Here is a 144,179-nt window from a genome sequence, read left to right as displayed (position 1 = left end):
GGAGGTGATGTTTATACTCTCAAATCCTTAGAGCAACACACTAGGAATCTCCTACCAATCCTTTATGTTTTGGTCATGTCAAAGCAGATATTGATCAATGTGATAATAAAGAAATTGTCTAAATAAATAGATTGGGCTACTGTTTTTTATTTAATTGACTGTGGACTATTGATTCAGTAGAAATCTGGCAATTCTATTTTTGCTCATTTTTCCCAGCCCAGATGAGCCCATGGCATTATTCATTGCTTTAGCCTCATATCTTCACTGTTGTTTGTTTTTTCAGTAACTCATTAACTTTTAAACATTACTGGAAAAAAACAACTCATTCTCCTCTTCAGAATTTGTACCATAAGATATTTTAAAAATAACAATAATTGCAAGGCTAAGCGGATTTTATTAATCTGTACTAAAGATAGTGTACAAACTATCAAACTTGTGTTAAAGCTCCAAAACTGACAGCTCAGGATTTGGAATTGAAAATATCTTGCTGTTGATTGTTCTAAATTTACAAATAAACTGAAAATATGGCTTTAATTGGTGTTTGTTAAATTTTTCTTTATGTAAGAATTAAGGAACACTGTTTCTGTCAGTTAATTTCTACATTATCTCCTGCAAAAAACAAACAAAAAAAACAATCACCAAGAGTTTTCAGGTATCTAAGTAGCCTCTGGAATGGAATTATAGTTAAAGCTGCCCCCTCACCACCAAAATCTGAAATGGTGCCCCTGCCGAAAGTGTGGTCTTTTAATTTTGTACCGTGTAGAAATTATCCTAGGCGGGGAACTAATTCCTTCATGTATAGCTTCAGCTCATTGACAAGTATCCATTTTAGATCAATTCAAACAAGGGAAAGCATGCATTTCACATCAAGAAGCCCCTTACAGAGCTTTTCCAGACATAGTATATTACACAAGTACCTTGTTTTGTTTAATGTGCCATCCAATATGTTTGTTGGAAATGTTTACTTTGAAAGTTGATATTGAAAATCATTCATAAATTGCTGTTCATAGTTGCTTTCAATGGATGTGCTCACCAAGAATAAGAGATTGGAAGATATATTCGTGGGTTTTTGTATAACCAAGGATAGAGGAAATAGTGTTTGGAAAAAACACATTGTGTCTTTTGCTGTAAATGTTATTACTTTGTCCCTGAAAAATAAGCTGAGTGTACTAACTGAATAGCAGTGTTTACTTATGTAATTTGAGCTGCATCCTCCCAACCCAATCCCCTTTCCCTCTTCTCCCCTCCCTTCCCCAGAGCCAAACACCTCCCCTCCCTGCTGTAACCCAGTCCCCTTTCTCCCCCAACCTTATGTCCCAGTCCCAACAGACACCACCGCTTGAAACGCAATCCCCACCTTTTCCATTATTTTCAATGGGAAAATTGACCCCGCATAACACGTTTTCACTTAACACGATTATTTTCTGAAACATATCTATAGTGTTAAATGAGGAATTACTCTATATAATCCTCTGTACCTGCAGAGGTGGGGATGAATATTGTTATTTAGCTGCATATATTCCTTTAATACTATTTTCTGAGGTTTTAAAGAACTTTCTCAGCAAAAATTATCCACAGTTGATTATCACTCTTTTTAGTAGATAAAATATAACCATAAGACCTCCAGGTCTGAGGCAAAACTCCCTTTGAAGTAAGGACTGCAGAACTGGTCTCATTACTACATCTAAATGAGGAAACTTCTCTCTTATGTACATCAGAATATTCTGTCTTCTCTAACAGTAAAGTTGGTAAGAAGGCCATATTTTTGATAATTCTGTTACTTATTCATTTGAGATGTTGCAAACTCAAATTGAATATTTATCTAATTTTTGCAAATCTCCAGCTGTGAGAACAGTCCAAAGAATTCATCCCTATACATATAACGATAAAGATGGCCACACAGTTTAAAGATGATTCCTAACATGCTTTCACTAATAGCTTTACCTCAGTTGGCGTATCTGCCTGCCTTTTGCCATTAGGTGAGCAGTACTCTTGTAATGGTGGTATTAGTCATCCTCTCAGCATTTTCCAGTCAGCATATATCTCATTCTTCACTCCCCTTTCCCCCATGCATATTCAATTCAAAGCAAAATTTAGTATTCTTTTTTTACTGCTGCATGAGTGTTTCCTCATGAGTAACGGTGTTTGATAGTATTAAGAGGCTTTGTGTTGACCCTGAAAAAACGAGGCAAGTTAGATGCAGGATGTAATACCAGGTGGAAAAATAAGTCAATGCTTATATAAGAAACACTTTGTTCAAGAAATCCACCAGTGGATTAATGGCCTTATAGTCATTATGCTCAAGAAGCTTACATAATTTTCAAACTAGCCTGACATTTGAAAGGGGATTCAAAGATCTAGAGGATATATTAAGTCATTCAGGGACAGTAAATGTGAAGGGGGTATTTAGGAAAAGCAAACATGAGAGCAGATTGTGAACTATGACACTTGGATTCTATTGCTGATTCTGTGACCGTGAACAGAACGTATATTAGCTGATTTTTCAGAAGCATGTGATCCACAGTTCTGAAATCAGGCCATTAACCTCTCTCGGCCTCACTCTGTACTGAGAATAATATTGCTTACTTCACATTTGTGCTGTGTGGCTTTACTAATTAAAGTTTGTAAAGCCATTTGAAATCATCAGTTGGAAAGTGCAGTACAACTGCAAAGCACTGTCACTGGCAAAGAGAAGTAAAGTCTTGTACTCCCATGGGTAACATTTCTTTGTTAGTAGATGATATCTTTCAAAAACTACATCTGATCAGTTCCAGGATTTCATGGAATGTTCTATCTAGGCACTAATGTGCAAAACCCTATTGATTTTGGTGAAAACTGGAAAAGTCTAATTTCCACTAACACCACCATTTTGTCACTCTGGGACAAAGCAGTGATCTTAGGGCAGCGGTTTCCGACCTTTTTATACCCAAGATTACTTTAAGAATTTAAGGGCAATCCAAAATCCCTTCCCTGTCCCCTCCAAATCCTCCCCACATCTGTTGCTTGGTCTACCCCACCCTCAATCACTTTTACTGGGTTAGGGTAGGGGGTTGGGTTTTGAGAGGGGGATTAGGGTGCAGAAGAGGATATGGGTGCAGGCTCTGGAGGGAGATGAGGGCTTGGGGTTCAGTAGGGGGAGTAGGGTGCTAGCTCTTTGGAGGGGGCTCAGGGCTGGGACACGAGATGTTGGTTCAGAGGTGGGCAGGGCAGGGACAGGTACTTTGGGTTCAGGAGTGGATTTGGGGCAGGGTTGGGCAAAATATGACCTGCAGACCGGATCGGCCTTGCTAAGTCACCAGATTTGGCCTACGAGAGCCTCAGCCAGCTCTCTACCTGCCCTTCCCCTGCTCAGCATTCAGGAAAGCTGGCTGCAGGGCCATGTGCTTCTGTTAATACTGAAAGCCTGGGACAGGGAGTGAAAGGCTTCTCACACTGCTCCCGCCCCCATTAGCTCCCACCCAGGTAAGGTCTACCAGACAGAGCCTGCCTCTGGAGCCCCAGCGTCTCCCTCCCCCAACCCTCTGCCCCCCACTGTAGCCCTACCCCATGTAACCCAAACCTTCAGCACTCTTGTTCCATCCCAGACACAGCATCCCTTCCTACACCCCTCCTCAGGTGACAACCCCATCCCAGACCATGCACCCCTATCCACTATCCCTGGTCACAGCCCAAATCCCTGAACCCCCTCCTGCACACCTTCCCCGGGTTACAATCCCCTCCCAGATCCTGCATCTCCTTCTGCACTCCTGCCCCAGGTTATGATTCCCTCCCAGACCCTGCGCTCTCTCCTCCTATACCCCTCTCCTGCACCCATGTCCCTCCCAGACCCTGCACCCCAATCCCTCTGTCCCAGGTCACAACCCAAGCCCCTGTACCCCTATCCCAGGTCACACTCCCCTTCCAGACCCTGCAGCCCACCCAGTTCACTGCCCCAAGACACAACCCCCTCCTTTACCCAAACTCCCTCCCAGATCCCAATCCCTTACTCCAAGCTCCCTTCTGCTCCCAATCTCCATCCCAGACTCCTGTACCTCTTTCATTAATATAATGGAAGAGTGCAGCCCTTGACCACTTACCAGATTCTTGTAATGGCCCCCATCAAAAAATATTGCCCACCCCTGATTTAGGGTGCAGGAGGGGGTATGTGCGCTTGCTCTGGGAGGAGGGTCAGTGTTGGGACAGGGAGTTGAGGTGCAGGAAGGGGCATGGGGTGCTGGCTCTGAGAGGGCTCTCAGTTGAGGTGGGGTTTGGGGGTCCTGGCTCTGGTAGGAGGGGCAGGGGTGTGGAATGCTGGCTCTGCAAGCAGGTTCAGGGCTAGGACTTGGGGTACAGGAGGGAGTGCAGGGTGCTGACTCTAGAAGGTGGCAGGAGTGGGGAGGAATTCAGGAGGGGATGCAGTGGGTTAGGGCTGGGGCAGGGGAACAGAAGGGGGCGGGTCTCTGGGAGGGGGCTCAGGGCTGCAGTGCAGCCTCCCACAGGGCGGCACTGGCTCCCAAATGGTGGCACTTACCACTGGTATCTCCAGGTTGGCATCACATCAAGGCCGAGGCAGACTCTCTGCCTGCCTTGGCCCAATGCTACAGCCCTGTGCGGATACCAGTGTCTACCCACAGATAGACATAGGTATCCACTGGTCCACAGGGCTCTGCTCTCAATACAATTAACCTATATAAGCAACAAAGCAATATAATCCTGTATTCTATTATATATCCACCCTAGAAGATTTACCTAGCATTGCTTGGGTCCTTAACTCAATTCATCATTGTTTTTCTGCAGGCTGCCTCAGTGAAAGAGGACTACTCCAGCCCTCTCTCACTGCAGCAGCTTGGGGACCAGTGAGACGCGCCTGTCCATGGCTGCTGCAGCTCCAGTGAGCACAGCCAGGGTAGGGGTACATGTGCCCCAGCTGGGGCAAGTCCAGGTTCACTTGTTCCTTGTGCTCCCCCAGCCAGTGTGAGGAATGCGGAAAACTGCACTTTCTCCTTGCTCCCTGACGAAGAGGAACAGCCAGCAATGTTCCTGTATGAATCGGGGAGGGCGGGGAAGGGGAGAAGGGAGCTTCAGTCCCCCTCACCATCCATGAAGGGTGCCTGGGGGGTGGGGAAACTTGGGGCTGAGTGTCAGCCGACGGTCAGGGCTCCCTATATCTGTCCCTTAAGACCGGCTGAAGTTCTTTTAAATTGTGCCTGGTTCTGTTACAGCAACTGAAGGAGTCAGGTTAAAACTTAAACAGTTACAGGTTTATTAAAGAAGCTTATAAATCATATGGTTACAATAGCTATTGCTCTATTTCTTAACTACTAGCAAAGTATAGATCTTAAAAATGGTTACAAAGAAGATAAAGATAGAAAAATAGAAATAATGGTACCAAGTAACAGCTTACTCTTTCTATGTGTACACTTAAGACAGAGGACCACATCCAGGTACAATTTTTACCCCCTTCTGTGCCTCTCGACTCCAGCATGTCAGGCCAGGGCCGGTCCCTCAATTCCTAGGAAAGACGAAAATACGAGGTGGGCGTCCCCATAGAACCTCAGGAGGTCAAACACCTAACCCGACCAGCAGGTAGAGGGTAGAATGACACTCAAAGTGAGTGTGTGCTGGACCTATCTTATATACCCATTGGGTCACGTATTTTCTCTTTCTTATCTGTCATGCCAAATGGGGCTGGTCTGTCTTTTGTGAGACCAGTTCTTACAAGGGAGTTGTGAACTTAATTTACACTTGTAAGAGAGAATTGAGATGATTAAATTGGAAGTACTGGGGATTCTTTTCTCAGTGGGAAATTCCTCTCCCAGGGACTGTGTGTGTGTTCGAATCATCATGGGTGCCAGCCGGGGGCAGTTCTCGCAGCCTCGAGGCCAGCTTATTGACTTAATCGCTCTCTCTCCACATATCTGTTTTTTCAGCTTCTCAGGATCAGATGAGCCAGCATAGACTATGCTGATTTTACTGCTCCTTCTCTGCCCTGTATGCTTCAGAGAGGCAAATAAGATGGATGAGATGGGGAGGGGGGAGTCTGTCTGGCTGCACTGAGGCAGTCCTGGACGGGGGTGGGAGTGCCACCTGTCAGCCCCTTACACCTGCCTGATGATTCTGTCTCTTTTCTGGATGGTTTTATGAGAAGCAATCCCATTCCGGGCACAACCCATTTTCTTGGCACAACCAAACCCTGATCTTGTTTTAAGGCATGATAAGAGGAAGGTGTATACTGAATTTAGTGTTTCTAGCTCTTACTGTTTAGGAGTTCTTGAACAGACAGACAGACGCTCTCAAATAGTCAGTAAATATGTACCTTTATCTGATGTAGCATGTTTTCCGAGGTGGTTTTGTGCTATAGTTGGGGTAAGAGAAAAGTCCTATATTTTCCTGACTTACAGCAACTAAGCAGAGCACTAAATCTTGGTGAGCAAAATTACAAAGAACTGGAGGTGCTTTTTCTTCTGGGATATTTTGTTTTCTAATATAAAACGAGTCAGAGAAATTTAAAATGTTGACTAAGCATGGACATTTCAGTGGCTTGCTATCTGAATCCTGCTCCTAGGGGTATCAGAGGTCTGAAGGCCATAGCACCATCCTTATAAGTGTTGTCTTCGTTGTTGTCAAGCAGAGAATATTTGGTGTCTGTGCTGAATTGAAACCTAGTGATTCTGTTGATTATAAACCTAATGGAATGTTAAGCATGTCCCCTCACTTCCCCCATTCATTATGGTACTAGGATTTAACTGCTAGGAAAAGAACACTGTATCCATAGCAACATGGAGACCAACATTTTAACTTTTCAGCACATTAAAAAGTCAATGATTTCCCTGTTAGCCAAAGACAAATCCAGAGTCCTGTGCCCAGTCCAAGTAGCTGAAGTAGGATCTGGACAGAAATGTGGGATAGAGAAGAAAGATACTCACTGCCAGTTACAGAGCAGCTCCATGACCACTCTGCTGAGACAATCGCCTAACTTGGCCCAACATTGTCTCAAGCTGGGCATTCAAAATTAGGAGACATGTCTGAAAATGTTGGTCGTCACTGTTGTCTCTTATTCCCCATCTGTACAATAGGGATAATAATACTTACATTTTTAAACTCTTTGACATCCTTGCATAAAAGGGGTGTTATAAGTTGAAAGGAGCCACAGTGGGGTCCAAAGCAGCGACACACTGCTTCCCAGGAGGGCTCAGACCAGCGGTGTGTAGCTGCCCGGGGGGGCCCAGAGTTGTGGTTGCAAAGCTGCTGAAGAGGGTCAAGAGCTCCGGTGTGTGGCTGCCCAGGAAAACCGAGAGCTTTGGTGCACAGCTGCCCAGCAGGGCGAGGGAAATAACTCGTGTTATTTTGAAGTAACAAGGTGAGCGTTTACACAGCAAGCGCATTATTTTGAAATAATTTCGAAGTAACGGGCTTCATATTCTGAAATCTGTAACCGTCATTTCACGAGGAATAACGTCTTTTTCAAAATAGTTATTTCAAAATAGGGTGTGTGTAGACAGTGCAGCTGTGGTTATTTCAGAGTAAGTGGTCTCCAGGGGTTCTCACGGCTGCTCTGGTGGCCACCCTGTCCATGCTCATCAGCACTTTATAGTTCCCCTTCCCCTGCAGCCCTTAAAGGTGCCACTCCAGGGGAAAGAGTTTGTGGCATGACACGAGCCCTGCTAACACTGTGCCACACAGCAACACTCTGCTCTGTCGTCCCTGCTGCCATGGCAGACAACAGCGTTACATCTGAGTCCCCCATAGCTGCCATAACAGCTGCAGCCCTTGCCCGTGGGTGAAAGAAGGGCCCCATCCTAGTCAGGTGTGGAGATCCTGGATCTCATTGAGGTCTGGGGAGAGGAGGCAAACTTCCAGGATCTCCACACCAGGAATCTCCAGGAATGTGGACATTTATGGCTGGATGGCCAAGAGCCTGGGCCAGAAGGGCCACATGAGCACACAGGAGTAGGCGCGCATGAAAGTAAAGGTGCTGAGGCAGGCCTACACAAAGGCCAGGGAGCTGAGCTCCTGTTCTGGGGAGCACCCCCCTCCTGCTCATATTTCAAGCAGCTCCACTGCATCCTGGGAATGGGGTCAATCCCTTCCCTCCCCCTCCCCCAACTTGTTGTGGACTCTGAGCTGGAGACGCCTGCCATCAGCCTCCCAGAGGGCAGGGCTGTGGATGAAGAGGAGGCGAAGGAGCTAGCAAGTCAGCCTGTTCCTGGAGCCGGTACCCCCCTCCGAGGATGTCACTCAGGACTCGGACAAAGCTGGGGAAGGCCCTTCAGGTGAGTTCCATTACTTCCCCTAGACATACACAGGGAGGAGGTGATGGGCGGTGAGGGGCTGTTAACTCCTCGCTCAACCTTCTCAGTCTGGTGATTACACAGTAGCCTGCGCATGTGGGGGCACATAGAGCACCAGACTGGAGCATACAGCCGCAGTGAGGCTGCCACAAAGGAACCAACCTTGTGCTCCTGCTCACAGGGTTTCTGGAGAGGCCTGCCTTACTCCCAACCCTGGGATGAGACACCTTCCCACCCTGAGCCACCACTAAGGAGGATGGGGTCATGGACACAGACAGCAGTGCCATACACAGCACAGGCTCATGCCTGCACTACTGAGGCAGCATCCATGCCTGGGCAAGTGCAGTGAGGTGGAGGACACAGAGCCCCTGCCAGGGGAGCCTGCTGGAAGAGAGAAAGAAGAGGAAACCCCAGTACCACCCTCTCCGGGAAGGGGCGTCTGCCAGTCACACACACCTCCCCCAACATCCACCTCTCCCTCCTCCACAGGGCAGGGATAGAAGTCCTCTCCTGTGGGACACTGCCACTGCCAGACCCAGCGTGTGTATGGCACAGAGGGAAGGTAGGCTGCCCCATTGCTTTAATCCCACATCTGGGCTCCTGGCCTGGCCAGCACCTTCTCATGCCTGCTTGTCCCTGGGACATGAGGGTAGCAATGCTCCCCTGGGACATCTGTGCCCGTGCAGGAAAGTGCCCGATGTCTAGGCCACAGATGGCCTTTCTCAAAGCGCATCGCCTTTTTCTGAACCAAGACCTTTCAGTGTTGGCTCACGCACTAGGGCTAGGCTCCAGGCACCCTGTCTGCTGGGCTGACTGCCCTTCTCACTTTTTTTCACAGCTGGACCAGCTGAAAGTGGGCTCAAGACAGAGCTCCCGCATCAGCCTCCAGACCCCTTGAGAACTGCAGATGCCAGCGACCCTGGGCAGACCTTGAGTGGGAGCACATTGCCTGACTATGTGCCCAGAAGTGGTCTGTGGAGTGGCAGGGCTGGAGCCGTGCTGCACCACCTGGCAGGAGTTGTCGCAGCAGGCCCGGAGCATGTGCATGGCATACATTGCTACCATTGACCGCCTGGTGGCCACCATTGAGCAGTCCAGTAGCTGCCCCTCCCCGCTCCTGCTCCCACCCTCTGGCTTCTCCCCTTAGCTCCCCCAGGACCATGGTGGGTCATGCACACGAGGCAGTGGGACCACTCGAGGCACGCACCAGTTCCAGCTCCATCCCTGAGCCCTTCCTCCCCCTTCCAACTCCCTCCTTCCACCTCCCAGGTTCTTTCCCCAGTTATATTTACCCTAATTTAAAAAAAAATCAGTTTTTTGGTCCAAAACATAAAGTCTGGTTTATTGTTTCTGCAGGAGAAGGGAGTGGGAGGGGAGAGGGGATGGGAGAGGTGGTGGAGGAAAGGCACAGAGAGGTACTGCAGAGACCCCTTGTGGGGAGGCCCAAGGGAGAGTGTCATAACTGGTCCTGGCTGAAACTCTCCCTCAAGGGTTCCCAGATGCCCACAGCCCCTTGATGGGCCTGCTGGATGGCAGCCATGTGCAGCTGCTGGAAGGCCCTTTTGAGCTGCTCAGCCTCTGCCCCCTCCCTGCCAGGAATGTCTTCCCTTTTGTCTCACATATATTGTGCAGGACACAGCAGGCTGCCACAACTTGGGGAACATTCTGCTTGCAGAGGTCCAGCCAGGTGAGGAGACAACGGAACCTCACTTTGAGGTGGCCAAAGGAGCCATCCACAATAATGCAGGTCCTGCTGAGCCTGCCGTTGAAACGTTCTTTGCTGTGGTCCAGGTGACTAGTATAGGGCTTCAATCTGGTTGTCAGTGATGCTGCCAAGTCATCTAAAGATGCCGTTTCATATTTTACGACAGTGCAAGCAATTTACAACTTTTTTAGTGCTTCCACACACCGTTGGGCAGTCTTGAAGAAGCATCTTGAACAAAAACTCACACTAAAAACTCTAAGTCAAACTAGATGGGAAAGCAGGATAGATGGTATTAGACCATTCCGATATTCATCAGGAGAGATTTACGATGCACTATTTGAAATAAGCCGGGACTTGTCGTATGATCCTTCATTTCGACATGAAGCTCAAACATTGGCTCAGAAAATGATGCAGTTTCAATTTTCATGTTGCATGGCAATTTGGCATAATATTCTAAATCAAATTAATTTGGCCAGCAAAGTTATGCAGAACATAACCATAGACATATCCAAGGCAAAGACGATTTTGAATAAAATGCTGAAATATTTTAAAAAATACCTTTCCGATGAAGGATTTGAAGAAACTGTCAAAGAAGCAACAATAGCAGAGGATTTTGATTTTGAACCGACGTTCGCACCTCAACAATTTATTTGTCCTTGAAAAAAAACAAGACAGTTGTGTTATGAGGCTCATGATGATCCTATTCTTGATCCAAAAGAAAGGTTTAAAGTTGAATGTTTCTATTGTATTTTGGATGTAGCTATAACTTCCATTGAAGAAAGATTTTATCAGTTGCATGGTCTTTGTGAAACTTTTGAATTTTTATACGATATTGGAAATATTAAAAATCAGTTTTCTAAAGAAGACCTCATGAAGCACTGCCAGGACCTACATTTAGCGTTCAGTACTGATAATGCTGCTGACATTGATGGAGTAGAATTGTATGATGAATTAATAGCTTTATCTGAGCTAATAAGTCCTAAAACTTCTCCTCTGAAAGTATTAGAATTCATAGCAAGAAATGATTTTTCACTCCAAATACTGCTATAGCATTACGCATTCTTTTAACATTATCAGTATCAGTGGCTTCTGGTGAGCACAGTTTCTCAAAACTGAAATTACTAAAAAATTACTTGAGGTCCACCATGTCTCAAAATCATTTGTCAGGACTCGCATTAATTTCAGTTGAAAGTACTATTGCAAAAAAATTAGATTTTACTGAATTATTAAAAGGCTATGCAAGCATAAAAACCAGAAAAATTCAGTTCGTATAAATTCTTTTAATTTATGAGAAACTGGGCGCACCGGAAGACACTAATGTTTTTCATTACAATGTATAGTTGAACCCAAATTGTTTGTAATTGTGATTTTGTTAAAATTAAATGAGTACACTAGTAGGAAATTGTTTTATTTCACTAACTACAAATTTTCTGTTTTCATTTTTTAAAATTTTAAATGGTTAAAAAAAAAAATTGCAAAGTGCAAACATGTAATCCAACAAAAAAAGTGTGTGTGGGGGGGGTGGGGGAGAGTGGCCAAAATTTTTTTTCCTTAGGGCAGCAAAAAACCTAGGGCCGGCCCTGAGTGTAGATGTACTGACAGTGAAATGTCTCTTTAACTTCAACCATTCCACTTACCGGTACAGGCAGTCCCCGACTTACGCGGATCCGACTTACGTCGGATCCGCACTTACGAACGGGGCTTTCTCGCCCCGGAAGTCGGGGCGAGAAAGCCCCGTTCATAAGCTGCTCCGGTTCCCCTGGTCTGCTGGAGACCGTCTCCAGCAGACCAGGGGCACCGGGCGGGTTCCCGTGCTTCTGAGGCTTTGCCAGAGCAAAGCCTCAGAGGCGCGGGACCCCTCCGCGGCTGCGGCTTCAGTCCGGGAGCCTGTGGTCTGCTGGGGACGGTCCCCAGCAGACCACAGGCACCCAGATTGAAGCGGCAGCAGCGGCAGGGTCCCTCCCTCTGAGGCTTTGCCAGAGCAAAGCCTCAGAGGCTCTGCTCCCCGTGTCCCTGGTCTGCTGGGGAGGGGGGGGCGCAGCTAGTGTGCTCCCCCCCCCCAGCAGACCAGGCTTTTGTTTTGAACTCTGGGGCAGAGCAGCTGGGGCGCTGCCGATTGGTCCTGCAGCGCCCGCTCTGGGCACTACTGGACCAACCCGGCAGCACCCCAGCTGCTCTGCCCCAGGTCCTGATTCAGCCCTGCTGGTCAGTTTCAGCAGCGGCTGAATCAGGACCCTGGGGCAGAGCAGATGGGGTGCTGCTAGGTTGGTCCAGTAGCACCCAGGAGCGGCGCTACTGGAGCAACCCAGCAGCACCCCAGCTGCTCTGCCCCAGGCGTCCCCAAGTCAGCTTCTGCTGAAACTGACCAGCGCTGACTACAGGAAGCCCCAGGCAGAGTTGCTCTGCCCCGGGCTTCCTGGAATCAGCTGCTGATCAGTTTCAGCAGCAGCTGACTTGGGGACGCCTGGGGTTCTTAAGTTGATTCTGTATGTAAGTCAGAACTGGCGGTCAGTTTCAGCAGTGTCTGAATCTGGACGCCAGTTCCGACTTACATACAGATTCAACTTAAGAACAAACCTACAGTCCCTATCTTGTACGTAACCCGGGGACTGCCTGTAGTTACAATCATTTTAACTATGCTAAATAGTTATTCTCCCTCCTTCATTCTCTTGCTGTCACTACTTTGTCCCTTATCTTAAAATCCATCATTGTTAATTCCTTTTGCAAATTAAAAAAAAATAGACATTTATTTTACTTCATTGTTTTAAAAACACACCTCCACCCTGAACCTCTGCTCACTTTTACGATAGTGATTGAGATCATGTCTTCCCTTGGAGACACTGGTGACTGGAGAACTAGTGAAAATAAGACAGCAGAAGAGCCAAGAAATCAGAAACTGTGTAACTGAGATGGGAAGGGATTTTTAATTAGATTGCTCAAAACTCTGTTCTTGTTAACACCTGTTTCATTTTAGTGACTATAATTTTATAACAAATACAATGCACATACTCTAAGACTTCCAGGAAATTCTCCAGAAAAAAAACCATGGAAGATGTTGTTCCTCATACCTGCAACGTTGAATTGTGGTGTTCGGAATTTCATCCAGTGTAGAAATTATATTCTTAAAGAGCCTTTAAGTAAGGACTACCTTTGTAAATCTCTGTGGTTGTTATCTGCTAAAGTTGATTACTCCTCTGGTTAGCATTTTTATTAACTATTTGTTGCATGAAAGTTATCTGAAAAAGCAAATAAAGTAAAAATCCTTATGGTATGGATTATTATAATTCAAACTATACCAATTAACAGGTTGTTGTAAAACAAATGAATATAATATATTCCATTATTTCTGTTTATCACTAAGTGCCAGTTTATTAAGCCTCTGAGTTAACTGTTGTGTTAAATATGTATAATCGATATTGAATATCTGCTGTTCGTCCTATCTTTCCATACTGTGCTTTATTGTTGAATAAAGAATGTGCATGTACTTAGCAAATAAAAGATTTACCCACAGGAATACTTTAAAAAAGGATTCTTTTAAATCTACCTTCATTTTTATTCACTGTCACTCTTCATTGCATAAGCAGAATGCTGTTTTTCTGCTCAATAGTATATATTTTATATTGGCCAACCCAAGTCCTCATTTTTATAGTTTTGATGGAATAAGTACCATTGGAGACAGATTGTACTGACAGTGAAAAAGATACACCGTTTGTTGCATAGCAATGAGACTGTAACAAGATGTAATCTCAGCCTAATCTCCTCTTCCAGGTCAACCAGCAATATGGCATTAAAACTGCAAACCACCCTCTAAAACCCCACAATAATATAGTAACAGCAGCACTCTCTTGAATAAATACTTGTAGGTGTAAGTGGCCAGCATTTAAACCTGACAAGCACACATGTTTCAGAATGCAAAAATTACTCAAGAAAAGGCATTCAGAGACAATAAACCAAGAAAACATCCTGAAAGTCATACAGACATATTTTTGATAAAGTAATACAATTTTCTGGAGTCCAAAATGAACTTGTCTCCCCCTGGTGGAATTAGATTAAAATGTTTTAAGAGTTCTTAAAAAAAATCATAAGTGAAGCTTTTATAATAGATCTTATTAAATGTGCAGACAGGTTTTAAATCAGGAATGAGCAAACTTTTTGATGTGAGGGTCACATATCAGTATGGAAATGGTATGGCAGGCCACAAATGCTCAGGAAATTGGGGGTTAGGGGTGACAGTTCTAGCTGGGGGTGTAGGCTCTGGAGTGGGGCCAGAAATGAGGAGTTGAGAGTGAGGGAGGGGCTCCAGGCTAGAGCAGGGTCTGAGATATGGGAAAGGGTGAGGGCTCTACCTGGAGGTGTTTGCTCTGGGGTGGGGCCAGGCACAAGGAGTTTGGGATGAAGAATGGTGCTCTGGGCAGTAAGGCCAGACTAACTCTTCTGTGGGTCTGGAGCTACTAGTTTTTGTGGGGTCCCATAAGTTCTGGGGTGGGGCCAAAAATTAGGAGAACAGTGTGTGTGAGTGGGCTTCTTGTTGAAGCAGCAGGGTGGGTGCAGCATCGGAGGCAGTGAAGGCTTCAACGGGGATGAGGAGGAGGCATTTGGGGAGCAGTGGACACAGGCTATAGTTAAGGGATTTGGAGTGTAAGAGGGGGCTCAGACAGGAGGTTGGGTGCAGAAGGCAGCTGGGAGTGAGGGAGTTCAAATATGGGAGGAAGCTGGGCAGGGTGTGGGGGTACAGGTGCTTACCTGGGGCAGTTCCTGTTTAGTGGTGGTGGGGAACAGGTGGCTCTGCATGGCCCATGCTCACTTGTAGGAACACACCCCACTGCACAGCTCCCATTGGTTGGGAATTGGGCCAATGGGGGCTTCTGGGGGCCAAGGTTGCAGGCAATGCAGAGCTGGGACAGAGCTTCCTGGTGTGGGCTCGTTGTGGCAAAGTAACTCCGAGAAGGTGGGGAAAAGGAAGAATGGCAGCACACAGAGCTGCCTCCCCCCCAGTTAGGCAGAGGTGGCGGGATGTGCAGCATACAGGGCCTTTAGTGGCTGCAATCCTATCCTTAATTTAGCCCTGATGGGCAGAAACCAAGTAGTGGGAGGGGAGTCAAGGCTGGGGCTGGGGCTGGGGTACAAGAAGGAGCCAAGAGTGCAGGTGTGGGTGGCACTTACCTCAAGCAGCTTCCAGAAGCAGCAGCACATATCTCCCCTCCAGCTCCTATGCAGAGGAATGGCCAGGTAGCTCTGCATGCTGCTCCGTCTGCAGATGCTACCCACACAGCTCCCATTGGTCACAGTTCCCAGCCAATGGGAACTGCAGGGCCAATAATTGGAGTGGGGGCAGCATGCAGAGGCCCCTCCCCCACCGCCTCATCAGCTGTCCCTACATGGAAGAGCCAGAGGAGAGCTATATCACTACTTCCGGGAGCTGTGAGTGGGAGCTTAGGGTCACATTAAAAGATTTTATGAGCTGGATGCAACCCATGGGCCTAGTGTGTCCACATCAGTTTTAATCCTGCTCACATTAAACTCTTGAATAGTTCCAGCAAGAGTAATATAAGAAGAGTTAATTGCAACTCTTATGCCATTTTAGCTAATAATTGTCAAGTGCCTTTGAAGTTTTTTCTTAACATGCAATTATTTAATCATCTATAAAGCTAATTATCTCAAAGGTAAAATAACTTTACATATGTTGAAGATGTTTAACTATTAGCCCAAATGTAAATGGCTCTTATAGTTTCCCTGAACAAGGTCCTGATTCTGCATGCAGATGAGTAACTTTCCTCATATGAATAGTCTGTTGATAAAAGTAAAACAGTAAATTTTAGTTAGTTATTGAAAATTAAGATTTTCTCCTTCTTCATATGCTGTGTATATAGTACAAACTAAGAACCAAATTGCACCAAATCCTTATTCTTAAAAAAATCAGTATCGGGTCAGATACTCAGCTCCAAATCAGAATAGCTCTATGGATCTAACCCCTATTTTTAAAGCAGTTATTCCCAACCACTGTTCCATATATTAGTATTAGGATTTTAGGATTTTATGACTGGCATGCTAAGATCCCTATTCCTATATTATAGTAAAATTCCTACAGATTTTGGTAGGAAAAGGTTTAGGCCCTTAATGATTACTGTGTGTGACGCCCCACGCCGCTCAGCGACGTCTGTCCCGAGGGCTTTCCACTGTTCTATGGCTCCAAGTTCCTCAGTTTCCACTATTTGCGAGCTTATCTTCGTTTTCCCTCTCCCTAGCAAGGCGGGAGGGGAAGGGGGGCCCGGGCCCGCCCACTCTCACGGGCCCCAGCCCAGGGCCCTAAGGGTTCTGGCCCAGTAGTCCCGAACCCGGCTGACGGGGTGCGAACCCGTAACTCGTCAGCCCACCAGTCACTCCTGGGCTGCTTCCTTCCCCTCCGGCTCCAGCGCTCCCTGGCCCCGCTGCCCGTTCCGGCCGCTTACCGGGCTGGGTGGGGCTGCCGTTGGGTTGCTCCTCCGCTCGGCGTGGCACTCCTCTCGGCCCCTCCGCTTTCCCCTTTCCTCGGGGCCTAGAGGGGATGGACCCTGGAGGGGATGGACCGAAGACAGTGACCAAGCCATTTGCCAACTTTGGGCAGGGATTCCACTCCTACTCCCTGGCTAATACCACTCCATGGACCAAACCTCCATCACTTGATCTAACTTCTCTTTAAACTCTGTTCTAGTTCTAGCCTTCACAGCCTCCTGCAGCAAGGAGTTCCACAGGTTGACTCTTTGCTTTGTGAAGAACAACTTTCTGTTACTAGTTTGAAGCCTGCTACCCATTCCTTTCCTTTGGTGTCCTCTAGTCCTTCTATTATGGGAACTAATGAAGAACTTTTCTGTATGCACCCTCTCCACACCACTCATGCTTTTATAGACCTCTATCCTATCCCCCCTCAGTCTCCTCTTTTCTAAGCTGAAAAGTCCCAGTCTCTTTAGCCTCTCTTCATATGGGACCTCTTCCAAACCTCTGATCATTTTAGTTGCCCTCCCCTCTCCCTGCCTCTCTCTTCCCCTCTCCCACCTCCTTTTCCCAGTCTCCCTGAGTTTTGTTTAATAAAGAGAGATTCTATTTTTGAACACATGTTTTCTTTATTTTGTACATCAGGAAGGGGGGTTAGGGAAGGGTAAGTGGAAGGAGGTGAGGGAGGAATGGGGCACGAGCCCCCGATGGGGAGGACTGGGCTGGCTCTGTGGGCTTCTGGGTGTGGAACCTCTCCTGCAGCCCCCCAATTGCCCCCTCTCCCCAGATGGCAGCCTGCGGCAAGTGCAGCCGGTCTGATGGCCGAGTGCTGTGATGTGCCCAGTGTGGGCACTCAGGGCACTCCAAGACAGGACTGCTTTGCAAGCGGGGCACCCCTGAGAACTGTCTGTCCGGGGTGGGGGTCGGGTCCCTTTAAGCACAGCCCTTGGCTAGCCTGAGGCAGCAGCTCCACGCTCTAAGTCCTCATCTGATGCCCTGCTGGCACTGCTTCCGGCCATCCTTAACCCCGGTTCAGGGTCCACTTAATGTGGACATGCTAGTTCGAATTAGCGAATTAGCTAATTTTTAATTAGTTAATTAGTTCGATTTAGCGCTGTAGTGTAGACATACCCCCTGAAACTATATTAAACTAACCATGGGTGTAAGCCAAACTATCAGATCCAAACATAGGCGTGAAGAGATCGGAAACCAAACTTGGATCCTGGTATGAATTTCACAGCTACTCCCACATATATAAGGGACAAACAAGAGGGGTCCACATAAAAACACTCCTAGAATTTGGACAGTTTTGTTTTTAAAAGTACAGCTCTGAATTTGGAACTAGAACCATTTGTATTGTTAACCAAGGACTTGTCTACACTATGGAGAAGATCGACACTGCCGCAGTCGATCTTCTGGGGTTCAAATTCACAGGTCTAGGAAGCCCTGCTGGTGTAAGATATTCAACTCCAGCTACATTAATTCGAACTGAGAGAGTGCTCCCATCAGTGCCAGTAGTCCAGCTCCTCACGAGGAATAAGTGAAGTGAACAGGAGCGTTTGCTCCCATCAACCTTCCACTGTGTGGATGGCGCCAAAAGGCGATTTAAGATACTTTGACTGCAGCTATATAATTAATGTAGCTGGAGTTGCATAACTTACGTCAGCTTTCCCCTTTAGTGTAGACCAGATCCAAGAGAACTAATGCCATATACCAAGAAGGTATTCCATCAATTTAGTGGGCATTGGAACATACCCTATAAGCTTAATATACTTTTCTGAGAAATTAGTTTGAGGCTCTGGCCATGGAGCTGCAGCCCTGGCTGCAGCCAGGGAGCTCTGGCCTCAGCAGCAGTGAAAACAGCAGCAGCTAGAGAGCTCCAGGGGGCTGGGCTAGAGCCATAGCCAGGGGAAGAGGTGGGGAGAGCAGTGATTTAGCCATTAGGGCTGTGTCCAGACTCAGGGGTTTTTTCGAAAAAAGTAGCCTTTTTTCGAAAAAACTTCCCCTGAGTCCAGACTCAAGCCGCGTTCTTTCGAAATTAATTCGAAAGAACACGGCTTTTCTTTCGATGGCGGTAAACCTCATTTCACGAGGAAGAACGCCTTCTTTCGAAAGTTCCTCTTTCGAAAGAAGGCGTTCTTCAATGTAAATAGGGCTTCTTCAAAAGAGAGCATCCAGACTCACTGGATGCTTTCTTTCGAAAAAGCAAGCCGCTTTTTCGAAATTTCTCCGTGCAGTCTAGACGCTCTCTTTCGAAAGAGGCTCTTTCGAAAGATGCTTTCGAAAGAGCCTCTTTCGAAAGAAGCCTGCAGTCTAGACATAGCCTAGGGGAGGGACCTCCCATGGTCTGGCAAATCCCATCGTTCAGTACTGGTCAGGTCCCAAGGGTGCTGGACCAGGGAGATCCAACCCATAGTGACAAGGATATGAGTGTAGCAGTGGCAGAGTTATGAAAATTTCTCCATTAATTAGTTAAAATGTTTGTAGTTACAGAAGTTTGTTAGTATATGTTGTGAATTCTAAATTTTTGTTTACTAAAGGATAAACCTTCATTTCCAATCTATCTGCCATACAAACCTACCCTTACAAAACATAGGCTTGAAAAAGGATCTCTGAAAATGTACAGGGCAATTTAGATACTTTATCAGTGTATCACTGATAGCATGTACAGAGACAAAATTGTGACACTGGTTGTACATGTGTACAGTATTTAAATATTCGCCTTAGTGATTTCCTGTATCATAAATACTTTAACGGTGACATCCTTCTTTCACCTAGGGCACAGAGAGGTAATTATAATTATGCCTTCATAAACAAAGCTGAGAGCTGTGTCAACATTCCTCTCATCAGCTCAAATAAGTCTGGGATAACTTTGTCCTACCTAAAAGCTGGGTTTATACCAAGTAGTTACCATTCTAGAGGCAGAGCCACTTGCTTGGGTCCACTCATCATGTGAAAGTTTGGCTATTCAAAAAAGATGTATTGGTGTCATAACATCTTACGTATAAGAGAACCCCAAATTAGACTAATAATGCATAGGAAACTCGTTCCAAAAGCTGGATGAGAGTTCTATTAGGCTACGTCTAGACTGGCATGATTTTCCAGAAATGCTTTTAATGGAAAAGTTTTCTGTTTAAAGCATTTTCGGAAAAGAGCGTCTAGATAGGCACAGACGCTTTTCCACAAAAGCACTTTTTGCGGAAAAGCATCCGTGGCCAATTGCAAAAAAGCCCCCATCGCCATTTTCGCAATCGGGGCTTTTTTGCGCAAAACAAATCTTAGCTGTCTACACTGGCACTTTTGCCCGAACAGGAGCAGCATAGTATTTCCACAAAAAGCACTGATTTCTTACAGTAGGAAGTCAGTGCTTTTGCGGAAATTCAAGCGGCCAGCTGGCAAGTTTTTCTGGAAAAGCGGCTGATTTTCCGGAAAAACTGGCCAATCTAGACACAGCCTTAGAGTATCTCAAATGGTACAAAGGCAGCGGGTGTAAATTGTGCAAATTTAATGTGGATGTAACTGAGAAACTACAACCATCACACATTGCTATTATTATAGAGGTTTTTTTTTCAAGCAAATAAAAGAAAGGAGGGGATATTTTATAGTCTACAAGGTGATCAGTACTTACATACCATAATGATGGGCACTTTAGGAATGCACGGAAATAGAATAGTAGACAAGTAACTAGATATGGGATAAAAAAAAATGTAGGCTGAAAATCAGGAAACTTTCCTGATAGCAAGAACCAATACATTAGACAGAAATAATTTCCCAAGAAAGGTCACAGAATCCCTACTGCTTATGACATTTAAACTAGACTTAGAAATAGACATGATAATAGACTGAAGATAATAATTCTGCATTGGTCCGTGAAATAAACTAAATTACCAAATTAGTCCCTTTCTGTCTCTCATTTCTATGACTCATATTTGGTCCAGTCCCAGGGAGTCATATTTTAGGTAAAGCACCTTCATAGTGTTTTACAGCTATAGGAATTAAAAATCCAATCATGCAAGCCACCAAAAGTAGTTATGAATGAAGAGCATTTTCACTGTCAAACCTAAAGATCTTGATCTTATAGCAAAGGTCCCATTGATTTTAATGGTATGAACAGAGCCTAGCTGATTAATCCTTACAATAAACAGTCAGATATTGCCATGATGAATGCCAATATAAAAACGTAGAGAAGTCTATTACAGGAAGCAATATATGTAATTTCTTCATGAACTGAACAGTTTACTGACAGTTTTTCATATGCTGTCTGACCTGGGTTATATATTTTGTTATTTTGGGGTTCTCCAGAAATGTCGAAAGTTTTTCATTATCTGAAGGAAATATCAATAGTCACAGTGAGTTGTTTTATTGTGAGTGACAAATCATGGAATGTCGATAACCTGGTGTCATTTTTTATTGGTAAATTTTTACAAACTGTAGTCTAAACATGATATTTTGGTACAGTACATATAATTCATTTCATTTATTAGATATTATGAGATGTTGTAATTGCCTAAACAGTGTGTAAAATGCCATATGTAATATTTTTTAACATACAAAACACAATTTGTACTTTTCAGAGATCACTGAAACAACATTTTTGACAGTTCAGCATTCCAAATGTTGGTTATTTGGGGGTTATGATATAGATTGTAAAATTACAGTAATTGAATATGTATTTAATAAAAGATGTCCCTGATTACATTATAGCCTTTTCCATTGACAAATGATGAAATAGTTACTTCTGCTATTAAAAATCGCAAGCTATGTCCTACTCTACTTTACTATCGTCATTCCAAACCTTTGTTTGCTTTGTTTTCTCTTTCTCAGAAAGCACACTCAGTACCCTTCCTCCAGAGCATGTGATAAAGGAAGTTCACTGTATTTGCACTGAATTGCAGCCCCAGAAAAGGATGTTTGTTGTGCAAGATTTCAGTAATTCTGAACATTCTTACTTAGATCAGAGAATAAGAAAAGGAAATTATGATGAGTAGCACCTCCCCCTCAAATCTCTCAATTCATTTTGATGGCAATATATAACTTTTTGAGATATATATATATATATATACACAGCCTGGTCAAACATTTGTAGATTAAATTGCATTGAAAGCAGTCTTTAAAATAGGTCCATATTGATGAAGTGTGTTTTTCCAACAAATATTTAAAATCTCCCTCATGATATCTTCCACATTAGAACTGACACATCCTGACTATCCATTTTTTTTAATTGTATCCTTTGGTATATATGGTTGTGACTACTTTCTTCCACTATTTGATCTGAGGAAGTGGGTCTGGCCCACGAAAGCTCATCATCTAATAAACCATCTTGTTAGTCTTTAAAGTGCTACATTGTCCTGCATTTTGCTTTGACTATCCATGGTGTTTGTGCAATACAATAGTCATTTTCCTGCCTGTGCAGCTCATTGGTGGGTCAGACTAAAATTCTCACAAGTCTTGAGCAGTGCCCACATTCACACATTATTCATGCTGGTGACGAAAAGGACGTTTGTCCCAGGTAGGGCCCCTTTAAGAGGGCTCCCAAACTGAGTGACATTGTGACCTGGTGTCCAGGGCTGCACTGCCACTCAGGGCTGGTCCATTGGCAATGCACTGATGAGATGGCTTCAAAACTTTACTTAATAAACTTTGGCCCAACATCTCCTTGGCGGGCCAAACCTGGTTGATGCTAACATGACCCTTAAAGCAAGAGTAGTTCAGGTGTGCATAGTTGGGAGATAAACATTTTGGCTACATCTACACTGCAGGCTTATTGCGCAAGAAGCCTTTTGCACAAAAACTTCTTGTGCAAGAGCACATCCACACCTCAAAGCATATCGTAAAAGTGATATGCTTTTGTGCAAGAGAGCGTCCACACTGCATGGACGCTCTTGTGCAAGAAAGCTCTGATGGGCATTCACAGAATGGCCATCAGAGCACCTGTGCATTTTCCCATAGCATCCACACTTGCCTTTTTGCACAATAGCTGTAGCACAAAAGGGAGTTATGCCTCATAGAAGGAGGTTTACCTACACCAGCAAAAGGCTTCTGTTGTGCCATTTTACTGCTGATTTACTTGCACAAAAGCACATTTGAGGTGTGGACCACTGTAGGTTTTGCACAAAAACCTTGCAGTGTAGACGTAGCCGCTGGCCAGATCTTTGTCACTACAAAATACACAGGTTGCTGCCTAGTGTGGCTCGAGCCAGACCTGGCCCTGCTGAGCTGAAAGGTGGAATGGGGCGCCTCCCTAAATCACCACTGGGCTGGGTCTAGGCCAAAAGAGGAAGTTGGGGCTGACCGCCCTTTCACTTCCCTGCAATGCTGGGAGCCATGGGCCAAAGATCAAGTGACTCACCCCCCCAGCTCCCAATCACAGCCACGCACAGTGACGTAACAATAACAACGTAGGCGCGGACTATGAGCTCAGCTTTCCGCAACAGGCCACGCTCCGCCCCCGCGCTCATCACCCGTCTCAGAGTAGCCCCGCCCCCTGCCCGGCTCCTCAGCACCCGGCCCCCTCCTCAGCCGGAAGTGAGCGCACGGCGGCGGGCTCAGCTCCACAGTGACATTCTCCGCAGCGGCGGCGGCGCAGTGACGGGAAATGGCTGCTCCCGCGGAGCAGCGGCGCCGTGAGGTGAGAGCGGGGCCGGCAGCCGGGGCGCGCTGGGCGGGTCTCTCCGCGCCGCCGCTGCTTCTCCCAGTATCCAGGGCGCCCGGGGTCGCCCTTCCCATGGGGGGCTCTGTCCTCACCCCCCCTGCGCCCTCCGGCCTGGCCGCGGCATCGCCGCCCTCCCTGGCCACTGCTCGGGCGCCTTGTCCGGCGCTAAGGACGGGGGACGGGCGGGCGCCGAGGAGCAGCCTTGATTCCGCTCCAGCCCGTGTCCCTGCGAGGCGACAGGGACTGGCCATGTCGGCAGCTCTCCCGAGGCTCGGGCCTTCTACGCCCTTGGGGCTCCTCGGTCCCCGGGGGCGCTGGGTCGAGCAGATCCTGGGACACCGTCGAGTGGCTTTCCGCTTCGCCGGCGAGGGCTGGGCCGGGGGCGCTGCGGGGCTTCCTAGCCCAGTTAGTCCCAGGTCTGCAGCCGTCGCTCTAACTTGCTTTTCCTCTACTTTGGGTTCAAATGTGTCCTGGCCGTGCCGTGGGGTGACCGTTCATCAACTGTCGTGTAAAAATGTTTACTAATTTAGTCCTGTTTAATGGTTTTGTTTCAAGCGGCGGAATAACGAGTCTTCTAATTCAAAAACTGTATTTGAAAGGTGGTGTAAAATTTTGCATTTCTATAGTGCCCTTCACGCCAAAGGATCTGGTTGCATTTCAAAGAGTGCATATATATGCCGCCAGTGATTCCACTTTGGGTGAAGAGTCAACTTATAGGTGTCAACAGGTATATAGTGCCTTAGTGGACAACTGTGAAGTCAAGAAAAACTTTGACCCTGTCTGCTGATTCACATATGTATCTTTATGTAAAGTGCCATCCCCCTCTAATGCTAGTGTAGGGTATATGTGATCTCAGTTGTCATTTATAATACCCACAAAAGTTAAACTGCACTTAACTTGGTTTATTATCTTGGATGGTTGAGGCGCTTAACTGATCACTTGTTGATATTTGACCCTGTTCTTCCAGCTAAGTTAAGCATTTCAACTCTGATTCTTAAATCACTAATTTATTTCTTTGTAAAGTGTTTTTTTTTACATGTAATCACTTTCCACTTTGACTTAGATGAAGGTACTATTATGTATTGTAAAGTCTTTTTCTTTATTGAAGCCATAATAAGAAAATATAAAACATGCATCTGGGTTTTGGAGGGGGTTTTGGTAGTATTAACATTTTGAAGACTCTGCAGGTCTTGGGGAGGAGAGATGAGTGCATAAGACAATAGCAAGAAAATACCCATAAGGGGGAAATAAGATATGGAAGGTGGAAGAAATGAAAAATCATCTTAGTAATGTTAATAAACAATGTGTTTAATGTGCTCTCATAATAAAGTGAAATGAAAGTGATGCTGTTTTGCTGACTACAGATTTAAGGTGTAAAAATAACTAATGTACTTGGGTTGAGGAGACAGCTTCTTGAAAATAGAACAAATGAGGCCATGTCTATACTAAACTGAGGATCTATGCGTTGGAGGCTAATCAAATTCTGAGTGTGCCACTGGCCACTCCAGAACTACTTATAGTTGCTAGGAGTAAGGAAAGTCAGGAAAGAATTTCTCCCATTGACTTCTGCTGTGGGACTGCCCTAGAAAATTGATGCAAGGTACATCGACTTCAGCTACGTAGTTCATGTAGCTGGAGTTGCATATCTTGCAATGATTTTCTCCTCCAGTATAGGAAAATAACTGGAAATCCTAACATTTGCCAAGGAGACTTCTGCAACTCCTCTTGAGAATGTACCATGTGTAGCAGTCATGAGCGAAATCCTAAAGAAAATGGAAGGGAAGGGTGAACCAAAGGGAAGAAATTAACTTACAAAAAGGGGAGTACTTTGTGATCCACTAGTAATGCTTAGTACAAGTTCAGTTCCTCATTCTGTCAGAGGCAGTTTGCTTTTCTATGTAATACTTCATCACTCTATCTGATGCAGATTAGATGTGAAAGAGAGGTTTCTGTGATGGCTTTGGGGAGAAAATGACCTGATAAACCAGTTTAAGCTTCTCTCCAATAAAATGGAGAAGGGTAGAGGAGCAGTCCTAGGCAGGAGAAACTGAAACTAACCGCGGGGGGGGGGGGGGGGGGGGAGCAAGAATAAAGAAATGATGGTGCAAGGAAAATGCAGTGGTTTAAAAAAAGCTCTGAAAAGTTAGACCCAGAGAAACAACAAAATCAGTGCTTTGCTTTTAAAGTGGTGAACTGATCAATTTTGTGTTGATTTAAATTTTGTTGGTGGTAGTTTTTAAAGGAGCATCATCAGCACCAAAATTGTATGTCATTCCGAAAATCTGCTGTCAATTGTAAATAACACCAAGGAAAAAAATCACAGTAAAGAGATTAGACAATAAACTCTTTCCCCCCCCAGTTGGCTTACATTGTGAACTTGAAATGCTTTATATAGTGAGTTTTAGATCAGTTGTGGTTTCATTAATTATTGATCTTGCTAATGGATTGCCTATGGCAGTGTTTCTCAATCTGTGGTACCAGAACCCCTGAGAGAAGTCTGAGGGGTACATCAACACAACTGAAATGTGAAGAAATGTGGAGTTTTTGTTTGGTTTTACAGAGCTTTATTATTTTTGTACTTTTTACATCCAAAAATTTTATCACCCGTCTGGCTATGATTAAGTGGTTTAACAAGTGTGTTACAATGGTAGGGGGAAAAAGCTTGCGTCTGAAAACTGTAGGTATTGGAGGTGCTTTATTTTATTTATTTATTTATTTATTTATTTATTTATACACACACACACACACACACACACGGCTCGACAAATAATGCAATCTACTCACCCATGGCAAGTAGATTGCAACCAGGAAGAGCTGGGTTCGGGTGATCTGTGTATGCGTAGATCGCCAGACAGCGCAGCTGACGAGCAGGGCTCGTCACGGTTCGGCGAGCCGTGTGTGTGTATATGTGTGTATTTATCTAATTTTTTTTTTGAAAAAGGGGTACTTTATTTTTTTAAAAAAAAAAGGTTGAGAAACCTTGGTCTGCCATGATTTCTGTGTCCTTAGGGAGCACCATTGTTGATGGGGCTCAGCCAGGCATAAGGGTTCATCTGCTACAAATCAACAAAAATGTAGGTGCAGAGTCTGTCATTTTCTCTTTTTGTGTGGGACTTCTAACAGTAATCAAGAAGCAAACAGCTTATGTAGGAAAATGTGGCTGTAAAACCTCAAATTGGCAGCAGTCATTGGAAGCAGACATAATACCTGAAACCAGGACTTGACAAACGGCGGCGAAATCTACTCGCCAGGCCCGCACTGTGCATGCGCAAGACCTGCATTATTCATGCGTGCACTGCCAGTGAACGGGGCGACCGGCTGAAATCTACTCGCCATTGACGAGTAGAAACAGCAATTTGTTGAGCTCTGTCTGAAACTTCATTTAACATACTCTTTTCTTTAAATTGATTTACCCCATGTGACATAGTGGGGACTGTATTCATTCTTATATCTCTGTATTTTCACTGTTTTGTTGTATGTGATTCTACTATCTTGTGCTGTTCCGTAGTAACTCTGTGTGTGCGTGCCTCAGTTTCCCTAGGCATTGCAACACTATTTGCATGAGACGGGGAAGGCTGGGCATTACTCATTGTGGAAGTATGTTCATGTCTCTCACGTCCTGAGGACTGGGTGACAGCAGATAAGAGCTTGGGTCTGGGAATCAGAACAAAGGAGGGGGTGGGGCTGTCTAGAGGGTTGTGACCAGTTGCTGGGTGGTTTAGGGAGAAGGGAGTCTAGCTGGCGTGGTGGCACAGGGGCTGGGCCGGGCCGGGCTCCCATCCCCAAGATGGATTGTACTGAATACTCCTGGTTCCTATAAGTGTAACAAGTCTGTATTACACTGTGTTCCTGTCAGCAAATAAACCTATTCTACTTGCTGGCTGAGAGTCACATCTGGCTGCGTATGGGGATGCAGGGTCTGGTGACTCCCCCATACTCTGACACCGCGTGTTGGAGATAGTATTTTAATTTTAACTATCTATTGAGCCCATGTGCTTACAAACTTTGTATCTGTGTCTACGATCTACATACGTGATCTGCTCATAGATGCATCTATCAATCAATAGATATGAAGCACAACTATAGATTTTCAGGTCTATAGATATCTACCATCAATAACTAACTTGGTGCAATTGATTTTTTTTTTTTGTTCTACTGTCCCTTTTCTGTTCCCCATTCTGACAGTGTGATCCTTTAAATGCTGTCTGAATGTAGTAAACTGAGATTTGAAATTCTCTAAGTCCTGCAATCTATGATATCACTGAACACCAGTCAGAAAGGTACCTTGAAATGCAATATTAGCTCTGTTTTTTAGGGGTGTGCACCTATAAACCTTTAGAAAATATTTAAGGACCACTTATAAAGAATTAACAAATCTTGATGTAGTAAGGTTTGTCTTTTCTTTAGTATTTCAACCCCCCCCTCCCCCCCCCCCCCGGTAAAATGCATTAGTTTTAAAATTTAACCTACTGGAGTGGAAGAGAAGTTTATTTGAGTTTTGAGTGACTATCTTTTAGTAACTATGATTGGTGCAGAATTTACTAGTATTCAACTTTTATTGGGGAAAGTACAGCAAAGTTAAAACAACTTGTTAAAGAATATAAATCAGATGCTGTATGCATGTGTAGATCTACTTAACAAATTGCTGTACCTATATTAAACAATGGAGGGGTAGCTGAGTTTTCAGGTTGCCGGGCGCCAGGGGGCGGGGCCGTTCGCCCGCCGGGCGCCAGGGGGCCCGGGGCCGGCGCTCCCCCCGTAAGCGCCGCGGGGCAAAGGCCGGGGCCGGCGCCGGGGCCAGGACACGCGCGGCGCCCCAGGGGGCGGGGCCAAGGCTGGCGCCGGCACTGGCACACATGGCGCACCTGGGGCCGGGACCGGCCATGCGCCCAGGGCTGGCACCTGCCAGCCCAGATTGCTCCGCGTGTGAATGTAAAGAGCCCAGCGGGTGCCATGGCGCCCGCGGGCACCGGGTTGGGGACCACGGATATAGATGGTATCATGAGCTTTCTTGGGCATAGCCCACTTCTTCGGATGACAGGAAACACTCTGGTCATTTTGGTGGGCTGTACCCATGAAAGCTCATAATATCATCTACATGTTTGTTAGTCTTTAAAGTGATACCAGACATATTAAAGAATGAGGAAATGGATTTTTAGCTACTTGGCAAGGCATTTATTTATCCTTCACTACTCAATGACATCAGCCAGTTAACACAACACTCTTTGTACCTTTTTATACATCAGAAAGGGTGGTTATGGTATCAGTTATTGCACGAAAGCACAGAAGTCTGGACTCTACGTTTGGCAAGGAAATGGAGGAAATATTAGCTAAATGTAATGATGAAATCTGCACATTCTGAAAATGATTTGGAATCAAATGTTGGCTTTTCAAAGTGCACATAATGAAATTTTTGTGGGGAAAGCTTATCCACAATATCCTAATAATAAGGGGGGGAAGGAGGGAGGGAGTGCTATAAAACTTGGAAGCATCTGGTATGCAGTATTGTGTTGTTCTAAGTAATCAATTGTTAATATTGTAATTCATCTCAAATCCTAAATAGATGGGGATGAAGAAAGTTTGTTTGCATGTTTCATACAACTGTCGGTATTGCCAGTGTTTGGCATAAAAAAAAAAGTCTAGTGCTTATCATACCGTGCAGATTTCATAAACTACAAATGGGAAGGCACTATGAGGCCTAGGGCATTTTGCAATAGGATATACTGACCTCTGTTTAGATACAGATGTTAGTACTGAACTGGTGTAAATTTGAGTTCATACCATACAGGTTTCAAGATTGGTTGAGAAATGGCAGACAAAGTACGAAGCCTGGTAAACATAATAAATTACCTGCTCTTGTCCTTAAAGTGATCTCTATACGGATGTAGAAGTGGTAATCTCGAGGCTCTGAGGCTTCTGCTGACAAATCTGTCAGTGACAAATAGTGCCAGTGCAGAAAAATCTTTGTCTAAAGGGACTGAAAGTCCGCACCATTCATAAGGCTAATCTTTTAATATTTAACACCAATCTGTGTACATCAACAGTGCACTTGTTTTAATTGTCAGAAGTTAGTAACCAACAATACTGTTTGGCACTTAGATAAATACAGAACCAAATCACTGGGTAGAATCTGCTAATTGCAGTTGAAGCACTGTGTAAATTTCTGTCTGAGGGATGCTGTCTTCTGGAGCAAGTAGAAATAATTTGCCTATTACAACAGAATCTGCCTTGGCCACCGTGGTGGCAGTGCACTACCACAAAGCTATACATATATTCAGGACTGGCTCACAATATTGTCTGTAAGTTGTGTAGCCTGCTGACTTTTCAGTGTATTTATATTATGATGGAATATATACATACATGGTGCCTCACAGTACTGTCGAAGAACAGAACTGCTATGTAAAAGGACAGGTAGATACAATCAAGGACCAGTGTACTCTGCAGCAAGACTTGTGCAGATTAAAGGTGTCAAAAAATCTTCAAAAACTGTAAATGGAATTTTTAAAGACCTTTGCTATGTAAGGATTTCTCTTTAGCTAAAATTTCATGCAATTCTGTTACCACTAGTCCAGCACCACTAGTGGTAGAATTAATGGGACCACTGGAGTGGACAGGACAGTGTCATTCATGTTCTACTTGGAGCAGGTCTTCAGTACATGGCCACCAGCACCTTGTCTGTAGCATTATTGCCATTGGTTCTGAATCAACAATAATGGGGGGGGGGGGGGGGAGAAATATTAGCAGATGACCAAAATGTTATGAGTAAGGCCAGGCATGTATTATTGCGTCAGATTACTGTTGAGAACATTTTCTTTGTGGCCATAAAAAAGGCTAGAGAGGAGCTTGGATAGAAGAATCTGAATAGAATAGAGATTTAACTGCAGAAAGCTTGGATGCTTGAGTACAATTCTGTTCCAAAGAATGGATTCTCAAATCAGTTTTCCAACTGTGAAACTGCAGAGTGTGTGGGATTCTAGAATAGTACATCAGAGGGAGGATGTAATGGAGGAAATGGTGACTAGTGAGAACTTTGTTTATAATACTTAGTAGAACATGGGTTTTCAGAAGGCCTTTAAGTGAGAGGGGGTGACATGCTGTGTTACAATCATAAGGGTGGCACAGAAGCACCCACTGCCTGGGAGTGAGTGAAACACAAGAGGAGCAGTAGTGTGTGGAACCAAAGAAAAAGTTAAAATTTGTGTTTGTCAAGCAGAGCTGATGTAACCCCCTCTTTCTTTCCTGGATTACTCGGGAGCAGGCCACACTCACCTGTGTGCCTGATTTTTTTCCTTTAATAATAAAGGATATCCTGAGTACCTAGTGGTGATGTTGTATAGTTGCAGGGTTCCCTATCCACCCCTTTGCTGCAGCCCCTTGCTCTTAAAGGAATACACAGTGGTGGTGCCTCCACCTGGCTGGCGCTTGTCACGAGAATCACAGGTCCAATGATGCATACCCAAGGGGGGAAGGACAGAACCAGGTGGACAGTTTTATCAAATACAAAATATTTATTTATGACAGTGGTGAATTTATAGTATTTATTCTAAGATTTTTAATAGACCGTGTTAATAATGAATTTACAGGCAGTCCCCGGGTTACGTACAAGATAGGGACTGTAGGTTTGTTCTTAAGTTGAATCTGTATGTAAGTCGGAACTGGCGTCCAGATTCAGACACTGCTGAAACTGACCGCCAGTTCTGACTTACATACAGAATCAACTTAAGAACCCCAGGCGTCCCCAAGTCAGCTGCTGCTGAAACTGATCAGCAGCTGATTCCAGGAAGCCCGGGTCAGAGCAACTCTGCCTGGGGCTTCCTGTAGTCAGCGCTGGTCAGTTTCAGCAGAAGCTGACTTGGGGACGCCTGGGGCAGAGCAGCTGGGGTGCTGCTGGGTTGCTCCAGTAGCGCCGCTCCTCCGGTGCTACTGGACCAACCCAGCAGCACCCCATCTGCTCTGCCCCAGGCGTCCTGATTCAGCAGCTGCTGAAACTGACCAGCAGTGGCTGAATCAGGACCTGGGGCAGAGCAGCTGGGGTGCTGCCGGGTTGGTCCAGTAGTGCCCAGAGCGGGCGCTGCAGGACCAATCGGCAGTGCCCCAGCTGCTCTGCCCCAGAGTCCGAAACAAAAGCCTGGTCTGCTGGGGGGGGGGGAGCACACTAGCTGCGCCCCCCCCCCCACAGCAGACCAGGGACACGGGGAGCAGAGCCGCAGCGGCAGCGGGGTGCTGCGCCTCTGAGGCTTTGCTCTGGCAAAGCCTCAGAAGCGCGGGAACCCACCCGATGCCCCTGGTCTGCTGGAGACGGTCTCCAGCAGACCAGGGGCACCGGAGCAGCTTACGAACGGGGCTTTCTCGCCCCGACCTCCGGGGCGAGAGAGCCCCGTTCGTAAGTGCGGATCCGACGTAAGTCGGGGACTGCCTGTACAGTATTTATTATATTTATTCTATGATTTCTAGTTAAACGTGTCAGAGATATAAGGATGGGAATGGCAAGGGGAATAGTCTCTAGTCTAAAAATATTCAGCTATACTAATTAAATAACAGTGATAACTACAAACTCTATGTACTACCCAAAACAACTACAACACTAAGCTTATACAACCAGAAAAAATCAAATCATACATACCAACTTACACAGCACACGGAACATTTCACAGATATCGGTTCAGGAGCGAAGGCCTTGGTTATGCCCGAGAGTCGGGGGAGGTGGCTGGTCGGTTGATCAGGCCGGCAGCTCTTTGAAATATACGAGAAGGCACACGCACGGTGGTACGTGTGTTGCAAAGACCTCCTAGAACGAACTGTGCGATGGGTATTTATCCCCAAATCTGCACATCGCTTTCCCGTGCTTGCGTATTACCATATATGGCCCAATGGTCACCAAGTGGGGGGGTCTGTGTCCCAGGGGTTGGGCTGAAACTCTGCAGGTAAGCCCCGCAGGTCTCATGCCAAGGTGATGGGTGGGAGAGTCTGAGGCTATTTTTCCCCTTTTCACACCTTCCCTTTTTCTAAAGGCAATGGTATGCAGGAAGCGTGTGGCCGGTTTCTCCCAAGGAGTACTGCAGCCCACTATAGCAAGAGCGGCCTGGTCAAACTTTTTTATTGGGGGGGCAGTTTCTTTTCTCTAACAGCGCTGTATACACTCAATGGTGTGCCTTGGGAGTCTCCAAGAATAAACTTATTCCAGTAATAATCTGGACCTAACTTCAAGACAACAATTATAAATAACATACATATGATTGAATAAATTAGAATGAACATACCTTTATTTAACCACTTAAAAAAATAGGGTTTAACAGAATAAAATTAATAAAATCAATTAAAGTACACAAATAAATGAAACGTATCTATCTGTCATTTACACTGCCACCATTTATCCCACCCCAGAGGGTGCAGTTCTGTGAATCTGAGTCCCAGACACTTGTTTTTATGGGTGTGCTAAGAAGGTCTGCAGCTAAGTGGAGACAGCACTGTGCAGGTCGTGTGTGTGTCATTGTAGAGAAACTAAGTGAATGCTTTGCTCTTCATAGCTGAAGATGTTAGGGAGATTCCCAAGCCTGAGCCATTCTTTTAGATGTCAAATCTAAAGAATTATCCTTGATTGAGGTGTCATTAGAGGAGGTTTTGGAACATGATCGTTAACATCCCTATTAGGCATTATGATAATTAAGAACAAAACAACCATAGAGACTTTAATCCCCAAACCTCCAAAAACATATTTGACATTTATCTGCAAGAAATTTGCATTTTGTGTATCAAGGCATTACTTTAAAGTTGGAAAATGGGCCTATGTGTTGTCATCACTGTTTAGTGCTGGAATATTTAGAACCTAATAGGTGTTCAGATTGCTGATAGCTGTAAAGTTTATCTTACAGAATGTCAGATGACAATGTACACTGTGCTTGAATATATTGTTGTGCACCGTCACTGAAGTGGATGTCTATAAATAACAGGTTAAATGAAATTGTGATCTATACCTCATTTTGGGACAGGAAATTGCTGTCCAGCTGTGCTTAAGTAGATCAAGAATGCTAAGTGTAGCATGAGCAGATTGTCTGATTTCCTCTGCTTGAAGTAATAGGATTTCTCTGTAGAAAAACATCCTTGTGGTTCCAGATAAGAAATTAATTGTGATTTGAGGAGTTGTTTCAATTTTAGAAGTGGCATTTTTTCAAAATGTTAAACCTTAATTATAAATTCACTCCTAATATTTGCACTAGTGACATTGCTATTAAATGTTGTATGCTGTGTTACAACATATTATATTCTATAGGCCTATCAAAACCAGAAAATTGTAACTTAGGGAATATGTTGCTCCTGCCTTGTTGCTTTTTGTGTAACAGATGAAATGTTACCTTACCTCACAGTTTCCTCACAACTTTAATACTGATATAGCTTTTAAAATGACTTTCTAATAATTTTAATAAAATGATTTACTAGGAGATCATATTGAATAGACAAGTGTCTTAATGTCTGATGCAAGCGTTTTGTATTGCTTGGCAGGAATACTCAGTTTGGAGCCATGAAAATGAAGGTTGCATAATAGTTGGCAGATGTATAGCCTACTAAATCCAATCAAATAGCATCACTCTTGCTGTCAATAAATGTATTCACTTTGATTGCTAAAGACAGATTAATTCAGCTCTGTCAGCTGGAGTAAAAAGACCAATATAATTTTTGGATGTCGTTCAGTGTGACGTGCTTTCATATGCTGTTTTTGGGCTATATCTGTCTTTTTGTCCTTTGGGCTCCTAATGGAGAATAGGGCCTCCACAGTCATTCTCCATCTCTTTGGGCTATAGCAGAAACAAAACACATTATTTGGGTCTTCTGTGTTCCTTCCTCTTAGATAGTAACATGCAGCTCAATATTCCTTTCTCCTTTTTGAGTGGAAAGGAGCAAAAAATCTGCAGTCTTGAAGTAGAGGATCCATTTGATCCATCCTTCCTCTGACCCCACAGAAATCCTTATCTGAGTGGTTCACCTGACTTAGATTTTGTGGGTGGAGACTGGGGTCAGAGGAGGCATAGTTTCAGCCCATAGTTTGAGCCCATCAGTTATTAGGGAACTGAGAGTGTAGTCATTTAAATGGATAACCTATAAGCTTGGGTTACCCAAATGGTTACACGTGGCTCCCAGTCTAGCTACCAGAGAGCTAGTACTCAGTGAGAGCCAGCTTTAAAGCTGGCATCTGGCTGCAGAAGAGCAGCCTGCCACTCTGTGCTGCTGCCTCTGTATCAGAGGAAACAATGTGGGGCAGCAGGCAACTCCCCAGGAGCAAAGTGGGAGGTGGCTGCCACCCCGTGCTGCTGCCTCTGATACAGAAACAGCAGCATGGGATGGCAGTCAGTGTGCCCCAGGAGTTGGATTAATAGTTGACTCCTGGCATACACTGCTGCTTTGTGTGTAACTGGTGAAATTTTCAGCAGTTACACACTTTCCAAATCATACTTTTTAACTCTGAAGCTGCCCTCAGATGACCCTGCTCCTACTTCTTCACTGTCTTTTTTTGGGGTGGGAATGTGTGTGGGTTCCCCCCCCCCCTTGGAAGATTGGAAGTGGGGTGACCATAAGAAGTTAGAACTGGGTTGTGGGATGGCGGCTGATATAACTCCTGGAAGTGGAGCAAGGAAACAAAGAAACCAGTCAGGTATTGGTCTTGTATTTTTAATCAGACTTGATGGTTATAGCGATTTGTAAATAGAACTATATCATTGTCCATTGGTTGTATTTCTATATTATCCCCATCACCTGTGAAGGATACATCAAATACAACCCAGACGTATGTTGACATAATTGATACTAATATATAGAAAGGATGTAAAGAAGTAGTTGACGATCTGATTAACTGGTAAGCCTAGGCTTATTGGTTAATTTTGTCAACTACTCACATTTCCTCCTCTCTTACTGCCTCTGTTTCAGATGCTGCAAGGAGGAGCTGGTGGGGGAGGAGGGGAAGAGGAGGTAGCAGGCTTAAAAGGCAGCAGCACGGGTGGGGGGGGAGAGCAGCCTCTCTCCACAGGGAATTCGGACCCCCTGCAGACAGGGGTTGCTGTTGGAGCAGCTTCTGTCCACAGGTCACTGCAGACAGGGTGCTTCGTGGCAGCGCAGGGAGGCAAGGGTTTCCCAGGGAGTGGGGCTGGAGCACACTGGCTGTTGGCCTCATGTGTGGGAACTTTAGAATAGTTGAGCAACTGCTAAGAATTCATATGGCTATTGTATTACCCACTAAGTAACATCCCTAATACATAGATAGAGGTAGTTCAACTTCAGATTGCAGGGGAAAATTAGCAAAGTGGAAAAGGGTAATTGTCAGATATTTTTCAAATAAAATATTGCAAACAAGCAAATTAAAAAAAATCAGGAAGTATTTGACCTATGCCATTTAAGTATTTGGATGGAGGATTATGCTCTTGAAGGCAAACAGGTGAACTACCTAGCTTAGAACTACATTTTAATGGTGTTGACTGCAGTATATTGCAATAGCTGAAATCAGAGCAACGATTTTGAGTCTTTCGAGGTTACTTCAGCACTCCGGAGACATGATTGAAACCAGTTACACCTAGATATTCGCTGGGCCCAGACCTTCCAATGAATTTCTGTCCTCATAAAGATCTTTCCTGAATTTGTAACACAAGATCAGTAACAATGTGTGTATTTCTCCTTTCTCTTGTCCCTAGGGTTTGAATTTAAATGTAATGCTGCTGTGCTTTGCAAATGTTGCAGAAGTTTAACTAGTTACTCTGAATTGTCTTCTGAATTTGATAAACTACAGTTTCAGGCATTTTTGCTCTGGTATTTAAGAAATTTTGGCAGATGTTGTACGGTCCACATTCACAACCAGATTACACAGCTTGTTTTGTATTAGCTGAAATTGAGAGTATTAGCTGTGATACATTAATCACATGTCTTTAACATTAAAATGCTGGCGCACATGAAATCAAGTCCTGTTATATCTATATCAGTCCTAGCAAGTGCATTTGTTTTTAATCAATTATAAAATTGCAGTCCATTTATAGCCAGTGATACGGAATCTGAGAACAGATTTAGACATTTGGCTTGGCTTTCTAAATGCTCTAAGGACAAGCCTTAAATGTTATGATCAAACTGAGCATGTGTGCAATGACAGAATGTCTGCTTGGTAAAAATAAAACTAAAAACTGATTTTCACTAATCTACTTCTAACTACTGAATCCGATCCTTCCTTGATTATCCGATGTCTTCTGTCAATGAAAGTACAAGCAGTCCCCGAGTACAGGGCCCCCCCCCCCCCCCAGCAGACCAGGGAAACAGGGAGCAAAGCCTCAGAGGACGCTGGCAGCGGGACAGCCGCGGCGCGTCTGGGCTGTCACGCTGCCCGCGTGCTCCGCAGCTTTGCTCCCCATCTCCCTGGTCTGCTGGGGGGAGCCCACCTCCAGCAGACCAGGGAGACACGGAGCAAAGCCGCGGAGGATGCGGGCGGGACCGCGGCTCGTCTCGGCGGTCCCGCCACCCGCGTCTCCCTGGTCTGCTGGGGAGGGGGGGGCTCAGCTAGTGCGCGCCCCCCCCCCCTCCCAGCAGACCAGGCTTTTCTCGCCGACGATGCCTGGGGTAGAGCAGCTACCGGCTTCCCCGAGGCATTGCAAAGCCGCGGGGGAGCTCGGGCAGCAGGGCAGCCAAGGCACGCCTGGGCTGCCCCGCTGCCCGAGCCCCTCCGCGGCTTTGCTCCAAGTCTTCCTGGTCTGCAGACCAGGGAGACGCGGAGAAAGCCCCGGAATACACGGGCGTCAGGACCGCGAGGTCCCGCAGTCCGTGTCCTCCGGGGCGAGCCCCGTTCGTAACTGTGGATCCGACGTAAGTCAGGGACTGCCTGTAGTCAACTACCCAGTAAACCTAGGCTTATCAGGTAGTTGAGTCAAGTACTCTCATTCTTCCCCTCCCTTTTGCCATTCTCCCTTCCCCCTGTTGCCTCTAATATAAATCAGGAGCCGGTGCTGGGGGGGTGATAGCTTAAAAGCTTGTTCCCCCCAGGACTGTCTCCGTGGTGCTGCTTTGCCCCCGCTATCAGAGGCAGCAGTGTGGAGGGGTCAAAGGAGGTTGCTTTAGTAGCATCCCTATCCATGGTGGGTCTCAGTTTCCCACAAGCCTTGCTCGTGCTGTGTCCAGGAGCTACCCCCGCTGCAGCTCTGAAGGTAAATGTAGCTGTGCTGCCTGCATGCCTGACTCTTACTACATTTAAATTGCAGAGCTGCAGTGGAGGTAATTCCTTCTAAGCCGCTTCCCTTATTCACTAATTGTGTGGTTGATACAATTTGTATCGACTACATGATTACCCAGTTACTCACCTCTTAACATCTTTGGTCTGAATAGGAATGAACACAAAGGAACAATATTCCTGCACTAGTACATTAATGGGTGTTGAGGGCAAATTAGTTTTTGAGTTCAACCTAAACTCTCTCTGAAAGAAATAGCTACAGGTTCTATAAGGTTTGGAGGCAGCCAAATACAAATTTTAAATCTCGGCTTTCAATTCTATTGTGGTTTAAACCCAGCTCAGTATGTTAACCTGTTGACCTGCACCTTGCATATCTATGCACAGTGCATGTGAAGCCCTACTGTTTCAGAATAGCAGTATATTGTATTCATTTTTCACTCACTTTCCACTGGAATATACAGCTATGTAAGGTGCAAAGCAGTGGGGAACTGACCCAAGTATTTTTGTAGCATGTGTTTTTTATAGAGTAAGGGTCTAAAATTCTTGGGCCATGGTCATTCTCACCTGAAGCAATTCCACAATTTGGCCTGAGAGTCTTGGCGAGGGAGGGGATGGGGGGAAGGAAGGCTGTCTGTTACCATCCCTAAGTCCTTTCCTGCCATTGCGCTACCCTCTCCCCCATGGCATCATGTCCCCTAAGGATGTGGCTTTAGGGATCACTGGGGTGGGAGCCAGGCACTACGTGTCAACAGTTGTCAAGCCCCCTGCACTTTCTGTGGCAAAACCTATCGTTTTGTCCACCATTTTATATTAAGCCTACAGGGTCAAAGAGGACTGGACACCTGGGCTATCTGCATCTGTGACTTGGACTTTCTTCTCTTTACCCATCAGCTCTTACAATAAACAAGCTGGTATTTGTGCTTAGCGATGCTTTGCTTGGGTTAAAGTTATTAAAATGTGGTTTGCCTATGTGTTATGACTTAGTTTTTCAACTAAAAAGATATGAATTTGCTTTTATAAGGTTTATAAGCTTTAACATGTGCATGAAACTAAGATGATTAGTGATAGGCATAACTAACTTCTTTGTTTTGGGGAATGAAAATTGGTTTCAAGGATTATAGAACATAGATTCTTTGTTGGAGATAAAGAAAGACATTCTTTTTTTCCATATGGATTTTTGCTCTATATCACTCTCCTTTCCTCCACAGAAGTAATTATGAATGTAAGAAGATTAATCCCATAAAGAGCTGTTAATATATAGATGTGAAACCAATTATTGATTTACAGACTTTTCATTGACAAGTAATGGAAATGTTATACAGTAAACTTCCAATAATCTGGCACCTTTAGGATCGGGGGTGTGTGTGTGCTGGATTATCAGATATGCCGGAGTACTGGAAGGGGGGCTATGAAGGGTCTGGTGGGGAGTGGAGTCGGCGGGGAACTGTGCAGCGTGGGAGAGGGCGGCGCTGCGGGACCAACCCGGCAGCACCCCAGCTGCTCTGCCCCCGGCTTCCCCAAGTCAGCCACTGGTCAGTTTCAGCAGCAGCGGACTTGGGGAAGCCAGGGACAGAGCAGCTCCCAATTGTCTGGCTGGCTGGAGCACTTCCGGGTTCCAGTTGGTGCCGGACTATCAGGAGAGCGGACCACTGGATGCCAGACAATTGGAGTTTGTAGTGTTTGTATGTAGTGTTTGCAAGTTGTCTGCAATACTTGTTTGTTTATGAAGTACTCTTTTATGTTAATCTCAATTCAAAAGTAAGTCAACTGTAAGTTCTGAGTCAGGGACAACCTTGTATGTACAATGTTTCCATACATTTGCAGACTCTACAGCAATTATAAATAATTGATGTTCCTCACCAAAACTAGTCTTCCAGGGGTGCTGCCTTGGGAGCCAAAGATGATACGTGTTCTCAGTCCTTAACTGAAGATTGAGGGTATATAGAATCTTTGATTTCTTTTCTCCAGAATGTTAGTCATTGAGGATACATAGATGTAATAAAAGCCAAAAGCAGAGTTGTAAACAACTGCATTAAAAATCTCTTCCTGTTTCCTCCATTACCTGAAGAAGGCTCAGCATGCACTCTTCTGGCTTATGATTTTATTGCAGTAGTTGTCATCTGGACTCCCCTTATATGGAAAATTGACTACTGATTTAACTTTTTTTTTTAAACAAAAAAATTCATGTAAACTTTGTATATCATAAAGAACCAAAACAAGAAAAGTCCAATTTTTGTTTCTCTCTGCAGATTGTTATATAGTTTATTAAGGTGCTTATTGCTCTTCATGTAGAGGACATGTTTTACATGAACTTCACTCATGTTTTGTATAACCAGTCTGCAGAAACTCATTATTTATTATTTTTATCTTGCCATATAACATGCATACTAGCTCAGCAGCTCTTGGTGAAAGGTTTTTAGCTCTTAGTCAGCAGCAAGTTTCCCGTGTGTAACAGCCATGGAGGAATAAGGTATATTATGTTGAATACTGAAAATTCAGACACAAGACTAGCGTCCTCTTGGCAGTCTACTGTACAATAATGATGTTTTTAAAATTTTCATTTTATTAATTAGTGCTGGGAAGCAGTGTCTAATAGTTTGACGTGGGATTGTGGATCAAACTGCCATACCACTGATTCTCTTTGGCCTGGACAGTCATTTAGTGTATCTACCTTCATTTATGTAATGAGGAATAATGTCTACATATTTTATATTGCGCTTATAGGAATTGAATATAAATATATCTTGTAACTAGGTATGTTGCTATATGTAACAAAGCATTTTCTAAATGCTTAAAAGTAAGATGAAACTCTTCCAAAGGATGTGAAATCTTTCATGAGTTTAGCATTGCTAATGATGATATATCTGACGTATGGTATCCTGTGATCATCCATTTGATGTGTCCTTATTGCCTGGTTAAACTTACTGGTGGTAAACTGGAGGAGTTTCTTTTGGAGTGTGCATCAGGAGCACCATCTATTTTTGGTACACAGGGTCCCTCAGTACACTTGTGAGGCAGGGAACTTTTCCCCATCTTACAGATGGCAAACGAAGGCACAAAGAGTATATGACTTGTCTAAAGTATCTCGGATTTCCTGATTTGAAACACAGTCTAAGTTTTTGCCCAACTACTCAACTATAGCATTGACTTCCAGTCAAAACATGACTGCTCTTAACATAACATAGAACTGATTAGAAATCTAGAAAATATGGTCTGTTGAAATGTAAATCTTTTAATTTACATTTTATAGTGTAAACTGTTTTTATGTACTTTGTATAATTTTGTGCATATCTAATGTTTTGGGGTTCTCTTTTCAGGTCTACTGAAACTATTCTCAAAGTCAAGGGCCAAAGATCATTAGGAAGAAGGGATCTTTAAATGTACGTCTGCTTTCACGTTATGGCTCAGCTATCCAGTAGCAATGGACTTAAACAGCGCTCATCTCCTTCTTTGGGAACTGCAAGGACAAAAGATGTGGACAAAGAAGAGGCATTGCAGATGGAAGCTGAGGCATTAGCTAAGATGCAAAAGGAAAGAGTGGTAATTGGTAATAAGCAAACTTCTGAATCTTCAAGCAGCACCAGACAAAAAGCACAAACTCATAATAAACTGGACCATGATCTCATGGCATTTCCAGAGTCTGTTGCCAAAAAAAGGGTGGAAGATAAACTAAGCACGGTTGATGTAGACAAAATGACTCCTGCTGAATTAGAGAAATTGCTGCTAGATGAAAGTTTTGAATCTAGTGACTTACCTGCATTACCAGCAACTCCTGTTCTGAGCCCATCATTTTCTTCACCGTTTTATATTAGGCCTACTGGTCAAAGAGGACTGTGGACACCTGGGCTACCTGGGCCTGTGACTTGCACTTTACCCCCTCCTTATCCATCAGCTTCTTATAGTAAACAAGCTGGCGTATTTCAGAATGGCTTCCACCTAAGCATGTCCACCTATCAATCTACAGAACCTGTTTATCTTAGTCTTCCAGGGCGGTCCCAGTACATTTCATACCCATTGGTGACTACTATTCCTTTCCATCCACGAGGAAGCCTGCCCATGTATCCTCCAACACTGACCCCAGAAATGGCAAAAGTATTTGACAAAATAGCCAGCACCTCAGAATTCTTGAAAAATGGGAAATCCAGCACTGACTTAGAGATGAGTGGTTTTAAGTCTGTAGTACCTAACCTGTCAACCTCAGAAAACTCCAGTGATATCAGTAAATTTGATTGGCTGGACTTGGATCCTCTAAGTAAACCAAAAGTGGATAATGTGGAGTTCTTGTGTAATGCAGAAGATGATGCAAAGGTGACATTGAGTACAGTTGCAGAAGATCCATGGGAGGCTGTTCTTCTAGAAGAAAAATTGCTAGTAACATGTCATTGTGAAAGAACAGTGAATGGGAAATCCACTTCTGGGGCAACTGTTACAAGAAGCCACTCTTTAAACATTCGAGCAACTCAGCTTGCAAAATTACAGGGCCAAACACCACAGGTATAATCTATAATTCTTGAAATGGCATTGCTAAACTTTCTAATACTGATTATAATATCTTGCAAGAGATTTAAATATAAATTTGCACCTATGTTGTTCTTATCGGCAGGGATAAATCTTCAAATGAAACAGTAGTCACTGGATTGTTGTATATAATTTTGATGAATTTTGGAATAGTCAGGATCACTCTAAAGAGCAGTACTAACTCAGTCTAGTCAATTTTAAGTGCTATCTCCTGAGAAATATTCCTGGTTCATTGAAAAAACTGTGAAAAGCATTTGTTAACTTTGTGATCCCATCAGTAAAAGAAAGCGTGATTCTGGGTGTTTAAAGAAAAAGTTAGTTTATCTGTGGTGACTTGTAGTCCTTGGATTTTTTAATATTCCATACATTTATGAAGATTAATTTAATATGAGGGGCATCTGGTATATAAATGTTAATTTTTATTAACTCTATATATTAACAATACACATTAGGGATGTAAGTGAGTTGTAAGCAACTACTTGAGTAATCGACTATTCACATTTCCTCCCTCCCCCTGTTGCTACCTCTGTATCAGAGGCAGCGGGGGGAAGAAGCAAGAGCTGGTGCTGCCTCTCTCCCCATGCTGCTGCCTCTGATACTTTAAATGCAGAGCTGCAGCAGGGGAAGGTTCCAGACCCAGTGCAATCTGGGGCTGAGCCAGGCTGCTGGCCAGCTTGCTAAAAAAATGACTGTCCGAGTTAAGGGGGGAATGCATGTAATCTATAGCATTAACCGATAAGCTTTTGCTAATCAGTTAATTGACTACACTGTTACATCCCTATTAGGAAGGCACATGACTTCAATACAAAGAAATTGAAAAGCTGTTCATCTTTCAGAAAGGGCAGGATGCAGATACACAGAATAATGAATTGTGTAGAGAACATGTATAGGAAGCTTTTGTTATCCTTGCCCTATCTTATAACATCCGAAAGGTGGTAAATTCATAACTGACAAATGTTTCCCTACATTGTATAACTAGACTATGGAACTCATGATCACAGGATGCTGAAACCAAGATCTTCCCAAGATTTAGAAGGAACCAAATGTTTACAGGGACAAGAACAACCAAAGTTGTTAATATATAAAGAAAAATATTGGAAAAATATTGGAAATGATAGAAAACCTTATGCTTCAAGCCTTAAAACTGTTTTGTTAGGAATTATCATGAGCAGGGATGTAACAGTTTAAATGGTTAACGGATAAGCATAATCTTATTGGTTACCGTAAAGGTTACACACTGGCTCCTGGACCCACTCCTGGGGAGCCAGCTACCACCCTGCACCATGTAACAGCTAAGATTTTTCATGGTTACCTAATTAACTGCTTTTTAACATCCCTAATCATGATCCCTAATATATTGTGCTCAGTGTATGAGACAATGGTGTAGGGAGGAGGACATTAATGTGTGGATGAGATGATGGTATAGGGAGGAAGAGTTTAGTTTTATAAGGAACTGGCGAACCTTTTGGGATAGAGAGCGCCTATACAGGAAGGATGGACTGCACCTAAACCAAAGGGGATGCAGACTGCTGGCACTTAACATTAAAAAGGTTGCAGAGCAGTTTTTAAACTAAGAGATGGGGGAAAGCCGATTGGTGCAGAGGAGCACGTGGATTGGACAGAGACTTCTCTTAGAGGAGAGTCTGTTAGTAGAGATTCTCTAGGTTTTAGTCAGAAGGAGAGAATGGAAGAGGATAAAGTATGGGCCAAATCAGACGAGAAACATTCACATATAAAAGAATGACACATCAGAAAAGGGCAGACAAATAATCAGTGACAAGTTTTTAAAGTGTTTGGACACAAGTGCTGGAAGTCTAAATAATAAGATGGGTGAACTAGAGTGCCTCGTATTGAAGGAGGATATTAGTATAAAAGGCATCACAGAAACCTGGTGAAACGAGGACAATCAATGGGGGACAATCGTACCGGAGTACAAAATATATGGGAAGGACAGAACAGGTTGTGTGGGTTGGGGATTGGCACTATATGTGAAAGAAAATGTAGAATCAAATGAAGTAAAAATCTTAAATGAATCAAAACGTTTCATAAAATCTCCATGGATAGTAATTCCATGCTCTACTAAGAATATAGCACTAGAGATAGATTATCAGCCACCTGACCAGGACAGTTATAGTGACTATGAAATGCTAAGGGAGATTAGAGAGGCTATCAAAATAAAAAACTCAATAATAGTAGGGGATTTCAGTTATCCCCATATTGACTGGGTACATGTCACTTCAGGATGAAATGCAAAGATAAAATGTCTCGATACTGCTTCTTGAAGCAGCTGGTACAGGAACCCACAAGGGAAGAGGCAATTCTCGATTTAGTCCTGAGTGAAGTGCAGGATCTGGTCCAAGAGGTAACTATAACAGGACCGCTGGGAAATAGTGACCATAATATAACAACATTTAACATTCCTGTGGTGGGAAGAACACCTCAGCAGCCCAACAGTGTGGCATTTAATTTCAGAAAGGGGATCTCTGCAAAAATTAGGAGGTTAAACAGAAATTAAAAGCTACAGTGACAAAAGTAAAATCCCTGCAAGCTGCATGGAAACTTTTCAAAGACACCATAATAGAGGCCCAACTTAAATGTATACTCCAAATTAAAAAACACAGTAAAAGAACTAAAAAAGAACCACTGTGGCTTAACAATTATGTGTAAGAAGCAGTGAGAGATAAAAAGGCATCTTTTAAAAAGTGGAAGTCAAATCCTAGTGACTAAAATAGAAAGGAGCATAAACACTGCCAAATTAAGTGTAAACATGTAATAAGAAAAGCCAAAAAGGAGTTGGAAGAACAGCTAGCCAAAAACTCAAAGTAATAAAATATTTAAGTACTTCAGAAGTAGTAAACTACCAGTGGGGCCCCTGGACGATTGAGATACAAAAAGATCCCTTAAAGACGATAAAGTCATTGCGGAGAAACTAAATGAATTATTTGCTTCAGTCTACACGGCTGAGGATGTTAGATTCCCAAATCCGAGCTGTCCTTTGTAGGTGACAAATCTGAAGAATTGTCACAGATTGAAGTGTCATTAGAGGAGGTTTTGGAATTGATAAACTTAACAGTAACAAGTCACTGGTGCCAGATGGCATTCACCTAAGAGTTCAACTCAAATTGAAATTGCAGAACAACTAACTATGGCTTGTAACCTGTCCTTTAAATCAGCTTCTGTACCCAATGACTGGAAGATAGCTAATGTAACACCAATATTTAAAAAGGGCTCTAGAGGCGATACTGGCCATTACAGACCAATTAATCTAACATAAGAACCGGGCAAATTAGTTGAAACAATAGTAAAGAATAAAATTGTCAGACACATAGAAGAACATAATTTGTTGGGCAAAAGTCAACATGGTTTCTGTAAAGGGAAATCATGTCTTACTAATCTATTAGAGTTCTTTGAAAGGGTCAACAGACATGGTGGACAACGGGGATCCAGTAGATATAGTATACTTAGATTTCCAGAAAGCCTTTGACAAGGTCCCTCACCAAAGGCTCTTATGTAAATTAAGTTGTCATGGGATAAGAGGGAAGATCCTTTCATGGATTGAAAACTGGTTAAAAGACCGGAAACAAAGGGTAGGAATAAATAGTAAATTTTCAGAATGGAGAGGAGTAACTAGTGGTGTTCCCCAAGGGTCAGTCCTGGGACCAATGCTATTCAACTTATTCATAAATGATCTGGAGAAAGGGTTAAATAGCGAGGTGGCAAAGTTTGCAGATTATACTAAACTACTCAAGATAGTTAAGACCAAAGCAGACTGTGAGGAACTTCAGAAAGATCTCACAAAACTAAGTGATTTGGCAACAAAATGTCAAATGAAATTTAGTGTGGATAAATGTAAAGTAATGCACATTGGGGAAAAATAATCCCAACTATACATACAATATGATGGGGACTCCTTTAGCTACAACTACTCACAAGCGAGATCGTGGAGTCATCGTGAATAGTTCTCTGAAGACGTCCACGCAGTGTGCAGCAGCAGTCAAAAAAGGCAAACAGGATGTTAGGAATCTTTAAAAAAAGGGATAGAGAATCAGACGGAGAATATCTTATTGCCTTTATATAAATCCATGGTACACCCGCATCTTGAATACTGCATACAAATATGGTCTCCTCATCTAAATATATATATATATATACACACACACACACACACACACACACACACACACACACACACACACACACACACACACACACACACACACACACTGGCACTGGCATTAGAAAAAGTTCAGAAAAGGGCAATTAAAATGATTAGGGTTTTGGAACAGGTCCCATATGAAGAGAGATTAAAGAGACTAGGACTTTTCATCTTAGAAAAGAGGAGACTAAGGGGGGATATGATAGAGGTATATAAAATCATGAGCGGTATGGCGAAACTGAATAAGGAAAAGTTATTTACTTATTCCCACAATATAAGAACTAGAGGCCACCAAATGAAATTAATGGGCAGCAGCTTTAAAACAAATAAAAGAAAGTTCTTCTTCACACAGCACACAGTCATCCTGTGGAACTCCTTGCCTGAAGAGGCTGTGATGTCTAGGACTATAACAAGGTTTTAAAAGGAGCTTAGAGAAATTCATGGAGGTTAAGTCCATTCATGGCTGTTAGGCAGGGCGGGTAAGGAATGGTGTACCTTGCCTTTGTTTGTCAGCGGGTGGCGATGGATGGCAGGGGAGAGATTGCTTGATCATTACCTGTTTGGTTCACTCCCTCTGGGACACCTGGCATTGGCTACTGTCAGCAGACAGGATACTGGGCTGGATGGATCTTTGGTCTGACCCAGTATGGCTGTTCTTATGAGACCTACTTCCCATACCCCATCTGCCTACTGTGGGGTGTCTTGTAAGGACATAATAGTGTAAACAAATAAATGGTTAACCGATGATCCTGTGCTCATCAAGGAGACAGCAAAGTGTGTGTGTGGGGGGGGGGGGGGAGGGTGACTCCATGGGAGTCGGTACTTGTGGGGAACCAGCTTAGATAATCATTATAAAGCAAATATATTTCTAAATATGCTCCATAAAATCTAAGCATTTGCTTATCGGATATTTTGACTAATCAGCTAATTGATATCCCCCCCCTTTGCCGTCTCTGAGATAGAGGCAGCAAAGCAGGGGGGAGGGAGAAGGGGTACTGCAAACAGCAGCACCGCACAGGTTTTGAAACCTGCTGTGGACTCTTGTGCATTTCAAAGAAGGCACTCTGTGTGCAGCCTGGGTGGTACACGGAGTTCCGCATTCCTCCTTTGAAATGTACAAGAGCCCCAGTAAGGGCTCTTGTACACTTTAAAGAAGGAATGCGGAAGTCCATTGACCAGTGTTTCTTGACCTTTCTTTTTTTTTTTTAAATAAAGTACCCTTTTTAAAAAAAAAAAAAAAAAAAGCTGAATTAATTTAGCTGAAGGGCTACAGTCTATTTTCGTCTCTAGTAACTATAGCTGCTTAAAACCAGTTCAGCTGAAGTTGTTGGTTTATATAGTCCCTTTTTGAGGTAGTAGGTAAACAGTTTAGTTTGTGATAAAATGTTTCCAAACTCAGTTTACAAAATAAACTGTTGATTAAAAAAAAGCCCCAGTACCTACAGTTTTCAGACACACACACTTTTTTTTTCTACGATTGCAACACATTTGTTTAAAACAACGTAACCATAGCCGGGCGGGTGATTGAAATTTTTGGATGCAAAAATAATAAAACGCTGTAAAACATAAAACAAAACAAAAGTTCAGTTTTCTCCAAATTTCAGTTGTGTTGACATATTCCCCTACCCACAGACTTCTCTTGAGTACTTGTACCGCTGATTGAGAAACACTACTAGTCAATTGTTTCTCTGCTAGTCAATTGTCAGCTAGTCAATTTAACCGCATTTTAACATTCTTATATCAGATGTCATTCCAGCCATGCTATTATGATCTGTGATAAATCAGTTGTACTTGTGTGACGTAGTGGGGGGAACTGCTAACTCACTGGCTACTGTCTGTAGCACCACCAAGCAAGACAGGCGATGAGTCATTATGCAAAGAGGGTATCTCAACCTGTCTGACCAGCTACCCCCCATGGAGAAGAACAAAGGAAGGTGGAATGCTGTCCTGGCTGGGGGGGGGGGGGCAGGGCTGGAGGAGAGTTAGTTTCTGTCTGGGAGCATGGAGGAAGCAGCCTTAGCAACAGGCTGGGGGATTTGGAAGCCGGACCCCTCCCCCCCATATCAAGGGGGCTGAGGCATCCTAGGCCTGCCCTGTAACCTGGTGACATCTGTGCTGTGCTGTATTCTGGAGAGGCAATAAACTCCCTCTGTTCTACCGGCTGGTGGAGTCTGTTCGTGCCCTTTCAGGGATGCAGGAGGCGGGGGACCCCAACGCGCCGTCACAACTTGTAAATTGGATCAGTGTTTTGATATAAAATCTCCTAAGAGAACTTGTGGTGCTACAGGAAGTTTGACTCCTTTTATTTGCAGTTTTCTTTCAGCCATTACTGAACCAGTACTCAGAGTTTTAGCAATGCTTTGCTGGAGGAGGTGCCATCTTTTGGAGAATACATAAAATGAATGTTTTAATCACTGGTGATATTTTTTACATAGAAATGGACTTTTTATCCTAGTCAAACTTCCCCTTGTCACTACAGAACATCCCCCTACAGCTCCAGTGGGGGTAAGGTATTGTTTGCTACCTTAAACAGTTTGTATAGTGTTACACAAGTGGCAATGTTGCATCACAGGCATATCTGTATTTCAATATTGGAAGTGATTCCTGTGTACAGTACAGCTTGAATTGAAAGGTATTGTCTAAATGTAAGAATACTTTTTTAAAAAACTTTGGTTCTGGTAGAATCTTATTGGGTAGTGTTTCTCATAACATTTCCTTCTGTTCTTGGAGGATTAAGTGAAGCACTTGACCTTCTAAATCTATGCTGTGATATCCTTGACTTGAATTTAACTGTTTCCTGTCTTGCAGTTTGCGTGATATAAATTGAGCCTTTATCAAGAGTTAGCCTTCCTTTTAGTATGCTGACTTCCTGTTTCATTGTGTATGGCTTGGTGTTGTGTGGTGTTGACTTGACCACCTAACTTGTAGTCAACATGTAGTGGACATGCATCTGATGAAGTGGGTCTTTGCCCACGAAATCTTATGCTCTGATACAACTATTAGTCTATAAGGTGCCACAGGACTTTTCGTTGTTTTTGCAGATTCAGACTAACACGGCTACCCCTCTGTTTTTGTTCAGTTTAATTTAGCTGAAGGGCTACAGTCTATTTTCGTCTCTAGTAACTATAGCTGCTTAAAACCAGTTCAGCTGAAGTTGTTGGTTTATATAGTCCCTTTTTGAGGTAGTAGGTAAACAGTTTAGTTTGTGATAAAATGTTTCCAAACTCAGTTTACAAAATAAACTGTTGATTAAAAAAATATAAACAAAACTGCTATGGGCTTCTCTACATGGGACAGCAAAATGAATTAGAGGGGCATGAGTGTCCAACACACTAGTGAGTAAGAAATAACTGGTTTGTATGTATAGACACGGTTATCGTAAACTAAAAGTTCTCTAGTGCAAACTAACATAGTGTATAACATGTTTAGAAATTATAACCCTTTGGTACACATTGTTTCACCACACAGGCAAGCATTTTGACATACAATTTGGAGCATTAGAAACTTTTTGGGTTAGATCAGGCAAGTTTGGATCACTGCATCTCTACTCTGTATATATGTTAAGCTGCACATTTCAGTGTAGTATGAATTCATATGCTCAGTCAGGATTGAATGAGCAGCTGTTTCCAATTGAATAGATTAATTGGAAATGAGTGATTTCACTCAAGATGCAATATTTGAATATAAGTATGAAATTGACTTGCTGAAGATAAACTTAAAATTGTCCATAGTACAGGCAATTGAACTGTTTCTACATGTATTGCAGGCTTTTTCATGGTATCTTAAAACTTGAGTATGCAATGTGAAGCATGACACATTTTCAAATGAGCAATACTACATACAATGAAGACTTCATACTCTGCCTGTGTAAACTGTACCCAAGACTGATATAACTAGGCCAGAGATGCTTACTCCAATGCCAGGGTAATCTTCTAATTGTATAACAATGATTATACTATTTCCCATTCATGATAACAGAGAAAATTGGGTGTGTTTGAAGGAAGGATGATGGTGCTAGGATAGCCCCTTGCCACTTTTGGCTGCATTTCAATCCTCTAGGGTTGTTTGCAGTCAAGTTTAAGTTAGAGCAGCTCTTAGGCCAGGTCTACATTAATGAGTAAAGTTGAAACAAGATATGCAACTTCAGCTATATTAAGTATGTAGCTGCAGTTGACATACCTTGATTTGAATTTCCTCACCATTTCTGCAGCAGGAGGCTAACAGGAGCAAATGCTCCCGTTGGTGGCCAGTACTCCTGCGAGGAGAATGGGAAGACAATGGGGGTTTGGATCCACTAAATCAAACTCCAGAAATCAATAGTGGCAGTGTTGATTTTCCCTGGAGTGAAGATGGCCTTAACTATACCAGCGTAAACCTACTGCAGGATCAAGACAATATAAAGTTTTAAGTTGTTAGTTATGTGAATGCATTTATATCTTGACCTGCTTTCTATAAAGATCTGCCTTGCCCCAATCCTAAAGGCTTAAAAATGGCTTGGAAATTACATAATCAATGTAAGTAATTAAAAGCTAGCAGACAAAGCATGCAGTAAGACAGCTGAAAGATTGGCATCATGTGTACGCTTTTTCTGTCCCGTGGAAAGGTAACTGGAATGTTTGAAATTTCACTGAAGAGTATTAGTCATTACTTCTAGCTCCGATAGGACTGCCTCAATCCAGACATGTCAGAGATACCTCTACAGGCCATATCTCCTTTTGGTAATGTGAAGTTTGCTCTCTTGTGATATACGTGAGAGCTGTAGACACACATTCGCTTAGTATTGAATTGTGCTGGTCCAGCATATTCCTATGAACTTTGTATGTCTTAATAGCCACCAGATGGTAAGTTTGTCAAACCAACAATCTAGCAGTGAAAAGGTTAAGTTACTGCTTCTAGTTCCTTTCCTTTATTTGTTTTAATTACAAGTTGAAACTCTCTTAACCGGGATTCTATGGTCTAGCAACATCCATGGTCTGGCAAGATGTTGCAGGTCCAGAGATTCCTAGTAGGGGGCCAGTGGCATGGATCCCTGCAGGGTTGGCAGGGCAATGGGCTGCCCCCAGCGAGCTGATGTCAGGGCTGCCCAGTGCGCGGCAGCAGGGTTGGGAGACCTGGCGCATGGCTGCCCAGCAGGACCCAGGGCCACAGCATAGCACATGTGACTAGCCAATGGGGTTGGCACGGCAGTGGGGCCAGCAGGAAGTGGGGAGCTGGTCAGTGGACGGGCCAGTGGCAGGGGTCCAGAAATAACCTCCCCTGCTCCAGCAAAATATCCCATCCTGGACCAGTCAGGTCCTGAAGGTGCCAGGCCAGGGAGGTCCAATGTGTAGTGTATAGGAGAATGATACGGTCTACACGATGGCTCTATGTTTTGAGGTACTTTAGCAGTTTTCAGCTTAAAATTAATTGGAACTGTAACATAAATATCTTGCAAAAAAGTATCAAAGGAAAAATAAATGACTCCTCAAAACCATCCTAGCAGGTAAAGCTTTGAAAACTAACATGTTTAGTGGTAGTGTAACATGTCTGAAGTTTAATGTGTGTTCAAGTATTTCTTTAGATGTACCTTTCCAATGCTTGAAACATATACAAAAGTTACTAGCTGCCCTGGTGTGACCTTCCCTGCCTGCACCTCTTTCATAAGGCATCTCTTCCTCAAAAGCCTTGAAAAAGATGAGACTTATAGAATGGAAAAATCAAATGTGCTCTGTCTGGTCCTGAGTTCCTGGGTTGTGGAATTCCGTTGTGTGCACTGTTTCGAGCCCCCTCAAATTTAAATGAAGGCTCCGAGTTGGGCACTTTATGTGATTTTTGCCTACTTTTACTTTAGAAAGGGAAAGGCATTGTTTAAGGCAGTGGTTCTCACTATGTGTATGGCTTGTCACAACACAGTAAATGTGAGGGTGGAGGCTGTGGGGTGGCTTTGGATGGATCCTGCCCACTGCTCACACTACAGTGAGTTCCAATATTGTGAGACTAGCTGGACTTGATTGTCTGCTCTGGGCATTGTAACCTCCAGGATTGTAGTGCCACTAAGATTTGGCTCTGACCCACTAATTGGACCAGCTATGTGTGAGTGGAGTTGTGATCATGCTCTTGGAGTTAGTCATGATTGCTGGGCCAAATCTTAGTAGCACTGGAACACTGGAGATTGCAGTGCCTGGATCAAGGAAGTAAGCCCAGCCAGCCCCATAGGACAGGAGCTGCCACATGATCCTTTGAAACATTCTGGAGTTCTGATCAATGTGTTGAGAAACCCTGGGCTAAGATCCACAGTATCTTGTTAGGTGAAACTTCCAACTAGTTCTTTGGTTAAGTCCTTTGAATTTGGAGAATTAAATTCCCTTCAAGGGATCTCAGACACAAATAATCCTCCCACCCTTGCAAATCTTATTGTTTGGTTGGTGAGGGTGGCTGAAAACATCATGGTATGGGAATTGCATATATTAAAGAAGATTGAGGCCCTTGTGCTCCCACAGTATGCCAACAAATATGGAAGAAAGTGTTGAAGTCTGAATTGCTGAGGATTGCAGTCAGCCATTATTTATGGTCGGATTTCATATGAGTCATTTGAACTTTTTCCATCGCTGAGATCTAGTTTAATGACACCCACAATGCCCTTTAACATAGCTAGTCACCACAGGCTTCTCACTGTTACTCAAACCAGAAAGGATCCTGAAAAAGGGTAGCAGTCTTGTTTTATGCACCACATTGTATTCAGAAGATGCTCTATCATGAAGGAAAACTTTTGAATGCATCGACAGCTGACACACAGTATTAGGATCAGTAATTGGAAGTGACACCACAAAATCAAATTACCAGTACAGGCAGTCCCCGGGTTACGTCCAAGATAGGGACTGTAGGTTTGTTCTTAAGTTGAATTTGTATGTATGTCGGAACATGTACATATTGTAGGGGAAACTCTAGCCAAACATTTCTCCAGAGCTCAGTTTTATTCTCCCACACCTCACTTCCCTCAGTCCTTTATTCTCAAGCTGAGGTGTCTGCTGAGAAAAGCCGCTCTGCGTCTCCCTGGTCTGCTGTGGGGGGGGGGGGGTGCTAGCTTCGCGTCTCCCTGGTCTGCTGGGGGGAAGCAGCCAGTGCGGGGTTGCCTCACCCCGTTTGTAAGTAGGGATCCGATGTAAGTCGGATCCATGTAACCCGGGGACTACCTGTACTTGATACAGAGAACCAAATCTCCCATCTTGTTGAAAACTGATAGCAAGGTGGTAATGGCTACTACAATAAATACTATAACCATACTTTTTACTCTGGGTGTCCCTAATTCAGAAACACCTGTGGACCCTGGCATGTGAAGGTGGAGGCAGCTCTGTGCGCTGCTGCTCCCTGTCCCTCTCAGCTAGGGGAAGGGCAGAACAGTGATTTGCTCTGCTGGATGCTATTCCCCACTGCTCCCATAGTGGAAGGGGGTGTGGTATATGGGAGCAGTTGGGGACATGGGGCTCCAGGTAGATTGCCATACTTCAATCCTCCTCACTCCTTCTCTGGCTTGGGAAAATCTTTAATCCTGTAGACCCTTTTTCTCCAGAGTTGCTGGATTAAAGAGGTTCAAGTGTATATGAAAAGCTGCATTCTCCATTAAAATAAAGCCAGTGGAGATGTGTGTATGTTGCAGTGCTCACTACAATAATACTTGTTTACAAGTATGGCTTGGCTTTGCAGTGGAACTTCTGGATGTTTTAGTTTGGGATTAACACACTAAATAATATGAGAAGTGTTTCATGTGGAGATAGCTGTTGAGCAAAAATTCCTTGCTGTATAATAGAACAACATATTGCATCCACAGAAGCATAGATGCTTACACAGGCAATGCCTATACACACTGATAACAGTAACCCAATAGATTAGTCAGTTAAACAGGACTGGCCTATTTATTGGCACGTAACATTCACCATTGAATATCAATTGTGCACAAGATGTACACAGTGTTTATAGTGAGTGAAACATTCTAGTGCTATGGCATGACTGACAAAACCCTGTGGTTTAAATTGGAAGCAAAAGTATGATTATCATATTTGACCCAGTTATTTTAATGATGGCAGAAAGCTCTAAACCTAAAAATGTGTAATCCCAGTAAAATGGGTAATGTCAACATAATATATTTATACATAAAATAGAATTGTATTTAAATAGCTTTATCTGGCACAGCAAATGTACATTTTTACTGAGATAAACTTCAGGTTTTTGGACATCAAGTTAACTAATAGCAGCTGTCAAAATGTTTGCAAGTTATTACATGAATACAAAATATTGCACTGATTTCTGAAATAAACTCACTGTTATTTTATTCAGAACTTAATACCACGAAAAGATACTTGTAGTTTAGATCTTAAAAGGTTAGGATAGACATCATAAAATTAGAACTATCTATGATTACCATGAAGGATTAAACAGTAGTGTTTCAGCTTTTTTAAGAGTAACTATAGATATTCAACTTCTTCCCATTCTGTTGCCTGAAATATTGAGAGAGGAGTTGATGAGCAAACAGTCTTTTGTATTGCCATAAATAGTATGGTACTTATTTACTTTTGAGAGAGTGCCTGGTTAAGAGTTGGTCTTACTAGTACCGTCCTTAAATTCCTAGTGACCTATTTTACACCCGATCTTCCAACATTTCTATCACATAATCAAGAACTAGTATTAATAACTTAGATATTCACCTCACATCAGGCTGGAAGTGGTAATGCCATTGTAGCTAGCTTGAGAGCTGAACTTGTTTCAAAAAGGTTCAGAAGCCTAAATTAGTATGTCTTGCCTTTTTCGGTTCTATTAATGCTGCTTAACCAGTACAAAGAATACTTATATATCACCCTAAAATTTCCTGCTAGGAAGGCCAACGTACCTTTCTGCATCAAGGCTATCTCAGGTAAAGGAGAGTTATAGCATATTTCTTTAGTTGGGAACAGCCAAAGACTATCCTTCTGAGTAGACTGCTTTCCATTGGTTCAAGTTTAGAACATCCCCCAGATTGCTGGAACAGAGAATAAGAAATCTTTAATTGGTGGATTCTAAGCTCCTTTCTTCTTCCATGTGCTTGTTCTCCCTTCCTTCCCTCAGGCCTCTGTGGGAAAGAAACCATTCTTTGCTTCAGGTTGCTTTTAGTAGGCTCAGATATAACTCAAGCTTCTGTCATGCTCTTTCTAGGACAGTGCCATGGGGGAGCAGGCAATGGAGCCACCAGGTCTGTTGCTATTCTTTTTCCTCAAAGCCTGGCTTACCAGTTAATCATCTCAACTCCTTGCATTTCCCCCCCTTGCTGCCTGTGTTTCATGGGTAGCTGGTGTGGGGGGAGGAACTGGTGCTGGGGGAAGCAAGTTTAATAGCCGGTTCTCCCCAGCACCGGGTCTGCGGTGCCACCTGCTCCCCTACCTGTGCTGCTGCCTCTGTCTGAGGCAGCAGCATGGGGTGGTAGCAGGGGAGGCTACTTGAAGGAAGCCTCTGCCTGTGACAGCAGCCCTGTCTGTGGGGAGGGTCCGAGCCCCTCATGGACAGGGGCTGCTCTGCATCCCTACAGCACCCCACACTACTGCCTCTGATAGAGGCAACAGTGCGGGGTGACGGGGTTCCCCGGAGTGTCTGCCAGCTCTGCCCTTGGACTATCGAATAGTCAAGTAAGCAATAGGAATGAATGTGGTTACTTACCTATCAGTTAATTCAATAGCCATCATCCCTAACATGTGCCCAGTATGAAAATTATTGAACTGGGAAGTGACAGCAGTTACTCATAGGGTTGCCAGATGGTTTCCCAAAAAATATTGAACACACTAAAAAAACAAAAAACAAAACAAAACAGCGCAACAAGCATAAATATCAAACACACGTGCTAAACATTTGTCAAGCCAAAAAAAAACCAAACAACCCATCACAACTATGCTTAATACTGAATGGGAACTTTATTATAAACAATCAACAGACTATATCATATATTTTGACTACATGAACCTTCCAGCCACTTCCCTTGGCCCCGCCTCCCCAGCCACTCCCTTAACCCCCACCAGTCTTCCGTTGGGTGCCCAGCCGGAAAAGCAGAAAATACCAGACATTGTACATGTCCAGTATTTTCTTAATTTTTTACTGGACAGAGGCTGCAAAAACCAGACTGTCCAGTTGAATACCAGACACCTGGCAACCCTGGTTACTCAGAGCTTCTGGCTTGCATCTGGCCTGCAGAAGGGATGTTTGATATCATATAATTGAATAGTCATGTAACCGCATGAAATTTTAGCAGTGACACGACTATTTGATAGTCCCCGGGGGCGAAGCTAGCAGCCAGCACACTCCAGTCCCTCTGATATCCCACGCTGCTGCCTCTGTATCAATGCAGCAGCGTAGGGTGGCAGGCAAAGGCTGGCCCATGAAGGGAGTGAGTTTAAAAAACCATCTCCCTGTGCAGATTAGCTGCCTGCTGCCCTGGCTGTAGCCTCTGATATAGAGGCAGCAGCGCAGGGTGGCAGCAGCCTCAGTCTGCAGGGGGTCTGAACTCCCCACAGACAGAGGTTACTGCTGCGGAGCAGCCTCTATTGGTGGGGAGTTCGGACCCCCGCGGAAAAGGCTTGCTGTGCTGCTGCTTATGTGAGGCAGCAATGTGGGACAGTTGGGAGCTGAGGGAAATGTGTGTAGCCAACAAAATAAGCCTGGGCTTACTGGTTAATCATGTAGTTGTCCACACAATGACATTCCTAGCCTGCAGTGAGGCTTTCATCTCCCCATCTTAGAAGTGACCAGTTGAATCAAGCACTTTAATTTAAAAATTGCTGGAAATATATCAGAATTTTCCAAACATGATTGCCATCAGAGACTGCATTATGGAGTCACGGGTCACAGCTGTATCATTGCTGTGGGTTCAAGGGTTGCATTAAAGCTCATGCAGAGTACTGCAAGTTACTGATTTATGAGAACTGCCATTCTTGTTACAACCATTTACTCATATCCATTTTGCCTCTCTGACTGACCAAGTGGAAGTTGTACCCTGATGTAAGTTGTCCTGTCTTGGCATCCCTTTCCTTAATAAAATGGGATAGAAAGTACAAGCCGGGCAATAATTGTGTAGTATCTTTTGATCTGGGAACTTGGTGCTATATTGGAGAGTTAGCTGTCACGTATCTTGAATATAAACAGCTGTCTAAGCCGGATTCCATGCTTCGATGAGTATTTCCTTTTCAGCTCTGGTAATTGAAACCAATTTGATCATAACCGGAAATATTAATTTTTGTACTACATATATATACTAATACTGTAAATTCTCATGTCATGTAACTGAAATATAGTTGTCAAACATTACTTTGCTTTTGAGATCTGACTAGTGATTTGAAAGTTTTTAGGAGTGTGTTTTCAACCTGTTTAAAGTTCTGTTTTATTCTTTAATTGTAGCAAGACAATGGGACCACTAGCCTGGCAACAGACAATGTACTTCTCCAAGATACTGAAGGGCAGAATCAAGAGCTGGCAGCTTTTTGTCAAGCAGTTACAAAGTAAGAAGTTACTGATTGTAAATTAACTCTCAGATAATTAATTTTGTAGCTATACGGCAGTCAAAATGTGTAAGGTAATTTTGTTTTTTGTGGACTGGATTACCTCAGAGTCACGGTTTGCTTTAAAACTATACTTAAGATCTTGAATATATTGTATTATTTTTAGGGATGTATATGTGTCTGAAAATGCATCCAATTAGCCAGCTAGTATTTGAATACTTTGTTCACTCTTGTTGTTCCACCTCAAAAGTGCTGAAGCAGACCATAGAAAAGGTCAAGAGAAAAATAATAAAAATAACTAGAGGCATGGAATACCACTCTTCAGACCAGGGAGAGCTTTCTTTTGAGATTGGAAAGCACCTAGCATGTTATAACAATGTAAGATTTGTTTGTGTATTTAAATATATTAAAATATTAGGAATATTTAAATATTAGGAATATTTAATTGAAATGAAATTAAGATCTAAAATGCACAAAAAATAATGAATGAGGGAGGTTGTCAGTTGGCTGCTGTTCACTTTCTCAGAATGCAGAAAGGGAGTATATCCAATGAAATAAAAAGGTAACTTTGAAACCAATAAAATACTTTTGAAAACTCACAATTAACTTGTAGAACTCACTGCACCAAGGTACTGAGACAAAATTGAATATTGGATAGGAATACAAACATTTCAGAATTAGTTACATTTAAAATTGTATATGCATCTGTATGTCAGATTAAAAACTTAAACTACTAAGAGCTCTCCTTTATGCTGCCATATAAGGGATATCTTCTTTTTCTTTCAAGCACATGTTAATTGCTGTCAGGAGGTACCGGATGCTTAACTATGTGGACCATTATAGACCAATATAATTCTTCTATTCTTAATGGCTGTGTCTTCATTGTGAGTCTCCCCCCACCCAGTAGAAAATATGCTAAGGAGGGACTCATTAGCATATTTTCTGATGGAAAAAACTCAGTGAAGACACAACGTGTGTGTGTGTGTGTGTGTGTGTATATAATGTAAGCAAAAATTTTAAATTTTGTCCCTAGCTTATCTCCTTTTCATTGCTGATTTATTTAAATTTCAGTGTTTGAAATAATTGGATTTAAACAGTACACATCAGATAAAACAGGAGTTCCAAAGACTAAATAATGTATTGTGTGTTGAAGATTTGTATTCCAAAAAATATTGCATTTAACTAATTAATTAAAATTAGTTGTCTTATGTAGGTGCTACAGTATAACTTACTCTCTCAGATTATTGTAACTTAAAGTTAAACATGGAAATTCAGAATATTGTAAAAATACCAAGCTATGTATAGATGAGCTTAACATGTGAAAGTTGTCTTTTGCTCCAGCCTACATTCTAAATTTGAACTGGTTGCTCATCTATTTAGTATGGGAAGTTTTGGAGTGCAGAAAGTGGATGTCAGATGTTTCTGTAGCAACATCTTAAGACTATAAAAGCATTTTCAGCTGCTTGTTGAGTTTTGGTATGATCCAAAACTGCATTGCTGTGCAAAACAGAAGAAGGACTTGAGCATAGAATAAACGCATAAATGAAAACCCTCTTTGTTTGCAGATTGAGGACCAAGTTTCCCTATAACAGCCAGGATACAAATCCAGGCTTTGTGCTGAGTCCAGTGATGCTGCAAAGAAATATAAATGGGGAGAATGCCAGTATCAAGGTTTCTATAGAAATTGAAGGATTTCAACAGCCAGTAATATTTACATGTGATGGTAAGTGTTTTCATCTCATAGTTCAGTTCACATTTGCAGTTCAATAGGCTGACTCGTTAAAAATTAATAACCCTTTGCATTCTGAATGAGTTCTGAAAATACTAATGATAAATATTGAGATGGCTCATTTATTCTAGGCATTTACTTTTCTGGTAGTTGCAGCTTTCTCATGGAAAATTTGCCTTTTGAGCCTTTCTCAGCCTAGTTGCGAATTAAATTTTGCTTTAATTTGAATATATTTGTAAACACTGAAACAAAGATATTCAGATTCCTGAAACAGCTTTGAAAGATGATCTACAGCTTCAGAGAGATCCTTGCATCATTTCATATTCTGTTCAGACTTTTTGTGACCATAAGCAGTAGAGAGTTTGATTTAAATCAAGTGCTTAGATTCTGGAGCACACAATGACAATGTCCACAAAATTATGGGATTAAGCAAGTCCCTTGCAGACCGGCAAAATTCAATCATAAATACTGCTCTGGGAATTCAATTCTAACCTGTCTTGAAGAACAAGGCAGAGGTTATATTCTTTTCAGGGATAAGACTGTGCACTTTATTAAAACTCACCTGTAAAGGTTCTACTACCTACTAGTAATCTTTGGTAAAGAAGTTAGGTGACAACTGCTTTTATCTGCCTTACCTGAACAAGTAGGAGATGCTGAATTGCATGTGGAAGGAAGGAAATCTCAGACATCTGAGCAGCTAAAAATCTTCTTTGCTCTGAGGGCTAGTTGTCTCCCAACACACCTTGATGATCTAGTCTGACAAATAATATAAGTCGTATGCCATTTGAACTCAGTCTCTCCTCATGATACTGAATGTCTTCATTTGATGCTGCTACTGACAAAGATAGCAGGGGCCCAGTCTTATGAAGAGCTGAGAACTATCTAAGGGCAAGTATCCCACACGTTCCAGGAAGCAGTCAAAGCACGTGGTTTGACTGCCTCTGTAAAAGAAATGATAGAAGTTAGGGACAACGCTACCAGTACTATGCTTTCCAAACAGTTATGTCGTTATTTTGTGTATCTTCTGCCAGAGGCACCGAGATTGATGCCCCCGTTATATGAGACAAATTCAAAGTGGTCCTCTGAGGACGATACAGAGCACAAAGCCTTACTGTACATTCAGAATCCCTTAGAAAAAGGTTATTCTATGAAATGCTGCAGCTTACCAACTACACTTACCTTACAAGAAACTGCTGTTGAAGAGGATGATGTTTCTCTAGGCGAACATAAATGGCTGTACAAGACGATGCTTTTGCAGCTAAATGAAGAACCGAGAGAAGCCTTTGATATTATTCAACATACGATGAATAACACTCACAACTGCTGCTTCTTTGGGCATTACAGAAAGCTCTGTAGTTAATGTGCTTTCAGACCCATTCAGATAAAATACTGTGTGTGTGTGTGTGTGTGTGTGTGTGTGTACACACACATACATATAGAGGAGAATGTTGCCTGCTTCTGTTATATAAAAAAAAATCTAGGTAGAGTAAGCAATTAAAACTGTCAGTAGAGATGTACAGTAATTTATATTTACTGTTAGATGATGTGGGTTTTTTTTTTGTTTTTGTTTTTTTTAACAGTGAGCTCTCCTGTTGAGCTTATAATAATGCAGGCACTTTGCTGGGTACATGATGACTTGAATGAAGTGAACATTAGCAGCTATATCTTGAAAGTCTGTGGTCAAGAAGAAGTTCTACAGAAGTAAGCAAACTTAATTTTTATTGTTTAATTGTCAGTCAGGACACAGTTACTAGAAAATCTATCCATTCCATGTGTAAAAGTAAATCTGCAAAATTGAGTTTAGTGAATATTATTTTTTGAATATTATATTTTTTCCTTTATAGTAGGGGGCAGTGGGGAAGAAGTATGTGCATATGTCCTATGTCTCTGCAGATTCATTAATCTGAAAACAGGCTTTTCTTTTCTGGCATGTATTAATTAGGCATTTGTGCTCTATTGAATCCATACAATGATCGGGTTCCTGTTTCTGTTAATTCCACTTACCTCATGAGAGTAATCTTGCAAAAGTTGCAGTAGTCTTTGAGCTTCTTCTAGCTTGGTTAAACTAGCTGTTGGGTGAGAGACTGAATTGGACGTGATAGTGAATAGAATTTAAAGCTGCTTGAGTACCACCATTCTGCATTTCAAAACTGTTAGGTACATCTTTGCCTGTTCATTTTTAGGTCTCAGTATGAGAGCTTTTCATTGCACTGAATTCACTTTTTAACTTTTATATAAATCACATTGTACTTCAGTAGGGCTAGTTTTCTCATACAGATTCATTCTTATCTGAACTTCCTATTTTCTTTGCTTTCTTCATTAGATATTGGTGTTGATGGATGAAGTGTTGATTTAAGAGACAGGCTGTCATAAGGGATTATCCAAAGCTGATACTGCTTCAAGTTCAGGAATAGTTAACTTCTGGATTTGGAAGATGGCATTGTAATCCTGTTTCCACTAAGGCTGTGATCACAATGGTAGACTCTGATGAATTGCAAATCTTTTCATGTGCTGGGTCTTAGTATAGAAACTGAAGTGATGTTACATCAGCTGTTTTGGGGGTTTAGCCCCTTCTACTAAAAATAAGTAGAGAGTGGGATTGCACTATGGGCTAGGAGGCATGCTTCTCAAAATTCAAGCCACATTTGCTTTATTGATGGTAAATTCTAGTCATTTGTGTATATTTTCTGACACTTGTGAAAATTTGGTTGGTGTCTCCTCCCCTCTCCTGTTCTGCCTTTAACAGGATTTAGGCCTATTCCTAAATTGCCTTCTCTCCTCTCTTGAGTCTGGTGTATGGGTTTTTCCTCTCCTCTCTCCCCATCCTGACCTTTTTTCTTCTGGATACTCTTTCAAATGTAAGGTGGAACACACTTGGAAAACATATGTAGTATTTTTCTAATCTATCATAGATGAGTAGTATTTGGGCTGTTGCTGGAAAAACCCTCATTACACAGGAGAAAACTAGGGGGAAATTAAACTAGGGGGTTAAAGAATCTCTGGCATTGTGTGATATGAGTGGGGTTCTCAAATTCTTTATGGATAAAAAAATTAAGCAAATTCTTTCAGAGTCTTCACATCTGCAGTATCCCATTTCTCTTTTTGGATAAGAATTTTTTAAAACCCTTCTGTTTATATGGGGATGTGTTTTCTGTTTTAACATGTGCACATATGCTGGGATCCCTTATCTTTGAAAGTGAAGGGAACCAAGATGACTTGAAAAATTTCTTAGAAATCTCTTTCCCTCATTTAAATTCTGTATTGAATGAAAAGGCTTCTCTGGTCTTTGACGACAGTGAAAGAAGAGCATAGTTTTCAGCTGCTATTCAGCTCTCAGCAATCTGGTAAATGAATCTGCAGGCACAGAAGGAATTAATGTTTTTTTAAACTAGAATTACGGTGGACTCTTAAATACTTAATTTGGAATTGGCAATTGACCATGCATTCTACTGGGTTTCTGTAATGTGTTAAATTTTCAGACTGCTTTGCTTCTGTGGCAGAACCAGTTTTAATCCTCTTTAATGGCTGAAAATTCTGAATAGTGATTCTGACACATTCTGCAGGACCAATGCTGAATCAATACATTACTGTCTAATTTAGATCTTGGACTTTCAAAGTGTTTCTAAAGGATGAGGAGGACCCAGACTGGGCTATCTTGAATATTTGAGTGCTGTTTGAAAAAACATTTATTGCATATTTTGAAATGTCAGGTAACTACAGCATTCATTTATTTAACAGTAAGCACTGTGTAGGAAGTCATGAATACATTCAGAACTGTCGAAAATGGGATTCAGAGATTAAACTGCAGCTCTTGACCCATAGCGTAGTATGCAGAGATCTGGCACGAACAGTAAGTATAAATTATACTCCCAATTACAATAATCCTGATTTTTATATTGGTGTGTGAGTGTGAGTGTGAGAGAGTAACTTTTTGTTTTGGCAGGGCAAACAAGGGGGAATATACAGTCAAATAGATAAAAACTTCATAAAGGATATACAAATTAATATAATTCCTTAAACTTCTAAATTGGACTTTGAAAGCATCACAAAATATAGTAATGGTTTTATGCTCTTTATATGCTTGCTAACATGATTAAAGGGGATGGAAGTGTTGGCCAGTGTTAGCGAACTGATTGAATTATAACTTTGTCACATGAGTAACAGACCAGTTTATTCTAGGGATGTAAGAGTGTAGTAATTTAAACAGGTAACTGATATGCATGAGCTTATTGGTTACCTACAGTGGCTAGACACATCTCCTGGTCTGGCTCCTAGTGAATCACCTGCTACATGCAGTGAGTCAGCTTAAAAGCCAGTTCCCTGTGCTCAGCGGCTCTCTGGGAGCAGGGTGGCAGGCTAAAGCTGGTGCTCACCGGGAGCTGGCTCCCAGCATCCACTGGATCTTGGGGAGATGGCTGCTGCCCCATGTGTAACAATGTAACCACTAAAAATTTCAGCAGATACACAGTTAATTAGATACATGCATTTAAATGTCGCTTGCTCATGCACATCACTGTGGCTAGGGCTACACTAACCTTCTTCCGGAAAAGCTTATGCAAATGAAGTGTGGGGTGGAATATTGCCATGCTTCATTTGCATAATTAATTAGCAGCTGCTTTTGCACAAGAGGCTTTTGTGCAAAAAGGAGCTGAGTAGACAGCTCCTTTTTGCGCAAAAGCCCCATCTTGCGCAAGAGCCATTCTTCCTCATTTTTTCCTCTGAATCAAAGAACTAAATTAAAATGCATATGGATCACTGTTCCATTTTAAATTACCTTTTCAGGTGGGAATTGATGTTTTGTGTGGAAGGGAGCAGAGAAGGGGCTTATCTTTCCCTCTGAGTTGGGACGCTTCGCTCCTTCCGAGAAAGCAGTACAGTACTATTGACTTAGGCTGATTAATGATTGCAGAGATTAGCTAATTACACAAACAGCAGCCACTTGTAGGATTCCACTTTGGACAGGTCATGAACAAATGAATACTAAACTCGCTTTCATGAAAAGTAGATTCTACGGCCTCAAATCCAATTGTTTCATGGAAAATCTGTTCCAGAATGTCTTGCAATTTTTGGCTTATATTTCTAGAAGGAAAACTCTTTTCTGGCTAAAGCATACAACAAAGGAGAGATCTGGGCTCTCGTGTGACTCTTCAAAAAATGGAGACAGAGAGGAGTCAATCTGTTTCCTTCCTTTAAAAGATGTCAAGGTTCAGTTTGTTTTCAGAGTGCTTTAGGACTTCAGATGGAAGATATTGTGTAGTGGGAGCTACACTTTGCAATCAGTGAGAATTGAGTGGTTCACTTACGTAGGTGCACGTTGGTTCACTTACTTAGGGGCTTAAATTAAGGATCTTAAAGAGCGATTATTTGGATACTTGTTAGTCGATACAATTTTTATCATCGACATGATTAGTCAATAAGGGGGCCACTCTGCAGAACCACAGCAGGGATAGCTCCCAAAGCCAGCATGAGCTGGGACTGAGCAGTCCCGGCTCATGCTGGCTCTGGACCACTGCAGCTTTACGTATTAAATGTCATAAGAGTCTGACTCTTACTGCATTTAAAATGGCAGAGATGCAGTGATTTGAAGCTGGTGTGAGTGGGGACAGCTCAGTCCTGGCTTGCTCCAGCTCCGGGAGCCACCTGCATTATGGCTCTGCATTTTAAATGTAGAGACTCTGCTGCAGTGCAGGTGACTCCCAGAGCTGGCGTGAGCCAGGACTGAGCAGTCCTAGCTCGAGCTGGACTGAGCAGTCCCGGCTCACACCAGCTGTGGGACTGCTACGTCTTTGCATTTTAAATGTAGTAAGAGTCAGATGGCTCTTACTACATTTAAAATGTAGACGTGCAATGGTCCCAGACCAGCACAAGCCAGCACTGCTCGGTCTCAGTTTGCAGGTAGGGGCTTCTGCTGGAACAGCCTCTCCTATTCCCCTCTCCCTTCCTCTCCCCCACCTTTGGTAGAGATGGTGCTAGGGGAAACCAGCTTTTAAGCCAGCTCCTCACAGCATCGACTTCTGTCCCCTCCCCGCCATTGCTGCCTCTCATACAGAGGCAGCAAGGGGGGGAATGAGTAGTCGAGTTCTCCGCTCACTTGACTGCACGTATTCATCCTTAGCTTAAATATGGATTTAGCAACATAACTTTAGGTATCCATTTTTTAGTATCTCGGGCCCTGTTTTTTTTTTTTAACAAAATACTGTATCTAAAATTTGTTAACATTTATAATTTGAGAGAAGTGTTTTTTTATGTCAGATACTATCTCCTTTCCTCCCTCCTTCCCCTCCCCCCCATTAGTCTCTCATTAGTTCAAAGAGAAACTTAGTTTCCTGTTATAAGGCCAGAGAGTTGCTTTACAGTAAAAGGAATCAAGGAGGATAGTGGGGAGTTGATTGAAATTACTCATGTTTTTCTCATTACTAGGAAGAAGATGATAGGACTCCTACAAATTTAACAAAACACCTCCACAAAATAGAAAACCCTTTCAGAGAAATTATTTCAAGGTAACCATATGTAATTTACATCCTTTGTGATCAAGTGCTCATCTGCTGTATTTGCCTTTAATGAGAAGGTGGTATAGTATGAACGTCACTCGTGTACAGTAATTAATCCTGTATTCCAGGCATTCTGTTGAGGAGCTCCTAAAATCTTACCATATGCACACTGACATGATTCTTAAAAATGAGGTAAGATTTTTTTAATCTTCATCTTAAGCAAGATTTAGTACAGCTCTAAGAATGACCTTGTAGTCTCCATGTGCATCTGAACTGAGCTTATTTTATTGAGAGTTACAAAAACACTAATAATGACATTTCAAAAAGTAAGAACTAAGAGAATCTTTTAGTTCTCCCTGTTAAAACCAGATCCCTAGTTCTAGGGTTTCAGAGATCTTTCTATCTTTCTTCCCCATCAGATACAATTAAAATATTTGGATCATCTAACTGTACGGGTAAATGAGATATTGCGTGCCAGTTAACTTTATCCTCGAAAATGCTAAAATGTATATCCTAAAGGAATAAGTTCAGGAATTACTCTTTTGTATAAGAGTCATGTTTTTCTTATAAACTCTCTGTAGGTAGCAGTCTTTAAACAGGAAACTTAATCAAAATTGAGAATTTTGTACTCAAATCCTACAGTTTCTTTTTGTTTACTAAGATTAGCTTGTATTTCTCCAGGAATGCGTAGTCTAAACAATCTTTTGCTTAACAGAAAACTTTGTTAGAATCTTAATCTACCATAGTGCTTACTCTATCACCTTAATGATTTTAGTGTTGTAACTCTAATCTATTGCTAGTGCTTTTACATATGCTCATCGCTAATGTTGAATTCTCAGTGATATTGTTGCAGTGCTATACTGGAATATTGTTTCTTGATGCAGTGTGGTTGTGTTTTAGCTGTCTTGTTGCTGCTTTAGTTTGCTCACTTGAGTGAGATGAGGTGAACAAGAGGAAGCTAAGAAGAGTATCAAGATCTAGTATCCAAATTTTTGGCTTTCATAACCTTACTATGGGTGGCAGTACCTTTTTCAGGAGCATGACTGGATCCAAATATAATTGAGCCGGTAAAGAAATCAGTGGGGTTATATGTAAGAACATTGGTAGCATCTTCAGCTCAGAATATGAAATCCAGGAATGTGTAAGCAATAGGGCTGCAGTTATTCAACTTCGTTATATTACTTTTATATTTGACAGAAAACCACAGGCTGTACTTAGTTTTGCTATTTTCATCATTTTGAAATCCTTTTACTTCTCTCAGTTTTTAAGAATCTGACAGGGTGTGCATATGCCACATTGGTCCAGAAGGGGGTTAATACACTGTGGGTGGAGAAAGTCCCATCCCCCCCAGCCCTACTGGGCAGCTTGTATAAAAGGGAGCTACTCAGTTGATTCTGGGCTGAACAATGGAGAGGGAGGACCTGTGGCAGGAGCTCCACAGGTAAACTAACCACAAATCCTGACAGCAGGAGCTAGAGACCTAGGAAACTGGAACATGTCTTCTGGGCTAGCAGAGCCCTGGGAGTGGCTTATGCTATGGAGCCTGAGGACCCAGAAACCTCATGGATTGCTTCTCCCTCTCCCCCACCACACCAGGGCTGCCACCTTTGTAGCGATGGTTCCCTTGGTACTGGCCATTAGGCTGCGCTCCCTTGGGATGACATACTGACTTAAGTCACTGACAGATAAGGAGCTGTAATAGCTGTATCCACATTAGAGAAGTAAAATCCCATTTAATTGGTTAACTGGTTAAATGTTAAGTTTAATTGGTTAGTAGATTAACTGGGGGACACCTGGGCCAGGCCTGCCTCATACAAGGGCAGTTCCACCTGGGCTGGAACACCCCCTGCCCACTCCAGCTCTCAATGGTTAACAGTAAGTGGTGAGGTGAAGCTAACTGATTAACAGCCTTAGTCCACGTGGCTTGGTGACCTCTTTCTTGGGACCGAGTGGGCATATACTGCCATAGAGTCTTTAAACGGTATTAATATTTGGCATGGTTCTTTTTGTCTTCCTGAGTTTGAACAAATTGCTTTAGGCATTGCCAGATCATTAATTCCATCACCAATGTAAATATTTTTATGTTCAAGTAGCTTGTTTTATATCTATTTATAGCATGGTAAGTGGATTCCATATTGGTACATAAAATATCTCACTATTCACGTAAAAGTATCAGGAAATTATTACGTTAACTTTCTGAATTTAGATGCAAAACATTTGTAAATGACTCACACAGAAGTTTGTGCTCTTAAATATTTAAGGAATAAACAATGACTTTGAGCTTATAAGTAACTAACAAAAGCATTTCCTAGCTATACATGATTTCCTTAAGGATGAAAAGAATGAAAATTTGAGAATCCTTTATAAAAGAAATCCGTTTCTGTAAGCATTTCTAGAACTCTTTGTGTTTAAAACTGTCATTTTTGGGTTGTTGCAGATATGTATGTCACTCAGGTGCATGCATACCTAACACAGAGCTGGAAAATTTTGCTTTACAGTACCCACTAGGGTGGTGCACACATAGTCTCGAGCATAGCTGTTCAAGAACAGAGCTTCCCCAATGCCCTCAGTTCATTTTCATTGCCAGCAGCTTGAGTCAGAGAATCCCATGTGGTATCTCACCTCAAATTTTAGTTCGAATTTTCGCTTGGTATTTTTTAAATAGTACCCTTTTTAAAGTAGTACTCTTAGCTGTAGATTGGCTTCAAAGTCAAACTTTGCTTTAGTAAGTTTATGCAAGTTTCAAACCTTTAAGTCTGGTACCAACATCAGTTTAGACACCAATCATATTCACCCCCCCCCCCCCCCCCTTTCCCACCATTAGGCTTTTCAAACAGTAGCAGATTAAATCTGACTCTTTGTTCCAGATTAGATACCAGACTGCTCAGCTAGTCCGGTGTTTCTAGATCTGGTATCTGTATGAACACTGAGGAATCGGTGGTTGTTGCCAGTTCCCTCTTTGGCTTTGAAGGCAGTTTTAGCTTCTGCAGGCCCAGTATGAGGCAGATACAGTACAGGCAGTCCCCGGGTTACGTACAAGATAGGGACTGTAGGTTTGTTCTTAAGTTGAATTTGTATGTAAGTCGGAACTGGTACATATTGTAGGGGAAACTCTAGCCAAACATTTCTCCAGAGCTCAGTTTTATTCTCCCACACCTCACTTCCCTCAGTCCTTTATTCTCAAGCTGAGGTGTCTGCTGAGAAAAGCCACTCGGCGTCTCCCTGGTCTGCTGGGGGGAAGCAGCTAGTGCGGGGTTGCCTGACCCCGTTTGTCAGTAGGGAGTCGATGTAAGTCGGATCCATGTAACCCGGGGACTGCCTGTACAAGCCTTTCTGGTGCTACGTGTTCTGGCGTTACATGTTGCCTCTGATGCAGGTGGTACTCAACATAGTATCTGCTGTGCCATAGTTGGTTCCAATGCAGCACCTGTACTGGGCTTCAGATGAGTCAGAATATGCGATGGCTCCATTGGGGTGGCTCCTCCCTTCTGTCAGTGTGGAAGGGGCCTCATGTTCTTGCTCAGTGATATTCTGCCTGTCCTTCCCTATCCAGGTACAAAGATTGTAATGAGCGTTGGAAATGACAGAAACTTAAGCACTGTCCGTATCAATGCTATGTCAGTGGGAGACATTTTAACGCCGACACAGCTTCCACCTCTTGCAGAGCTGGACTGATTAGATCAGTGGGAGAGCTCTCTCCCATTGTCATAGAGCATCTTCACCAGATGTGCTATAGCAGTGGAGCTTCAGTGGATGTAGTGCTTCTTGGACCCCTTGGGATGTTTCTTCGTCTTCAAGGTCACCATCATCCTCAGTTCATTCTAGAGCAGGAGTCAGCAAGATGTAACTTATTCACTTCTATTTATGGGTCTGTGTGCCATTGATACTTTTTAAAGTCAATAATAGTCTTACTTGCATGTACAACTCGACTGTGTAATGCTGTATTAATCAGCTGCCTCGGTCTGTTGATGGAGTGCTCAGAGGAACAAAGCTCCCTGCACTTGGTCAAGGACTGTACAGCAGCTGGCAGCCAAGGAGCAAGTTAATAAGGGGTGGGGTCTGGGGGGACACATGGGCTTCCGCACGCCCCCAGCTGAGGAGAACTTTCACACCTTCCTGCCAGGGACCCAGGTGTCCAGCGGCTAACGTGGCTTTGGGGTAGGGGGACCTTCCACGCATTTTCCTCTCCCCTCAGCTGCCATCACCCAGCCCTGGAGCCACAGCCCAGGCAGCACTCACCCTCTAGCAGGGGCCCAGTGGCGACAGTGCTGGCTGCTGGGCATGACTTCAGCGCTGTCTTTAACCCACCCGTTGGGGGCACCATGAGTCAGAAGGAGGCGAACAGCCAGGAGTGCAGAGGCTTGCAGGGCTGAGGCTGCACACCAGGGTGGAGAGCAGTGGGCTGGAGGAAGTGGGGATGAGACTCCAGGCAAAGGCAGCAGAGGGGCTGGAAGGTAGTTCTGTACCCCCTGACCTCTTCCGAAGCAGCAAACAATGCCCTGAGCAAGCCCTCTTCTCCCCATGGCCACCGCACTCCAGCCTAGGTTCCAGCCTGCCTCCAAGTGCCCAGCTGCTATGCTCCAGCCTAACCTGCTGTCAGGATAGAGGGAAGGCACCAGCCTCTCATGTACCATGAGCCCCATGCAGCCTAATCTACAACCTCCCCGCCTGCCTCCCCAGAGCTGGTGTGCTGCAGCCTCATGTCTGCCTGCTGGCTGCAAGGCTCTGGCAGCAGTGTGGGCTCCCTGCTGCATGTGGGAGAAGGGTGGGGCCGAGCATGTGCCACTCAAAATCCTCTTGCTTGTCATTTATGGCACACGTGCTGTATGTTGCCAACCCCTGTTCTAGAGCATGGTCACTGAACCCCCATGCTGTCTCACCGCCTGACCCTTGAACTGCAAAATGCGATTGCTGCCTCTAAGCTGACCTAATCTGAGCCTGATTTCAGTAGCAAGCATTGTCACAGCAGGCTCCTGTGGCTCTGCTGCCTTATCTTCACAGTATTTTTGTCCTCTGCTGGAGGACTTCGTCATATCAAGATCTCCTGAGGTGAAAGACTATAGCCGGAAGCATTTAGGCAGAGTTAGTTCAGGAGACTATTCATAAGATGGTAGATATTCTCCAGTCATCTCCTCCGAAAAGGAAAGCTCTCGTTTATAAATAAAGGGGTTTTGGCATTCAAAAAGACTTTTTGGCATAACTCAGTGTCCTTACTACCTGCTGTGAAGCATTTTGATGAGAGATATTGCATCCCTCTTCAGGGTTTTAATTTCCTTTGCTCGCATCCAGACCCAATTCTCTTTTATAAACTTGAATCTAAACATTTAGACTTCATCTATACCAGGAAGGAAAACTTATTCAGCAGTCATCTACCATTGTGCATTTGTTTGAACAGGAACTGTTACTAAAATATGACTCTGTAAATTGAGAGGCTGTTAAAATTTACAGACAAGGGATGAGTTTAAGGCTTTAATTGCAGAAGGCTGTGTGGTGGCCACAACATAACTGCAATCTGCACTGAATATGGCTGACACCACAGTTACAACAATAGGAACTTTATTCTAGAACTTGGTCATAGTTCCAAATGTCCAGTGGGGGCACAGAGGACTTGCCTTTTGTTGGATTTTTATTTTAAGAACTCTGGTTATACGATAAGTTATTACAATCAACAACAGTCACAATACTGGTAGTGTTCTCAGTGGTAATTTTTGGCATTCAGCTTATTCTGGTAACAAGAAATACCCAGTTAGACAGAGAGAGAGAGAGAAAGCGTCAGGAGACGGCCTGGTTTCAACTTCAGTTAGCATGACCAAAGCTGATGGAGGGTAGGCTGTTGATTTGACTGTCCTGTTGAGTGCAATATACCAGTTTTCACAGGGGTGAACAAAAGGGCTCTGTGGGCTGGATCTAGCCCGCCAATCAGGTTGATTCAGCCTGCAGAGGCCCTGCCACTCCCCTGCCCCCAGGCCAATCAGGGCTTCGGGGCCAGGAAGCAAGCAAAGTCTCCTCCTGCCCTACCAGGAGCGTGTGGCACTTCTAAGTGCTGCGTACTACTGGCAGAGCAGGAGGAGACTTAGCGTGTTTCCCCACCCTCAAGCCCTCATTGGCCTGGGGGCAAAAAGGGGAGCGTGTGAAGTCTCCTCCCACCACCAGGGGCATCGGTACCTAGGGGGAACCTCTGGGAAGGGGCAAAGACTTCACTCGCTCCCCACTGCCAGACCAACCATAGTCTGTGGGTAGGGAAGGAGGGAAGTGTCCTGGCCCCACCTCTTCCGCTTGAGGCCTAGCCCCTTCCAGTGCAGCCCAGGGCCACTTCAAAAATTTCTGAGGTGTCCCCTGGTAAAAAATTATTGCCCGCCCCTAAGGTATCGACTTGTGGACCAGATCCATGCCATTTGGAGACACAGTCCCGCTTTACAGTGATTGCGAAAGAACCACAGGCAGATGTATTCTAAGCACTGTAGGATGAGGTTACAATATCCAATTCCTTTCTGTCCTTCTCTTTCACTTTTCAGGGATCCCCCTCATGAGTTATTTCTACTATTGCAGATCCAGATTGTTTGCATTTTGGGAGCCCCAGAAGACTCTCCCCTTCAGCATTGGTGAAATAAGGGATTCTGCTCTTGTTTATTTCTGAGAGGGCTTGAGACTGATGCTGGACCTTCAGAAATATGAGATTCTGTATGCTAATCTTAGCTGCAATTCTCCATGCAAATAGCTGGAGCCAGAGCAAAATGGCTGGTTTGCTGCCCTCAGTCTTCAGGATGCCTATTTCCAGTTGTCTATTTCCAGTTGTCTATTTCCAGTTGTCTATTTCGCATCCAGACCCAATTCTCTTTTATAAACTTGAATCTAAACATTTAGACTTCATCTAAACTTGAGAAGTTTGAAATTTGTGGTGGTAGACAACATTAGGGGTGTTCATTATAAGTTAAAGTGTTTGCGCCACAGGCCTGACCATGCCGGAGCCCCTGCCTGAAGTGTGGCACAGCAGATCTGGCCGGGCCACAGGTTAACCCATTACCTCCCTAGTCAACATCAGTACACAGTTCTCCCCTTTGGTCTGTCATCAACTCTGTGTGTTTATCAAATGCATGGTGATAGTACCAGCCTATCTTAGGAGGCTATAATTCACTTGTTTCTTTACCTGGACAATTGATTACTGAGGGGAAAATTCAAAGTATAGGTCCTCCATGATATCCCATTCATGCTGTCTTTTTTTGGTCCAGGAAGGCTGGTTTTGAACATAAGGTCAATATTAATTCCAGCACAAAGAATCCAGTTCATTGGACCCTGCTAAACTCCAAATATGAGGCCTTTTCTATTTAACAGACCATTTCAAACAATTTGTCACCTACCCAGTCCTTCTGTTCTAACCCTTCAACAACTATCCTTGTATACCTGAAATTACTAGATCATATGGCTGTGTACAGTTGTTCCCCGACTTACGACCACCTTGACTTACGACCAACCTTGCGGCAGCACGTTGTGTTTGCGTGTCTGCGGTCAGGCAGCGTGTTTACGTTTCATTCCCTCACAGTATTTTCAGTGTTTGCTTGTGGCCATCATGTCAAGTAAAAGAAAAAGAGCTAGTGATAAGGGGGGGTGAGAAAAGAAAGAGAAAAACTATTGATTTGGAAAAGAAAATAACAATAGTGAGTCAATATGAAGGGGGTCAAACAGTGTCCTTCATGTCGCGTAAGTTAGGGCTATCAAAATCCACTATCAGCACCATTATAAAGGATAGCGATCGCATTCGTGAAGCAGTGAAAGGGTCTGCTCCCATGAAATCAAAAATTCTAACAAAGGAAAGAGCAGGTCCCAATATGGAAATGGAAAAACTCTTAGTGCTTTGGATGGAAGACCAAATTGAAAAACGCACACCATTAAGTCTCATGACAATACAAGCTAAGGCTCATAGTCTTTTTGATGACTTAAAGAAAAAGGAGGGGTATGACTATGACTAAACTTTCAATGCTAGTCACAGTTGATTCAACGCTTTCAAGATGCATGCAAATCTTCATAATGTGAAATTAAGTGGGGAGGCAGCCAGTGCTGATTTGAAAGCAGCAGAACCTTTCATAGAAGAATTGAATAAGCTGATAAAAGAAGGAAATTATTTTCCAGAACAGGTCTTTAATGTTGATGAGACAGGTCTCTTTTGGAAGAAAATGCCCGAACGTACCTACATACATAAAGAAGCAAAAACTATGCCTGGTTATAAGGCTTTCAAAGATTGTTTAACAGTCTTGTTAGGAGGCAATGTTTCTGGGTATAAATTGAAACCCCTCTTGATTTATCGCTCTGAAAACCCTAGAGCTTTCAAGAATATCAGCAAGGCTACTTTACCGGTCCATTATCACACTAATAAGAAAGCCTGGATGACTCTTGCACTTTTTGATGATTGGTTCACGAACTGCTTCATCCCTGAAGTCAAGTCATATTTTCTGGAGAAAGGAATTCCTTTCCAAATTTTGCTTATTTTGGATAATGCTCCAGGTCACTCAATACCTCAATGACTTACATTCCGACGTGAAAGTGGTGTTTCTGCCTCCCAACACCACATCTATTCTCCAACCCATGGACCATGGGGCCATAGCTGCTTTCAAAGCATATTATCTTCGCAACACATTTGCAAAGGCAGTACATAAGAACATAAAAATGGCCGTACTGGGTCAGACCAAAGGTCCATCTAGCCCAGTAGCCTGTCTGCCAACAGTGGCCAGCACCAGGTGCCCCAGAGTGGGTGGACCGAAGACAATGATCAAGCAATTTGTCTCCTGCCATCCTTCTCCAGCCTCTGATGAACAGAGGCCAGGGACACCATTTCTATCCCCGGCTAATGGCCTTTTATGTACCTAACCTCCATGAACTTATCTAGCTGCCACAGAATACAAAAACGGCAAAACATTATGTGAATTTTGGAAGGACTACAACATTCTGCATTGCATAAGGAACATTGCTGCAGGGTGGGGAAGAAGTTACTCCACAATGTATGAATGGCATATGAAAGAAAATCCTAAAAAGATTTGTGAACTGTTTCAAAGGGGTTGAAAAAGAAAAGGCACTGGAAGACATTTCTAATAACATTGTACAGCTGGCGAAAGAAGTGGCTCTGGAAATGGATAATGAAGACATACACCAACTGCTTGAGGATGTTGGGGAGGAGCTGAGCAATGAAGATTTAATGCAGCTTGAGGCGGAGAGGGTAGCAGAGGAAGAGAGACAAACAGCCCAAGAAGAAGAAGCCCCCAAAAACTTTGTGATGAAAGAAATGGCTGCAGCTTTCAGCAAAATAAATGAAGGAATGCAAATGTTTGAAAAAATGGACCCTAATGTTGCAAGATTCTCAAAGGTGGATCGTTTAATTCAGGATGCCCTGGCTTGCTATAAGGAAATTTATAACGAGAAGAAAAAATAAATTGTCCAGTCCAAAATGGATATATTTTTAAAGAAAACCCCCAGCAGTGATGCCTCCCATGCTGAACCAATGCCTTCTACAAGCAAAGGAACTGCTGAAATAGAATCTGTTGATGATGTTCTTACTGTAGTTTTTTTATTCCTCCGATTCCTCATACAGTAATGTGAATTGAATTAATTGGATTTAAATTACTGCATTGTGTGTTGTATTTCATGTTCATCTTTATTAAATAAAGTTTGCTGTTGCTGCAGTAGTGTTGTTGTTTTTTTCGTGTGTTTCTATTTTTCTTTGATTGCTGTGTTGTTCGTGCTTGGTTACGATTCTAGTGCTTTGTATGGGGTATTTCCGACTTACAAACAAATCGAGTTACGACCAGCTATTCAGAATGTAACCTGTTCGTAAATTGGGGAATGCCTGTACTCTTTTAACCCAGCATGCAACTTTGTCCTCTTCAATCCTGGTGAAGTTGGGCTCTCTCCCAAGTTCTGTTACTGGACAGAGTTGTCCAAATGTCACAGATGATCTTGCAGTCCTATAATGGAGGACAGATCAGAACAACGTATAATGAAGGTGATTCTTATCTCCAATTGCCACCAACCAGAACTATAGTTCTCTCTCCACAATAAGTTGGAGCTGGAGCTGTGAATCTAGGCACATTGGAAGTTCCCTGTTTATGAACAGAACAGTAAGTTTCCCTTCCTATCAGTGTATTGGAGTTTCAAGCACTTTACACTGTGTGGTGGGCCATTCAGACTTTGATCAAGGTCACAGAGGATCACATACTTACCAACCTTACCATTGCAGTGTATTAAGTGAAAAAGTAGGGACGCACCTGCTCCAAACACCTGTCATGCAGCAATAGTTTTGGCACTTTTTCATCTAGCAAGAAATTCCCCCAGCTACACACTTATTGGATGCATGGAATCAGTTGTCTGATCACCTCAGCAGGAATTTCTGGAGAACCATGCATGGTCCTTGAAGAGCACCATTCAGAGGTCCATCTTCAGAGGATGGGTACTCCAGTGATCAATCGGTTTGCCACAAAAGACAAGAAGTTCAGTCAGTTTTGCTCTTGAGCAGATTTTGCTCCAGGCTCCTTAGGCAACACTTTACATTTGAAGTAGGGAGTGGTGCTAATGTAGGCCTTCCTCTCCTAATCTCCTTTATCTTGGGTTATTCTCAAATGGAAATTGGATGATGTCAAACTGACACTCATTGCACCAATTTGGCTCAGTCCATTTTGGCTTTCCAGCCTTCACAGTTTCTGTTCAATCTCCCAGATTTCTTACAGTCCTTCCTGACTTACTGATGAAAAAACCACTGTTAGATGTGTATTCCAAAACCAACCCTCCACCCCCTCTGCATCAGAGACTCAAGGTTTGGCTTTCAGTGTGAATGAGTTGTGGGGAGTCATGGCAGCACTGCCCAGAAATACTCCTGGAAGAGGCTATAAGGAATCAAAAAGGGGGGGGGGGGGGGTGTTGCCATGATGGGTACTGCTAGGCAAAGTTCTCTAGCTTCAGCATGCTGGGTGTGCACACATCTGAGTGGGTTACATGTCTGCACCCACATCCTGAAGAATATTTTTCCCTTTAAAGAAAATATAGCTTTTGTGACTGTGAAATGAGTTAGAAAACCTTCTTTCTTTGGCAAGAACGGGAGAAGTCTCCTCTTTGACAAAATACTCTTGTTGGCTATTTGCCTTTTAACCAAACTGTTCTCATAGTACAATCTTCAGTAGCTTTACCCATAAATAGATTCCTACCAAATACTCCTACTTAAGGCAAAAATCACAATAAGTTAACTTTCAAACATGATCAATAAAAAACACTAACACAGCATAGAAGTTATACATGTTATGTATTCCTAAGATTGGGCAATCAGGCTTCTAGGTGATGAATATGATGAGTACATACCTATGACCATGGAGAGGTATAATTGTTCTTCACACCTGTTGAGCCTGTCAGTCAAGGGAGAGCTCAGCTTTCCTAAGTGTTTCTTTAACTTGAATACTTCATTGAATAAAATAAACCACCCAAAAACATGTATAAGTAGTGATAGATATTTCTTAACTTATAAAGGCGGATTTTTAATAAGCTGCAATTATAACTTATGAATAATCACTTTGCACCAATACTAAGGTTCATCCCTTATGTACCTGGCTCTCAGTTCCTCATCACCACATGTCATAGGGCTTCTCATATTTCTTTTACCCATCTTCTGGAAGTAAGATGTACTGCAAATCAGAGATGTAAAATCCTGTATAACTGGTTAAACATTAAGTTTAACTAGTTGGGCTGGAGCAGCCAACCCCAGCTATGGACGGCGGCTGCTTTGCCAGCAGTGGGCTGCATGGGGCTGGAGCAGCCCCGCCAGTTAACCGTAACCAGTAATCCTCACCTGTTAACAATTAACTTCCCTCCTGCAAATAAACTCAATTGAGTGCTCTTAAATGCTAAAACATACCAGTTTGTTAAATTGTTCATTTATGGTTTGAGTTTATGGACTTTTCCTTTATTTAACTGTTAATAACTTATCCAAATACAGTAAAACTCCATTGGTCCGGCATCCAATGCTTCGGCACTCCTGATGGTCCGGCACCATCAGGAACCCGGAAGTGCTCTGGCTGCCAGACAATTGGAGCTGCTCTGCGCCGGTCTTTCCCGATTCAGCTGCTGCTGAAACTGACCAGCGGCTGATTCCTGGAAGCCGGGGGCAGAGCAACTCTGCCCCGGGCTTCCTGGAGTCAGTCGCTGATCAGTTTCAGCAGCAGCTGACTTGGGGACGCCTGGGGCAGAGCAGCTGAGGTGCTGCCGGGTTGGTCCCATAGCGCCCGCCCCTCGGCACTGCAGGACCAACCCAGCAGCACCCCAGCTGCTCTGTCCCAGGCGTCCCCAAGAGCAGCTGGGGTGCTGCCAGGTTGGTCTTGCAGCGCCGAAGGGCGGCGCTACTGGACCAATCCGGCAGCACCCCAGCTGCTCTGCCCCATGAGTCCCCCGATTCAGCCACTGCTGAAACTGTGGCATCTCCCCCACCCCAGACCCCTCATAGCCCCCCCCCCCCCCCCTTCTGATAGTCCGGCACATCTGATAATCTGGCACCCCCTGGGTCCTAAAGGTGCCAGATTATCGGAAGTTTACTGTAGATTTAATGTTGTCCTCCCATGTTCTGTTGATGTAAAAATCCTTTGATTTAAAATAGGACTCAAGCCTGAAAAATACAATTATTCTGAAGCAAGGAGGTATTGAAGTATCTTGTCAGGAATTCTTAATACCCTGTGCTGTATAAAAAGCTACATCAAAAGACCCTTAGGGCTGCAAAGTAGAAAAACTCCCGAAGTTGGGAAATCGCACCATTAACATTGCCTGCATTACCATAACGCTGTCTCTGTGTGTGTCAGCAATCTTCAGTTATCTGTTGTCCTTTGACTCGTCCCTCTAATCTTTTTTTGGACTGCAGCAATCTCAATTTCTGTAAACAAAATAAAAAATCTTCCTTTCTTTCTTTGTGTACTTCTCTCACTAGAACCAACATAAAGCAGTAGATCAAGTAATCAAGGTTGTAAGAAAAATCTGTTACACATTGGATGGAGTAGAAACTCAAGCAATAACAGACTCTGTAAAGAAGCTAAGGAGGGCTGTTAATCTTCCAAGGCATAAAAGCACTGAGGTAAGCATGTTTATCATGTGAACTTGAACAGACTGTGTAAATGGCATTGTGTAGCTTTATACTAAATACTGATAAAAGTATCATTTCAAAAATATTTATAAATGAGGTTTCAATTAGAATTGTTTTTTAAAAACAAAGTTTAAAGGGGTGCCTCAACATTGTGAAAGGTGTGATTTTAAAAATTCTTTTTTCAGTCTATTCAAAGTAATATTTAATTGATGGTAAACTCTTGGAATCTTTTCCTATTTAAGTAGCCTTGGCTTTTAAAAAGCTTTTGAAATTACTTCAAGCTTTGGTAACTTTACATATTGTGCGCATATTATGTACTAACCTGAGATTGTGCTGTGTTGACTTGTCCCTGACAGTGGGCACACTAAATTCAACTGAAACTTTAATGGTTAGTTCACGCCCCTTCTGCGAAGAACTGCAGTGATAGAAACTTGTCTTCCTTTCATACAAGCCTATAATCAGTGTCTTTGTCTGTAATGTGTAAATTACCTGTTGCACTTAAACTGTCTTATCTGAATATTCAGAGACTTCAGTCTAGATCCAAATGTGCTCCTAAATTATGCTAATTTGTGTATTTTCACACGTTACACAGTCAGCCTATAGAACGCCTTGTCAGAGGATGCTCTATAGGCCAGGACTTCAACGTGGCACAAAAAAAGAGCTAAATAAATTCATGGGTGATAAGTCCATCAATGGCTATCAGCCAGGATGAGCAAGGAGGGTGTTCCTAGCCTCTGTTTGTCTGAAGCTGAGTATGGGTGACAGGGTGGAACACTTGATGATTACCTGTTCTGTTCATTGCCTCTGAGGCACCTGGCATTGGCCACTGTCGGAAGATAGGATACTGGGCCAGGTGAACCATTGGTCTGACCTAGTATGGGAATTCTTATGTTTTTAGGCAAATTCTCATACTAAAATTGCTTTAATTGCGTAGTTTGTTTCAATGAAGATGGTAAACTTTTTCACAAGGTCTGACTTAGCTATATCAAAAGGTGATATTCATTAGAGGAAACCTTTGTCAGAAAAGAATAAAACACTTCCATAAATATAAAAATCATACTTTTACAGAGCGGTGTGCCCTCTGTTGTCCCACCATGCTAATATCATACTATGTCCTAATTTCCTTGGTTCACATTGTGTTGATGGTAGTATTTGTAAAGCTGCCTGCAGTGACTCAGGAGCCTGTTGGCCAATCTCAAGGAAGATGGTTGGGAAGCAGGGCACAAAAACCAAATTGGTTGTGAGATCTATGCTTAGATTTTACCAGCCAGTTACCAGATATAAGCTTCTCAGACACTATACCAGCCTACCCAGAGAGTCACAGACAGTCCCCTTCAGACTGCTTCTGAAAAGTAAAAGTAAAATTTGGCATGGAAATGCAGAAAATCTTCATTAAAAATGTCTGAGCCCCATACAGAGGGGGAACCCTCAATGTTCTAAAGCTTGCTGGAGCAATTTCTTAAAACCCTGACTGAGGGGTATAAGCTCTGGAGAGAGCGTGGGTGCAGAAGGGGGCTTCAGGCAGAGACAAACGCTCTTGCGGAGCCTGCACTCCTTACTCCTGCACCTAAACTCTTTGCCCCAACCTGGAGCCCCCCTCCTGTATGCAAACTTACTTCCACAGTCCACCTCCTCTTATACCCAAAATCTTTCTTGGAACCTGAACCTCCTCCTTGCACCCCAGCCTTGAGCCCCCTCCTGCCCCAGCCAGGTGATAGTGAGTGAGAGTGGGGGAGAGTGAACATGAGTGGGTAGGGCTTTGGGGAAGGGGCCTGGTAGACTGAGTTGCCCTTAAATTCAAAAAATGATCTGGGGTGTGTAAAGGTTGGAGACCACTGGTGTAGATACTAGCTGTATGGTAAAGATACCTCTGACAGGATACACTTTAAAAAAGTTTGGTGCTTCCTAAGGATGTTAAAGACTAGTCGACTAGTCAATCTCTCTCTCTCTTCTCCTCTCTCCTTTTCCCCCTGCCTCTATCAGATAGAGGCAGGAAGGGGATACTTCAAAGCAGTAGTGCTGCACAGCTGATCCCGGGATCAGCTGTGCGGCGCTGCTGCATTTCTCAAAGGGTGAGGGGCTGTTCAAAGGGCAGCACCCCACTGTTGATCCTGCGCTCTGCGCACCATTTCTGCAGAACCCAGGATCAGCTGACCCCGGGCTCCGCATGGCATTTCAAATGTAGAGCAGCATGGAGCCTGAGGTCAGCAGGGGACTCTTGTACATTTCAAAGCTGGCATATGGCATGCAGCCTAGAGTCAGTGGGACTTCTCTGCTGTCCCTGGGCTGCAGGCAGAGTTCCACATTCCTCTTGAGCCTGACTAGGGCTCTTGTACATTTCAAAGGAGGAATGAGGAAGTGCCTATCAAATAGTTGAGTAGTCGATGGAAATTCCTCGACTAGTAAAATAACCAATAGTTAACATCCCTAGTGCTTCCTAGATGTATAAGCTCATGCTTAGCACTCACTACATTTGTTGCATAGTTTGAGAAATGAATTCTGATATCTAATGTCTTTGCTATTTCAGACGTGGAATATTGACTATAACAGTCTGTTCCTCTGTGTAACTGATCTGTATACTACCGTTGTGTTTGCATAGTCCCTTGGTGTAAATTAGGGTATCCTCAGCACTACGGATTTATTCCAACTTCAAACGGTCCTGTGATGGCTAATTGACTATGGCTTGTCAAAACAGTTTTGCTCTGGTTTTGACCACTGATTGAGTCCTCAAATATTCACGTGTTCGCTTTTACGGAATTTTTGTGCTAGAGAAGTGCCAAAGGGTCTCAAATGAGAACTAAAATCTGGCCCAGTGGTTCAGGTAATCATAATGGCTGTGTCTACACTGGCCGCCTATTACGGAATAGGCATGCAAATGTAGCACTTTGGAAGAGGCAAATCCGCGGGGGATTTAAATATCCCCCGCGGCATTTGCATTTTCATGGCCGCCGCTTTTTTCCGGCTTGGAGATAAGCCGGAGAAAAGCGTCCAGACTGGCAAGTAGGAATAAGAGATCCTCCGGAATAGGGCTTTATTCCGGAGGATCGCGCCAGTCTGGACGCTTTTCTCCGGCTTATCTCCAAGCCGGAAAAAAGCGGTGGCTATGAAAATGCAAATGCCGCGGGGGATATTTAAATCCCCCGCGGATTTGCCTCTTCCAAAGTGCTACATTTGCATGCCTATTCCGTAATAGGGGCCAATGTAGATGTAGCCTTAGTGCTTAAAACGACAAAGCATGGGATTGAGAGAAATGGCAAGTGAAGGTTATTTGGATGTAAGCTGTTAATGTTTTTCTGAAATTTGCCATAATTTACTGTGCAGGTGTCCTTAAAGCCTGGTGATGATACAAGCACCAGTTCAGCTGGTAAGTCAAGCATTTAATCTTATTTCAGAATTGCTTTCAAATAGTTGTTTTAGGAACATGCTCATTAAAGCTGTATTATAATCTAGGTTCATTGCAGCCTGAAAACCCTGTGCAAGTGAGCATAGACCAGTTGACAGCAGCAGTCTATGCCCTTCTTCACCTCCACTTAAACTCAGGCTGCAGTAGCAGTAATTCTGCAACAAAAACCAGAAGCATTAAGGAAGCATGGACTGCTACAGAGCACCTGCAGTTCACAATATTTGCTGCTCATGGAATTCATGCTGGTTGGGTGTCAAAGTGAGTATTTTATTAAACAAATGTCTTTTTACAAATCCGTTATCTGTCTTGTTCTTCCTGGTTCAACATACTCACTCTTTCTTTGTAGCTATGAAAAATATTACTTGGTTTGCTCGCTGACCCATAATGGAAAAGATCTGTTTAAACCTGTTCAATCGAAGAAGGTTGGCACATACAAAAATTTCTTCTATCTGATTAAATGGGATGAACTGTGAGTAATTTTAATACTTCAGCTCCTTGATTAAAATATTTCTGTATCTTTAATTACAGTATTTTCTAACAATACTTGGATATTGAATAGAAATAGTAGCTCTTATGTAACTTTCTGTTGCCCTCCTTTGTAAATTTAAACTTTCTGTGATCATATCTGACATATGTTGTCTATATTAGAACAGCACTTTATCCTGCTGATTTTGAGAGTGGGGGCGGGGGGAGGGAAGGAACATTTGTTTTCCGCTTAAATGCTGATTTGTTAACATTTATAAACTGCTGGGAGCCTCACATTGGGGAGGAGGAGGAACCCTACCTTGTGAATACAATTTGCAGGTATAAAGCTAAAAACTGGGGAAAAGGCTTCAATTATGATCCAAGTATCTAGAGAGAGAAACTTGTTACACTGTTGTAAGTACTCTGGAAAGCCTTTCTGCAGCCTAGGGGTTGCCAGTTTGCTTTCTCACTGGGTCTCCCGCTGGGTCCCGGAGCATCGGAGCCCCCAGCGCAGCAAGGAGCTGCTGCCCCCATCACTCCCTAGGTCAGCCCTGGCCCTACTCAGGTGGCCTGGAGGGGGGCCAAGAGGCTGGGGGGCAGATAAGCTGGGGATGAAGAGGCCAGGGCTGGCTACAACCAGGGAGGGCAGTGGGGGGCTGACAGGCTGGGGGAGCTGGGAGGGAGGCCAGGGCTGGATGCAACTGGGGTGGGGGCCAGAGGAAGAGTGGGGGTGCCAGAGGCTGGAGGGAGGGATGGGCTGGCTGCGGCTGGGGATGGGCTGGGGCAAGAGCCCTGGTGTGGGGGGGGACCCAGAAGCCAGGGCTGTGGCTGGGTGTGGGGGAAGGCTGGGGCTGGCACGGCCCCCAGCTGCCGGGGGGAATGTCGGGCTTGCTTACCCCAAAGATGGGGGTTGGCGAGTGTAGCGAGAATACTTCAATACTTTTTTTCTGTCCATTGAATTTTATTAGTTTTTGCCAAGATTTGAAGGTTCTACATTGTGTGCCATTTCAGAATATGTAAATGCTTTAATGAAACAGCACTTCATTTGGATGAAAGGACCTATTGTCTCACAGTTTGTTTTTAATATTAAGCTTAGAAAAGTAGAGGGAGGTAAATCAATTCTGTGGCCCCTGAAATGAGCAGAAAAAGTGGGAAAATGAATTACACTTACTAGTCCAGCTCCTTGAAAAGACCATGTAAATTTGTACAAGAAATCTTGTCCTTTAAGAGGTTCTTTTGAAGCTGGATATGATGCAGGATTGTTGCCTTGTACCTTTCAGAAATTGTGATTAACACTAGAGACTTGACGAAGGAGATGTGCATATTAACATTCAACACTAATTCACATCCTTTTGGGAACAAAAAGCGTCAGCGTATATTGTAACTTTAAAGATTCTAATCCTTTATCTTTTCTTACTAGTTGATTGTTCACAAATATTCTTTTCTTTTACAGAATCATTTTCCCCATCCAGATTTCACAGTTGCCATTGGAATCTGTCTTGTGTCTTACTCTGTTTGGAATATTAAATCAAAGTAGTGGAAGTTCACCTGATTCAAATAAACAGAGAAAGGGACCAGAGATGTTGGGTGAAGTTTCTTTACCTCTTTTCGATTTTAGACGGTAAGTAGCCAAAATGTGTTTAATGACTTGGGTGTATGAAGGAATTTAGATGATCCCCACAAGTGCAGAGGCTGCTTCTTTGCCACTTTTTAGTAGACTGATAAAAGTAAGACTGGCACACCATGCTGCGTGGGAAGTTACTCTTAATTAGAATTCTATATACTGCTGATCCTTCACATTTGTTTATAAGATGTTTCTATTCAAATGGCTCTGCTTTCTGCTAACAGACTGATGAGCTAGTAGGGTTGGAATGATAGGCTGTTTGTATTATATTGATAATCAAGGAATGTTCATATTTCACCCAGTTTGCATGGTAGTTTTCTCAAATAGAGACCATGGTAGATAGCAGTATTGTGGAGTGGCAGTAGTTTGTAGCATAGTGGCAGTGCATCCTTGAGGTAGTCCATTGACATCCAGCATAGGATCTGGTGCACAGCCTATGTATGTAAGTGTTCCCAAGTGTTACTGTCCAGACATATACTTCTTTCTCCATTAGTTGAGTACATTTGATAGGAGGGGAGAGAACAGCAATTAGTGAGCAGTATCTAGGCATTTGACTAGAAGGTGTGAAAGGCAGACAAGTTAACTAGGTATGTGTTAGGTAGCTGAGGTATAACAATGTGTGTTAAATAGACTTGGTAAGAGAGCAGAGCAACTTGCTCATTGAGCTCTCACAAGGATGCACACACAAGCGTTGGTCCAACCATATGGTGCCAGTTACACCATGCAGCACAGCATAGAAGCAAGAGCTACAAGGCCAGTAAAACAGATACCACAGAACAGCAACCTCTCTGAACAAATGCTTAGCATGTCGAGAGAGAGAGAGAGAGAGAGAGTGAGAGTGACTGACTCCCTCAATGAGACATTTTTAGTTTTGGGGACTTCATTTTGCTTTCTCACAGGCCTGCAATCTCTCAGTATAATTTCTCTCAATTTAGTGCAGCTAAAATCCATTGCCTTGCTCAGCAGGAGTTGATTCAAAATTAAAGAGCTCTTTAAAGAAGTTTTTGGAACTGTATGTCATTAAGAGAAACTCCGTTCTTGCGGTGCTCTTAAATGGAGATTGATGGAAAAGAGAGATGCTCTTGCATCTGGGACTCTTTTACATTCGTTCTGTGAAATTCTATTTTTAATAGCCTAGAAAGCAATACGTTTCTTCTAGTCTCAAGTCTTTACATAATAGCAACATCTGGTCTAGTTACACTGGTATACATATTTTAAAAAGATAAATCAAATCAAACTTAGAGCTAAGAAAATCAAGTACAATGTCTGTACTCATTTCTACTAAAAAAATTAATTGTATGGATAGAATTGATTCATACTAATTAATACGCTAATGCAGGACACTAATTTCTGTAAGATGCTTATGCAGCTGTCAATGATTATGAAAACTCTTAAGCAAAACAAATAGGGTATGTCTACACTACAGAGCTAGTTCGAACTAACGGAGGTTAGTTCGAACTAACTTTGATAGGCGCTACACTAGCGCTCCGCTAGTTCGAACTTAATTCAAACTAGCGGAGCGCTTAGCTCGAACTAGGTAAACCTCATTTTACGAGGATTAAGCCTAGTTCGAACTAGCTAGTTCAAATTAAGGGCTGTGTAGACCCTTAATTCGAACTAGTGGGAGGCTAGTCCTCCCCAGGTTTCCCTGGTGGCCACTCTGGCCAACACCAGGGAAACTCTATGCCCCCCTCCCAGCCCTGGACCCCTTAAAGGGGCACGGGCTGGCTACGGTGCCCGTGCCAGGTGCAAGCCTGCTAGCACCCAGCCAGCAGACCCTGCACCTGGCACGGCTCGAGCCAGCCACCCGATGCCCCCCAGCTCTCCCCCTCTTCCCGGGACCAGGCTGGCGGCTCCCGGGAGCTTGCCCGGGACCGCAAGAGGCGGGCACCCGCCTGGGCTAGTGCGGACATCGTGGACCTCGTCCACGATCTCCACACTAGGCACAGGAAAGTGGCCGGCTTGGGCAGGAGAGCTGCCAGCCTGGCCACCCAGGAGCAGGTGTGCAAGAGAATCAAGGGGGTCTACTGAGACCCCCGACCCTGAGACCTGAGCTTAGAATGGCCGTCCTGGGTCAGACCAAAGGTCCATCTAGCCCAGTAGCCTGTCTGCCAACAGCGGCCAACCCTAGGGACCCTGGAGGGGATGGACCAAAGACAGTGACCAAGCCATTTGTCTCGTGCCATCCCTCTCCAGCCTTCCACAAACCTTGGGCAGGGACTCCACTCCTACCCCCTGGCTAATAGCACTCCATGGACCCAACTTCCATTAATTGATCTCACTTCCCTTTAAACTCTGTTCTAGTTCTAGCCTTCACAGCCTCCTGCAGCAAGGAGTTCCATAGGTTGACTCTTTGCTTTGTGAAGAAGAACTTTCTGTTGTTAGTTTGAAGCCTGCTACCCATTCCTTTCCTTTGGTGTCCTCTAGTCCTTCTTTATGGGAACTAATGAAGAACTTTTCTTGATGCACCGTCTCCACCCAACTCCTGCTTTTAGAGACCTCTATCCTATCCCCCCTCAGTCTCCTCTTTTTTAAGCTGAGAAGTCCCAGTCTCTTTAGCCTCTCTTCATATGGGACCTGTTCCCAACCCCTGATCATTGTAGTTGCCCTCCCCTCTCCCAGCCTCTCTCTTCCCCTCTCCCACCTCCTTTTCCCAGTCTCCCCCAGTTTTGTTCAATAAAGACAGATTCCATTTTTAACACAATTGTCTTTTATTTTGTACATCAGGAAGGGGGGCTAGGGAAGGGTAAGTGGAAGGAGGTGAGGGAGGAATGGGGTACGAGCCCCCGATGGGGAGGACTAGGCTGGCTTTGCGGGCTTCTGGGGGTGGAAGCTCTCCTGCAGCCCCCCAATTGCCCGCTCTCCCCAGATGGCAGCCTGCGGCAAGTGTAGCCAGTCTGATGGCTGAGTGCTGTGATGTGCCCAGTGTGGGTACTCCGGGCACTCCAAGCCAGGACTGGTTTTCAAGCGGGGCACCCCGAGAACTGTCTGTCCGGGGTGGGGGTCGGGTCCCTTTAAGCGCAGCCCTCGGCTAGCCTGAGACAGCAGCTCCACGCTCTAAGTCCTCCTCTGATGCCCTGCCGGCACTGCTTCCAGCCATCCTTAAGCCCTGTTCAGGGTCCACTTAATGTGGACATGCTAGTTTGAATTAGCAAAACGCTAATTCGAACTAGTTTTTAGTTCTAGACGCTTTAGTTCAAATTAGCTTAGTTTGAATTAACTAATTCGAACTAAGTTAGTTCGAACTAACTCTGTAGTGTAGACATACCCATATAGTTTGCAAGTAGCAAATATTACTTTTATCACTTTTCATTGGCTATTATCCAGGATGGGTGGGAATGGTGTCCCTAGCCTTTATCTGTAAATGGGTGACAGGGAAGGGATCACATGAGGATTACCTGTTGAGTTACTTCCCTTTGGGATATCTGGTATTGGCCACTGTCAGTAGACAGAATACTGAGCTAGATGGACCTTTGGTCTGACCCAGTATGGCCGTTCTTATGTTCTTATCCTTTCCACATTAGCAAAAGTTTACTGGTTCACTAATTTACATTCGGCAATTAGACAAACTAACTGAATGCTTTCCAGTTTCAAAGTCACATAACAGCGATTTTTCTGTTGTAGGCGGTGAAACAGTTGTGAGACCTAAGTACAGGAGTCCCCCGACTTGCAACGCAATCCATTCCCAGGGAAGCGTCGCAAGTTGGGGACATCGTAACTCGAATCCTTATTTATGATAGGCGCTGTGTGCCATTGTAAATGCAGGCCGAGGACGTAAGTTGGGGGGTTTTGGCCCCTTCCACAACTACAAAAATGGTTGTAAGTGTGGAGTGTTGGAACTTGAGTGGTCGCAAGTTGGGGGCCTCCTGTAAAATAATCTGAGGTTGGTTTAAAGGAAAGTATAAACTGTTAGGGTATGCTTTTAAAGGACAGTTCTTATGTACCAGTAACGTGTTCCCTCTGCACATTCATGCCTGTTCAACAGTGCTGAATTCTTCTTGCAAAGGACTTGACAGTATAGATCTGAGGGCATTAGTACAGTTAATACTAGACACAAAACTACTTTAGCAAGTAAATCTTCAGTCCCTAGTTCTTGATCTGGATACTTGACACTGAACTGAGTGATAAGCTCAAGGACCTGATACTGTCTAAGAAGGACATAGCTATATCTAGTGCAATGCTACCATAGTCTTAGTCATGGGCTATAGTCTAAAAATGAATACTGGACTTGCACAGAGCCAGTTTTAACCAACTAGATGACCCTTCACCATGAGGAGGGTTTTTGAGGCAGCCCTCATGGTCTTTGATTCAGACAGTGATTTTTTTCCCTTAAATAAATCCTTTCTTTAAGACTGTTGCTTTTGAGTTAAAATATAACTATAAACAAAAGTAGGTATGAAAGGGCAGAGTTAAAAAACCTAAGGGAAGCATTTTGAACATTGAATTTTAAACTTTTGGCTGTTAAACAGAAACTGTTGAAAGCAATTGGGGCCACTTGGAACCCTCCATGAGGGCAGGGTAAGTGGCCAGTAGTGCTCTCTAGGAAGTTCCAGAGGTGAGAATATTCAGAGGCGTCCTGGAAGAAGAATCAAAAGATTCTTTACCAGACTTAATTCAAATCTGGGTTATAGGATTTAAAATCACTTATACAGGGTGTAGGAAGTGCAGTAAAAGGCATGTCAGGATAAAGTGGTAAATGTTTAAAAGCTTTGCATCATTGACAAATTGGCCCAGATCCAGACTTTCCTAGAGGAAGCTGATGAGTGAGGATGCAGTCACCTTGGTGCTCTGCTGATCCTGAGCTGTCCTGCACCACACTAGTCTACAGGCACAGCTTGAAGCAGCTTGCTGACTTCTTCAGCTTACCCTTAAGGTTGCTGACAAAGGTGTATGTCTACACTGCAATAAAACACCTGTGGCTGTCCTGGGTTAGCTGACTCAGGCTTGCAGGGTTTGGGCTATAAAATTGTAGTATAGACAATTGGACTCTGGCTGCGCTGCCATTTTTTAGCTCCGGAGCTCAAACCAGCTGACCTGGACTGTGATACTTGGTGTGGCAGCTGTTTTATCACAGCATAGACCTACTCTGATACCATTCTAGCAGCTGGAAATCTCTGCAGCACAGGAATTCAAACTGCAGCACCGTTCATGAGGGGACGATGCATTAGAGTGATTGTGTGCTACCTGAGGAGCCCTTATTGTTAAGGACACAACTGCCATTAAACAGCTGAGGAGCTGGAGTCCTGTGAGCATGCATCGAAGTTTTACCAAATAGGACAGTACTTGTATACACCTGAACATCAAGTTGTCAGTTTAATTGTATCTTAATGTTGTGCTAGTTGGAGAGAATCCTATCAACAATGTAAAGAGCAGAGATGGATACTTCACAGGTGAAAACTATTTCAGCTCCCGGAAGCACAAGGATCTGAAAGAATGTTGTGCCGAATTTGGGTGAATAACATGCATACGCTGGATGTAGAAATGTCAGTCTCTGCTAGCCGTGGATTACTACAGTTGAATGCAGGCCAGGGTACTTGAGGACACAAGCCAAATACTCCAGCTGCATTTTCATATAACATCAATAACAAAGGGATCTAAAAATTGCTGCTAACTAGAACACTGAAGAATCTAAGGTCATTACTGTGCTGTGAGACTCTGAAGCCAGATTGGAAGCACTTGTGATGAAGTGAGGGTTTGGAATAGATACAGCTCTCCCATTTTTGCTACCACATAAGGGTACTACAAAGAATACTGTGTACTCTTTAAAAAGGACTAGATCTGTGTTCATTTGTTCTTCAGTGGCACCATATAATTAGATGCATGGTTTTGTTGCTGGTTTTGTTTTGTTGTATTATGAGCATTATATTAATAAAGACTGCCTCTTCTCCTCCTGTTCTTTGTCCCAGCTGCTTTCCATCAACATACTGAAGGCTTGATGGTCTCCTGAATTAATTAATTTTTAATTCCTGAAATTAAACTGGATTGACTGAATAATTATTTTAGACTACTTGAGGCAGGAATGATCTGTTCTGTACAATGCACAACACACTGTCAGATCTCTGAGATCTTGGAGTCATTGTAGATAGTTCTCTGAAAACATCCACTCAGTGTGCAGCAGCAGTCAGTAAAGAAAGCAATGTTAGGAATCATTAAGGAAGGGTTAGAGAATAAGACAGAGAATACCTTGTTGCATCTATAAAAATCCATGGTAACACACATTTTGAATACTGTGTGCAGATGTAGCTGCCTCATCCCAAAAGACACATCTTGGAATTGGAAAAAGTTAAGAAAAGGGCAACGGACATGATTAAGGGTATGGAATGGCTGCCATATGAGGAGAGATTAATAAAACAGGACTGTTCATCTTAGAAAAGACAAGACTAAGGGGGGGATATGATAGAGGCCTATAAAATCATGGTTGATGTGGAACAAATAGGAAAGGTTATTTATTTGTTCTTGTAACACAAGAACTTAGGAGTCACCAAATGACATTAATAGGTAGCAAACAAACCCACAACAAAAGGAGGTATTTCTTCACACAACATATAGTCAACCTGTGGAGCTCCTTGCCTAAGGATGTAGTGAAGACCAGGACTTTAACAGGGTTCAAAAAAGAACAAGATGAATTCATGGAGGACAGGTCCATCAATGGCTATTAGCCAGGTGGTGCAGGAATGGTGTCCCTAGCCTCTGTTTCTCAGAAGCTGGGAATAGGCAAGAGGGGGTGAATCACTTGATGATATCTGTTATGTTCATTCCCCCTCGGGCATCTGGCATTGATCACTGTCAGAGGACAGGGTACTAGGCTAGACGGACCTTCGGTTTGACCTAGTAATGTAATTCTTATGTAAACCTAGAATTGCAGTGACGCATACTAATTATAATTGGTTAGTAGTAATGTGAAGCTATTAGCAAAATTTTGCATCTGCAGTTACACCAATTGTATGTGGTTTGATAAAATCATAGATTCTAGAGATGAAAAATCCCTAGTCCTACCCCCTTGTTGGTGTAGGATTGCCGCTTGTAGAATATATTGATTTTGTCTGAAATCTTTAGTCGCCCCACATGGGCAACCTGTGTTCCATGTTATTTGTCTGGGGGAGGGGGGGTGGAGTTTAGTCAAGTCTACTATTTCAGTACTGAACTGCCTCTGCAGGCTTAGAGTTGCTTGCAGATTTAAGTATTTTGAGAACTTAGAAAATAAATATGGGAGATAAATGAACATGCAGAAGAAAAAATTATTAGTAGTGATCATATTCATTGTTTTGGCTGCTCAGAATCATAATTGCCTACAAATGGCATGCTTTCCCACATTGTCTGAGTCCGAAAGCTTAATATAGAATATCTCTGGAATAAAAAAGCTTTCTCTTTCAAGGAATGTTATCATTTGTTACTTGTTCTCAAGTGAGAGCAGGCCATCTATATTCTGAGACGAAATTTTTGCCATTATAGTAAACCTATTGATAGTCCATTTAAATTATGCAGATAAAGCAAATTAATGTTTCATATTTTGTGAGTTACCATTATTTTCTCATAGGTGTTTGATCTGTTTTCCAGATTTTGATGTTTTTCACTAACTTTTTGAGGAGTAGGCACAAGATGTAGTGACTGAAATATTGTGTGCTTTTTTCTCTTTGTTTTCTTAGTTTGTTAACTTGCGGAACTAAGTTGTTACACCTTTGGACTTCATCACATGTGATTCCTGCATCAGCAACTACCCATAAAAGAGGAAATCTCATGGAAAGAATAGTACTGCAGGTAGTATTTTTTTTTCCTGATTTTCAGTTAAGTGTTTTGTTTTGAATGCTGTAAGCAAGAATTTTGTCGTCAGAAATAGATTGATATTGCTGAGGGCGGGGGGAAAGCCTCTTCACTATGCAGGCAATAGTAGGTGATGCCAAACCAAAATAATAATATAAAAACAGTGATCATTGACCCCGATGCAGTAGTTCAGTGTTCAGGAAGCTTTTCAGCTTTCTGAAAGCTTTTTAAAATGGCCTTCTGTTTTAATTTTTCAGGTTGATTTTCCCTCTCTGGCTTTTGATATTGTATACAAACCAAAATAATAATATAAAAACAGTGATCATTGACCCCTGATGCAGTAGTTCAGTGTTCAGGAAGCTTTTCAGCTTTCTGAAAGCTTTTTAAAATGGCCTTCTGTTTTAATTTTTCAGGTTGATTTTCCCTCTCTGGCTTTTGATATTGTATACAAAGTGCCTCAAGCTGCAACCGGTTTGGTACATCGTTCAGTAGAAACTTTGGAAAAAAATGTAAAGGAGCGTCTTCTTGCTATTCTTGCTAAAGATGGCACCCTCGGGTATGTTCATCTATTTGTGTGATTTTATCTTTTTACATGTAAGCAACTCTGTGGAGAGGGAAATAAATACATAATGTGTCCTCCTTACTAAAGGCTGACAGTTTACAGCCAAATATGCTCCCTTTCCTTTACACAAATGAGACTTGTGTGCTTGGATTTAGGTGTGCAGTTCTCATTTTTGAAGTTTCAGTAAAACTGACAAAAAGGGACCAAATTTTTATTTATTTAGTAAGTTAACTTTTACAGAACAGTTAATACGTTTCAAAATCACTGGGAGAAATTAGGATATTGTAGGAGGCAGTCTTCCTGTCATCTGTGCTGAACTAACATTGAAGTATGGCATTTGGAACATTGCCCTGTTCAATTTCTGGTGAAACTTAAAGCAATAAAGTTGTAATTGCTTTGAGCAACAATCTCCCATTTCTGCAGCACCTTCCTGACTACCTTCTTGAAATGTTTAGGTTGTATTCAGTCTCAGAGGTAGATGAAGTGACTTACCGGTATGTCCCTTTGGCAACTGCTTTGGTTTTCTTCAGAGTAACAATAATTGTTATAAACTAAACTGTTGTTTGGACTATCTGCAGGCTATCAAAGGGAGATAAAGAGTTTTTGTGGGAGAAGCGACATTATTGCCATGGACATGAAAACAGCCTTCCAAAAATATTAGCTAGTGCCCCACACTGGGACTGGGGAAGTCTGCCTGAGATATACTCACTGCTTCAGCAGTGGCCTCCACTACCTCCTTTGACTGCACTGGAACTACTAGATTCAAAGTAAGTGAACTCTATGAATTATAGAAAGAAAAGCACAATTTACCGGTTTTGTAGGGTACTGAAAAATATATTTTAAATGATTTCCACTGCATTCTGTAATTTTTTTACAAGCTATGGTCTCCATTGATTTAAATTATCTCCTTGACACTCATGGTTAGCAGTAGCTATTAAACAGATTTATCATTTAAAAAGTGCACATAAAAGGTTTGGTTACCAATAGAAGACTTCTGAACGATGATTCATAGGAGGATTGAATTTTCTTGTTTTGTAAAATATAGCCTACATTTTTATATCAAAAACCTCCTCAGCTTTTGTCTGTCTTTCAAAAGCTGATTTAATTTCTGATTAAACTCAGCCAAATCAATGTCCTACTGTGATGTTACAAGAGTAGACTGACCTCAAATCTATCCCTTTAATATGAGATTAAGGGTTTGCTATTTAAGATAGGTGCTAAAATAATAGTTAGAGATGGGCATCCCTGCACCTCAGTATGTACATGCTTTTGTATGTAGAGGGCCTGATATTAGGGGGCATGCAAGAACTATTACAATAAAAAAGTTAGCTCCTGAGACTTGGTGTTTCATGCATGTCTCTGCTGATAAAAACAAGTAATGTACTTGTGATGCTTTTGTAGGTTTGCAGATCAGAAAGTACGAACCACAGCTGTGAACTGGATTGAGGCAATAAGTGATGATGAGTTGACAGATTTTCTTCCCCAATTTGTGCAGGTGACATTTATTGCTTACCCTTTTGTTCATTTTCCAATATTAGAACTCTTAAAATTATTTTTGGTGCTTAGTACCCAAAATATACAGTTGGGTGCTTTTTATTAGTGTTACCATAGATACAGGGAGGTGCTATATATAATTTTAAATAACCCAGTATGTAAACTAAGCAATTTAAGTAAAACAAAAAGAATTATACTAGCACTTTCTATATACGTGTGACACATCTATGTACAACTTTATTTTTACTTTTTATATAAAAGGCAAACACACAATGAAACAAAATATAAATTTGCATATAATGAAACTAGCATCTCCAGCATTTGCCATGTGTTACCAGTAGAGCCTTAAACTTGTTTTATCTTTCATATTAAGCCAGCCAACCTTTCAGGTTTCTGTTGCAATACTAAGGTTGTTTTTCCCCCCATTTTTCTTTGACTGAGAGGGTCCTGTAAAGCGTTAAACCACTTGAAGTAATTCCTCCAAAGTTAATTTTATTTCTTAACATGTGTTTCTAGAATTGAGTTGAAACAGACCAATTGTCCTATCTTTGCATGAATTCTTGAGCATAGCTGCTGAAAGAAGGAACTGAGACACACTGGTAGCTGTTTATCATATAATCAAGGGAGATCAGTTTTACACCTTGTATCTTTTTCAATCTTTAATTCTTTTTCTATCCATATTATCTAAGTGTGGAGTTAATCTGTGCCTCCAGATCAAGGCCATCTCATAGTAGTATGAGAAGAGAGTAATGATGGCCTCTTACAATATAAAACACAAAAATGTAGAAATGGCAAGTGGGGTGGGTTTGGTTTTGTTTGCTTTTGTCTCAAACCAGACAGATATGTATACAGAGCCACTGGAGAGGGAAACACCACAATAAGATGAATTGGAAACGCTAAACAATAGAGATACAATTTAAGGGTCTTGTGTGACAAACCAGGCAGTCTTATATCCCATATAAATTGCATAAGCTTATTTATTGAGCAGAAAGCAAAGGAGTGAACTTAAAAGGCAATAGGTTAATGACAAGGTACATTTGGGCAGATATTTATTTTGACAGTTTGAAGTTTTCTGAGTAGGGGTGGGGGCACAAAATGTCATCTTACAGCCTTGATAATTTATTGTAATATATAGTCCATATTTATGAAACATACCCTTCAGGTGTCTGTGTTAAATTTAGTTTTTCAGTCATCTAACTTTTACCTATTTTCAATAATACTCAGATCTCATGGGTTTATTCTGCTCTGGACCCTTCAAGATCCTTTGGCCATCACTGCACTTTAAATTGTATAGGTATCCCCCCTTCTCCCCGCCCTCCCGAAACAACTAAAGGGAATGTTTAATCCAATCCAGTAGTTGTCAAAAAATTTTCTAATGACCCAGTTGAAGAAAATTGTTGTCAGTGATCCGTAATTTGATTAGAGTGTGGGTTCAGGGTGGGGCTGAGGATGAAAGTTTGGGGTGTAGGAAGGGGCTGCAGCTTAGGGAGGACAGGAGGGACTTACCGTGAGCAGCCCCCCGGTCACTGGTGCAGCAGGGGGTGCTAAGGCAGGCACTATATGCTCTTCCCCCACCTAGGGGCCAGGTCTCATGCTGGCCACTTCTTGGGCACAACACAGTCTGCAGTGCCAGGGCTGGCAAGTAGCCTGCCTTTAGCAGTTCCACTGATCACCTGATCACCCTGCAGCAATGTGACCCAGTGCCTGACATTCCATGACCCTGTACTGAGTCACAACCTGTAGTTTGAAATCCACTGATCTAATCTAAAAATTGACTAATTTTCTTGCATTTAGGCATTGAAGTATGAAACCTACCTAGACAGCTCTTTATTCAGATTCATTTTGACCCGGGCATTAGGAAATATTCGAATAGCACACTATATGTATTGGTAAGAACATTTCTTTCATTATATAAGTACAGTAATATTGATGTCTTCAGAACAAAGTAATATGCTGTCTAAATACTACATTTTCTTTCGTGAGTGATAGATCAATGAATGTTACATCAGGTTGGGGTTATGTGCAAAAGATAGTGTTCCTTTTAAGGAGACCAAATGAATCCACAGGAATCAAACACACAAATATCAAAATTGTGTTACTTTCTGTAAATCAGTAACTGTATGTATGTGTGTGCATGCTCAGCGCTGTGCAATGTCACTTAACAGACTTTTTAAAAAGGGTTTGCTATTTAACTCATCCAAAATGTTCCCTTTAGAGAGGAAATAGTAGTTTTTCCTACAAAATAGTAACTTAAATATCTGCTATTTCAGGCTTCTGAAGGATACCCTACATGATGCAAAGTTTGGGGTAAAGTATGAGCATATTCTTGGTGCCTTCCTCTCAGTCTGTGGGAAAGGGCTAAGGGAAGAGCTGGAGAAGCAGACCAGAATGGTACAGCTTTTGGGAGTGATAGCAGAAAAAGTAAAACAAACAAGTGGATCTTCTAGACAGGTGCGTAAGCTTAACTTTTAATATTATGTGTTACGGGGGATACATCTGACTTAAATTTTAAAGCTGAGCAAATTTACTTTGAAATTCAGTACAGCCCTGTATAAAAGTATAGTAAGATGTGTTTCAACAGAATAATTATTAAAAAATCAACACATTTTGGTAATCACTAGTCTTCAACTGTTAACCAGAGCTGTGTGGGAGGAGTGGTTGCGAGAGGAAATAGCAATGGAATAAATTGATATTTCTACAGAATTTGGCCCCATTTGGCCTTGCTAGCTCTATATAATTTTATAGACCGAGGTGGCAGCATTTATCAGTATGGACAAATTTCACGTGGATGGTATTAGGGCTGTATTGATGTGGTTATGTTTTTTGGATAAATAAAATAGAAATGATTACTGTGATCATTTAAAATCCTATGGTACTCTTCAGGAATTAGGGCATTGGCTGTGCTATTCTGCATAATTACTTTGCTTGTCAGAAATTTCCCTGTAGATATTTTAATGGATGAGTGTCAGTTTTGCATTTTTGCTTCTCAGGTTGTCCTGCAAAGTGGTATGGAACGTATACAGTCCTTTTTCATAAAGAAGAAATGCCGTTTACCCCTCAATCCCAGCCTTGTAGCAAAAGAATTAAATGTCAAGGTACAGTATGGAAAGATTTTTAAATCAACATTGCATGCTTGCAATTCCTGGAAATGCTCAACCTGTAGAAAGGAATACTTCATATATATATATGAGAAGTGTTACATTGGTGGGGAAACTTTTATTAAAAAAGAGCCTTTAGAACCAGACAATAAAATTAATTGAGCAGAGAGACGACAGTTATGGCAATATTTAGTGTACAGCCAGACCAAGGCCTGACTTAAGGATGACCTTTACTAATTTTCTGCTTCATCAGAACCCAGTGGAGCTTTCGTTATTTAGCAGCAGGGACCTGGTCCTACATGAAAATCATAAAACGTTGTGCAATAACAGAAGAAAATTCATAGAATCCTAGGATTGGAAGAGACCTCAGGAGTTCGAGTCCAGCCCCCTGCCCAAAGCAGGACCAACCCCAACTAAATCATCCCAGCCAGTGCTTTGTTAAAACCTGTAGGGATGGAGATTCCTCCACCACCACCTTAGGTAACCCATTCCAGTACTTCACCACCCTCCTAGTGAAATAGTTTTTCCTAATACACAACCTAGACCTCCCCCACTGTAACTTGAGACCATTGCTCCTCGTTGTGCCATCCGTCACTACTGAGAATAGCCCCAATCCCTCTGCCTCTCCTCATAGGTCATGTGCTCCAGCTTCCTAATCATTTTGTTTGCCCTCTGCTGGACCCTCTCCAATGTGTCCACATCCTTTCGATAGTCCGGGGGTCGAGAACTGGACACAATACTCCAGATGTGGCCTCATCACTGCCAAATAAAAGGGAATAATAACTTCTCTAGGTCTGCTGGCAATGCTTCTCCTGATGCACCCCAGCATGCCATTAACCTTCTTGGCTACAAGGACACACTGTTGACTCATATCCAGCTTCTCATCCACTGTAATGCCCAGGTCCTTTTCTGCTGAACTGTTTAGCCATTTGGTCCCCAGCCTGTAACAGTGCTTGGGATTCTTCCATCCCAAGGGCAGGACTCTGCACTTGTCCTTGTTGAACCTCATCAGATGTGGCCCAATCCTCACTCTGGACCCTATCCCTGCACTCAAAGCATGTGAATCGACCAGTTAGACTGCTACCAGCTATGGTCAAAGGAAAACAATGTACAAGACTGGCTGTTAATATTTTGAAGGATATATTGTGATGGAACTAGGCAGCTGTGTGACAATGTGATCCTCAGATACTCAATGGTAGGGAGGCAAAGGTGGTTTTATGCAACTGGGAAGGCTAGTTAGTGGGTTGTTGAAGGGAGGGGATACATGCTCAACAGCAAAATATGTGCAAGGTCCAACAGTCTTCAAAGCCTTTGAAGCACAAATTGCATACACCATATTGCATGCTTAATAGTACAACATTTACACACTGCGTACTATATATTAAGGTGGTAAAATAGGTTATAATTCCATTCCCTTATGAGGCTGAAAGTATAAATGCAAGCAGAATGCTGGCTGGGACAAGAAAACACTCAAGTTCTGAATTGCATGCTGCGAAAAGAGGACCGATCTCAGAAATTGTATAAGCTTTAACATTTCTGACACTTAAATAGAAAACCAGCAAACTAGAATTTGGGGGAGGAAGCTGCTGTTACAAGATTCTAGTGAGTGTGGGGGAGACAAATGGCAAGCTGTAAAACTGTTGAATAAATTAATATCAAAGCATGCTTGCATGTACTGAACGTTGGTCCTAATCTCTACGAGGGACCTGGTGGAGAAGGTGTATTGAAGGAACCACATTTACATAATCAGTAGAAAGTAGGAAGCTGACACAGGAGAAAACTCTAAATTTGTATTCTCTTCATATCTCAAACTTACAGTTCAGGGGCAGTAATAAATTCAACTTGGAATAGCTGCTTCAGTTAGACTGTCTATCCCCTCTTTTTTTATTTATTTCGTTTTAGAAAATATCCTATCTTGCCATACTGGCATGTATACAAAAAAAGTTAAGGGGTTCCTGGCCACAGTAAGCAGATGTATTACCCACTATTTCCTTGCTGAAAGCCTGAATACCTGCATGGACTTTATGCCATTTGTTGTCAAACTGATGGTAAAGGGAGTAAATCCCATAATCCTGGTGCAAATGGAGACTGCTCTGTCTCTCTAGTCCATAGATGTTCAGATGTAGTAGTTTTTGTCTAAAGGCCCAGACTATCCAAGATGTTGTGAAAGCATCTGGGGAGAGGCATGGGTGTGTTTTCCTTGGGGCATGTTTATCCCACCAAAATCAGGATAATAGATGTGTCCATCATATAAGGCCACCAAGAGGGAGGGGCAAAAAGAGCAGCGCAAGTGGCATTGCAACCTGACACAGTCACCGCACCATGCACTGGTATTTGTGTGGCATTGTGACCCTGCCTGATAGGTTGCAACACCTAGAGCCAGGAAGCTGAGCCTAGCTCTCTGGACCAGGATCCAGTGTTGCAGGGAGCTGAGCCTAGCTCTCTGGACCAGGAGCCAGTGTTGCTTGCATGGGGCAAGCAGTCTGACACCCCACTTAAGGGCCCCCCAAAAGCTCTCTGCAGCCCTGCAACTATATATTGGGAAATAGAATGCAGACTTCTGGAAAATGCTGAACATTTCATGATTCCAAACTGCAGAACAATCTATTTAATTTTTTTTAAATTTATTTCAAGTTCTATATAAATATTACTGGCGTATTTTAATATGTATGCCAATAAAATGTTATGGTAATTATTTGTAGAAGACATTGTTAGGGAAGAGGCCGAGTGACCAAAATGAGGAATGTAGTCATTACTATTAATTAGCAGGCATGTCAGAACTGAGCATTCAATAGATAAGTATTTGGAAGATTAAACTCCATTCCAATGTATTAGACTTATAGAGTGGTGAATCAGGGAGGAATGAAACATTTTAATTTTTAAATATATAGGTCAGATATGAGTGATTAAATATTGTCATCACAATTTAAAAATCTTAGACTCACAAAAGCACCAAAATTTAGTTACTGGCTGTCTGATGCTCTCAGGAATGGGTGTTTGAGATCAAGCACACTATAGACTCTACTCTGTGATATATTGCCAATTCATTGATCTCAGAATCTGCACTGTTCATAGGATGGGCAAACATTCCAAATATTAGAAACTTTGAGGCATGCTAGCAATTTTAAAACTCATCTGCAAACTATTAGTATTCTATCGGATTTGAAAGCCAACAGTGTTATCAGTCACTATCCTGCTAATGATTAAACTGTAATGTACTTGCAGGCATGTTCCTTCTTCAATTCTAATGCAGTACCACTAAAAGTTACATTGGTGAATGCAGATCCTCTGGGAGAAGAAATTAATGTTATGTTTAAAGTAAGCCTTTTTTTTTTCTGTTCTACTGGAGGAAAGCTATGGGGTTTTGATAGCTGATACTAACAAAACTAGCCCACTTTGTCACATTTTTATGCTGTTTGATACATCTTGAATCTGCTCTTTATATTTAGAAAGTAAACTGACTTAAGTAACAAGAATGAATGAAAATAGCTTACGCCACAGGAGTGATTAACATTTGTAGAAGGCTGAAAACTTTTGTAACTACATAACTCCCCTTGCGGTCATATTTTAATGCTTTACAATCTTTAATGTATTTTATCTTCACAACAGTACCACCCTGTGAATTAGGATAATACTGTTAGACCATTTTACAGATGGGAAATTGAGGCAGATACACTGTCTCTATGGAATCGAATCTAATCTATCTAGATAAACTGACTGTCCCACAATCACACCTTGTCCATAGTGGAGCTAGGCATTGAAACCCTTTTCCAAGGCCAAGTCTAGCACGCTAACCATTAGACCAGCTTACCTCTTCCCCACCTATTCTTGAAGTGAAAATGTAAGATTAAAAAAAAATACTGTGATCATCTTTCAAGGGCTTACTGAGATATTTGAGGTATATTGTATAACCTGAATATCAGTATTTTATGTATGCGGGCTTCATTATGGCCCATCATTTACCCTTTCTCTACACTTAATAGCAGATGAAACAAGTCATTCTCAGTGTAAGAAAAAGTATATTCTTCTTCGAGTGGCCCCGTGGGTGCTCCACTCTAGGTTTCGGGTCCCGTCCCGGCGCCGCGGCTCAGAGAATTTTCATAGCTGTGTCCCGCCAGCCCGCGCATGCGCGCTCCTTCAAAGCGCCGTTCGCGCCGTTGATCAGCCGCGCGCAGGCTGGCAACCGCCAGTTCCTCTCAACTGCCTCAGGTCGCGGTCGGAGCTCCCTCTATTGTTAGATCTATGTTTCTCATTAGCATTATTAGTTCGTTTTTTCTCAGTGTAAATAGTTACTTTTAGGGTTAGTCGTGTTCCAGTTCTACAGTTCTGTTAAAAAAAAAAAAAAAAAAAAAAAAAGTTTTTCTCTTCAGATCAACTCCGTTAGCACTACGGCTAAGCACTAAAGAAAGCTGAAATTGACAAACAGCAAAAAGACAGAGATTGCCTAGGTCGGCATCCAGCCACTCTCTTCGGCTCCTAACAATGCCGGGATCCCCTGGTTTTAAGAAATGTTCAGTTTGCCGCGAAGCTATGCCGGCGGCTGATGGCCATGACGCTTGCATAAGGTGCCTGGGTGAATCGCACGTTCCTCAAAAGTGCACCCATTGCTGCAAGCTTACGCCCAGAGCCCGCAGAGAGCGGGAATTAAAGCTCTGGATGATGTCGTTTGACAAGGCGCTGCAACCTGATCCGATACCCTTTTCAGCCTCAGCAAAAACTTCTGAGTCTAAGAGGAGAGCGGCTTCTCCCAGACCGGTGACTTCAAAGAGGGCAAAGCCATCCCTGGCTCGCTCCCTCCCTCCGGCAGCCTCAAGGGTTTCGGCAGCCTCCAAATTGACCCCCGCGGGGTCCTGCTGCTCTACTGACCCCGGTGATAGGGGATCGCAAACGCCGAGGGCTCGGGCTGCTTCAGTGCTGGCATCGGCTTCAGCTTCGCCGGCTGGCGGTACAGCACTAATGCTGAAATTGACAAGCCAGCCGGTGCTGGGTTCAGAGGCATCAACGTCAGCGGTGCGGGCTCCAGCGGCACCACTTGTGACGGCACCGGCGTTGGCGGCACCGGACCCAGCCGTGCACATTCCTGACATGGCGCCACCGGCAAATTTAATGACGTCGGCACCGAGCACTCTATCAGCACCGACAGCAGAGCAGCTACAGCTGATCTCCCCGGCACCGCTCTGTTTTCACTCTGTGCAGAGCTCCCCAGTTGCCATGGAAACTGACAGTGCCTCAATACCTAGGAAAGCTCTATCAAAGACTCATGGGAGGGACAGATCTGCCTCCCCAGTTTTCTCACCAGGACCATCTCCAGCGCCACCAAGGCGTACGCGGTATCGAGACTATAGTGTCTCTCCGATCCATGTTGCATACAGGCAGCGTGATTATAGAGACACAGTATATCTAGAAGCAAAGCGATCTCATTCACAATCTCGTTCACCGGGTCGGTCATCTAGATATGGGTCCTCTAGATGCTCTCCATGCCACGTCTATTACATTCAACACAGTAGTGCACGTTTGTCGCGTCATTCTTCTCCGTCACGTTCTGAGCACTACTACGGGCACTACTATCGCTCGTGCGACGGCGGTACCCACCATGAACATATATTATCTTCACTTAGGGTATCATCCTGCAACTGCCGCTCACCAGTCACACAACAGTTAACCTCACCTCCTCCATCGACAAGCCAATCTGTCCAACAGGATCATTCCGAGCTGGAAGAAGGACAGCTGTCTGACACAGAGGACCCCAAGCCAGAAACCTCTCCAGCGGACTGCGCATCTTCCTCACCAGATGAGGCAGTCTGTCCAGGTGAATTGTCTCCACCGGACGATCTAAAACAATTCCAAGACCTGTTTAAACGAGTAGCAGGTACGCAGGAAATACAGCTGGCAGTTGTTCCGGTGAAGACACACCGTCTCTTAAAGAACCTCCGTCCACAGCAGCGTGCAAGGATCGCCTTACCAATTGACGAAGCGATCATGGAAGTGGCGGCCGAGATATGGCAAACGCCAACTTCAGTTACTCCTACCAGTAAAAAGGCCGACAAGAAATACTTTGTGCCGGCAAAAGGGTTAGATTTTCTATTCAATCACCCTCAGCCCAATTCGTTAGTGGTTGACGCAGCACAGTGAAGGACCAAAGCACCACAGTACAAAAATGCGCTCCCTGATAAAGACAATAAGAAGTTGGATATATTTGGTAGGAAGGTCTATTCTTCAGCCACACTTCTATTACGTATTGCAAACTACTCGGCTCATTTATCAAACCACAATTTTGATAATTATTCAAAGCTAGCGGAATTATTACATCATCTTCCTGACGCAAAGAAACCTCTACTAAAAGTGATAGTACAGGAAGGATATGCAGCATGTAGCACCGCATTGCAGATTGCAATGGACGTGGCCGACACAGCAGCACGGGCCACAGCTACGGGTATCGCAATGAGGAGATCATCATGGCTTTCATCTGCGGCAGCACCAAAGGAGCTGCAAAGTAAAGTTGAAGATCTCCCCTTTGATAAGCTTAAGCTTTTCGCAGCAAATACTGACGAAGTCCTCCATTCAGGCAAGTATTCTTGTGCCACCCTACGTACATTGGGGATGTACACGCCCAATTTTAAGCTTAGGCGCTATTACCCTTATCAGAGAAGGTACGATTTTAATTTTCCCAGGCAACAGACACGCATGTCGGATAATCAGCGTCCTAGGCAACGTCCTCAGCGGAAACGGCCCCAACAAAATCGTGCAGTCAATCAATCTTCAACAAAACAGCAGATTTGACTCCCCCGTCGAGGTTGCAAGCACGCTTCCCTTGGTCAATGCAGAAAACGAAACTCCTCATGTCTTCCACCATCGACTGAAATCATATCACCACCAGTGGTCCAACATCACCACAGACAGATGGGTACTAGAAGTGGTAAAGTACAACCTCTCAATTCCTTTTCTCTCCATTCCCCCTTCCACCCCACCCACCCCGTCCCTTTTCAGGGACCCTTCTCGCGAGCAACTGCTGAAACAAGAAGTTCTTCGCTTACTCGCAATCAGGGCAATAGAGAGAGTACCCAAACAATTTTGGGGAAAAGGTTTTTATTCCCGATATTTTCTCACTCCGAAGAAATCGGGAGGCTGGAGACCCATCTTAGACCTTCGAAGGTTAAACCGCCACCTTCGAAAATGCCGATTCAAGATGGTGACCTTATCAACTATCATTCCGTCATTGAACAAGGGAGATGGGCTTGCAGTCCTTGACCTGGAGGATGCTTATTTCCACGTTGCTATTCACGTGGCTCACAGACGTTTTCTTCGGTTCCAATTAGGGAACGAACATTTTCAGTACCGGGTTCTACTGTTTGGATTGGCGTGCGTCCCCCGGGTCTTCACCAAAACTATAGCCATAGTGGTGGCTCATTTACGCAGGACGGGAGTGACAATATTCCCTTATTTGGACGACTGTCTAATCAGGGGCTCAACATATGTGGAGGCATGTCATATGGTGCAGACAGTGTCCAGCAAGTTTGCATCCCTGGGCCTCCTCATAAATGTAAAAAGTCATTATTAATTCCGTGCCAAGACCTGGTTTTTATAGGTGCACGGCTCGACTCAACTGTGGCACGGGCATACCTACCGTTGGAGCGTTTTGTGGCGATTCAAGACCTTGTACATACTGTCACGCATACTCCGACAATTCCTACACGCGCCTGTTGACAACTGATGGGCCACATGGTGGCTTCCACCGTAGTCGTACAAAACGCAAGGTTACATTTTCGTTGCCTCCAGCATTGGTTGGCCATGGTTTACAGTCTGGCAAAAGGCAGTATCCACAGACTGGTGGTGGTACCCCAACATGTTCAAGAGTCTATTCAGTGGTTGGCCAAACCGGGCAATCTCCTCACGGGCATCCCATTTCATCGTCCGCAGCCTACAAGACAGATAACTACAGATGCTTCCCTCACAGGCTGGGGGGCGCACATGGACAACCTGACGATTCAGGGTCGCTGGTCAACTCAAGAAATGATGTTACACATAAACATACTCGAGTTGCGGGCGGTACGACATGCTTGCAAGCATTTTCAGTCCCACATACGGGATACAGCTACCAGAATCATGACGGACAACATGGCAACTATGTTCTATGTCAACAGGCAGGGAGGTGCCCGATCTCGTTCTCTATGTGCGGAGGTGGTCCGGTTATGGAATTGGTGTATTCACAACAACACCATCCTAGTAGCATTCTACCTTCTGGGTACCGACAACTTAGTAGCGGACTCACTCAGCAGACGTTTTCCCCACGACCACGAGTGGGAACTCTGCACAGAGGTTTTAAACCATATATTTGTGCGGTGGGGGTTTCTGACAATAGACTTGTTTGCCACAGAAAACAACATGAAATGCCCCACCTATTGTTCGAGAGCGGGAATAGGACGTCAGTCAGTAGGAGACACCTTCCTTCTCCACGGGGGACGGATGCTGTTTTATGCTTTTCCCCCAGTCGTTCTAATACCCAAGGTTCTCGAGAAAATCAGCATAGAGGGGGCTCGAGTAACTCTTATAGCCCCAGCATGGGCTCATCAACTTTGGTTCTCAATGCTCCATCAGATGTCGGTAAAGGCACCGTACCCCCCTACCTCTCCTTCCAAATCTCTTGACCCAGGACAACGGATCTCTGCGCCATCCGAAACCCGAGACTCTACACCTCACAGCATGGATGCTCATTGGTTTAGCAGTTTCAAACAGTGTTGTTCCCAGCGGGTCAAGAAGGTGTTGATACATAGCAGGAAAGATTCTACACGAGCTATTTATATAGCTAAGTGGTCCAGATTCCAGGCATGGTGTGCGGTTAACAACATGGACCCCTATTCCACACCTTTACCTCGTATATTAGAGTACATTTTGCAACTCCAGGATAATGGACTGGCCATAGCTTCCCTACGGGTGCATTTGGCAGCGATTAATGCCTTTCATCACATGGACGACTCCTTCTCTATATTCGCACACCCTACTACGAAAAGATTCCTAAAGGGGCTTGCGAACCTCAACCCACCCCGCAGACCCCCTCCACCGTCGTGTAATCTGGATTTAGTATTGGAAGCTCTATCTCATCCTCCCTTTGAGCCTCTAGCCACTATTCTGTTACACGTACTTACCACCAAGCTTTTGTTTCTCCTAGCCCTTACTTCAGCTCGTAGGGTCAGTGAGATAGCAGTGTTCATGGCTTCGTCTCCCTATACAGTTTTTTCTAAAGACTTTGAGAGCTCACCCAGCGTTTATTCCAAAGGTTTCATCTGTGTTTCACATTAATGAACCAGTGGTTCTTCCATGCTTCTTCCCTAAACCCCATGCCTCAGTGCAAGAAGCAATATGGCATACGCTGGATGTAAGGAGAGCCTTGGCATTCTACATCGATAGAACGCGAGACTTTAGGAAAACGGACCGTTTAATAGTGTCATTGGCAAACCGTTCTAGAGGCCAACCATTGACCTCCCAACGTATTTCGAGACTTATCGTTTCATGCATATCTATGTGCCATTCTATACGAGGGAAACCTCTGCCAAACCCTCCAAAGGCCCACTCCACCAGAGCGGTTTCCACTACTACGGCCTTCCTGAAGGGAGTTCCGTTCCGGGACATTTGCAGGGCAGCGACATGGTCCTCTAATGTCACTTTTATGAGACATTATGCTATAGTTGATCAGTTTGCTTCGGACTCTTCGGTAGCTACGGCAGTACTTAGTCGTGATCATAAAGCCTAATTTCGGAGCGCTCTGGACTCTCTTTAGGTACTGCTCCAGAGTCACCAAGAGTGGAGCACCCACGGGGCCACTCGAAGAAGAAAAAGAAGTTACTCACCCTGTGAAGTAACGATTGTTCTTCAAGATGTGCCCCGTGGGTGCTCCATGACCCGCCCTTCCTCCCCGCTCTGGTTTTCTTCTTCTCTCTTTCAGATGAGCGGATGAGAGGAACTGGCGGTTGCCAGCCTGCGCGCGGCTGATCAAAGGCGCGAACGGCGCTTTGAAGGAGCGCGCATGCGCGGGCTGGCGGGACATGGCTATGAAAATTCTCCGAGCTGCGGTGCCGGGACGGGACCCAACACCTAGAGTGGAGTACCCATGGGGCACATCTCAAAGAACAATCGTTACTTCACAGGGTAACTTCTTTTTTAGTTCATTGTTCATGATATCCTTTCTCTGCTTGCTTTTATTTAAGGTTGGAGAAGATCTGCGACAAGATATGTTGGCTTTACAGATGATAAAGATTATGGACAAAATCTGGCTGCAGGGGGGACTGGACCTGCGGATGGTTCTCTTCAAGTGTCTCTCAACTGGAAAAGATAGAGGTGCAGTAGCCAGATAGACACTTCTCGGTGTTTTTCCCTGCAGAAAGGGAGTACGATACATTTATGCACAGTGGCAAACCCATAGGTTGCTCGTGGATGGCAGATATGTGTAAGAATGCGAGCAATAGGCACCCAGAAAAACTAGAGCAAGATTACTTTACCAGTGTTAATTGTATTGTGCAACTAAACTGACTGAAATCACGAATAATCTGTTCCCACTTGCTAGAGATACACTTCTGCTCTTGACCACTGAGTCCCTTGTGGTCCTTGCAGTTAGAGATCAGTGGAACAAAAAACAAACCAAAATAAAACAAACACAAATTAGATACTTCACTATGGCAGGAAAAACAGTGGAGAAAAACATAATTGAGAAGAAATGATAGAAAGCAGTAGCAATGCTAATTCTGGTACCCTATTTGATACTTTCAGAGATGTATTTAGGTCAAAATTGATCTGTTAAAATGTTTGTAGCCACTGTCATCACGGCAGTCCCTCAGAAGGAATAATTTAACTCTGAAAGAAATATGAAAATCAATACTTGTGTACCTATATGAATACTTTGTTTTTAAAAAAGCGATTTAAAAAAAAATCCATTTAATTTTACACCACATACTCTACTACATTTACCCAGGAATGAGGCAGCCTTTTCTTCTACACTTATTTTGACTGGCCACGATTCACAATACAGTAAATGCCTTGATGTTTAAATACAGGATGTTAAGTAGCGATTAATTTACTCGTCTAGTAGTCAATGGAATTTCCATCGACTACTCAACTAGTCGATAAGTACTTCCGCGATCCGCCTTTGAAATGTACAAGACCCCATTGTGCATTTCAGAGTTGGAACGCTGCATGGAGCCCGGGCTCTACACGGGCTTTTGTGCCTTTCAAAGCAGAAGCTCCTGCATAAAGCCTGGGGTCAGCGGGAGACACCGAGTCCTGCGCTGGCCCAGGCTACATGCTGCACTGCTGCTCTGAAATGCACAAGAGCCCCTGCTGGGGACTTGTACATTTCAAAGCTGGCACACTGCATGGAGACTGGGGTTCACTGAGGACTCCCCAGCTGACCCGGGGCTCCTTTTTGTGCAAGAGTTCTTGCCCAGAAAGGTGTGTGTGGATGGGTAACGGGGTTTTTTTTGCACAGAAACAGGAAAGAGGAAAAAGCACAGGTGCCCTGGTAGCCATTCAGTGGATAGCTATCAGCGCTTTCGTTTGAGAGAGTATCCATGCAGCGTGGACTCTCTCTTGTGCAAGAAGTTTTTGCGGAAGATCTCTTCCGCCAAAAGCTTCTTGCGCAAGAAGCCTGTAGTGTAGACCTAGCCTGAAAGAAAAATGGAAACTCTGTAACTGACTTATGCCTGCTGCTTCCTCTCCTCCACAAAACAACCTGCTATTCAAATAGGGATTATTTCCCACTTTGTGGTTTAGCTATAGGAGCTCTTATTTTTTTAATAGTCATTTTCTACTAAATAAAGCCCCTTGTAGCTTCACACATTGGGAACTTTGTATTTCTTTAGAAATAAGTCAACTTGGAGCCTTTTCTACTCAAGCACTCGATTTATACTACAGAGCTAATCACCTAAATTACTTATGGTGCAGTGAGATGTTATACAGTCATTAGATAATGATTATATCTAATGCTAGTTTAACACAAATTGCATAATTTGCAGCTGATAGCAGGTAACTCCTATTGTGACTCCAAAAACTATTTGCCACACTTTAACTGATGATCATAATAACACAAGCCTAATTTGGCTATATATATTTTGTAGTATACATTGTAAAATTGCCTGCAGAGAGATAGGTGACAAAGTTCACAGGTTTTTTTTTACTGCTTGTAACTGGGATTGGATCCTACATTTTAAAATCAAATGTCTTCAAGAAACTCAATATCAAATGAGGTAGTGGAGAATATAATGTAAAAAAAACCTGTAAACCAGAGCATTCTTTCTCTCATGTGTGCACTCCCCCTCTATATATAACACATAATTTAATTTTTATATAAAGGAATGGTGGAGCTTGTTCCAGCTTCAGATACTCTTAGGAAAATTCAAGTGGAATATGGAGTGACAGGATCTTTTAAAGACAAGCCACTTGCAGAATGGCTGCGAAAGTATAATCCTACAGAAGAAGAATATGAAAAGGTAATTTCCATAATCTTCTTTTAACGTGATTAACATTTTAAGTTACAGGAGAATATAACTCTTATTCTGCCACTAAGTTTTCTAACAATCTTTGTTTTATACTGTTTGGAAAGTTGAATTTTCTGTACTGTATGTATTTCAGAAAACAATCAAAATTGACTGTAGAAGTGTAAAAGGAGTCTTTTAGAAACAGGAGTTTAATGTTTAGAATTCATTTCAGAAATGTCTATGGAAGTATCTCCTAAAATGTAATAAATCTTTCATTCCAAAATTAAAAATAGGGAAAAGCATGATATTCAGGACTTGTTTAGACTTAATTGTGTAGTGTGGACAAGTCAACAAACAGCCACAACAATAATCAAAGCAATGCTTGCTCCTTGATTTGGTGGGGCACATCCTCACAAGGAGTGCTTCCACCAACTGCTGTGGGGCTTTGTGGGACACTGGCAGCTGGATCCCAGCACTCCTGGGGCCTCACTACCCCAGCTCTGGCAGCTCAAACTGGCAGCTTGGCATGGGATTCACAGCTGTACCCTGATGCCTGGCTGATGGCTCCATTTGTCAGAGCTGGAGGTGTGGGGAAGGCTCTGTCAGCCCTGAATAGGGCTGACAGCCAACAGGCAATGTAAGCAATGCAGTGTTTACATGGACAATGCAGTACCCTAACTACCTCAGTGTAAGTACCACGCCTCCCATGGAAGTGAAGTTATGACTGACTCCAGTAGGAGGCACATTGTAGTGCACATGTTCACATAATTAGGTTGATCTAACTCTTTAGTGTAGACCTGGTTTTGGGTTTAATCATGGGTTAGGAGATACAGCCCCCTTATATTGCATCTGAAGGAGAAGCAACACTTCAGTTTTACCAGGCAGGGATATGCAGATTTGGTAAACAAAGCAGAAGAAAAGGACAAAATGTTTATCTCTGAATGACCTTTTCTCTACCTTATCTTCCTCCTTATTCTCACCCCGCCTCTCCCAAAAAAAACCCCAACAAATTTCTTTTCCCCTTAGCAGTACAGCCTATAGATTAGAATGTTGCCTAAATGAATAGCTTCTCAAGTAGTCTGAGGGAAGCTTAAGAGATGTCAGCTGCCCAGAGCCACATCCCTGTTGTAAGAAGTGAACCCCAAATGAATGATAAATTGAAGTACATTTTCCCCCCATTAGTAGATTCGTTCTGATATCATTATTTTTGCTGATTTCAGGCTTCAGAAAACTTCATCTATTCTTGTGCAGGATGCTGTGTAGCCACTTACATATTGGGAATCTGTGACCGTCACAATGATAACATAATGCTTCGAACCACGGGACATATGTTTCATATTGACTTTGGAAAGTTTTTGGGCCATGCACAGATGTTTGGTAGTTTTAAAAGGTATTTTCTACAGCTTTGCATTTGAGAATGCAAGCAACTTCCTTTTTGCATTTTTCCCCACATTCTGATAAACATTCTGATAAGTAGTCTTTATGCAAACTTAGCATTGTCTTCATCGAGCACCTGGGTGTGTGGATCTCTCAGGTGGGAGGCAGAGCGTTCTTTCTAGGAGGTCAGACAGGCTCTCCTATTTCCCCACACGAGCATAAAGGGTGGGGTGACCCAAACTGCCAGTTCCATGTAGGGATGTTAAATTCAGATTAATTAACTAATCAGATAGTCGGTTGGATTTCCATCGACTATTCAGTTAGTTAAGGGAGCCTTCACCTTTGAACTGTATCAAGAGCCATGCTACAGTTCAAAAGCAGAAGCCCTGCAGGGAGTGCGGGGCCAGCGGGGGACTGGCCTCAGGCTCCCTACTGTGCCTAAGCCTTTGAAATATACAATAGCCCTAGTGGGCTCTTGTACATTTCAAAAGGAAGCCCTGCAGGGAGCGCAGGACCATCAGGTGAGTCCCCCACTGGCCCCGCACTCTCTGCAGGGCTTTCTGCTTTCTATACGTTCAGGAATATCACTAAACATTTTGGAACCACGAAATTCTAAAATTAGGTTAAAGTAGCTTTTAACTGTTGAGATGGTTTGGGAAACTTCAACTGTGACCCCAGCTACTGTATCATAGTTCTGATTACCAAGGAATATCTTTGTATAACTTGTGGCATAGCTACTCTGTGCTGTTCTGGAAGGCATACAATTTTATATTGCATGATGGAGTACCTTAAACTTTATCAGGAGTTGAATGAGTTAAGGTGAGAACTTAGGGGTGTTATCTGCTGTACATTTTGGAGTATGGAAGAAGTAAATGGCTCTGTCTAGGTCACAGACCAATGGTGAATGAGAACTTTTTCCTATAATGGATATAGAGGATGAGTTGAAACATCCAACTTTCTGGCAGTCAGCATATGGATGAGATGAAGGGGAAAAGAATTCATGTTTGGATGGATGGATGGATCATTCTTATGTGCTGGATGGTATTAAGTACTAGTGTGGTATTTTGATCAGGATAGTATTTAAGTTTGAAAGTCTGAAAATTGGTAACTAAGGTTCCATAAAAATAAATTTCTAATTCCCTGACCTGTGAATGTTTTAAATATAGTAGATTTACAATTACGACTTCAACTCTAGTTTAAAGATCTTTTTGGCTGGGAATTAATATTTTCTGCTGTTACCTGGTCAAAGTAAAACTTTGTATTAATGAACTACTGGATTTGATTACTTTGGAGAGAATATTCTCCCCTTTGAAACTGACAGTTACATTAGTATTGGCACAAATGGCTAATACCCAGTGAGTGAAACTGGCCTGCTTCCTGCAAGTACAGTGATTAATATACGTAGTTCTAGCTCTTGAAAAAATGCTGTTTTTAGAGTAGTAATTGCATTTAGCAAATTGCAACTGGAAGTGCATGAAAGTCCAAGAAACAGTCATGGGAATAAACTCTGTATAATTTGCTTTTTTTAAACAGGGATCGAGCACCTTTTGTGCTAACATCAGATATGGCCTACGTCATTAATGGTGGTGAAAAATCTACTATTCGTTTTCAGTTGTTTGTGGATCTCTGCTGCCAAGCTTACAATTTGATCAGAAAACAAGCAAACCTTTTCCTTAACCTGCTTTCACTGGTAATAGTTTTATTGCATATAATGTTCTTGTGATTTAACTGTGCATTTTAGTGAGTTCATGCCTAGGAGTTGCAGCTTGTGACAAACCCAGTTTATATAAAAATATAAATTGTTGGCATATATACTTTAAAAGTTCTTCTAAATATGTGCAGCTACAAACCAGAAATTTAGCAATGTTCCTGTGAAAATACTGGGGGCATTTGCTACTGACATGTTTCCCTTAATTTTTGCATTGTGAAAATTAAAATTGTGTGTAAAATTCCTCATACTACAGAGCTATAACTAAAGTAACTGCTAAATATTAAGAATTCAAATACTAATTTTTCTTCAACTCTGATATTAACTAACACAAAATGTGGTGGTGGGAGTAGTTGTTAATAGTATTAATATTTAATAGTAGTACCCAGATGCTCCATCAAATTTTGGGCTGAAATTTTGGGCCTTAGTATTTTAATTATTGAAATGTAGAAATATGTTTGATGCTATTGTTACATTGGAAAGAAAATAACTTGTGTCTGCTATAGATGCTTGCTTCCGGATTACCAGAACTTACTGGAGTTCAAGACTTAAAATATGTCCAAGATGCTCTTCAGCCCCAAACTACAGATGCAGAAGCTACAATTTTCTTTACAAGGTACTAGACAAGTGAAACAAAGAAAATACATAAACTCACCATTTTTTTCCATTGAAAGCTCTGGACTATGGCACTAAAAAAACAGAGCCACTGAAATATTTATGGCTTATAAAAGTTCAGTATTTTTGAAGATATCCTCTCTAATTAGGTCAGGTCTACACTGATGGAGAAAATTGATGTAAGATTCACAATGCCAACTATGCTAATTGTGTAGCTGTAGTAGACCGTACCTTACTTTGAATTTTTTTCCCCTTGGATGGCCCCACTGCAGGAGGCCAATGGGATAAACGTTCCCATCAATTTCCCTTATTTCTTGTGACTGTGAGGAGTACCATGATTGACGGGGGAACCATCAGTGTTGAATTTAGCAGTTAAATCGATAGACCCGCTAACTCGAACGCTGGAAGATTGACCACAGCAGCCTCAATCTCTACGACAGTGAAGCCAAGTCCTTATTAAGCAAAATGCTAGTGTTATCTATCACTAATTGAAATCAGAACATAACTTCAGTTTCTCAAATGCTTAAATGTTGGGCTAAAATGTTGAACCTGTTGGATATTTTTTTTTAAATAACACTGAAAATTTTAAAAAATGCTGGTAGTGTAGTGGTAGCTTAACAGCTTTATTCATCAGGAAACAATTCCCTAAATTGATTTCATAGCGAATATGGCTCTTATAAAGTTGTTTACAGTAGGAACCCTCTTGTTGTAAAGCCTCATCTTCAAAGAATAACTTCCAGTGGAACTGCAGTTTCTTGTATTTTGGAAACAGCTCAGAAATCTAATTATAAATATTTTTACTGTATACAGTTTTCATGAAGTGAACTACTGCAGTGGTTCTCAACCAGGGGCCTGGGGCCCTCTGATGGGCTGCAAGCAGGACCAGTTTAACACTCACTGGGGCCCAGGGCACAAAACCTAAGCCCCCCACTGCATGGAATTGAAGCCCCCCAAGGCTGTACCCAAAACCTGAACACTGTAGCTGTGGCACTGGGGGTTGCAGGCAATTGCTTTGCTTGTTATCCCCTAACACTGGCCCTGGCTTTTATATTTCTGATAAGCAGCTTTTGTGGTACAACTGGGCTGTGGAGTATTCATAGCATTGAGGGGGGGGGATGAGGCTCGGGGAAAAAAATTGAGAATCCCTGAACTATGCGGTCTCTTACAGTGTATCATTCATTGATTCATTAACTAAGGCTGTGTCTAGACTATATCCCTCTTTCGACAGAGGGATGTAAATTACACACTTCGAAATTGCAAATGAAGCGGGGATTTAAATATCCCGTGCTTCGTTTGCATAATCCCATAATGGCGCTCTTTCGAGCAGGCACCATTTCGAAAGTAAAACCGTGGTTTAGACACGGTTCTCTCAAACAGCAGGCTTTTTCGAAAGATCCTGTATTCCGTTTTCGACAGAACCGCATCTAGACCGCGGTTTTACTTTCAAAATAAGTGCTGTGTAGACGCACCCTATTTTGAAATAAGCTACGCAGTTGACACAACTCAACTTGCATAGCTTATTTCGAGTTAAGCCTTGCAGTGTAGAAGCACCCAAAATATCCCAGTAAATGCAGAAACATTGTTATGTCCAGGGCTCAGCAAATCAGTGAATCTACTCGCCCAGTAGATTTCAGCCGGTCGTCCTGTTCACCGGCGACGCGCGCATGCACAATGCGGGTTTTGTGCATGCACAGTGCAGGGCTGGCAAGTAGGTTTTGCCGCGATTTTTCAAGCCCTGGTTATGTCAATGGACCAGTGAGCATGTGTCCTTTTGCCTTGGTAAGGATTTGATACGTTTTAGAACTTGGAAGTTAAGCTGGATAATAACATTGGAATGTGTGCGCCGAATATGGAATTGTGCTCTAGCATTTGAAATTACTTTCTTTTTTTATAGGCTGATTGAATCCAGTTTGGGAAGTGTTGCCACAAAGTTTAATTTCTTCATTCACAGTCTGGCTCACCTACGTTTTTCAGGCCTACCTTCCAATGATGAGCCCATTCTCTCATTTTCTCCCAAAACATATTCTCTTAGACAAGATGGTCGAATCAAGGAAGTGTCTGTGTTCACGTACCAAAAGAGGTACAACCCAGATAAACATTATGTAAGTGTGTAGATTTTATTCCAGTTTGTAAAAACTCACTGGGCTTGCGGCCATCTTCATACTTCCTCTCCACCATTCCCTTTATTTCCATATTCCCCTCATCTAAATAAATTAATCTTTTATCAACAGACAAGCGGTCTGTGCCCCCAAAAGTGTTTAAAAAAAAAAGGCAGAACTTATCTGTATTTCTAAATGGGCTTAATTCATTTGTTTCTTTCAGCTGTCTCTTCACCGACCAAGCATAGAAATGTAATATTATAGCATGCATAATTAGCCAAGCATTATCACCAGGAAACTAAGAGTTAAGATTTAATGTGTTGAACCAAAAAAAGTACAGTTAGTCACTGTCCGGGTAGCTGTAGTAACACTTCACAATAACAGTATGATAATGGCATTTATTATTTGTGGACCCAGATTAGATTAAATTGTTACCATTAGATAGTGTGTACAGTTATGTACTGCAGTGCCCTGGCTACTTTTCCATACCTTAATGTGTTTAACTCTGAATTTCTAGTTTATAGTAAAATACGTAAAAAATCACTGTGTTCCTCTTGGAATATAGCTGCTCTGCCAGTCTGCTCAGTCTTTCACTTGTGGCTGAGTCTAAAGGCAACAAGCACTGGAATCTACCACTCCAAAATTGGTGGACTCAAGCCACGGATTTTGAACATGTTGGGCAGGCTATGATGTCAAGAACCCCACAATCTGAAAAAATAGGTTTATATTTGCAACTTTCAATTGAAAATAGTAGAACTAGGCAAATCTGACATCAGAATTGTTCACTTTCTAAAGCTAATGTTACATTTTTGTACCTCTGTATAGCACTCTAGTTTAGAATACTGGTCTAGGCTGTTGTCCTAATTATTTCCTCTAAATACATATATTTCATCTAGTCAAAATGACATGAATTATTCTGTAAGCCATGGGGCAGATTCACCAGCTGGAGAAGATAAAATAAAGCCCACTCTATGGTTTGGTGCAAAGCTCTTAACCTTGTTTCTGGCTTTATCATCACAAAAGGATTCAAATCAAGCAAAGCAATTAAAAATGCTTGGCACCAGCCACTAGAGGCCTTTCTAGATTTCAGCAAGCTAGGAGTGGGTACAATATCCCCTCTTTCCCCCAGTAGCTTTTTTCTGGCCTATTCCTCATGGAGTGGCTTCCTTCAGGATCTTACCTAACCCCTCATATGCCCCTGGTGAGGCTGGAGTCTCTGTCTCTGTATGTGTATATATATAGTAGCCCAGTGTCTGAGAGTCTGTAACGCTGAAATGCTGGCTGTTCCCTCTGGGCGGCCCGTGCTGCATGGGGAGTGCGGGGCCCAGAGGGCCGCTTGCTCCCCTGCGGCGGCCCGGCTGAGCAGCGCAGAAGTCAGCCAAGCGCCACAGCAGGAGGTGAAGGGGGTGGGGCGGTGACATGCGGCGTATGATTAGTGCTGAAATCAAAAAAGGAAGAAAGATAAACTTACTGGGAAAAGGCTCATTTGTAGTAGAACTTCCTTAATTTATGACTGATTAATTCAAGCTAGGAAAAGAAGTGAGAAAATATTAGTTTACTTCATCAATCTTGCAGCACTTTGACACACACTGTCTAAATAAACTGTCATTTATAATATACTAATGAAGCCACTGTTGTATATCTTACTACTAGTAAAACTTCAAAAAGTGGTGTAAAACTTCAGAGTCTCAGTAAGAATTATCAAATTGCTGGATTAGTGACACTACTGACTTCCTAAGGAAACTACAAAACATCGATAACCTCCCCAATAATACCATCCTTGCCACCATGGATGTAGAAGCTCTATATACCAACATCCCACATGAAGATGGATTACAAGCAATTAGAAACACTATCCCAGAGGACACTACTGCCAACCTGATAGCAGACCTATGTAACTTTGTTCTCACCCACAATTATTTCCAGTTTGAGAACAACTTATACCTCCAGATCAGCGGCACAGCCATGGGTACACGCATGGCCCCACAGTATGCTAACATCTTTATGGCTGACCTAGAACAACGTTTCCTCAACTCCCGTCCCCTTTCACCCCTCCTCTACCTACGGTACATCGATGACATCTTTATGATCTGGACACATGGCCAAGAAACACTGGAGATATTCCACAGAGATTTCAACAACCTACACCCCACCATCAACCTCAGCCTGGACCATTCTACACGAGAGATCCACTTCCTGGACACCACCGTACAAATCAACAATGGAAAATTAGACACCACTCTCTACAGAAAACCCACCGACTCATACAGTTACCTACATGCATCCAGCTCCCATCCAGAACACACCACACGATCCATCGTCTATAGCCAAGCCCTTCGATACAACCGCATCTGCTCTAACCCCACTGACAGAGACCAGAAGCTTCAGGATCTCTACCAAGCATTTATAAATCTCAACTACCCACCCAGAGAAATAAAAAAGCAAATTGAAAGAGCCAGACGAATACCTAGAAACCATCTACTTCAAGACAGACCCAAGAAAACCAACAATAGAACACCACTTGTCATCACCTACAACCCCCAACTAAAACCTGTCCAACACATTATCAATAAACTACAGCCTATATTGGAACAGGATACCATACTCAAAGAGGCTCTGGGAGACAGACCCATAGTCTCCTATAGACAACCACCTAACCTCAAGATGATTCTTACCAACCACCACAGGACATACCACACTAATACCAACCCTGGTACCTTCCCTTGCAACAAACCCCGTTGCCAGCTTTGTCCACATATTCATTCTGCTGATACCATTATTGGACCTAACCAAGTGAGTTATAAGATCAAGAACACATATTCCTGCGCATCCAGAAATATAATCTATGCTATCATATGCCGAAAGTGTCCGTCTGCTATGTACATTGGACAAACATCTCAGACACTTCGCCAAAGGATTAATGCCCACAAAACAGATATCAGACAAGATCACAAAGAGAAAACAGTTTCTTGCCACTTTAACCAGAAAGGACACTCTCTAAATGACTTAGCCACCTGCATTCTGCTACAAAGACCTTTTACATCTGCACTTGAAAGGGAATCCTCTGAACTGTCATTCATGTTAAAATTCGACACTTACGACCAGGGACTTAACAAGACTTTGAACTTTCTCACCCATTACCAAGACAGTTTCCCCAATTATCACCTGTAATACCATTAACTCACAAACATCCCACTCTCCCTACCTTTAATATCAGCAATTCACAGACACTTACCTTCCTTCCTCCCCCTTCCCACCCCCCCGCATCCCCCTTCTGTTCTGCAATGTGATTTGTCCTTTTCATATTTGTTCATTTTTTTAATTGTATCCTTTGGTATATATGGTTGTGACTACTTTCTTCCACTATTTGATCTGAGGAAGTGGGTCTGGCCCACGAAAGCTCATCATCTAATAAACCATCTTGTTAGTCTTTAAAGTGCTACATTGTCCTGCATTTTGCTGGATTAGTGAGGGTTTTTGGTATTCTTTGATCTAACCAGACAAACTTTTGGAGTTATTTCTTTTAGTTTACTAAATTACAACCAGATTTCCAAACTGCAAACCCTTGACACTATGAACATCTTCCTATTGACAAATCCAGTCCTAATTCTGCCATTCTTTTTGCTCTTACCTGTCCCTTCTCCGCAAGCATGTAAGGTAACTTTCTTAACCTGTTAGACAACCTATTTATTGTCATCTTTGTTATCCTATGTCTTGATGATGATATTGCACATGGTGTTATGAATGTTTTTTTGTATATTTATATATCCTGTTCTACATGTGCTGTAGCCTATCCTTTTAATACAATCTAATAACTGGTTTTTCTCTGTACTGGTCTCTGTTCATTGTTTTTTATCTTGTCTCCCTGTAATCTTTCTTTCATTTTTATGATCATAAGCATTCACATAATGAACATAAGAACATAAGAACGGCCGTACTGGGTCAGACCAAAGGTCTATCTAGCCCAGTATCCTGTCTACCGACAGTGGCCAGCACCAGGTACCCCAGAGAGGGTTGACCGAAGACAATGATCAAGCGATTTGTCTCCTGCCATCAATAGCCTGGATGATGGTTTCCTTTAGAACGTACTCTCTAGCTTGTTTTATTGCTGCATACTGATAAAACTGCCTTTGTAGAGCCCTGTGCTGATTCAGAATTTGTATTCGCATCCAATCCAAAAACATGCTCTGTGGAAATCTGCAGATTTGCCAAATTACGTGTTTTTAAAATGTTGACTCATTGAGAATCTGAGCTGTGTTGTTTACTCTGCTGTTGTCTTGTTTCATTCTGCTAAAAACTGCCACGGGACCTCTGCATACAAGAGATTTTGCCCACCTGATAGAAGACTAAACTCACAGCTATATTAAAACTGGCTTAGTGTACAAAGCAAGTCCTGGTGTGGAATCTGAATCCTGTCTAGAAGGGTGCAGTAACTACTGAGTCACAATGATGCTGTTCTCTTTGTCTGTATGTGCTAGCATATATAGATTTTATATTACAAACTGATCACATTTAATGTCCTTTAAAGACATGAGGAACATTTAAAATATATATCTAATAAAACTATTAGCCTTAGAATGTAAATATTGCACAGAAAAATCTTGGTGGAAACACAGCTGCTATTGATTAATGGCTTTTAAATATTTTATTTTTATTGGCAGATCTATGCGGTCAGAGTCTTGAGAGAGGGACAAGTTGAACCAACATTTGTCTTCCGGACATTTGATGAGTTTCAGGAACTTCACAACAAACTCAGTATTCGCTTTCCTCTTTGGAGGTTACCAGGGTACGTTCCTAATTAAGATGCCTCCAGTCCTTTATGTAAATAAAGGAATTTTATATTAAATTTTCTTTCTCTTGAGTTTTCCAGTGTTGTCATAAGTGTTAAAAGGGGAAGCTATCACCCTTCATTCTTTTGGGCTCACATCCAGAAACGTATCTAATCCTGGATGATAGCAAAAATAGCCACCCTCTCTTTGAAGATATCATGCTTGCTGCAAAGAGTTACTGCCATTTGGGTGTCAACCATTTCCAGGATGCCCTGATAGAATTGGAATAAAAATTTGCAAAGGATGTACTTCTTTCCATCCCTCTTACCAGGGCTCGCCAAGTGGCAGCGAGCTCTGCTCACCAGCTGCGCAGAACCGCACGCTGCACATGCGCTGACCACGCTGCGTCGGCCTAAAATCTACTCACCACGGGCGAGTAGATTACGTTAATTGTCGAGCCCTGCCTGTTACAAATCCACCCTAATTTGGCCAAGGTATAAACTTTTGAAAAATCAGTTTGTATATGGTCAGTGGAGACTACTTATATTTTGGCAGCTAAATTCCCCCAAAGACTTTGTCCAGTCCGTAAGTGATCAGGACTTCCGCTGCAATTGCTGCTATGGGCTGTACCAGGGCTGGTTATGAGAGCAAGGAGCCTGTCTCCCCTGTGCTCTGATGCCCTTGTTAGAATAAGGCCTCATGGAAGAAGAAGCCATTTGATTTGAGAAAAGAGATGTGGGTGGTAAATTGACGTAAACTCCCTATACCTCTATCTGTGAAGCCCAATGTGCCACTGTCTCATCCCACTGTGGTGCTGGTCCACATACAAGATGATAACCTGTCAGTCAACCTGCTGTTAATTACTTCCTTAGCTCAAGTGACAGTGATTTGTGTGAGAGATCTCAAGGTTCTAACTCTGCTGATGGTCTGTGGGTTGATATGACACATCATGGAACTTCTGTCTTCAGTTAGCTTTTTTTAAAAACATAGGTGGCTACGTATTACAGAGTATAACTGTTAAAGTTGCAAAGTCAAGCATTCAAAGTTAGGCTGTGTTAGAATTAAGGAGGACTAGGTAACCTTAACTTGGCTTGGGTATATGCATTAGGGATGTAAAATGTGTCTATTTAGGTAAACATGTAACCGCTGAAAATTTCAGCAGTTAAACGTTTATCTGCAGGGAGAGATGGCTCCCATGGAGTCACCAGCCTGCCCTGCGCTGCTGCCTCTATATCAGGAGTCGTGTGGAAGGTACATCTGAGACAGTGTGATCACATACAGGTTGAATCTCTAGTCTTGCACACTCTGGTCTGGCAACATTCGTGGTCCGGTATGATTGTTTGGTAGCCGGATGTCCACTTATCATGGGTGTGGCCAAGTTTGTCAGTTCCATAAAGTTTTACAGCCACCAGTCCTGGCTCTTGGTGTTCTGTGCTACTGCTTAGCTCTAATTTGCCCCTACAAGTCTTTTAAGAGCCCAGTACACAGAGAAAGTGTTGATAATGCTGCTAGACCAGCAGTTCCCAACTGCCAGGTCACGGCTTGCTGCTAGGATGTGCTGCTAGGATGCTGCTAGGATGTGGCTGCTAGGATGTTGGAACTCAAGCTGGCTTTTCCTGGCAGTTCCAGCAGCCCTGGTGGCTCAGCTGGCAGCAGGAGGAAGTGCCTCCCTCCCGTCTCCCCACTTCATGCTTGAGGAGGGAGGGGGCATGAAGGAGGGAGGTGCACGTGCCACAACCGCTGCTCCCCCTGCCTGTGCAGCCGCTTTTGCCAGCAGCAGGAGGCAGCGGAGCAGAAGGTGTTTCTCCTCCCCCGCCACCCAGGTGGCCACTTTTGTCAGTGGCAGCGTTGGGGCTGAGGTGGCGACAGGAGGAGATGGAGTAGGAGGTGCCTCCCTCCCCTGGTAATGGTGGAGGGTCAGGGCTCTGTGCTCGCCTCCACCCATGGGTGTGCAAGATGTACTTGGGGAAGGAGGGGGCACAAAGGAGGAGGGCTACTCTCCCTGCTCACATGGTGGTAATGGCCACGCTCCCTAGAGGAGGCAGCCTCGCTCTGGGGAATGCAGGATTGTGATGGGGGCAAAGTGATGATGGGTGAGGGCATGGTGGAATCACAGGGCAAGAGGGTGTTGGCATGGGCTGTAGGGGTCACACGTTAAAGGGTCAAAGAGCATGGGGGTTAGGAGTGAGGGGTCCAAGGGTGTTAGTCACTGGGGAGCAAGAGGTTGTGTTGGGGCTAGGCAGATGTGGAACATTTTATTTGCATATTCATTATTTGTATAATGTTACTGATCAACCAAATGTTTGTGAATGGGTTTGCCAATCTGCGGCCTAAAAAAAAGATTGGGAACCCCTGTGCTAGACAATACTAACCTCCAGTGGCTCGGCAATTCTCTGGTTCAGCACCAGTCAGATCCTGAGGGTGCTGGACTAGAGAGATTCAACCTGTACTTCAAAGACTGCACCACAACTCGTATACCCACAGGACCTGAATGAAATTTTCACAAGGCAGCCTTGATTCTGGCACAGCAGAGTGCCTGGCTTTGCAGCCTTGTTGTTTGAATGTATTTTTGTGTGTAATATTGAATACAGCAAATGTAATGGTGTGATCGATCATAAGGCAAATCCACTAGTGTGCCCTGTCTTAAATCATGACGACTTTGCCAATAATACATTTAGCACAACGTAGGATTTAAGTTGTATGTAAGTCTTAACTTAAATCAGTAAAATTAGCAACAAAATGCATCTTGTCATTCTCTTGCAGCTTTCCTAATAAGATGGTTTTGGGAAGAACCCACATAAAGGATGTAGCAGCTAGAAGAAAAGTAGAGCTGAACAGCTACATACAGAGTTTGATGAACAGTTCAGCAGAGGTGTCTGAGGTGAATGCTCAGAGCATTTAAAGAAAACTAGTTCAAACTCTCATCTTTTTAGTACATGTTAAACTAATGTGTAACCTTTTTCCCAAATGCAGTGTGACCTTGTTTATACATTTTTTCACCCTCTACTCCGTGATGACAAAGCTGAAGGAATAGATGGAATAGCTAAGCCTACTGGTAGGAACACACATTTTTGGGGGGGCAAAGTGCTAAATTGGATGACTGTAATATAACATGAAAAACTTAAAAGTACATTAGTACTGCACAGTATAAAATCCATCTTTTAATTTATTCCAGTTTAATCATTTTCCCTTCATGAAAAAATCAGTCTTCATATCAAATTTAAGTCTTTACTTTGCAAATATCTTTGGGGTAAAATCCTACACACCATATAGCTTCAGAGCAATCAAAATAGGGTGTGCATATAAATGAGACTGGTTTTTAATGCTTTTATTAATCAGATCAAATATACTGCAGTGCTCTCGCTCTCTAATCCCAGACCTTGCCAATTCTGGAGGTAAAAACTTCCTGGCACATTGATAAAACTGAAAAGAAAAAAAGGAAGTGATGTTGGCATAAGTCTTGTTAGTTTTCGGTACATTTAATTAGTACAGTGGTACTGATGGAAAATTGTGTGCATATTTTCAGATGCAAGTCCATCAAGTCCTACCTCGGGCAAAGTAGGAGGAGAAGTAAAGTTGTGTATCTCATATAGAAATGGCACTCTGTTTATCATGGTGATGCACATAAAAGACCTGGTGAGTGAAGAAAGTGAGTGACTGACACAGTATGTTTTTGGTGTGTGTATATGAGAGACAGAATGGGGGTCTCCTTAAACACTTTGTATTCAATTAGTCTGATTATCAGCAGTTGCTCTTGGTAGGTAATTGAGGTGAAAATAGACACTAAATCCATTTATTTGGAAGGAAAGACACTGAAATAAACACATTAAAATAGAATGAAGACTAATTGTACGCGGTGTTTGCAGGTTACTGAAGATGGTGCAGATCCAAATCCTTATGTAAAAACATACTTGCTTCCAGATGCAAACAAAACATCTAAATGCAAAACCAGAATCACACGAAAAACAAGGAACCCAACATTCAATGAAATGGTAAGAAAAATCCGTTAACTGGTAAAGATTCCATAACTTTTTCTTAAAAACATGCTGGTAGATATAGTTTATTTGAAAGCCTGGTAAATAATTCCTTTCACACACATCATAGTAAATTGATTGTGCCTCCCAAAAGCTTTATACATTACACATCTGAACACTCCTGTTCCAGATATATTCTCCCCTGCTTCTTAATCCAATAAAGATGAATATGTAATCAAGCCATTACAATTAAGGAATAGCTTAAATGTAGTAAAACAGATTTCTCAAAGTAAAAGATCATTAACTTTTGGCAGGGGGGGGAGGGGAGATGAGAATAATAGAACCAAATATTGATTGGCATATTCTAATTTGATTTCACAAAATACATTGGCCATCAACCGTATCTCTTGTTGCTCTTTCTGGTTGCTCTGAACTGACTGGATTTAGCAGTTATACCACAGCTGTCTAGCATATAACCACCCCCTTCTTACAGAGGATATCTAAGATGCAGTCTTGCCTAGTCTCACAAAGTTAGTAGCAAATCCAGGAGAGCAACCCAGGAGCCCATCTATAAATCTGCTTGCTTTAACCAGCAGTCCTTATGATTTGTTTGGACATTTAACAAATTGTCTGAGCTTTCATTGGCTATGTATTGTTTTTCATAGCTTGTGTACAGTGGATACAGTAAGGAGTCATTAAAGCAGAAGGACCTACAGCTAAGTGTACTCAGCGCAGAATCGTTGCGTGAGAACGTCTTCCTGGGTGGAGTTACACTGCCCCTAAAGGATTTTAACTTGAGCAAGGAGACTGTTAACTGGTATCGGCTGACGGCTGTACCACATCTTAACCTCTACAGCAGACAATAACAAAGTGAAACAACTCTGTTCACTTGTGCTTTGTGCATTTTTTCTTACTTGAAAATAACTGGAACATTTTTAAATGAGACATGTGTTGGACCAACCTTCACCTAGCTGAAATCACAGGATTTCTAGAAACCACCTGTTTTATTCGTATGTGATAATATCCAAGCATTAATGTAAATTAATTTTGTAATCATAGTACTTGCGGGTAACTAAGTTTTAAATCATGCCTGGAATATTCAGATAGTTTATTCTGGCTTTACTGTATCAATTCAACCACATTTTAATCACTTGCCCTGTGGATGTAGTACAACTATTCTTTTGTTATCTGTGTTACATTATATATGGCAAGTTGCTGTAGAATGTCAGAGGAAAGATTGTGGGGGTAATGGTGACATACCGACTATTCACCATTCATTGGTGCAGCAGTGATCGGTAAAATATCAGTGGTTGCACAAACTGTCAGATTTGCAATTAGATAGAACAACTAGAAAAATGTTTCGTTAAATACTTCTGAAACATTTATCTGAATGAGTGCCCATAATGGAAGTTGTACATAGTGGTGCCTTACCTTTTAATGCAAATACTACTTATACCTCGTTTCTGAAATTTAAAAATATTTACCTGTTAGCCAGGTTTAACAAGCTCTTGTTTTCTAGATGTAGTTTGAGTTTTATACCAGCTATCTGAGTAAGATTAGTCAATCAGTTTAAGTGAAATCCTCTGTGCAAGTCATTGATTTACAAACTTTGAAGACAGGTTGCTTCTGGTAGCATGTGTATGTGTGGTCTTCCAGAATTTTAAAACCCTTCTTAATATCAAGGATTTCAGCAGTGCAGTCAGCAAATGCATTAGCCATTAATCTAGCAACTTGAATTCAACTATCAGGTCCCAAATGGTATTTGCACATGAGAAAATACCCTACCCTACAACTTCAGTAATTGATTTCCCCTATTTGAAAAACATAGGACTGCAACAGCAGATACGTTCCAGGTCAGAAATTATTTCATTGCAGATATACTTGGCTGAGACTAGTATTGTCAGTTCCTCACCTCTTGTAAAAATAGCTCTATTGATAAATTTTTATTCATGTATATGATACAGTATGTAAAATATCATAGGGTACAAATACAATTGACTATCTCGTATATGAGAGTAGTTACTGAGTGTGGCTGCATTATATATGTATAGATTTCTGATTCACCTAACAGTTTAATGAAGACCATAGTCATTTCTTTTTGAATAAAGCCGTGTGAAGACTGTGTAAATCGCACAATATAGTTTTTAGCACTATTTTAGAAACACACTTTTAGTGAAGGCTGATAGTGATAAACTACAGTACTGATTGTCACTAGCAAGGAAAGTAAAATATGCAGTGAAGAAGAGATGGGACACAAAACTGACAATCTATTTTATTTGCTCTTTAGATTCCACACACCCACATACACGCACACAAGTAGAATGAGCACACCTCTTTCTTACCCAGAAGAGCAAAGTACAATTGAAAGATAACACTTAAATCTTTGGTGCCTAAAACATTCATTGTCCAATTTCTTAGGCAAAATTACAATACATCTCAGAATGTCTTTCTGAATGTTAAACTTAGTTGTGACTAATGGGAGCTGGTTAAAATAAAATCCAAAATCCCAGTTTTATTAGCTATCCTGTGCATAATTTTTCATTTGGTATATAGCATGTAAATAGTAACATAGTATATATAACTAACTAGATTTTATTTCCTGCTCACTTGATGCTTTTGAGACTTATTCCATTCCATCATCAAAACCACAAGTCACTTAGACACAGGAAAGTAGACTACTGTTTTTGTGAAACGTTCCATTGTTAAATAAATTGAAAGCAATACATACTGCCTTTTTGCAGTGTTATTACAGCACAGTGTCTTACAGCACAAAATGTAAGTAGAAATCTAATGCTCTTTTTAAATGATTTTGTAACAGTTGTCTGGTCTTTGATTAGAAAATATATCGTACTGTATGATTGCATTTGTCCTGACCTCTGGTTAATAGCGTTCTTCATAGCTCAACTGATTTCTGTGCCTTTCGCTCCCTTTTACAAAACTCACGTCAGCTAAAGCTTTTTAGGCTCATAATTTTGTCTGTAAAATCTAGTCTTGGGTCCTCACCAAAATATTAAGAGGAACAGCACTGAGTTTGCAGCTCTTTGCACTATTCTTGGTGGGTTATAAAAAAATCAGTGGTCAATATTTTTGATAAATTGTTAATCTTTTATTAAAGGAGAAATAAAAGTGTGAAAGGGGAACATATTAAAATTGGGAAATTTGCCAGTACACTCATTTGGTGTTCCAAAACAAATATAGTCTCAACAGAGTTTTATACCTTATTGGATCTAGTAAAAAGATTGCATTTTATGCAACATATGTGGCCTGCAGCCAGAAATAGAATTGTCTCTAAGGAGCATATGTTTTGATATTTGAAAATAACAGCTTGCTATAAGAACAGTTACCACCTCATTTTCTCTACTAAATAACCTAACCTAGGTTGCACTGATGTTTTTATTACTGCCTTTTTATGATCTATGAGTACCTATATGCAGAGGCATGTGCAATCTTTGATAAAAAGTTCTCATTTCTCTATTTTTAAAAAAGGTTGTGTTGATATCTCAGTATTTTGCCTTAAAGTAATTGCTCTTTCTAGGATTCTAATGATTTTTTTTCAAATTAATCTTATTTCTGGTATTGCAGGATATGCATGTTACATAGAAGGGGAAAATGTTTGAGCAATATTGCACCATTCTTGTAATCCACGGGAAATTAATGTCCTTGTATTTACTCTCAAACTGTGATCAAACTAGTGTAAATATTTCAGATGGTAACGCTCATGGGGAGCAGATATGGTTGTTTGCCTCACACTGTCCACACATCTGTAAGAACCAAATATTTCAATTATTATACTGATAGCTAATAAAAATGTACAATATTGCCATCAAAACCCTGCCTGTAATTAATGGGTTAAACATGACTCCATAACTGTCCTACAATTACATTAAATACTATTCTGGGATAAAGAACTTCTGCTGTCTCTCTTCTCTTCCACCTCTACTCAAAACAGAAATCTCTGAAGCCAAACTCTACCATAAGATGTGTACAACTTCATTTGAAAGCCGAAAAGTCTACGTGTGTCAAGATAGAACTTAAGTATTCAAAATTTCCAGTGCTGCATCATGCATGTTTGAATATAAAGCTAAAAGTCAGCATATGATTAGTATTTAAGCCTAATAGTGAACTTTGTAAACATCCTTTCAATGTATAGGATTTAAGCCAGATATTTTTCATGGCCTATGGTTCCCCTATTCATATTCTGTCAAATTGAGGGGTAAAGTTCCTTCCCTCACTTTGAAACATCAGCACAATGATAATCCCATCAAATTATCATATTTGTGTCCAAGTATAATCCAAAACACTTACTGCTGTAGATGGAGGCAGGGCTGGAATCATACTTAGAAGAAGCCCTTAAGAAAAAGATAATATAGAAAAGTGCTGAAGTAGCAGCTTTGTGGTCAACAAAAATATTAGCTTTCCTCAGGATACTGAAAAACCTAAACTCTAGCCACAGCTATTAAATCTTGAGATAATGCACTGGCAATCACTAGCAAAAACCAGAGACTACAGAAATAGTTAGAAATGGTGTATTTATATATCTCATATAATCAATATCACTTAATTCAGGAATGAATTTTCCATTTTTTACATATGAAAGTGTGATTCTTAATGTTTTTTCTCCCTTCAACCTAACGCTCTTAAAGAAATCCTAGCTTTAAGGCTTGCTTTTAGGAAGAGGTTTTTTTAAACCCATATCAAATTAGCCACTCAGATCAATGGAATGTGGTTAATTATGATTTATCCTTACTAGATTAGACATTCAGCAAATAATGAAGAAAATAACTACAGGTTGGACCTCTCTGACCTGGCACCCTCAGGAGCTGACTGGTCCCAAAAACGGAATTTGCCAGGCCAGAGAGATGTCCCCTTCCACTGGCCTCGTAGCCCACTGCTAGACTGTGCTGCCACAGCTGTCAGGCCTTTTGCCACTGGGGCTCCTAGCCAGGACTCCCTGGTCCAGGAACATCTATGGTCCATTGCTGGACCAGAGTCCAGGTTTTGGGAGGTCTAGCTTGTAGCATTAATGACTTTCCTCTGAAGGCTTCATCTTTTTCAGTACGTGCCTCCTTTTGAAAGTCACATTTGCACCAAGTTTTTTCTGAAAGAATCCTAGTATCCTAGGATACAACCTTAACGTTGTAGGACTAAAGTACAATTTTCAAGCAGATACACAAATTAAACTATTCAAGGACTTATCTCCAGGAGTTAGAACTGCAATAACACAATTTTTAAAGTGCCAATGCTTTTTTAGATGGGGATAATAGGAATAAGATAGTACAGATGCAGCTGTCAGTCTCAACTACCCATACCAAATGGAGCACTGCAACCTGGTGAACATGCTGAGATGTTCTGAGCAAAGCACCTGCTGGAATACCATGAGTAAGTTGTGCATAGCCTATCTGATGCTGCATTTGATGGGAAAAGGTTCCTTCCTGTCATGAGGATAGTGCACTGTTAACGACAAAGCTCAGTGCCTTACAAGGAAAAAATGAACCATGTCACATACTCTATCCTTCGGCATATGAAACTTACAAATTGTTGGAAAGGATCAAGATTCAAAGAGTTTAGTCAATGCCTGTAACAACGTCATCAGGACAAAATAAGGGATGTAGAAAGTCATTTTTAAAAGTAACTAAGTGGTTACCTGCGTTGTGGACTCTGCACTATAACGCTTAACTTTATATTACAGAGCTGGCAGTGAAGACTCCTTCCAGGGTCAGTGGGGAGTTGCTCCAGCTCATATGGGAACCAGTAAGCCTCACTCATTAAGGGTAGGGATTACTGGTTAAGCTTTTACATCCCTAGACAAAATCTTAGGATAAAATAGCCACTTTTATACATCAAATAACAAGGCATGTGCGATACTTCTCTAGAGCAGGGTACTCAACCTTGAAAGCCCCGGAGGCCACAATGATACTCCCTGCACATGTCAAGGGCTGCAGCTTAAGTGTGGTTGCATATAACATGCAGATATATATATATATGCAAATAGCTTTTCACACTGACAGCCATCAATACAAAGATTAAGGCAAGACTACACACCACGCAGACCCCATTTAAGTCTGCTGATATTAATAAAATGCAAGTGTTACCTGATTCCCACCCATATGACAGTACTTTTAATGAGCAATGACACTCCAGGAATTGTACTACTAAAACGCATATCAACAGAAGACTGTTCTATTGACTCGCCATTGTAGAGCATGTTCCCAGTGGTTCAAAGGACCCCATCTGTGGGCCATGTGTTAAGCCCCATGTAAACCCCAAATGGGCTTCATGTGACCCGCGAGCTGTGTGTTGAGTTGCTCTGCTCTAGAACATACATTAATGGTAAGGAAAACATTGCTTCACAGGTTAGGACAGTTGTGCTACTTTTTATTAGGTGAGAAAAACCTGTACCCTCACTCTTGAGCAGAGAGGTTACATATGCACATGACCTCATTCTTGCTGTGATATTCCTCTCTTGTAGGCTGTTTACTCAACTATTGCATCTTACCCTAGCTCCGTGGTCACCAACCCGTCAATCGTGATCGACTGGTCGATCGCAAGGCCTCAATCAGTCGATCGTGAGGTGTTCAAACCCCCATAACCTCTTCACCCTGAGAAGCCCCACTACCTACCTCCAGCGAAAATGGAGGTAATGCTGGCTTCCTGCGGGATGGACGGAAGTCCTGCAGCTTCACGCCACTTCTGGGTGTTCCGGAAGTGCGCTGAATGCTCCCCTCCCTAAGTTCTTTGGCAGGCCGGGAACTTGCCTGGGGGGAGTCCCCGGAGGAGGCACGTGGTGGCTTCCCTGCACCACGGGAGGGGGAATTTGGCCCCAGAGGGGGCGCGTGCGGGGGCTTCTCTGCGCTGCAGGAGGGGTAGTTGACCCCGGAGGAGGCATGTGCGGGGGCTTTCCTCCTCTCCCGGGTGGGGTGGGGGAGAGTCCTAAGAGGAGGCTGGGGGTGGGGATTCCCTGCCCCCACTGGCACCCTGTCCCCTGCTGCAGAACCCTCTGCCCTCCCCCCAGCTGCAGAACCCTGCTCCCACCCCAGCATTCTTGTCCCCTGCCCCAGCACCCACTAGCACCCTTCCCCAGTACCATGTCTCCTGCTCCCTCCAGCACAGTTGGGGCCACATTAGTGAGACTTGGGAGCTTTTTGGGAGAAGTTTTTATTTATTATTATTTTTTTTTTTTTGCATCTCCTGTGTTTTCCCAACTGACTTTTCTGTGGGACGGTGACCCCCTGACCCAAAACAGGTTCCCTGCCCTTCTCATAAATAAAGACAATGTAGAAACTTTTTGTGTTTAACATAGTATTTTATTTAAAAATGAAGGCTGGCCAAAAAAAATACCAGTTGCGGCCAACCCCCCATCTGGCCACAGCATTGTCACACTCCTCCAAACTCTAGACCTGAGCCTATCATACGCTGAAACCCCCTGCCCTGAGCCCCTCACAGACCCCAACCCAAATGCCTGCTTAGTACTGCAACCCTTCATCTGACCCCAACACTCCCCAGACTGGAGCTCCTGCCTCAACCCAACATCCCCTTTCCTCACCTCCTCCTGCTTCCAGATTTCCTCCCAGAGCTTGCGCCTCTCACCCCTTCCCACACCCAAATCCCTCATTTTCACCCCAGAGCCCACACATCCTGTCTCACCCCAGTGAGCAGGGGTCGACAAATTATGGAAAACCCTACTCGCCAGACAAAAAAGGGACTCGCCACCCTCCCTCACAAAAAGTGTTTTTTAATAGCAAACATTCCTAATAAAAAGAACAGTAATTACTAATAAGTTATTAAATATCACCCAGGTTATTAATAAGTATCTTATAAACCCCTACCTTTTCTCTCTGCTGCCATGTCTCATCTCCTTGCTTCATCATCTCCCCTGGTGCCTGCTGCCTCCCAACTCCTCATCCTCTGCCGTCCTGACTCCTGCCCTTCTCACGGTCCTCAGCCTTCCTGCGACCTGCCCCCTCCGCTAGTCCTTCTCTCCGCCTTGTGCCCACTCCTCCAGTAGCCCCACTCTGATCGTGTGAGCTACCCCTCCTCATCCCCTCTCCTAAAACCTCCCTCTACACACCTGCCCTGCCTCTCTCCTCTGGTGCTGGTGCAGGTGCCACCCCAGCAGGTGTCTGCCCTTCTGCTTCACCCCCAGAATCCCCTGGCACCTGCACCCTCCTGGTGCCTCCCCCTTCCCTCACTGCCCCTGCCCCTGCCCCCTTTGCCCTCTTTTTCCCTGATACCCATCCCCTTCACCACTCTTTGCTCCCATTACTCTCATGCCTGTGCCCTCACAGATGCCTTGCTCCATCCCTGCCTTCCTCATGCCCACCCCTTCTTTCAAGCCTTCTCCCAGCACCTCCCCCTCCCCCTCTCTTCTCCCAGCATCACCCTGTCCCCCCTCCCACTAACACCTCCCCTCCTGCCCTTTTCCTCATTGTCTGCACTTGGCCCCCTGGCATTTGTCTCTCCTGCACCCCTGTCCCTTGGTTCCTTCCCCTTTCTTCTTCTTCTCCTGACCTCCTCCCCTCCTCTCCCCTCCCCTCCGCACAAGCCCCTTCCACATATTTTTCCCCTCCCCTCCCCACAGCCCAGCCCCTCCTCCTCCCCAGGGGCCAGCTCTAGGTTTTTTGCTGCCTCAAGCAAAACATTTCCCCTCCCCCCTTTGTTGTTCTTTTACATGTTTGCATTTTGCAATGGGGGTTTTTTTTGTTTTTCTTTTTTGTCCCGGCATTTTAGCCCTATAAATAGCAAATAGCATTTTCATTTTTTTTTCCATAAAGGCAAAGGTGCTTCAAGTGAACTCCCCCTTTCACTCCCTGCTGGGTCACAGCAGCCTTTTCCCTGCCCTGTGCAGCCCCTTCTATGGGCAAGCACCCTTCATTCCTGACCGACAGGGGGAGCAGGGTACAGGGACAGTACATAGCCAAAGGGGTGCAGGGAACAGTGGGGGAGTACAGGGGTGGCGCGGGGAACGGGAGGCACAGAGCCAGAGGGATGCAGGGATCGGGGGGAGCAGGGTGCGATGGACGCACGGGGAATGGGATACGAGGAACGGGAGGGGCAGAGAGATCAGGGTCTAGGGGCAGTGCAGGGAACGGGCAGCACAAAGCTGGGGGCAGGGATCGGGGGGAGCAGGGTGTGGGGTATAAGGGCAGCGCAGAGCCAAAGGGTTGCAGGGAAGACGGAGAGCAGGGAGTCTGGGGTGCAAGGGAGTCGTGGGAAATGGGCAGCACAGAGACAAAGGGGGGCTGGGGGCATGGCAGGACTGGAGCTGGCGGGGCGGGCCCTGGCTGTGCCGCGCGCCACAGCCAGCTCCCAGGGACACGCGCCCAGAGCCGAGCTGCCGTGGCCCTTCAAAATCAGCGGGGCCAGGTCACACCAGCGTCCTGGCATCCCGCCCTGCCTCCTCGTGCCGGAGCTGCATGCAGGCAGCCTGGTGGGAAGAATCACTGTACTTCCCTCTTCCCATTGGTGCTGTGCTTTTCCGCCAGCTGGCGGATCAGATGGGGCCACGCTGCCCGTAGTGTGGGCTTCGGCCAGCCCGTCACAACGGCCCACCGGGCCAGTCCACCCCTGCACTCGCCAGCTGGAAAAATGTACTCGCCATGGGTGAGCAGGTGAGTGCATTTGTCGAGCCCTGCCAGTGAGGGTACGGCTAGACTGCAGGAGGTTTTCCAGGATTCCAGAGATATCCTGGAAAAACTCTTCCACTCTCAGGGATGCATTTGTTCTTCCGCTTTTTTTAGTGGAAGAGCAAACATGCTCTTTCGGTAACCCCTATATTCCTTGTTCCACAGAGAATGGGGTGGGTTAGGGTTATTAACCATTATTCCACAAGGAATAAGGGGGATTCCAAAATAAGGGGTTTTTCTAACATTTGGTCCAGTCTAGACAGGCCAAATATTGGAAAAACCTCTACCTACAGAAGAATTGGGGAAAAAAGTAGCAGTGTAGAGTGTATAAGGGCTGGGGATAGCAAGTGATAGAGAGGAGGAGAATAGAGAGGGCGGGGCTTCAAGGAAGGGGTGGGGTCTTGGGGGAAGGGTGGGGCAGTAGGTCTTTGCATGTTCTGAGATTTAAAAAGGGACCTTGGGTGTAAAAAGGTTGGAGACCACTGCCCTAGCTGCATAGGTGAACACTAGGGCACTGTTTCCCAATTGTATTTGACCACGGAACCCTTTTAAACTCGAAAGAATTTCACAGAACCCCTAATAACAGTCTTATATCTGGAGCAGGGTGTCAGAGCAAGCTGGGAATGTGGGGTCTTGGTGGGGGGAGGGGAGCGAGGGTGATTTGGGTGTGGGGTCTGGGCATGAGGGGGAATGCTTACTTAGCTTGGCACCCTGCTGCAGCAGGGAAAGCTGTGCTCTTGTTCCCCCAGCAGGGGGGCGGGAGAGGGAGCTCAGTCTTCTCCTCTCCTCCTCCCTCCCCCCATGTAGTGGGGATCTTAACGCGGCCTGGTCCCGCCGCCCGCCTCCTCCAGGGCGAGAAAAGCTGCTCCCCATCTCCCTGGTCTGCTGGGGGAGCCAGCAGACCAGGGAGACGCTAAGCAAAGCGGCGGAGGACCCGGGGCCGGACCCGCGGCGCTTCCAGCTGATCTGGAAGCGCCGTGGGTCCGGCCCCGGGTCCTCCGCCGCTTTGCTCAGTGTCTCCCTGGTCTGCTGGGGGGGGGACGCAGCTAGTGCCCCCCCCCCCCCAGCAGACCAGGGAGACGTGAAGCAAAGCCCGGGGCCTGTGGTAGAGCACCAACCCGGCAGCACCCCAGCTGCTCTGCCCCAGGAGTCCTGATTCAGCCGCTGCTGATCAGTTTTAGCAGCGGCTGAATTAGGACGTCTGGGGCATAGCAGCTGGGGTACTGCTGGGTTGGTCCAATAGCGCCGAGGAGTGGCTGTGCTACTGGACCAACCCAGCAGCACCCCAACTGCTCTGCCCCAGGCGTCCCCAAGTCAGCCGCTGCTGAAACTGACCAGCGCTGACTACAGGAAGCCTGAGGCAGAGTTGCAGCTGACTTGGGGCCGCCTGGGTTTCTTAAGTTGAATCTGTATGTAAGTCAGAACTGGCATCCAGATTCAGCCGCTGTTGAAACTGATCAGTTTCAGCAGCGGCTGACGCCAGTTCCGACTTCCATACAGATTCAACTTAAGAACAAACCTACAGTCCCTATCTTGTACGTAACCCGGGGACTGCCTGTACAAGGGAGAGAGGGGGGCAGCACACGGGGGGCAGCGAGCCTGACCATCCCCCAAGGAGGGTGGCAGAGCCCGAGTGCATCCCGAGGGGAGAGCAGAGCCCCAGCCGAGTTCTGCGCAGCCCCTGCTGGGGTGCAGGCCACAGTTTAAAAATGCCACGGTCCAGGAGCGGCTGCTTGGTGCCTTGGACCTGCCCATCCCTCTCCTCCCAGCAGCAGTGGCTGCTGTACTAAGCCATTGCCGGCCCACGAAGAGGAGGAGGCTGCGCGGACCCACGGTGCAGGGTCAGTCCTGCTGGGTGGGGCAGCTGCAGGGGATGGGGGAGGGGCCAGAGGCGCAGGGCCGGTGCCACTTGTGAAAGAGGCTGGTTTGAGCCCCGGCTCCACTGGCACCGAGACACGTTACGGGGATGGGGCGCCCGAGCGTCTAGTTCCCCATTGGGGGGGGGGGGGTTTGTGCCTTGGGCCGCCGGTGGCCGCAGCCCCCCCCGCCTGGAGCCCGAGCCTGGAGCGGGCTGGCCAAGGGCAGCGCGCAGAGCGGACGGCGGGGCCGGCTGTGCAGGCAGCAGGAAGAGGCGGGGACGGCACCGTGTAGACACGATTAACGGATAAACCGGATTTACCGGCTCATCCCCGCTGGGAGAGGGTCGCTCACTCGGGAAGGGGCGGGGGGAGCCAGATTTTAAGCCAGCTCTCCCTGCGCGCTGGCCCCGCCCCCACTCGTAGGGAGCCGGCCTGAAGGAGGCAGCAGCGGCGGAGGGGGCGGGGGAGGCTGTCGCAACAGCGGCCCGGCGCGTGCGGCGGCGCCTCTCTCCCCGCCGCGGCCAGCAGTGGGAATGGCCCCGCCCCCAGCCCGCGCGCCAGTTCAGCCCCGGTGTATGCTGGGATTTCTCAGCAGGCCTCGGCAGCGCCAGCTGGGAGCCGGAGGCCTGTCGTGCCGCGGTGCACGCCGGGATTCCTAGTCCTCCGCCTTCGGCTGAGGGGGACCGCCGCTCTGGTTGGCCAGCGCGCGGACGGGGCGGGAGTCGCGAGCTGACGTCTCTTCCGGCGGAAGGGGTGAGCCACGGCCCCCGCCTCCTGGTCTCTCTTTCGCTGCCCGGCGCCATCATGGGTCGCATGCACGCTCCGGGGTAAGCGGCGGTGGCGGCGCCGCGCTTGTTCCCCGGGGGCCCCGCGTGGGGTCGGGGCGGGCAGCGCGAGGCCGGTTCCCTGCGCGGGGCTGCGTCTCGCCTTCGGCCCCGCGGCGCCGGGGGCACGTGCCGGGCTCGCACCGCGGGTCCTGCGTCGCGCTCAGCCCCCCGGCCGGCGCCGCCGCTGCTGCGGGAATTAGCGCGCGCGCCTGCCCTGCGGCCCCTCCCTCCCCCCCGCAAGAGCCTCGTGTGAGGGCAGCCGCCGGTGTCCCGCTCGGGCCGCCACAGGCCGGGCTCGGAGCGGCGAGGCCGATCGCTGCGGGCCGGGGCATAGAGGCCAAGGGGGAGCCTGCCCAGGAGGAGACGCGGCAGGCGCTAAGAGCGGGCTCGGCATGGGGAGGTACCAACCCCGGGGGTTGCCGCCTTGCAGGTGTCGCCCGGGTGCCCGGGGGTTTCTGTGTGGAGCGTTTTCCATTCAGCGCCCTGTGCCTCTCTCTCAAACAGGAAGGGCCTGTCCCAGTCAGCCTTGCCCTATCGACGCAGTGTGCCCACAGTAAGTACATCTCTAGCGTGCTTGCTACATTAACTCTTGCACCAGTGGTTTCAATCGAGCTGGTGTGTTCAGTGTTAAATGATCTGATTGTCCCACATGCTCCCAGTTTGGGGGATGCGTTTCATGCCCCCTCCCCATACAAACATAACTTGAAAACAAAGCATAGCTTGCAGTACCTATTTACCTACATGAGTTTCATGTGCAGACAGGTAGCTTGGTGCCCAAATTTTGCTGATTTGGCTGAGGATTGTAGAGTTAGTCAGTAGAAAGTTAGAGTCTACAACTTAGTGGCTGTTCCTTTTGCTTGAAAAGAGTTTGTGGTCTCTTAAGACATGTCTGTGCATGGACATAGGACACTTAACTAAAGGTATGAATTTAAAGCACATGAACTACTTGTACAAATGCTTTCAGATGTAGTGGCCTTGGTTGACTTCAGCTTAATTTACTTATGCAACAAATCTAAAGTGAACTAAGGCCACTGTACATCTGAAAGAGCAGTCTCTCGGGTTAAATGTGCTCTAAGTTGGTATCTTCAGTTGATTAGAGTTAACTTTCCTGACTATCCTGTAAGAATGATCTTTGCTATGAATACAACAATGAGGTGAGCCCTCCAGTGCTGCTACTAGAGCAGTCTTCCCTCAAGAAAATCTGGAAGTCAGTTTGAAATGTTATTCATTTAATAAAATATATTCTTATTAAAAACTGTTTTCCTTTTCAAGTTATTTTAAGTGATGTTTATACAGGCCTTGAAATCTACTGGACCCAAATTTACATTACTTGTTTGTATGAGACAAGTTTGTATGACCAATCAGACAGTAAAACCAAATAACTACCAGGGACTGTAACTGAAAATCCAGTTGCAGAGACATTTCATTGGTGTTACAAATTTGAGTCCATTTAATTCTATTTAGGTTTTCTTATTAGATTGTTGTGGAACATCTTTACTTTACGTTTTGTCCGTTTAGTGTTCTAGTCACGGAGACAATCTTTACTTCAGACCAAAAAATGCCTTTTAATAATTCACTCTCCAGAACCATTTCTATATCACTTCTGACATGGAGTTTTACCAGAATTGTTTTTTTAGCATGTCCCCATGTGCAACATAGTCATAGTAGTTGAACTGCTGCAATGGGTTTTGTAATAAGTCCTTGTGATTGTTTCATTACTGTTATTTTTTGCCAGCCCAAGTTAGGGATGTAAAATCCCATTTAATTGGTTAAACTGGGGGGTGGTGCAGAAGGGGCATTCAAGCCCAGCCAGAGTAGCCCTTGCCTGTGACACACCCAGGCTCACCAGGGACAGAGGCTACTCTAGCCCCCACCAATTGGTAAGCATCACATAGTAAGGGTGATGCTTACTGGTTAAGCTTTCAAATCCCTAGTTCAAGTTTCATTTCTGCTTTTGGGTACCACAAAACAACGTATCTCCAGCTTCTAGGGATTGTGGATTGCTCGTGTGGATGTGCGCTTCTAATGATTAGCGCTGTTCCATGCGTTCCACTAGTGAAACATGGTAGGAGTATCGCCTTTATAGTGCATGTCTGCAAATGAATACAGAAATGTGCATATCCCCTTCCTAATATTTAATAGATTTACTGGATTTCAAAAATATTAGTTGTAGCTTCTTCTATGTAATCTATATTCATCCATTTTTTCTAGTGGTTAAAACTTACGTCTGATGATGTAAAAGAGCAGATCTATAAACTCGCTAAGAAAGGTCTGACTCCCTCACAGATCGGTAAGTTTTCTGAACTTTTATAAAGAATGGATTTTTAAACATCAAATCTGGGTTTAATTTTATTTTTGCCAAAACTTTTTGCTGACATTGGATAACTTAATGTGAAACCTTAATGTCTGTTTTGATTTTTTTCCCTGTTTATCATATGGGAGATCTGGGGAGTTAAGTAAAATTAATTGTTAAAGTGCTTTGGGGTCCAGAAGTTCTGTTGCTCTGGTAAGATGTCTCACTGTGATGATTGTTTTCCAACCATTCGCAGTTTCCACCGGAAAGGTCTTCCTTAATGTTGGGTTAGCCTTCCTTGGATGTCTGAGTGAGCCTCTGATACGGTATTGTAGGATTGTTAATAAGATTTTCTTGGCATAAAGTATATAAATTTTAATTCCAGGTGTAATCCTAAGGGACTCTCATGGTGTTGCCCAAGTTCGTTTTGTCACTGGCAACAAAATCTTAAGGATCCTTAAGTCCAAGGGACTTGCCCCAGACCTTCCAGAGGATCTGTATCACTTGATCAAGAAGGCTGTTGCTGTCCGTAAACATCTTGAGAGAAACAGAAAGGTAAACTTTAATTGTCACTCAAAGACCTTGGTCAAAGAGTGAAAAAGGTTTTTACCAAGATAAAAGTGCTTTAGGAACTTAAGCTAAACCTAGAAGAGTCTTGGGATTAATTAAAATTTCAATAAACAAATGAAGTATATAAATAGCAATGCTGTTGCAGCTTCATTTGTGAATTTTGGAGAGGGAACTTGGAGACTGTTCTGAAATTGCTATACATATTTGAAATAATACTACATATAATATACAAAGTGCAGATCAGTTTTCAATGCTAAGTATGTGTTTTCTGATCTTTATTTGACTGGTAACCGATGTCTAGGCAGAGATTTTCAGTGTTCTTCAGGAAATGTTGGCCATTACTTCATCTCAGTAAAATTTAAAGGGTACAGTTGATAGACTCGTATTGCTTATAAAACAATACCATTTTGGACTTCCCTGCCTTATACTTAAGTCTGGTTCATGAGTCAAAGAGCAGGATCAAACTCAGAGTGGGGATACCGTGGCCCTTTACAATTGCTGTGGGAAATACACAAATACTTTCTCTTTCACCAAAGCTTGTTTTAAGTGTAGCTAGATCTCTTTGGGTGTTATAATGGGAATTTCTTGATTCCTTTCCTTGCTAAGGATAAAGATGCCAAATTTCGTCTGATTCTGATTGAGAGCAGAATTCACAGGCTGGCTCGCTACTACAAGACCAAGAGAGTACTTCCACCCAACTGGAAGTAGTAAGTGTTCTTTTTGTTTCCAACCTGGAAGTCCAACAAGACTAGTTGACAGTGGAATTGAATCCCCCACCCTCATTCTAGGGGGAAACACTGAGATAACACACGCACACCCCTGAATAAGGAAGCAAAGCGGTGCCTGCTTCCAAACTTGACTAGGTTTGAAAATCTAGTAAACATGTGGTCTGATATAGTGACCAGCAGCAGCTAGAGGAGCGTACATACAGAAAACCCCCACCTTATGATGGCCTGAGTTGCGACCAACCACTCCTCCCCCCCCCCCCCCCCCCGGGCATTTACGACCACTTTTGTAAGTGCAGAAGGGGCAGAAACCCTCCAACTTGCATCCTTGGCCCACATTTATGACAGCACATGGTGCCTATCGTAAATGCAGGTTTGAATTACGGTGCCCCCGACTTGCGATGCTTCCCCAGGAACCGATCGCATCGCAAGTTGGGGGCTGCTTGTAAACTGCAATCTACTGTACCTTATTTATTTAAAATTTGTCCTTTTCTGTGGTTCCCGCTTCACTTTAATTGCTTGGGTCAGATTGCTCACTATAGTGATCGATCAACCATTTGCAATTTCCACCAGAGAGGTTTTCCTTGGTGTTGGCTAAACTTTCCTTCACTAAGTTAGCTCCTATAATTCTGAAAAGCCTAATTTCAGCTAGCTAAGCTGTTCTTTGCTCCAGTCAAATACAGAAAAGTTTATTTGCAGCAAAGTTTGATGAAGTTGCTGCTGCATTGACAGCATCCAAATTAGAGGAAAGTAATTACTTTTTTTTTTTTTTTTTTTTCAGTGAGTCTTCCACGGCCTCTGCTTTGGTTGCATAGGAGTTCACTCTTTTTACTGAAAGAATAAAGTCATATTAAAGACTTGTGCTGTCTTCTAAATTGTGTGGATGTTTCATTAAATGCTAAGCTTTGCAAAACTGGGTATAAAGTACGTCTGCATATATCTATAAGGATATTAAAAAAATAGCGGTATGTGTAATACTTTGGATCACATTTGGAGGGGGTATGCAATGAACTGCATACCAGTTCAGCATAGTTGCACTTCAGAATGTTCTCACTGAAGCCTGTGCACAACCTGATCTGTGACTGACAGTTGCTGCTGAACATCCAGTTTCTGAATTTTGTCTTTACCTTGAGGTGCTATTGTAAAACCACGTTTTCTAAATTGTGGCAGGAAGGAGAAACAAGTAAACCATTTCCTTTTTCTGGTGAGGCAAATTCAAATTGAACTGCTGTGTTTCAGTCTGGGGGAAAAAGTTGGAAATACAGTGGTTGAATCCAGCCCTTTTAGAATGCCAATCAAACATTATTTGCTGTTGCAGTGCTTTACAGATGGGTATGTTCTTATGTAGAGCTTATGTTGCAGTGTGAAAAGACATGGTAATAGATGCACGCTTTCCCGTTTGTTAGAACTTCATAATATCCATAACTGATGGCTCCTGTATTATTTTGCAGAGCTACGATTCCCTTGCTCTTAGCACTACCTGAGTCTGGAGGGTCTGTGTTTAAATAACCCGCTAACAAGAAAATATATATAATTGCAGTTGTACAAGAATAGTGTGTCTGATCTATCTGTGTTGTAATAGAGTAAGAGAACTAGCTAGCTGTAATCCTGCTTGAGTCTTATGCCACTAAAATCTGTCCTTTGCCCTTTTTAAAAAAGCGGGCTTTCAAATCACTTTTGGCAGGTTAGTTTTAAAATATTTTGGTTAGACACCTTGATGAAGAGCAAAGATTGTGCTCCCTTAGGCTTTCTGTACATATAAGGCAGAATTTCTTGCCTTAAATGTTAAATCTAGTATCCTTTTTTACATGAAGGCCAAGGGAGGCTTGCAAGCTTCAACAAAGCAATCCTTACCTGTTGTAAATTGGGCTTTGTTGGAATAACTGATTTCAGAGGCAAGCTCTTACTAGAGAGGCCTCCTTTCTCAGTGGTGTTTCTCCTCTTGGCTTAGAATACTATCCTAGGACTGGCTGCCAAGACCCTGCAGTTCCTGGAGTGCCAAGGCTACTGTCTGTCACACTGACCTGTATCATCTCATTTCCTTATAGTCACCAATCTGTATTTCTCTGTTTATTGACTTACACATTGCACCATAAGCATGTAGGGCAGGATCTGTGTGTTTTACGTTTGTACAGTCTGCCTTGCACATGGGGAACCTGCACTGTGATTGGACCGGGGTGAGTAACAAAGCTGTGACTAGCATTCAGTCTGGAGCAGAATGCTTCCTCTCTCTTCCCCCCCCCCCCCCCCCCATTCCCCTCCATGGTACTCCTGCTTTTAACACACACCACCACCACCACCACCACTTCCCCCCTCCCCCCCACCCCTACCCTGTGTAATTAGGGACAGGTCATGGACTTCCATTAACTTTTGTTTATTACCTGTGACAATCAGAGAGAGGAGTGTCCTCATTAAATAGAAGCTGGGGTATATCGGGCTGGGAGTGCTCTCTTCCACACTAAGACTGTCTATACTCGCGGCATCTTGTGCAAGAAGTCTTGTGCAAGAAAATGTCCACACTGCCATGTGTGAGCTGTGCTTTTGCACAAGCTGCTCCCATGGCAGTGTGGACGCTCTCTTGCGGAAGAAAGCTCCAACGGCCATTTTAGCCATAGGGCTTTCTTGTGCAAGAAATCCCTGCCGAGCGTCCACACTGCCCTCTTCTGCAAGAGCTCCTGTGCAAGAGGGTTTACACCTGTTAAAAAAGAGCCTAGCTGTTGCGCAATAAGCCCTTTTACCATGCCGTACTGTAAATTTCCTTGCACAAGAGTAGGCGGGCAGTATAGGCGCTCTGCGGCTTCTTGTGCAAGAACGGCCATACTTGCGCAAGAAGCCGCGAGTGTAGACAGCCTCTGGGATTGCCTTCACTGCTGAGTTGACCTGCCTCCCATTTATACAACCACCCATAAGTGGGCTTTACTTGTCTGGGGCTATAGGCTAAAACCTATTTTCAGTTGGGATGGTAAGCTGCCAGCTTGAAGTGAGGAGACACACTTCATAGCCTGCCAACACCAGCCCACAACTTCCATATTTCTATGACACAGCCAGAAACAGGTCCTCTTAACAATTCAGTGGGAAAGAATCGTACAGCACTGTAACATAGTGCAGAACGGCATGGGACAGACCCTCAAGGCCTACTGACCTCCTGGGGTAAGAGCAGCACCCATGTGGACATACGTACCTTCATGTGGCCTTGGGAAAAGGATGGTTAATTTCTTCCAAAGCATCAAGTATCCACCTCTGCTGAGCATTCCTGGAGCAATAGTGTACAGTGACAGCATGGTGATTTATCAGCACCTTTACAGGCTAGGGATGTTAAAATGTGTTTACTTGTGTAAAAGCTAGCCAAAAACTCAAAGTAATAGTTAAATGTTTAAGTAAATCAGAAGCAGGAAGCCTGGTAAACAACCAGTGGGGCCCTTGGACAATCAAGATGCTAAAGGAGCACTCAAAGATGATAAAGTCATAGCAAAGAAGCTAAATTAATTCTTTGCTTCAGTCTTCATGGCTGAGGGTACTGGGGAGATTCCCAAACCTGAGCCATTCTTTATCTGAGGAATTGTCCTAGATTGAGATCATTAGAGGTGGTTTTGGAACAAATTGATAAACTTAACAAGTCACTGGGACCAGATGACATTCACCCAAGAATTTTGAAAGCACTCAAATAGGAACTTGCAGTACTATTAACTCTGGTTTGTAATCTATCCTTTAAATCAGCTTGGCTGTGTCTAGACTGGCAAGTTTTTCTGCAAAATCATGTGATTTTGTGGAAAAACTTGCCAGCTATCTACGCTGGCAGCTTGAATTTCTGGAAAAGCACTGATGATCTCATGTAAAATCGTCAGTGCTTTTCCGGAAATACTATGCTACTCCCGTTTGGGCAAAAGTCTTTTTCCGAAAGACTTTTGCGCAAAAGGGCCAGTGTAAACAGCACAGTAGTGTTTTCTGCAAAAAAGCCCCGATCGCGAAAATGGCGATCGGGGCTTTTTTGCGGAAAAGCGTCCATGGCCAATCTAGACGCGCTTTTCCGAAAATGCTTTTAATGGAAAATTTTTCCGTTAAAAGCATTTTCGGAAAATCATGCCAGTGTAGACG

General features: G+C 43.4%; 2 protein-coding genes and 1 non-coding gene across 4 annotated transcripts; all 3 read left to right on the top strand.

Annotated features, from left to right (window-relative positions):
- Nucleotides 1-22,917: 22,917 nt before the first annotated feature.
- On the top strand, nucleotides 22,918-130,113 carry PIK3C2A (phosphatidylinositol-4-phosphate 3-kinase catalytic subunit type 2 alpha). 2 transcript variants are annotated; one of them, XM_075928066.1, is made up of 33 exons: nucleotides 22,918-23,074; nucleotides 40,607-41,783; nucleotides 57,355-57,455; nucleotides 59,021-59,178; nucleotides 60,765-60,885; nucleotides 62,923-63,034; nucleotides 65,605-65,684; nucleotides 65,804-65,867; nucleotides 78,622-78,765; nucleotides 82,096-82,138; nucleotides 82,225-82,435; nucleotides 82,524-82,646; nucleotides 84,096-84,263; nucleotides 91,913-92,024; nucleotides 92,441-92,583; nucleotides 93,168-93,356; nucleotides 93,991-94,084; nucleotides 95,878-95,972; nucleotides 96,354-96,534; nucleotides 97,074-97,178; nucleotides 100,407-100,499; nucleotides 107,384-107,513; nucleotides 109,521-109,657; nucleotides 110,866-111,035; nucleotides 112,556-112,712; nucleotides 113,237-113,346; nucleotides 115,240-115,447; nucleotides 120,106-120,230; nucleotides 122,977-123,094; nucleotides 123,187-123,268; nucleotides 123,740-123,849; nucleotides 124,080-124,205; nucleotides 128,137-130,113. In XM_075928066.1, the coding sequence occupies exons 2-33, from the start codon at nucleotides 40,668-40,670 to the stop codon at nucleotides 128,284-128,286; spliced, it is 5,076 nt and encodes a 1,691-aa protein (XP_075784181.1). In that variant the 5' UTR covers nucleotides 22,918-23,074; nucleotides 40,607-40,667; the 3' UTR covers nucleotides 128,287-130,113. The 2 variants fall into 2 exon arrangements, with proteins under 2 accessions (XP_075784181.1, XP_075784180.1); XM_075928065.1 differs by lacking the exon at nucleotides 128,137-130,113 and adding an exon at nucleotides 124,853-125,071.
- Nucleotides 130,114-136,386: 6,273 nt separating this feature from the next.
- On the top strand, nucleotides 136,387-140,941 carry RPS13 (ribosomal protein S13). The gene is made up of 6 exons (XM_075928064.1): nucleotides 136,387-136,496; nucleotides 137,001-137,049; nucleotides 138,708-138,786; nucleotides 139,175-139,344; nucleotides 139,966-140,066; nucleotides 140,866-140,941. Exons 1-6 carry the CDS (start codon nucleotides 136,474-136,476, stop codon nucleotides 140,897-140,899), a joined length of 456 nt encoding a protein of 151 aa, XP_075784179.1. The 5' UTR covers nucleotides 136,387-136,473; the 3' UTR covers nucleotides 140,900-140,941.
- LOC112547674 (small nucleolar RNA SNORD14) lies at nucleotides 139,013-139,103 on the top strand. The gene has a single exon (XR_003091467.1). It is a non-coding gene; the product is annotated as a small nucleolar RNA SNORD14 (small nucleolar RNA).
- Nucleotides 140,942-144,179: the final 3,238 nt, after the last annotated feature.

The sequence above is a fragment of the Pelodiscus sinensis genome, chromosome 4, assembly GCF_049634645.1.
Source record: "Pelodiscus sinensis isolate JC-2024 chromosome 4, ASM4963464v1, whole genome shotgun sequence".
NCBI classification, from domain to species: domain Eukaryota; kingdom Metazoa; phylum Chordata; order Testudines; family Trionychidae; genus Pelodiscus; species Pelodiscus sinensis.
Note: the sequence above shows the minus strand (reverse complement) of the source record. Positions and strands in the feature narration are given on the sequence as shown.

Coding starts and splice junctions, on each gene's coding strand:
- PIK3C2A (XM_075928065.1), top strand. CDS start 40,668: ATGTACGTCTGCTTTCACGTTATGGCTCAGCTATCCAGTAGCAATGGA. Junction 57,456..59,020: donor TTTTGTCAAGCAGTTACAAA/GTAAGAAGTTAC, acceptor CTTTGTTTGCAG/ATTGAGGACCAAGTTTCCCT. Junction 82,436..82,523: donor CATGCTGGTTGGGTGTCAAA/GTGAGTATTTTA, acceptor CTTTCTTTGTAG/CTATGAAAAATATTACTTGG.
- RPS13 (XM_075928064.1), top strand. CDS start 136,474: ATGGGTCGCATGCACGCTCCGGG. Junction 139,345..139,965: donor ATCTTGAGAGAAACAGAAAG/GTAAACTTTAAT, acceptor TTCCTTGCTAAG/GATAAAGATGCCAAATTTCG. Junction 140,067..140,865: donor CTTCCACCCAACTGGAAGTA/GTAAGTGTTCTT, acceptor TTTTTTTTTCAG/TGAGTCTTCCACGGCCTCTG.